The sequence below is a fragment of the Grus americana genome, chromosome 1 (genome assembly GCF_028858705.1).
Source record: "Grus americana isolate bGruAme1 chromosome 1, bGruAme1.mat, whole genome shotgun sequence".
NCBI lineage: Eukaryota > Metazoa > Chordata > Aves > Gruiformes > Gruidae > Grus > Grus americana.
The window spans coordinates 203055630-203199808 of NC_072852.1; positions in this window are offsets into that span (position 1 = coordinate 203055630).

The window sequence follows — 144179 nt, forward strand, 5'->3', positions numbered from 1 at the left end:
CTGCAGTAACACATCTCTGTACAACAGTAAGCACAATCCATCCTCCATTCACTACAGTGGCTCCCTATGGAGTGCTGAATAGATAGAGCAGAACTTGCACCTGTCTGTCTTAGCAGCTCTGTTGGCTTTTTCATACTCAGCTCTATCTGTCTTCCATATGCGATGAAACATTGCTTCCTATGTGCAAAATCACAAATCTTGGACAATATTATCTTGAACAATCTATAAATTCATTATAGATTCTTTTGCTGGCTAATAGGTTAGCAATATATTTATTTATTAAAAGTATGGGATATAAGTAGGGTGAAGGGAAATGGATACTCAGAACAATTGTATTTGATTTTGCTGGTGTTGATGTTAAATTTCAGTCTTTATCCTTTAAAAGCATGCTTTGGATATTACTCATTTGACACATTTTAGGAAAACTGTTTTGGAATGTACAGTGCAATTTTCTTCTCAGACAGAAGGCTAGTAAATGTTTTGCTATGAGAAATGGAGTTTGCCTGTGTGATGGATAGTGACTTTGTGTCTAAGCATAGTGATTGTCTCTTAATGTTATGTTTCTTGTGGTGCTACTTAGCTGAAATACAGCTGAGGTTTGAGATTCTGATCTGGCACTGAACAATACAGCTTCTCTGCTGTCTATGAATCTGCGCAATTTAATCAGATAAGGACAAGCCTTGCAAGTTGAAATCAAAACCCAATCAAATAAAAAAGTTTTTTCCTGTGTCAAATACAACTGTAACAATTAAATAGTATATACAGAACAGTATATAATGGCTCTTGCATACTCATACATGCTCTAGCTGACTTCAGTGTGCACTGCTCTGAGCATCCACTGTTCAATTTGTTTCTGAACAGATTCTGATGCTAATTTTATTACCTCCCTAAGAGTGTGTTTTCATTTAGAACAATGAAGCGGGCATTCATAAATGAGTCACTCATAATTAGACCGAGGTGTTTATGCTGTGTTTTTAATAAGAGACATAGCAAATAAGATGTTTACTAATAATTATAGGGAAAAAATATAAACAGTTTCTCTATCATACTGGAAATCACTGAGAAGTCGAGGAGAACAAGGTCTGTCTTAAATTACTGTTGGGTATATCTCAGAGGTTCTGTCATTCTTCAGGCTTTATCAGTTTCTTCTTTAAGTGCACAGGGCTGTCTGCAGCCTAGTGACGTGCTGCCTCGCGTTCAGCCTGGCAGGGGAAACCCTCAGCTCCTGACACTGCGCGATGGCGGTTCCCACTAACAGCAGAATTCCCACTGACTGGAATGGATGCCGTTTGTCTTTGGAAGTGGGTGGTTGTGGCTGGGCAACTCTTTTCCTAAAAGCAGTTCTTCAGGCTTCCCCAGTCCTGGAACTGTTTTGATATATTCTACTACTTTCTATTGCTGTTATGGTCATCTGAGCCCAGTCTGGCTTGCTGTCCTATTTATCGTGTTTTCCCTGCAAAGCACTTCTCTGTAACCATAGCCACTCAGCACTGCACGGGGACAGGGAACCTGAGTCCTTGAAATTAAAGATGCTTTACTGTACAGTCTCTAAAAGCAGCAAACATCACTAACTGCCTCCTTCCCTCCCCCGCCACAGCTCACGTATGGTGTGTGGGCCTTGACTTTCCAAAGCAACCCTCAGATCTGTAAACGCACTGAGCAGTAAAAAATCTAAGTTAAAATAACAGTATCTAAAGAGGTGAAGGTTGCAATTCTCTGTGCAGAGAAAAAACCCAGAGATATATCAGCTCCTCTCAGCTGGCACGTGTTTGCAGACACTAAGGGGAAGAAGCAAATTCTGGGGACTGCTGGTGACACCAGCACAACACACAGCCCAGTGCAACCCTTGGACACGGTCCCATTAAAACCATGAGCTGTTGGACACAGCAAAACAAAGCCTGCAGGCTTCCAGCAAAGTGTTAATTATCAAGGCATGGATCAAGCCTTTTCTCCTCAAAGTGTTCACTGAGAACTCCAGACTTCCCTGAAACTCATTCCTAAGTCAGAAGAGAAACCCCTGAAAGAGGGTGCATGTAACACTAGAGATATAACTATTTTCATCAAAAAAATGGAATCATAGAATGGTTGAGGCTGGAAGCAACTTCCAGAAGTCATCTGGTCCACACTCCCTGCTCAAGCAGGGCCATCTACAGCAGGTTGCTCAGGATCCTGTCCAGATGGCTTTTGAGTATCTCCAAGGCTGAAGTGTCCACAACTTCTCTGGGAAACCTATGTTACTAGTACTCAGTCACCCTCACAGTAAAAAATTGTTTCCTGATATTCGGAATTTTCTCCCTCATCTACTTTCCTTTCCTCAGAGATATATGCATTTTGTAAGAACAGAGGCATTTTTTCTTTGCAAATATAGATAGAGGCAAATATAGATCATCAAATAATAAATAGATGGCTACAGAAGCAGTCAGGTGGGAGAGCCTGTTACAGACTTTGCCACTAGCTGTTGAAGCAGGTACACTTGTAACTCAAAGAAGGCATGTCCCCTTCTGTGTATCTCTCCACAACTCTTGTAGTCAAAAATAGTGGTAAATGGCCTCCTTGAAATAGAGTCCATTAGGCTTCAATGCCTTGTCTAGTACCAAGACTATGCAGAGTTGATTTTTCCCTGTCTTTTCTAAGGGTTTCATGGTTATTGCAATCTCCTATTTTCCTCTGGGAAATGGCTAGAGAAGGGAGGGAGATCCAGCTGAATGACTATGGGCATAGCAACCACCTGCCAGCTTTAAACTGAACTTGTAAAGAACAATTTCTCTCTCACTGGCACTTTCTTCAGCTTCATAGGTCTTTTAAATACAACTTCATGACACTATCATCCCCTTTTTGGTATTTTTGTTTCCATTTAGTGAACCACCTGCCAACAAAATCCCACTTCCTTCCCCCACCAAGACAGAAAATGGCATGAAGTTGCTAGAGCAGATCTGTAGGCTGTTCTTCAGGCACAAGTTAAAATTCAAGAATTTCCATTTAACTATAAGAAAAACCCCTTTTTTACTGCGACGATGGTCAAACACTGGAGGCAGGTAGAGAATATCTTTGGAGACATTCAAAGTCTGACTGGACACAGTCTTGGGGAATCTGCTGTTGGTTACCCTGCTTGGAGGAGGGGGCTGGACTAGACGATCTCCAGAGGTGCCTGCCCAGCTCAGCTGTGCTGTATTCCTGCGACTCGCACACGCTGCCTGCACGTCGTATCTCTTTGCTTCTGCACAAGACTCTGTGCATTCAGCTCTGGTTGGAAAGTCTTCCAGCTACTGACTTTTCCCTAAAATACTACTCAGTGCCTAATGCAGTATGATCTTGATTTCTTCTGGGATCTATTATAATACCAGTGTTAGCGATGATTTAGTTTCTTAAATACATATTCACTTTAAATATGATCATTTGTATTTTTTTTGTCAAGGCAAGGTAGCACAAATCACAATGACTCCAAAAAAATCCTATTTACAGTAAATAACTGAGTTAGCTGTATAGAATACCAACCCATATTTATTCTTAAAGTAGTTTCACCCTTCTTTCTAAAGAGACATTTTTTATTTTTATTAACACCACAATCATTTTACCTTTAAGGCTGAAATATGGCGCATTTGTTGTCAAGTCAGGAGTGTTTTGTCATTGCTGGGGGATATTTGGTGCATTTTTTTGTTGTTTGCTTGTTTTCTGGTATTTTTTATGAGCAATATATTTCAAATTAGAAAAACCAAGGATAATACTTTTGTGATTGTTCAAAAAAATAAATTGCTATGTTTGCCTTACAGTCCCCAAATTCCTGTCTCAAGGGGCATATTAAATATAAATTTGGCAAGTACATATATCTCTGTGTCACAGAACTACCACTCATTTGTCTCTATTGTATAGAGGACACCTTAGGAAGAAAGCTGCCAGGGTAAAGAAATACATTTCTTTGCCTTTTTTTTTTTTTTCCAGGTTGAGTTATAAATGACTTTTAAAACCTTTTCCTGCTTAAGTTTCTCTCGAAGTGTTTTGTAGGCTGCCAAAATATTGATGAAAATGAACATCCAAAAAGACTAGACTTGCAGACTAAGAGAATGGCATAAAACCACGCCGGATACCGTCATTGAAAATTGCTGAAGCAGGAAATGTACCAGAATTGAAAAACTTGCTCCTGCTGCATTCTGCACATAATGCTTCCACCTGTCCTTCTCTTTGGTGGTATCACATGGGGAATAACCATTTCTATATCTCAACCTCCTGATGAGAGAATGGGAAGGAGACAGGCAGGCAAGAAGGGATTCATCTGTGTAAGTCGGTCTAAGCTGCCTTTACACATTGTGGAGAGAAACTGGCACTGCTCTAAATTTATTGGATTCAACTTTAAGTTAAAAAATTGAAATAGTTGAACACTGCATAGGTTATTTCCCAACGATTTCGAGAAGGCAAAAACCCTTTTGCCGTTCGCTGATAAAATTCTGGCTGTTGTTGCAGGCTAACACTTGTAGTCTTGTAAATTAAACAGCAGCAGCAAATGCTGGAGATTTACTGTTGCAACATGTATAACAATTCATGGGGAAGCAGGGAAGTGTCCTAGCTTGTTTCTGTTGAGGGTTATTTTTTTTAAAGCAAAATAGCCCACATACATTGACTAAAAAGTATAAAATAATCCTAATTAATTAATTTTCTTTCCTTTGCTTCAGCAGACCTGAGAGGTGAAAGAGATTCTAACAGAGTTGGATACATTAGGAACCAAAAGGAAGGTAGCATGGGCAATTTTTAATTATCTTAAATCACTTTCTATCTGCTTGTTTCAGCATGTATTGTCCTTCATACATCTGTATGTATTTTATTTTACACAGTTTATAAATGGTATATAAATATATAGATAGTATATAATTTATAAATTATAATTGGCTGTATATGTGTCTGCACTGACATTGGCTCATTAATGGTAGTCATTTGTAAATATTTAACAACAGAATTAAGTAGTCAGCTGAAAGCACTGGAAATCATAAAACAGATTGTTACATAGCACTATTAACTCTTCAGTAGTAAAACAAAAATTTCCTACCTCTACTAGCTGTAAATGAAAAGTTAGAATGAAAATAAATTCCACTGACCAGGCATGGGACACCAGGAAGTATACGAGGGCAGCAGAGTTAGCATTAAATTGCTCTTGCCTCCTGCTGTTCAGGACAGTGAGTACCAGGGTCACTGTCACGCAAAGTCTCTCAGACTTTATTTGCAGTCCAACAAAAGATCACGGTAATTCCAGTGAAGCAGCAAAGGCAAAAAGAGCAACAGAAAATTGTGCTTCTTTTAGACTATGGAAGCAGTACTTTTTCAGTCCTCCTGAGAACTTTGTTTCCTTGACTTGGTCAATCTTGTTCACTTCCATCTCTGAGTGTCCCCTCTGCTGCCGCACTCCCATTCCAGGAAGTACATGTCTAACCCCTGCCCTTCTTTAGGGCTGGAAATCTATTTAAATCCACAAGGTGAGCTGATTCCCAGAACCTTAAATGCAGTTTTCCTTCACAGTGACAGCTGTTCCTCCAGGTTGTGAAAAGGTCTGTAGTGTTCGGGTGTCGTAAAAACACTTCTGACACCCACAAATTCAGTATTCTTTTCTGTTTCTGTCACTGATATGTTACTTTACTGGATGGGCATTCCCCGTATTCCTCCCAAATCTCACCTGCCTTGTCTAGTTGGACTGCATGGTCTTTGGGGAGGAACTGTGTCCTGCTCAGGATGTACAACATCTATCATAACGTGTCTGTTATCTCAGATGGAACTGTTATGTGGGAATAAAACATACATATTTTGCCTAGATTGAAAAACATTTGAAAGTTATCAAATAGGATTATTCAATCCCTGTTTATTCCTCAGGATCACATCTGTATAAATTATCTTTGGTTAGCACAGCTGTTTCATAATAACTTCTAATTCTACAAATTGAACTACTTAAGAAATATTTTGCAAAAACATATTTCAGAGTCATGATTACCCTACATATACATTCATAGCATAAGAATTTGTGGTTGGATTGGCAAAGCATACTCAAATATATGTTTGTTTGTATGGCATACAGTAAGGAGAAAAATGAACAAAAAATATTTTAGAATGCCTATGCATTACTTTGTCCATTCATTTTACAGCTAACTTAGCTGTTGCTTTAGCAACAGGAAAACCAGTGCAGACAGCTCTCAGATCAGATAGAATGATTCAACTCAGTTCATGTATGATAGTAATGACAGGATCACTATTTCTTTTGCTATTTGTAGGCTTATACAAATAGAACATTCCTTTTGCTTTTGCTAATGATGTAGAAACGCATTACTGATTGTATATAGGTTATTGCTCCAATACCTCATTCCCCTTTCCTGTGCACTGAAAGTCATAGTTCACGCCTTTTGAGGCTGGTGATATCTAAGTGCATTATGTTCCTGCTGAGCCTTTACAATGTTCTATATGCTTCATGTGTCTTGTTTAGAATAATGATTTGACACTAAATCATCACTAGTCAGTTGGTCTGAAATGTAGCAGTCTGTCAGTTCTTCACCTCAGGCCAGTGATGTCATGTAACATGACTTTACTTCTTTATCACGTGCCATTGTGTCTCCTTGGGCTAATTATTCCAGTTCACACCATCTGCATCACTGCGTCACTGAAGGTGCATGACTGTTTCCAGTTGTTTTGTGTCATGATGATTATTTTCTTTAATCATAATGAAAACAATGATTCCTAGGGAAAAAAATAACTCAAAGAAAATAATTTAAGAATGCATTTATTATGTACATGTGATTCAGTATGCCATTACTCAGGCACTACTAGAAAGTCAGTTTAGGGTAAAGGTGCACTTCATATCTGCTTCAGTGAAGCAGGCTGTATATGGTGTTTTGATTAAGATGGATAAAAGTATATGGTAAATATTTAGGAAGTATATAGATACTGAAACTGGATTACAATCAGTCTAGCCCTCTGATTGGCAGTGGAGTAGGAGATGAATGAGGGTATGCTTTCCAACATAATTTCAACATGTTTTGTTATGATGAAATGGGGAAAGGGCAGGAGTGTTTGTGGAGAATATGAACTAGTGAAGGCTGTTTCTTAGAGCCACATCTGGAGATCATGATCCATTCTTGAAAAGGACATTTGACCAAATGCAGATTCATTTGATGAAAAGTAGACAAGTACATCTAAACTACTCGACCTAAGTGCCTTCTCCAGTAAAGGAGAAAGGAATTTATCTCATCCTAAACAGCATATCTAAAATAGGTCAAATGACTCAGTTGAGAAGAGATGAGTACAAGAATAACCATAGAGCTTCAGGCCAAAGGTTCACTGAGCTGGCATTTTTCTCTCTGGCTTTCTTGGCAGATGGGGCATCATCACCAGGAAGGGTGAGGCTCAACTCCTGCATTCTGGGTCTGCTGGCTCCTCTGACTTCAGCAAATGCAGGAAACTCAGCTGCATAATCTGTGTTTTTATGCTCTCTCCTAAAAAAGAATTGACAAATGCTATCCAAAAGTTAATGGGAATAGAAGAAGCATATACTGTATTTCCCTCCTCTCTAGTCTCCCAGTGGAATTCCTAAACCTGTAGTGATTCATCTCTCTAGTGACTCATAACAGATTTCTCCTTTAAATGCTTATCCAGTTGCCCTTTGAACCCCTGTAAACTTACTGCATCCACAATGCCCATGAAAAGGAATCAGCAGATCTGTTACTTGATGCGTGAAGAACCATCTCTTGTTTCTTTTGAACTTGGCTGCCCATTGTATTGTTTGGTGAAGGAGACCACAAACAATTGATCCTTTCTCTCCCTACCATCAGGACTTTGTAGCTGTCTATCATACGCCCTGTTCTCCAGGATGAAGATGGTATGTCTGGCTCTCTCAACCTTGCATGCACCAGCAGGCCATGAGATCTCCTTCCCCTCACCCCAGGCTCTGCCTGCCTGCGCGGTTGGACACCCTCTACGGGGTACAGCTATAACTTGGGATCAGGCTACTGTGGAAAGACCAAGGGGAGAAAGAGCCATGAGAGGACTCATCAGAGCCTTCTTCCTTCACTAGGAAGCTGAACATAAGCTCAAACCCTTGTCTCTAGGGCTATGTAGTAGGGGTGTCTGTGCCCAGCCTTGTACTGTGCTGGTCGTGACTTGCCTTGCTGACTTGATTTCCTGGCTTGACTTTGGACCTGCCATATCAGGCTTGCCTGATGATCAGTGGACTGTGGCTGACCCTGGTTACTGTCACCAAACCTGTTCAGCTCTTCTGGGACTTCACCTTGTTGGAGAAGACACTATCCTGTTCTGTGCCCCATGGTTCCTATTTGCCTCTCCTTGAGGAGCAGCCCCTTCCTGATGCTCCCCCGACACAGCCTGCTCAGTCATTCCTCTAACAAAAGCAACCTTTAGAGATCTTTGCTGCCACTCTGCAAACCTCTTCAGGTTCTCTCATTCCTTGCTTAAGACGAGAGAGCAGAGCCATGCAAAGGCTTTGACATGACGATGAACAATGGGTTTATACAATAACCCAACTGTTTTCTCTCTTGTTCTCAAACCCTTTTTTAATAATTCCTAACATTTGACTCACTTTTTTTTTTTTTTTAGATAGATGCTAGGCACTGAGGTAACATTTTCATGGACATGTCCGTCACAACCCAAAGATCTCACTCCCGAGTGACAATGGTCAACTTATAGCCCATTTCTTTTTTCTTACGTGTGTCAGTTTGCATTTACCTACATTGAAATTCATCTGCCATGAATTTCACCCAGGCATGCAAAAACTTTCTGCAGTTGTCTATATTTAGCCTTTGTCCTTTCTGTCTTCCTAAGAGCTGCAACTTCATATGAGCTGCAAACTTTGTCCAGTCATTGCTTACCCCTTTTCCCAGGCTGTTTAGGAACAGTATGGATCCCAGCATTTCTGTGAAACTCCCCACTGACCTCCCACTGCAAGAAGTGACTGTGCACCCCCGATTCTCCTTCCTACTCTTGGCAGTTCTTATCCATGCCTGTTCCTTCCCTCTTATCCCATGGCTGCTTAATTTCTTTAGAAGACTTTGATGACTATTTCCTTTTGGAAATCTGAGCAGGCTATAATGTCTGTGAAAAATCCCCCATTAACACATATATTGAACCTGGTAAAGTGGAGGAGTCTGCTTAACCCACGTAGGGTAAAAGGGATTCACTCTGTAAAAGTGCCATTTCTTATAAATCTCTAGAATGCCCAAAGTTCTTACTCCAGCATTGACACAGGAACTTAGCCTGTGGCAACCGCTCAATAGATGCCCCAAATTTGTAAATTCCTGTGCTCCCTTTTGATCTCACACACTTCTGTCAGCGATGCATTTCATCTGAACTGCACATTGTTCAGCTCAAAGGCAAAGATCGCTGGTGGTGCTTTGCTGGCAAAAGGGGTTTTAGTCAGGAATTTGACTAAACAATTACAGTGGTCATACCTAGTGCTAGAAATCTGTTGATCACTTAAGAGTTAATGAATATATGGAATATATGGCAAGAATCATCTCCTGCAATTTTATAAATAGCATTCCATTACCAGTAGTTGCAGAGTAACTAGAAAATATTTCAACTCATAACTTACTGAATAATTTTGCTGACTTTCTCTAGTTTTGAGAAAGTCTTTATAATATTGAAATGTGTACAAAATTACAGAGATGATGTTCATATTCTCCCATTCTTTTTATCACTGCTAGTACAAAAAAGTAGGAAACTGGCTTCTTTTCATGCTTGTTTGTTTGCTTTTATTTTTATTATCTAACTTTCCCCTTGCCAGCCCCCACTCAAAAATCTCAGCCAATGGGGATAATCATTGTATTAAGGACTACAGATGCAAACCCCTAAATATATAACAGCTGGTATAATGTGTGCACTGCTATGGAAGTTTATAGAAAAATGACTCGTAGCTGTAGAGAATAAAAGTTTAGCTTGATCTAGCACAGAAACAAACTGATAAATTAGCTGTAAAGCATGGAGCCATATCTCTAAAATATCTCTAACTCCTGGCTGAATGCATGTTTAGTGGAAATAATTGTATAGGACCATAAAATAGAAAACCTGACTTATGTAGCTATATAGTTCTGTACAAGGATGGCTTTTCATAATCGTTTTACAAACTGCTGTATTAGCTAAGATATGACCATCTGAATACATTTTACAGCATTGGACTTGTATACTACATGGGCCACGTTACTGTGAAGGTATGTTCACAAAAGACAATGTTTTTAGGTATATAGCTTAGCATCACCTCATTATCTTACCATTGGTATAAGCTGTGAAATATCCAGAGAAGTCCTGATTTATCAAAGATGGGATGTTACTCCTGAGTGATATTTCTGAGTTTTTAGGCCTTGTGACTCCCTGAAAAAAGTTAGAAAGTTTAAGCCTAAGCCTAAAAGAGGATGCTTACCATCTAAGTGTTGAAACAGGATTTAAAAACCACTTCTCTTACATGAAGGTAATTACTGAGAGCTATAGGTGGGGATTTACTCCCCATCTCTGGACACTTTCCATTGGAAATGGTGACTGAACTTTCAACCGAAAAATACTCAGCATGGGAGTGGAAGGGCTCAAAGCCCCGGATGACAAGATGAAACCCTCTTTCTTCTGAAGTCAGTTGACAAAGTTCCACTGACTTTGAACCACAAATCCACCAATAGATTTTAAAGTTTCAGGGCTATTTCAAGCTTAGACCCCACCTGCACCACAGCTGAAAGCTATCTGTAGGACAGCAGTATGTCCAGGCTGCCCAAATTCTGGGACATCCACTAATGGTGCCTATTCCATAAGCCCCTGCTGTAAGTCTAGATGGACTTTTCTAGCAATAGTACTATGCAGACACTAGCAATACTACTATGCACCACAATCACATGAATGTCTACACTGTTCTAAATGAGACAACTGACTATTTTAATCCCTTATTGTTGATATTAGTCTTACTAATTAGACTTTAAGATGATTAGATGGAAGAATGGGTAGGAGAGCAGAAGGTAAAATGAGGAGCTCTTTCCAGCCTACTGGCTTGAGAAGTACATTTTGATTCCTGGAATGAGACCTGAATGTTGCCTCATGATCTCATTCTCATGTTTGATCTCCCTATGCCATGATTTGTATTGGAAGAAAAGCTGGCCAAGAGTGCAAGTTGGGAACATGATGAGCAACCAAACTGACCAGGACTGCGGAGTATATCTGGTCTGTAATTTACAGATGTCCTTAGGAGTCAAACCATCTCTCATTCCTGTGACTCTCCTGTTAGGTACTGCTGATTCTAATGCTGAGATCTCCTTTTAACATTTGTATCATTCCTGGTGGCGCACAAAGGCATATTTTGGCTTCCTCAAAGACCATCCAGCAGGCACATTTCACAGTTCCTGTGCCCTTTCTGCAAATGCTAAGAGGTTTTCCACCTCCCAGATTTTGATGCCTGCTCCTTTTCATGAGATACCTAGATAGGTACATCAATTCAGGGTGCCATCAGTCAGAGAGAATTCTATGAAGAAAACAAAGCAAAAGCAAATCCTTCATTCCTGACAGCTTTGAGTTCTCTGTGCATGTTAGCTACAGGCATAGCTACATGGCCAACAGAGTTTTCTCTTAGCCAGTGGTGACCTTTGATATTTTTTTTAAGATTCTCTTAGAATACTCATAATAGAAGTTATGAATAGTAGAGGAGTACCCTGGGGAATAAGACTGTACAAAAAAAGGACAAAAAAAAAAAAAAAAGAGTCCTGGGATTGGAAACAATGACTTCTGCACACAAACAGTCTGTTCCTTAAAAGTTATTGTGGTGGGCTGACCCAGGCTGGAGGCCAGGTGCCCCCAAAGCCGCTCTGTCACTGCCCTCCTCAGCTGGGCAGGGGAGAGAAAATATAACGAAAGGCTCCTGGGTCAAGATAAGGACAGGGAGAGATCACTCACCTGTTACTGTCACAGGCAAAACAGACTCAACTTGGGTAAAATTAATTTATTACCAATCAAATCAGAGTAGAGTAATGAGAAAGAAAACCAAATCTTAAAATACCTTCCCCCCACCCCTCCCTTCTTCCCAGGCCCAACTTCACTCCCCATTTCTCTCCCTCCTCCCCCCTCAGCAGCACAGGGGGATGGGGAATGGGGGTTGTGGTCAGTTCATCACACGTCGTTTCTGCCACTCCTTCCTCCTCAGGGGGAGGACTCCTCACACTCTGCCCCTGCTCCAGCCTGGGGTCCCTCCCACGGGAGACAGTCCTCCACCAGCTTCTCCAACATGAGTCCTTCCCATGGGCTGCAGTTCTTCATGAACTGCTCCAGCGTGGGTCCCTTCCATGGGGTGCAGACCTTCAGGAACAGACTTCTCCAGTGTGGGTCCCCCATGGGGTCACAAGTCCTGCCAGCAAACCTGCTCCAGCATAGACTTCTCTCCACAGGGCCACAGGTCCTGCCAGGAGCCTGCTCCAGTGTGGGCTTCCCATGGAGTCACAGCCTCCTTTGGGTACATCCACCCGCTCCACCGTGGGGTCCTCCATGGGCTGCAGGTGGATATCTGCTTCACCATGGACCTCCATGGGCTGCAGGGGGACAGCCTGCCTCGCCATGGTCTTCTCCACGGGCTGCAGAGGAATCTCTGCTTCGGCACCTGGAGCACCTCCTCCCCCTCCATCTGCACTGACCTGGGTGTCTGCAGAGCTGTTCCTCTCACATCTTCTCATTCCTCTCTCTGCAATTCCTGCTGGGCTTTGTTTTCCCCTTCTTAACTATGTTATCCCATAGGCCCTACCATGGTCACTGATGGGCTTGAGCTTGGCCTCGGCCAGTGGTGGGTCTGTCTTGGACCCAGCTGTCATTGGCTCTGTCGGACATGGGGGAATCTTCTAGCAGCTTCTCACAGAAGCCACCCTTGTAGCCCCCCCCACTACCAAAACCTTGTCACGCAAACCCAATACAGTTAGATATGAGAAAGAAGAGGCCTTATGCCATGGATGAAGAAAGTATGAGTTTAGATAGTAGTCATAAATTTGCATTTCCTGCTTATTGTCCAATGTGTTTTCTATCCAGCTACAAAATGCTGTACTGGATATTTTAAGCTTTCAAGTGCCAGAATGCCAGTGAAGCTGTTGCAGAAAAAGGTGCCAACCATGGAAGACCAGCTCTGGAAAGACCATATGCCTTTTAGGGTTTTCAAATTCCATTCTTGTCTACTTCTGAACCTTAAGGACTAATGGGTATGTCTGCGGCATGTGTGCTGCTCTTACTTCAGGTGTAAACAAACACCTGGATGCACACAGCCTGTTTCAAATTCTGCTGTAGACCAAACAGATTACACAGGGGATAGTTCTCCCAAACCCTGGCTTGCAGTAGTGAGATCCTCAATATAAGTATAAGGTTTCCACCGTGCCTGACTTGCCACATGCCTTGAGACCAGCCCAAACTCTCTGAGGGGACAGGCTTGCTCAGTGAATTCCCCTCTTACTATCCAGTGTTTCACTGACAGATTACTTTCCATGCATTTAGAGAAATGGCAGAATCTGAGCTCAGCTCTTGGTAGGTCTATGCTGTTGCTGAGGTGGGAAAGAGGTTGAGGAATTGGAAATTCTTCTGCAGAGGCAGTTAGGTAGTGCAGAAGAGAGTGGGAAAGTTATTGCTTAAAATAAGTGCTATTGAACACATTATCTTCTCTTCAAGGGAGAGTAGTAGGAAAAGCAAGAGCAGGAACCTGTGTCTCTGGGGAGACAGCAACAGATGACACTTTCATATGTAGATCCATGTACAGAAAGGTATCCTGCAACCTGTTGCTTCTGCTCCAGAGACAGTCAGTTTCTTCTTCAGAGCCATGAGTGTATCCATCCTCCTGGCATTTGACTGCTTGAGCTCAAGGCCAACTAAAAAAAAGCACAGCAGGTGGCTTTGGATGTGAAATTGTTGTATGATGAAAGCTAGAAGCCTTAGTGTGGGCTGATCCTCCTTCCCACAGGAGCAGCTTTTAAGGTGATGATCTAGTTCATGGCCCCTGCCTGAGATGCAGTTTGTGTTGCCTTCAGCTATGCCTGTTCCTGGCCATGCACCTGCTGATGCAGACCCTGACCCACAGATTGACTTCCTAGCTTGAGCTCAGACCTGCCTTGTCACCATGGATTTGCCTGGTTACCGCTGAGCTGTGTCTGACCCTAGGTACTATCACCAGACCTGATCCTGAGCCTGACCTGCTGGCTTGACTTCAGAGCTTGCCCTCAGACCTGCAAGACCACTATGGACCCCAACTCCCACTCCCCAGCCCCTGTCTGGCCAGACATGGTATCGTGCTTGGCCCCCAGCTCCCTGTCCCTTTGGGAGCAGCTGGCCCTCACTTCTCCCTGACACGCTGTTCTTCGCACCCAATCTTCCTTTTGTTTCCCTGTCCCATAAATTGTCTCAGAAAGGTTTGGATTATGAATAGTGGAATGGCTTATTGACAGGTTGAAATAAAGCCTCATTGCTGTTCTCCCAGGCTCATCAGTCAGATCCTCGTGGTTCAAAGACTGATTGCTCTCTGGCTGGCGATGAGTTATTCAACATCCCTGAGGAGACGTGTCATGTACTATTACAGGCTCAGTCATGAACTCTCTGAAAAGGGGATTCTGAAATTTGAGTTTTCCAAGATAAGAGTGCCTAACAGTAATAAGCAGGGGGCATTTCTTTCAGGTGCATTTGCAAGTCTGCTGGGCTACCTGCAACTATTGTTTTCAAATCTTCTGCATATATTCATGCCTGCATGTGCAATCCTTCCAGAGAAGGAGGATACTACAGAATTCCTCACTGGTCCAGTTGCCAGTCCTTTTTGTAAGCTCTCAGTGGTGTGACCAGGCCAGCATATACAAGGGTGATGTTGTGAACACTCAAGGTGATGTTTTGAAGGAGCCTATCAAATGCAGAGGCTTACTGGTGCAGAGTATTAAGGCATAGTCCTGTTTGTTACACTGTCATAGAATCATAGAATCACAGAATGGTCTGGGTTGGAAGGGACATTAAAGACCATCTAGTTCCACCCCCCCTGCCATGGGCAGGAACACCTTCCACTAGACCAGGTTGCCCAAAGCCCCATCCAACCTGAATTTCAACATTTCCAGTGATGGGGCATCCACAACTTCTCTGGGCAACCTGTTCCAGTGCCTCACCACCCTCATTGTAAAAAAAAGTCTTCCTAATATCTAAACAAAATCTACCTTCATTCAGTTTAAAGACATTACCCCTTGTCCTGCCACTCCCTGCCCTTGTAAACAGATTTTTATTTTCCTTGTATTGTTCCCCACACCAACTGGAAGTTGCTTTATAGACTTTAAACAGCATTTTACTGAAAGTCTGGCAAATGAATACAAACAGGAAGAACTTTTAAAGTCTCTGATGAACAACTTCTCCCTGTATGGCAATGAGGAGAAGCAATATCTGATCACATGCCAGCAGAATCTGCCTTTGACTTTTCTACTGATGATAGAAATATCCAGATTATTTTAATTCAGAACTGGTCACTGAAGGAGATGAGTGGAGTAAAAATATGCTTGTTTTGTCATTCTACTATACAAGAGAGAAGATATAAATATGTTCCCTGCTCAAAAAAGAGTGCCTCAGTCACACATTATAGGAGAGTTTTTATCTCTCTCTATTTATATATTTTGGGAGGAGAGGGAAAGATATCAAGAAAGCCACTGAAATAGGCAAAATCTGTTATAGTATTCATTTTCCAAAAAACACTCCTGCCAGGAAAAGCAAATAAAGCTTTCAGCTGTGTCTTGTAATCTTTGTTATTATTGACATACTTAAAGTAAACATTTACAAGTTTCAGCCGTGGTTTTATTATTAGTTTTATTTTTCATAATTAATTCTTTCTTTTAATTACAGTTTGCACCATACAGCTGGTGAAATTTTTAAGCATTTCTCCTTATTTACTAGTGATTATGTTCTTTTCTGCTGTCACATTCCTTTACCTTCACATAGGTTCTCTGCCACCTCCACTCAGGATATAGGTTTCTTCCTATCTTTTCCTGCCTGATCAATGTTGCATGTTTTTGCTTGATATTACTCAAAATAAAGCTTCTGCTCAATTAAACGCATATACTGTCCATTTACCATATTTGGCAGGATACTTTCAGCATTACATTTACGGTAGTACGGTCAGCTTTTGTTTGTCAGCTATGGTGCAAAAGTTATTCTGGGGAAGTCCAACACAGAAGCAGTGATAAGAAATAATAAACCATGTCAAACTCATACAGAAAAGGGTCTAATCAAATGTGACTTAAAAGAGTTTATATGGAATCTATTTTCACCTGGAGCTTGATGGGCTGACAGTAATGATTACATGTACTTGAGTGAAGAAAGGTTCCAAAGGGTATGCCGTTATTGCCATTTCAAATATGGTCAGAAGGAAGAAGAGATCACTTATTTATGGATTTGCAAATAAAATGAATAGTTTCTTATTACTAGTTCAGTCTTTCCCCCAACATAACCCAATATCTTCAGTGTGAAATTGAAATTTCGTGTATTTGCAAAACAGAAGGCTTTTGGCACACAATGACTGCCAGGTTCTGGCCAGTGCTATCTACATTTTAACAATACCGCCTGCTAGAAATAAAGTTATACGTGAAACTGCATGCAAAAGCTCATCTTTAAATATGTTCCCCTTTTGGACTCTGGAGCAGGCCTCTTACCTCAGTTTGCATATACTTGGGAAGCTACAAATGCAGAGAAACTTATGGTTAAGGCAGAGAAATGCCTCTCCCTGTCACAGGAGATGTTTCTTTGGGTTCCAGCCCTCTCAATGTGAGAGACAGAGAAGTCTGTGAAACAATACGTTATTTTGCCAGCCGCCAGAAACAAGTTTCATAGCTGTAAATACAAAACTCCTACTAAATAAGATCTATACCTGGGGATTTATAAAACATAATCTTTTCTTCTCAGTGTTCACTAGTTCTTTTGAAAATGTTCAGATTTTATCATTTACTTCCAAGGTACCTTTTATTAATTCCAGTGGAACTTCTCACATTGGAGATGCACTGTATGTCTATAGCGTTATGGACTAGGTTCTGCCTTAGGTGATGTATTTATGTTAGGGCATGAGAGCTCCTTGACACAGAGTCAGCAAGAGTGTTTCAGGTCCCAGCACTAGTGTGCGTGCCAGGTATCTGCTCTCAGCCTCCAACGTCCAAATGGAGGGAAGGTCATCTCTGGAAAATTTAAGAGCTGTCTCCTTTGAGAGCAAATAAAGACTAGCACACTATCTGGGTCATGTGTATGCAAAAGATATGGGGCAGATGTGGAGAGAAGGGTTTCTGCAGTTGCCAAGAGGATAGATTTGGAGAAACTGGAAAGTCTGACATATGAAGCAGCCCAGAGGAGGACACTCTTGAGCCCATCCTTTGCAAGATATGATAAAGACCCTGCTCTACCTCTGTTGCGGGCTGCTGGATATATGTGGTGGAAGGGTCTGAATAACCTGGAGACTAAGGAGGAAAACATCAGCTTCAAGCAGCTAGGGAAGGAGTGATCACCTCTGTCAGCGCTGGCAATTGAAGGGTACAGCAGAAATAGCTAATTCAATGTCTTGTTCTCAGGAGGAGGTTTGCCTCCTTCTCCGCTCCCACCCTTCCTTCAGCTGCAGATGTATTCATAACGGACAGGCTCTCTCTGTCTCCAGAAAAGAGCTGGCAAGCTGGTAGAATGTCTCGTGGAACTACTCACTACCTGCCCCACACTGCAGTACACTGCGGGGGAATTTGTCCTGTAGAGGGTGGCTTACAATGTTCAGGACGTTACTTTGGCTTCTTCTTTTTTTCCTGGAAGGAGGAAGGATTTTATTTGGGCTGAGGGCCAAGGCAGCAGCACTTTCCATCCCTGGGCAGGACTTTTTTAAGACAACAGTGAGAAAGAAGCAACGGCAGACTGAAACTACTCTTGCCTGTACATGCTCCTGATGGCTCTCAATGGACTATCCAAAAGAGTAGTCATACAGGAGTAAATGAGGTTACGTGGTCATTGTCTTTCTTCCCAGCTGGCCCTTTTTCTATTTTTTTTGAGTATTTCCTTTAGCCAGCTGAGGAAAAACAAAGTTTTCTCTTTCTTTAAAAAAAAAAAAAAATATTTTTGAAGGACAGGTAATATTGTTAAGAGTTTGCTACTATATTTTTAGGAATTATAGTTGTTACTCGATTCTTTTTGCTATAAATCTCAGTGTCCTGTAGTAACTCACATCCCTGAAACTAGCGTGTCATTATAGTGCTCTGATTTATCCATGGAACTTTTCACTGGCCTAGCTTTCATTCCCCATTAATATCCATTTGTTTCATGACGTTATGTGTTTGCCTGTCTGTGCTTTTGAGAACCCATGGTAAAAACACGATGTCCTGGAATCACCTCTGCTGCTTCTTATCAGTGGGGCTGTAAAACAAAGACAGAAGGGATCTTTGGGGAAACAGCGTCGCTGCTGATGCTGGCATTAATTCTCTGTAGCTGTCTGTATCCATATCTTCCAGGCTTTTCCTCTCGTGGGTCAGACAGCTAAAAGTAGCATGACCGCCTAGGCTGGGAATGGACTCGTGAGGAGAGAGAGTGTGTCCAGCCACAGCCCAGGCCTTAAAAGGCCCAAGCACAATATTATCTCTTATCTCCTTCCACCTTGTTCCAGACTTTTCCGTGATGAGGAATGAAGGGTAAAGTGCAGGAAAAAGCTTCTTAAATCAAACCTTAGTGAACAAAACACAACTTCAAAGTCATGCTGGCACCCTCATTTGCTTCTGACTTTTTATTTCTTATTTCTGTCTGCCAGCTTCAGCCTGCAACACTTCATTTAATCACCAGATCCCTCTCTTAGCTTAAAGGAAAAAGAAGCTGAAGTAGTCCCTTTACTTTGTTAAGAATATCTTTTGGAGCATACTTCAGATTTAGGGCAGATGCCATTTCCACTTTATTTAAAACCAGCAGGAAGCTAAAGGCTGCACTTTCCTTCCCGACCTTTGGCTGAAAAGACTGTTCTCCAGAGGCCTTGGGAAAGGAAGGCAAAGTTGTTCAAGATATCTCGTTTTCAGCAGAGCTATAATATTAAGTAAGTATGATACCTCACAATAAGTTGATAAAACCTGGTAATTTATATCTTTTAATCCTTCACTTATATTTCTAGTTCATTTTTAATTCTGTATCTGCAGTATGTAAGAACGTAGGCTCTGTTTTCAGTTGACATTTCATAATTCACATGTGTGTGAACATCTGAAATCCCAAAAGAAAGGAAAGAGATTAGAAAAACATTAAATGAAATTCCAGTGGACCTGAGCTAATATTTATTCAGACTCCATGACCTTAACACTTTGTACAATGCCTTCCACTATTATCTCTGCTCTGCACTTCACTTTACAATCCGTAAGAGCCAGAGGATGAGCTTCACTTTGCTTGTGGCAAATACTGGCATTGTGACAAGGTATATATGGTATCTGGCTTATCAAAAGGCAGCAGGCAGGGCCAGAATTGACACCTACAAATATTTCCCACAGTGTCAAGAAAAGTGATGCTTGATAATGTTTTCAAAGATGATTTCAAATTAGCACTGGCAACCTTTCTCTGAGATAATAAACCATAGATTTTAAGTAGGTTTTCAACAAGTTACTTCTAAAAAGTTGAAAGATAGTAAGCTCAAAGCATACAGACAGAATAACGGTGGAGCTAACCGAATGCGTCTGCACCGGTGGTATAAGAGAACCTGTTGTAATCACTTACACTGGACATACGTTACTAAAGTGGGTAAAAAGAATTTGTGAATGAAAACACCCCACATGTCATCAAGAAAACACATTTAGCATTTAAAACTACTTCTGCAGGATATTGCTTATACATTACACAGTCTACAAGCCCCTTCTTTTTCCATCTGAAGTGGTTCCCATTTAAAAAATCAACATTTGCCCACAGATGAAGCAGGTTGCAGTGGCTCACTTGATATATTTTCCTTTTGGGTTGGAAAGGAAAAATGTTTCTGCATCTTGCAGCTTCCAGATTGGTAGCTCTGAAAATTGCTGATAGGGTCAAATCTGTGGATTTCATACTGAAAAAGCTCTACCGTACGTTCCTTGAACATCTGTCCCATTCTTTACTGAGGTTTAGTTTATTTCCTCAGCATTAAGCATAAAACCTGAACATTGCATATTAATATTGCTTACACCTATCATGTTTCCCTTATTCCCTTGTTTATTTGTCACAGCTTATCTTTGCTCCTTCACTCTTTTTCTCATACAAAATATATGTATCTCCTTCTTTTTGCACATACCTGGATTTAAAATTATTGTCTGTACAACTGGAAATACTAGACAGGTTTTTTACTGGACTAGTGCTATAGTGAGTAGCTAGATATCTTTCCTTGAACTATACTTAATGGGTCAGTACATTCCTGTTTCTAAAAGTTTCTGGAGTAGATAATCAGAATTTTCGAACTTCTGAAACTTTCAGAGCATACATATTTCTTTACGTAAGATTTCTGTTTGGACTGACGGGAGTTATGACTGCTTGTGGATCAGGCTTATTTAAGTGTTGATATTCATGCCCAGTTGCTGAAGTATGATTTACAGATTAGGCATCAGGGCAGTAAAGTTCACGCCTGAGATTCTTTATTTTCAATTTCTTCTGAAGGGAAGAGCAAAATGGGTGAGTAGGGCAGTAGAAATGGACATAAATGGATGTTCTTTCAAACAAAATGTAACATGGGAAGATCTGAATTCTCTCCCTGGATTACCCACAGACTTCCATGGTGCCCCTGAGCATCTTTTGAAATGTCTCTGTTTCCCATCACTCCTGGTGTTTAAGGATGTTTACCTAGAACACAAGGAACATTATGGCACTGAATTTTAATGTGCTTTGTCCTTCAACAGGAAGATCTATACAAGCATAGATAATCACTGAACTTTTATTCTTGTCATAAGAAAACAGAAGAGTGATCAGTAAAGCGTGCTGCTCTGATTCTTCACATTTGTTTTGTGCAGGGTTTGTTGGATAGAAAGATATTTTCAGAATATGTGTGGCTTGGCACTACCAACATTTTGGAGGGCATCTGGTCCTAAAAAAGAGAATTTTTAAAAATATTTTATATATAACATAAATTAATATAACTGCCTCTTATAATGCCACTAGTTTAAACTACTTAAGGGTGTGTGTGGGAGGGTGGAGGAGGAAGGTACTCTGAATACAAATTAAATTCCACTCTTCCTCTTTTTTTTTTACCATTATACTGTAGCATTGGCTGATTTCTCTCCATTTCTTTTGAAGGAGAGAGAACAGTGCAATTTAAATGGTACCTTTTTTATTCCTTATTTTCTCCACAATATTGAAGCAAAATATAGGGAGAAGGGTATTCCCCCCCCACCCCTTAATAACATTACTTCACTTGTGATTAACTGCTGATATTTATTTCAGTGATATTTTAGCAATGGTATTATTGAATGTCAAAAAGCAGTCAAATCTGAGTCACACATTATATGGTTAACTCTTCCATAGCTCTGTTATCCACAATGAATTCATGCCATTACATCTCTGTCATTTCAGCAGCAGCCTTTTTTTCTCAGTAAATACAAGGTCATTAAGTAGTCAGATATCTGCAATCTAGTAATCCTGATGAAATTAAAGATCCCACAGTTTCACTACAGTAATAATAAATAACTTATTCAATTTTACAATAGGATGGATGGATGCCTTTCAATGCAGGGCTTGAACAAGGCTGAAATCGAAATATCTTTTGTACACTGAAGAGTATATCTATTCCTTTGAAATATTAAATGTCAGTTTTGCTGTCAGAATAATTTTTTGTTAGATCTCTGAATGCAGACAGCCACAAAGACTAGCTGTTTGCTTCTATTTTGTCTCTGCTTACAAATTAAAGCAGCTTGTTAGGAGAAACTGCTCAGAAAGTATCCTAATGAGAAAGCAGTGGCTGAACTTCATTCCTGCCTTCATCACTGAGTTTTCCTGTAACGTTACACAAAGCAATGGGGTGGATCCCACTGCGATGCTGAAAAGAGGTGCTCTACTGACCTGAGCAGGAAAGCTGATACTCAGGAGTTCTCAGGCCTAACTAGGGGTCAATTCTAAATACCATGTCAACCTGGAGCAAGGAGGTAATTTTCTCCATCAGAACAATGTGAATTTTAGCCAAAGTCCAGGGCAAATGGATATGTGCTTTGAATTTGGACCCAAATTCATTATATAACAGTTTCATGGTGTTCTTTTCAGTGTGAATGAGTTGCATTATATTAGAATAACAGTTATAACTGGATCTGCTGCCATCTAATATCCATATAAGTGCTACTTAAAGACGATTTAGAAATAGGATTCCCTTTTTCTCTCTCTTTCTTCGGCTCCGTTAATTACTTAGCAACAGAGCTTATGGTGTTGCAGAAAATGAGGTTGGGATGATAACATCCTGTAGATATTTTAATAGTTTAGAAATGTTTCTTTTTAATCTTCTTCCTCTTAAAACCTTCCCCACCCCCACCCCCCCAGTAAAAGTACATATTTAAGCCCTATGCATGTCTTTAAGATTAAAAGTTCATTAGGATCACTGTCTTCTAGTACCCCTTCATCACCTTCTTCTTCCTAAATCTGTTCCACTGCACTCCTACATGTCTCCAGTCTTAATGTGGATCAAGGACAGCAGATTCATCCAAGGAATGTAAATACAAACTTAAAGCACTATATAAGCGGATACTGTCAAAAAAATCCTGAGCTTGGTGACTTATATTTTGATTTTCTGCATGCTATCATGGCTGAAGTCTTTGAGATACTAGTACGGAGATAATGTTTTACCTCTGGGCAAAGAGAACATATGACTAAAAGCCTCACCCATATGTGGTCCCGGGTGAAAACAACCACTGAGTTACAGCATCTTCTGACCTCTGGTCACTGCTAGCTGCAGAGGAACAGAGCTAAATGGAGCCAGTGAGTCTATTCTAATATAACAATGAGGTTGCTGCCTTGTGTTAGGAGAAACCTTCTTAGAAAAGACTACCGCTACTCCAAAATTCACTCCTTTTGCCTCTGGCTGCTGCTGCCAGGTGACACAGCCTGGATCCATCCTGGGTACATCCATGCTACTAAATAACACAGGGTAGAGTCAGCTGTGTAGCTATGAGACAGTTGAATGGCAGAACTTGTGTTCACAAAGCTGTTGCCTCTGCCTTTTCAAAAAAGAGTAACTGTGTCCAATTGTCCTTTGGGAATAGGGTCCGTCATGTATTAGACATTGGGTATTACCTGGCAGAGTGCTAATTTCCATGAACCAAACGGGTGTGAGAGAGCAGGCTTGTGCTATGGATCTTTTTCATTTCCTTGTATAAGCATATCCAGCATATCTATCATGCCTGGTGCAGAAAAGAATAACAAAGCCTTCTTCTACATAAAATGTGTCCCATCCTGAGCTTTAATTTAAATTGCACAGAAACCGTAAGTTCATTCATTTATGTTGGATATATTAATTTTAGACATATATGTATGTCGGTGCACACATGTGGATGCATAACTATATAATCTCACTAGCATCCTTGCAAAATCAATTTGGTTCTAATAGACAAGCTGTGCTCTTTTCTTATCAATCATCATTACCACTGATATGAAATGATAGGTTAGAAAAGTTGCATATCCTCTGCATAACAGGAACCAGGAGATGGCAATTGCAGAGGGAGGTGTAAAAAAGTTTTAAAATAAAAGATAAAATCCTAGAAGCCAAATGATTTCCACAGTTACACCTCTGAGCATCCAGTAAGATTTCACAGCTGTCAACAAGAACTGAAATTGGACTGTATGATCTCTTATTGGTTGTGATGGAAGGGAGAGAAAGAAGCTGCTCTTATTCTCAGGATTTGTGGATTTTACAGTGGTAGCCACTCTTAAACCTTACAAAAAAAGGAAAAAGATGGCATGTCTCCAGACATGAAAATCTACCATGACTTAGAGGTGATTTAAGTCATAATTCAGTGTACTGGGAGGATTCTTCTGTGCAAATTTACCTTGAGTCTGTAGTTGGAATCAGGCCATATACATACAGTCAAGTCAAACTCTAGCCCTTCCCACTTTACATTTCATAAGTTGTTAATGTAGATACACCCATTTAGTCACTATCTAGAAAAAAAAGATTACATTTCCTTCACTGTCTTTCTGCTGGTGCTTTAAGACAAGGATTTCAAACTGATATGGAAACATATGGACAATATATTAGACTTCATCACACTCGTGAATATGATGAAGATGTGTTTCAGCAGAACTGGAAAATAACTGCCTAAGTGGCTTTAATCTCATCTAACTTTAACCATATGATTTCATCTATACTTCTACATGCTTGTTATAGGCAATGGAGAAAGGCAGAAAAGAGAATACACTGTACTATGGAAAAGTATATATCATTAATCACCTTCTGGATGCATGTAATTCTCTTCACTGAATTTGGAGGGAGATTAGAAATTGGATTAATCCTTCCTAATGCAAATCCTGCTGTTGTATATACATTTCTACATCTCAGCTGGTCTTTCTATATAGTCAATGGAAATAAATGGGCATTTCTTCAGTGTGATTCATCACACGCTAAAGTGGAGACACAAGTAAGGTGAATTAATTCTTCTTTCCACATAACTATACTGGAAGGTTATGGTCTTCTACACAGTTGAGACAACTACATTATAGACATTCAAAGTCACGTGAAGTAGGAATTTCAGTGAACTGGAAAATAGACAACTTGTTTATCCTGAACACCTTACTTCTCCAGGAGATCAATTCCATATGATCTCTTCCAATTCCAGTCATAGTCCATATTCTATGCATAAGCAGGTTAATAATATATAGTAGCAACCTTGTTTCAACTCTTTTCACAGTGCTAGAGACCCTTCAGAAATGTTGATTACTAGCAGAACGGAGAGGTCTGAAAAAAATTTAGAGAATATTTGTGGAAAGAAAATTCTATATTTGAGTATCTGTAGTAGAGAAATTACACAATTAGGGAAGGATATTTGAGGATGCATCCCAGAAGGAATCTGGAGACTCACTTCCCGCTGTTGTGTGCAAGCACAGGACCATGCAACACAGACCTCTGACTTTCCTTATGGGATGCAATTTTAATGGGCCACGTGGTCTTTTATACAAGATAGGCAAAGTTAATACTATGGATTTGAGATTACTGTTTGGACATGTTTTTCAGAAAACACTTTTAAAATGAGAAATAAGCTCTAAATGCTATTGGGTTTTAGATGGTTAAAGTCGGAGAGGATGCACAGGAGGCTAGTTTTTGTGGGTTTTTTCCACCTTCTGAGCAGGATAAGCAACTCTTTCAATGATTAGAAGGGCTCTCCTTCCCTCATTGGCAAAACAGCCCCTAGGCATAACACTGATGTATTAGAGCCTAAGCAAAGAGAAGCATCAGCAACAATCATCAGGTCTAAAAGCTGAAGATAGTGTACATGAGCAATTTAATAACTGGATTTACCTCTAATAAATTTCAGTCATATTCTCTTTCCAAAGAGCAGGTTTCCAGAGCCAAGACTTTGTCCCCGTAATCTGCCTTTAGATATCCTCTCTAGAGAGAAATATATACGTCCCTCCAGCTTGTTCAAAATACTGATCAGTGGCTTTCTATTCGTGTACAGAACTGGGTTTGATTTGTTGAGACACTTATGAAGCTTCTGGCAGATGTATTAGAGAACATGAGATTCCTGCCTTACATGTCTTTTGGACCACTTATTCCATATGTTATATTCTTCCCACTCAACATAAAGAAGAAGTTTTCTCTCAAATTTGTTCTTCCTGACAACATAACTTTCTCAAGATTTGGGAAATAACATTGTCCACAGCCTGAAACCTAACAAAATTTAATGTCCCTGGACAATGGGACAGATTTTGTTGTTCTTCTGGGCTTCCGTGTCAAAGAAGCTATTCTGAATGTTTTTGTTTATGGAAAATGCATGACGAGGGACTTGTCTGACTTAGTTATATTTAACAAATATATCACTTATATGACTTTGGCAGAAGCAAATATTCCACCTAGATTAGATGATACTTCTTAGCATCTGGCTAACAGCTACCATGGCTGCCAGTAGATACAAAATTATTAACAGAATTGACTAGTTTCAGAGATATCCATGGCAGAATTAAAGGGTCCATAGGTTGGACAATGAAGAAATAGCTCAATACTTAACACAGTACATTAAGATTTTTTTAAGGCCTTTCCATTATTATAATAACTCAATATATTGTTTGGAAGATTGTTAAAGATTGGCAGAAATTTGCAATTTCAGTTTGAAGTAATTAAATAAGTTGCTTCATGGGAGACTGGACTAATGAACTGAAGCCATCTGAATAGTTTTGCCCTGTCACATTTTTCCCTCTACAGTAACTCCTGCTGCCTCTCTAGCACTGTGGAAGATTTTGGAGGACTGTGGCTTGTCTGGAAGATGCTGGTCACTATTTCCCACTAGTAATTGCCAAATGTTGGTTTGCCACATCCATTTGTTTCAAAACCATAGTCACCACCTTCAGGCAAAGATGGAGTGATATTGTGTGCACGTGGGTTGTCTGCTTCTTGGTGAATGCAGGCATCATACTGAGGCAAATGAAACAACAGTGGCGGAAACTGAACTATTGTGGGCCAAAACTTTATTCAGTCAGAGGAGCACATGTGTCCAGAGACGTGTTTTTAGGGGTGCACTCCAAGCCAAAAGGGGTAGGAACACCCCCCGAGGGACTGCGGCCAGGGGTCACTCACACTGTGTTAAGGACACAACAGCATAAAGCAGCAAAACCCATTACAAACAGAGCAACAAGAAAACTGCTACGTACAGGCAGCAGAAACCATCACATGTACTCAAAGACTTGTGCTGCCCATCACCTCCTCAGAGTGTAGCCCATGGCGAAAAACAGGAAAGTTGAGGTGGGGAGAAGGGAGGATAGATATGTTAGCAAGTACTTGCCTCTTTGTTTGTGCTCTTTTACTTAATACCCAAATCAGTTATGGGAGGTTTGTGCTGGTTGGCAATAAAAAAAGCAAAATTCCCTCACCCTAGGCTGTTTTGCCTTAAAAGGGTATTTCAGAATTTCTCGACAATGATTTGAGCAAATATGCTTTTGTTTTATAATGATAACTGAGATTAAAACATATTTATGCAATATTGAGAATTTCCCATGATTTAATGAAAATTAAGAAAGACATGTTGGAATCTATTAGGGAATGGATTATTCTTTAGATTCTCTAGAACTGCTGCTTTCACCTTCCCTGCCATAATGACTGAAATGAAAACTTTTTGCAAGCACCAGGGGAAAGAGTAAAGACACATGATATAATTTAAACATCAATAAGATTGGTACAAGGCTCAAGGGTTAGCTGCAAGTGTGAGTTTAATGAATTCAGGTTCAGGCAGATATAGGATTTATGGCTGTTAATAGAGACAGTCATGTGCGTCTTATGGATTGCCACAAGCCAGGAGTGCTTATGAAGTACTTAGGACATGCTGACTGAAGGTGGAGAAAACAGAGATAATAAAATAAATATGGGCTCAGGTCTCAAAGTCCTGACTAATGAAACCATTGGAGCTCTGCCATCCTACAGTGAAGTTAAAATCAAATGCAAGCTAAGTGCTGAAGGTGTTTACAGAAACATGCTGCTCCTGATTGCTGTTCTCATGGGTGCTGCTCCCATTATAGGATGCTTCACTCAAAGATTCTGCAGCAGTGTCTGCATAAAAAGCGACCACTTTAGTAGTCTCTATAAACTGAGAAAAAATTATTTTTACACCAAAATTATTGTCTTCCCTTACAGAAATGTTTGCTTTGTTTTGTTTTGCTCAAATTGATTGCATATTTTAGAATGTAAAGAACTTTGCCTAAGCCCAGAGCACTGATATAAGACAAGATCAAGAAGTCATCAGTGGAATCATATAAGTGAAAGAAAAGTCTTTTCTGCAATTTGGTAGATTTTCATGTATAAAACAAGCCCTTATTCCTTTGCAGAAAAGTGTTTAAGGACTGGAATTTCTATAGCTTTGTACTATATGAAGTCAGGTAAGTACAGTATGATAGATCTTAGCGTTAAACATCCCACCATGTTGTTCTTTAAGGTAGAATCATTTTTAGATGCAAAACTAATTAAAATATATTTTTGAGGAAAATTATTAAAAAGTTTTCATTTTCAAATTTCATGCAAAAATGTATTGCCCGGATTAAAAATTTCAGCTTTACTGTTCTTATAATTCTTTTTTGAGTTCTCTACAATTTGTTGAAGTCCAACTTGAAAAGTGTATTCCATGTGGTGGGCTGACCCAGGCTGGAGGCCAGGTGCCCCCAAAGCCGCTCTGTCACTGCCCTCCTCAGCTGGGCAGGGGAGAGAAAATATAACGAAAGGCTCCTGGGTTGATATAAGGACAGGGAGAGATCACTCACCTGTTACTGTCACGGGCAAAACAGACTCAACTTGGGTAAAATTAATTTAATTTATTACCAATCAAATCAGAGTAGAGTAATGAGAAAGAAAACCAAATCTTAAAACACCTTCCCCCCACCCCTCCCTTCTTCCCAGGCCCAACTTCACTCCCCATTTCCCTCCCTCCTCCCCCCCAGCAGCACAGGGGGATGGGGAATGGGGGTTGTGGTCAGTTCATCACACTGTGTCTCTGCTGCTCCTTCCTCCTCAGGAGGAGGACTCCTCACACTCTGCCCCTGCTCCAGCCTGGGGTCCCTCCCACGGGAGACAGTCCTCCACCAGCTTCTCCAACATGAGTCCTTCCCATGGGCTGCAGTTCTTCATGAACTGCTCCAGCGTGGGTCCCTTCCATGGGGTGCAGACCTTCAGGAACAGATTGCTCCAGCATGGGTCCCCCACGGGGCCACAAGTCCTGCCAGCAAACCTGCTCCAGTGTGGGCTCCTCTCTCCACAGGGCCACAGGTCCTGCCAGGAGCTTGCTCCAGTGCGGGCTTCCCATGGGGTCACAGCCTCCTTCAGGCATCCACCTGCTCTGGTATGGGGTCCTCCATGGGCTGCAGGTGGATATCTGCTTCACCATGGACCTCCATGGGCTGCAGGGGGACAGCCTGCCTCACCATGGTCTTCTTATTACCTTATTATTTACCACATATTTTGTTACCACGAGTCCTTTCCAGAGTCACTGAATTCCAGAGCACAACCCTCCTTTATCTGAGACTTACATTCTTTACTTCTAGATTTATGTCCTTTCATATCATTCACGATGCCATACTGCCAAATGATCCAGTCAGTCTAACGTAGTCCAGTGCCCATGGCTATCTGTGACTCCATTATATTTTGAAATTATTTGAAAGTTTTACAAGTAACAATTATGAACTTTTTGCTGGTTCATAATATCCTATTTATTTATCATGATTTTGCACTTATAACTAATTTCTGCATATATTATATAAATAATAAACCATATCATATAAAAATAAAAGAACAATTAAATCACAGAATCATAGACTAATGTAGGCTGGAATGGACCTCTAGAGGTCACTTGATCTTTCCCTCTTCCCAAAGCAGGGTCATATGAGACCAGGTTCCTCAGGGAAATGTTCAATTGAGTTTTGAATATCTATAAGAAAATTCACAGATTTTCTGTGTAAGTTGCTCCAGTATTTGACTACTTTAATTGTGAGAAATTTTCTCCTAATATCTTCTTGAAATTTTCCCTTTTGCAACTTTTGTCTACTGCCTCTTTTCCTCTTACTGTACACATATAAGAAGAATCCAGTTCTCGTTAGGTAGCTGAAGACAGGAGCAGCTATAGACAATATCAGACAATTAAAATATCAAAAGTACACACTATGTAAGGCTCTAAGTGGTTTAATATTTAAGCAAATGTAGTATCACATAATCTGATGCTTCCATTTTGAAACTGGAATTGTGTAGATGAGAAAATCAAATGACACAGAACTCAACCACAGCCAAACCTGGGATCTTATTAAAATATCATCTGTCCCTTACAAGTTTAATTTCCATAAAATCACTTTCTTTTGCATAGTTTTTATCTCCTGACTTTTAATTTCAGAGGCCAATCATTCCTCTATTAGGCCTACTTTGGTCATTTCATAACAGAGTTGCATAACATCCTCTGCATGAGAGACATTGAAATTATTCAGGATTTGAAGATTCTTGCACAGTGGGGTATCTGTGGAAATCGGATGCATTAGATGACCTACTGAAATTTAAGGTGCTACTTATGGCCTATAAAACCTTACATGGCTTGAGATCAATCCACTTGAGAGACTATGGCACTCTTGCTGCCACGGATGTGTGTGGCAGCAATGCTCAAGCTGTTTCCCACTCCTTGTAAAGGAAAAGCATGCACCCGGCTGAACACTGCCTGCAGCATTTCCTAGATGCTCAAATTTTCTTCACTCTGCAACACCTACATTTGTACTCTGGAGAAAGCTGAATGTGGTTAGGAGGTGCACAGAGGGAGTAGGTGTTTGCCTGCTTTGGCAACTGATTTAAATGCTGATGAGGTATAATTTAGTCACGCTTATTGTATAATTAAATATTAGACCACCTAGAGCCTTGTATAATGTCTTTATTATATTAAACTGAAATGAATAAATAAATACAATCAGCTCCATTACTAATTCACTGGTGATTTATTGAGGTTACAGTTTTGTAACACCACAGATGCAGAGAAATCGCAGTGGGCTCTGTGTAGCTCAGGTCTGGAAGACTGACTAGATTGGGCAATATGCTGGGCAAATGTGACCATATTGACTATGTCTATGCTGCTAAAGACAGCTGGGGACTGATAATTGCAATGGCCAAGTGTGTTGCCTAGCTTGAGCCCATAATAAGTAGGATATTTGTGCTGAAGCAAAAAAGCTGGATCATCCAAAACCAGAGCGTGAGCTAACAGTTCAATCATCTGAGTGACAAGGGTCTAATATTCCAGTTCAGTCACTGGCCCTCTTTTATTTAACAGTATAGGTATATTTCCATCTCTGGAGACATTAAAAACTTGACAAAAGAAGTCCCCCAAGGAACCTGATGCAAATGTATCTACTCCGAGGAAAATTGAATTAGGTGATCTACAGAAGTCCTTTATGATTTAAATTATTCTAAGATTCTGTAAGTGATTATTTCTAAGGATAACCTGGTCCTATCTAAACCAGTTAGTTGTATGCAGGTTTGCTCGAGTGTTGAGGTCAATTGGAACAGAACACCCTGTACCAACAGCATTAAACTCCTTTTAACATCCCGCCCGTTGAGATGATCCTTTACCCATGCTAGCCTCTTGCACAGTGCCTGAGAATCATTCTGTGATTCTGTGCAAGAGTCTGGCCTACATCAAAAAAAGCCTGCCAGGGACCACGCTAACAATATCACAGGGTGGATGATCGAGTTCCAATACCTGCAAATGTTTACTTGACTCGTACAGGAATAGCACTTGAGTCTGGAAGCAGTTTAGCTAGTTCAGACAAGCCTTACGGATCTGAGCAGGCTTCATGCCAGGTGTTGTATGTTAGGGTTTTTTTTTCCTTTTGTGGGCCCTCAGGAACTCAAGTGGACTCACAGCCCATGCTTATGTTTGAAAACTACAGCAAACCAAGCTCTATGATTAGCTACACTGTTGTATCAACTTGTTGGTATGGTTTCAGCCCAGGCCACCTAGCACTGTACAGACAAAGCCAAGACGCCGCTCTGGGTAGGACTGGCCAAGGTCTGCTCCTCATGGACAGTAAGCACAAGGCCGTCTTGGAGGACAGGAGAGAGTTTAATCATATAGACTGGTGCTATGGTGTGCCACTTGCCTTCAGAGTGGTCCCAGCCCACTTTGTTTACTAGCATAGGCAGAGTACTTTTTAACTGTTGTAAGTTTCCTTTTAACTGTTCATAATTCTGGGCAAAACCAGGAATACTTAGTATTTCCTAACAATGTTTAATACTTTTTTGACCAAAATATGTGAGATTATTACAAGGTTACAGTGTTATGTGCCTTAAAGTTTTCAAAAAAACTTCAGCTGGAGAATCTTGAATTATGTTATCTGTCCTCATAAATATGCTGTTTGTAACCCCAGAATAGCAGCAGCACATTTTGTTCCACTTGGCAGCTGGGTGAACGACAACGTGAACAGACAGCAGACACTAAAAGGGGACTCAGGACTGAAAATAGGCTTTTTAATTTTTCCTACTTATTTGCTGCCAGATGGTTTCCAATAGAATTCCTCAAGTATTTCCTACTATATTGCAGGGAGGTAAGAATTTGAAGTGTCCTTATACCAATCTTTGTGCAGTAGAGTGATGTGTTTAAATAGCAGGTATGAAATATGCAAATAAGTCTGAAAATGTATTTACATTTACAGCATTGTTGGTTATTCATCATAATTGTCATAATCATTCTGATCATTGTGATGTTTATTTCTTACTTTTTTTGTAAAGGAGCATATGAAAGTCAATGAACAGGTTTTGGTTTTTGTTGGTGTGTGGTTGGCTGGGAATGAATCTTCATCTACAAAATATTTTACAGATAAAATAGTGCAAGAAAGGATCACTTTAGCTTGCTTATATTTTCATTTAGTTGGACATGGTGAATCATTAGAAATAACAAATGTGTAAGATAGTGAATGCTGATTACAGCTGAGTTTAGATCTGCTTTATTTATGGATAACCAAAATGCAACTCAGCCAGTCAAGATCCAAACTTTACATTATTCACCTGCGAAATACACTTCAGTAATAGATTTCTACAGAGCTCACTGAACCTTCCTAATGTTGATATAAGTTGTGACAGTACCAAGAATTCTCATAACATTAAAACTGAATGGAGAGATATCTGTAGAAACATTACTCCTGAACTATAATAACTTGGCATCAATGATAATGACACTTCAAGATGGGAATTATAATGCTGGTGGAAAAAAATACAGAAAGAATTTAATTTTAACAGACTTTTTCAGCAGGATGGGATTTTCCTAAGCCCTTCTACATAATGATATTGCAAGTTAATTGAAAATATTTGTTCAGTTTATTATTTTTTTCAGTTCACTGCATTTATACTTAATAGCTAATATGCTCTGAACTACAATAAAGTCCTTTTTCAAAAGATTTGATAGGGTCTTGAAGCACTGTCATATCTGAGGGTAGCAAGTTTTAAAATATATACTATGTCTCTAAGTATTAATAAAAACCACCAATACTTCAAAGTATTCAAGTAAATCGTAGAATCATAGAATAGTTTGGGTTGGAAGGGACCTTTAAAAGTCATCTAGTCCAATGCTTTTGCAATAAGCAGGGACATCTTCAATTAGATCAGGTTTCTCAGAGCCATATCCAACCTTGAATGATACCAGTGATGGGGCATCTGCCACCTCTCTGGGCAACCTGTTCCAGTGTTTCACCACCCTCATCGTAAAACAGTTCTTTTTTATATCTATTTTGAATCTACACTCTTTTAATTTAAAACCATTACCCCTTATCCTATCACAACAGGGCCTACTAAAAAGTTTTTCTCCATCTTTCTTTTAAGGACCTTTTAAGTACTGAAAGGCTGCAATAAGGTCTCCTCAAAGCCTTCTCTTCTAGCTGAACAACCCCTACTCTCTCAGCCTATCTTCATAGGAGAGGTGCTCCAGCCCTCTGATCATTTTTGTGGCCCTCCTCTGGACTCGCTCCAACAGCTCCATGTCTTTCCAGAGCTGAACACAGTACTCCAGGTGGAGGTCTCACGAGAGTGGAGTAAAGGGGGAGGAGCACCTCTCTCAACCTGCTGGCCATGCCTCTTTCAATGCAGTTGAGGATACAGTTGACCTTCTTGGCTGTGAGGGAACATTGCTTGCTCATGTCCAGCTTTTCATCCACCAGTACCCCCAAGTCCTTCTTCTCAGGGCTGCTTTCAATCCCTTCATCCCCCCAGCCTGTATTGATAGTTGCCCTGATCCATGTGCAGGACTTTGCACTTGGCCTTGTTGAACCTCATGAGATTCACATGGGCCCACTTCTTGAGCTTGTCCAGCTCTCTCTGAATGTCATCCCAGCCCCTCGGGCATGTCAACGGCACCACTCAGCTTGGTGTCACCTGCAAATTTGCTGAGGGTGCATTCAATTCCGCTGTCTATGTCATTGATGAATGAGTGAAAAGTCATGGCAGTCAGGCGAAGTCCCTGGTGACTGGAAAAAAGAGAAACATTGCACCCATTTTTAAAGAGGGTAGAAAGGAGGACTCCGAGAATGACCTGTCAGCCTCACCTCTGTGCCTGGAAAGATCATGGAACAGATCCTCCTAGAAGCTACGCTGAGGCACATGGAGGACAAGGAGGTGATTCCAGACAGCCAGCATGGCTTCACTGAGGGCAAGTCTTGCCTGATGTACCTATAGAAGGCCTTCTTATTATTCTTTGTGTCCCTTGCCAAGTGCAGCTTCAATCTCGCCTTGACCTTCCTGACCCCTTCCCCACACAACCGGGCAGTGTCCCCGTATACTCTTCCCAGAATACTTGTCCCTGCCTCCACTGCCTGTGCTTTTCCTTCTTGCCCTTTAGTTTGACCAGCAGGTCTCAACTCATCTTCTTCTGATTTTTTTGCACCAGGGGATCAAGAGCTCTTGCACTTTATGAAAGCGTGCTTAAACATCTGCCAGCTCTGTTCTGCTGCTTGTCTGTGAGGGCAGTTTCCCAGAGGGTCCTAATGACTAACTTCTTGAACAGCTGGAATTTTACTTTCCTAAAATTCAGGGTCCTGACTTTACTCTTTGCCTGTCCCATATCCCTCAGGACTGTGAACTCCACCAGTGCTAAAGATAGGAAGTGAAAGAAATCTTTGGATACATGCTAATACAGATGAAATAGGAACATATGCTTACAAAAGCATCAGAAGGTTAAAAAAGATGGGGTGTGTTTCACAATTCTGAGATTTTGACAGGTGAAAGAAGAGACATAGTAGCTTACAATATGTGTGAATAACAGTGGAGGCATTCTGGCTCCAGCAAGGTGAACTGCAAAGATTTTAGTGACTCTAATTTTAAATCCTGGATTCATAAAAGCAATTTTTGACCAGTATCTTCAATAAATTTTAGGTATTTTAATTTTCAATTACTTGGAAGCCTGAGCAAAGATTTTTGATCATGTTTAGCTGTTGTGTTTAATACCTATGATAGATATTGATGGTATTCTGAGTTTCTAGAATCTTAGACAGTCAAATTTTAGTCCTTTAGATACCACTAAGTAAGACTACAGGGAAATTAGCTGTTTGCTTGTGAACACCTACAGCACCTACAGTTTAGCCACTCAGAACACAAATTTGCTTTTATTAAAAACACACAATTGATGAGCTGATGCTTTCTTGTACACAGAGGTGCATCAGTTCAACTAACGATGTAAGACAAACCCGAAATGAGACAGCACAATGTGAAAAGACATGCTTTTCAGGTTTCGCCATAGTGCAATAAAAACAGCTTTCAACTAAATCAAAGCAATAAATCTTGAAGCCAGAAGCAGAAATGAAACAGTGCCACACCAATTTAAAGAAATAAGTGTATAGATACGGATAGACAGACCTTAACATACAAAACTTTGTTTGCACTGCTATAGTAATTAAAAAATTCTTAAACATGAGGAGACCGACTTTTCAGCTATGCAGAATACCTCAATTTGTCTGAGAAAAATGATGCCTAATCTCATGTTGTTGAGATCAGCTGGCTTTTCAGCACTGAATTCAGTGAAAAGAGGAGCCTGACGTCTGCTATGTATAGTATTGCAGTCATGGAAATATCTGTGAAGAACTGGTAACAAAAGGAGAGGTCTTAGTGATTGAAATAACACTGTGACATTCAAACTACTGCTTTCTAGTGCCTTCATCCAGTACCAGTTTTTATAAGGGGAAATACCTAGATTTAAGAGATAAAATTATAAACTTGTTAAAGAATAAAATCAGAAATTCCCTCTAAGAAACTCTGTTGTCACAAGACTTCAATTCCTTATTTACATGATATCGATGATACAGTGCTGAAGCCACCTGGTTATAAAATGACCATTCGCATCCAAATAAGATAGCAGGCATAACGCATTTTTAAAAGAGACTAGCATTCATTTTCTCAAAGAATGTTGTCTGACTTTTACTTGAAATTAGGCCATGATTTCCTCATTCTGCAATCATCTAATATAAGCACCAGTTATGAGTCAGTCAGATACATAATGTAAGCAGGCAGAACTTCATCCAACTGAATTATTTGAACATAAGACTCTAAGAAGACAAAGCTCTACAAAACTCCACTCGAGCATATGGTAATGTACATTTAGAAGGATGTTAACCTGTCATCTCCTCACACCTTGCGACGCCAGTGTCGACTCTTGCTAAAATCTCGTATTTTTTTGCCAACATTTCTCCAAGTGTTTTAAGATTAACAAATCTGAATGAATCAGAAGACAGTTTTTTTACTCTTGCTTTGTATCGATACACAGTAAGGTCAGGTCAAATTGTTGCCCTACTGAAACGCACCTATATGGACTGCGTAAGCTTTCCACCTCTTCCTTCCTATTCACCTTTTCTAGCATTTTCAGTAGTGGCAATAGCCAGAATTTTCAAGACTGACATCTTGAGTTACATACGGATTTAAAAAACGTGCAAGTGTCAGACTGTTTGTATCATTTTTCTTCATCCCATCTGTAAAGCAAGAGATTTAAGAAATTTAATTTTTATAGAAGAGCAATGATGAATTTATTTAGCAGACCAGTATCACTGAGCTGCGTATCTTTTTGCATAATGAGATCTGATGTACAATGGTATTAAAAAAAATTCTAAAGTAAATGTAAAACTAAGAGAATTTATTTAACTATGAGATTGACTGCAATAAATAAGATGAAAGAATGGTTAAGAGAAATAATCAAAGATACTGATTAAAATAACCTCTACAAGAGAGTATTTAAAATGGATTTAGGATTTCATATGTTATCTCTTCTCCAGCAATTTGTCAACCAGGAGGTTGGTGCTCAAACACAGGGATTGATTCACAGCTCTTGATAAATCCAATGACTTCTGCCCACATACCTCCCATCAAACTTCATTGCAGTATTCTGTGAAAGTTGATTGATTAGCTTGGATGTGGTTATGCCAGGGAAACAGACAAGCTCTTACTTAATTCAAATACTTATAATACTTATTTTACTAACTAAATTTAACAAAATTTAACTGAAATTAGTAAAAAATATAAACTATCACTACTTAAACAACAACCACAAATAATGACATGACACACACACGTGCACACACACACAGAGTCACATCTTTACTTTTGGTTACTAATCTCCAAGTACTGTTATTTACTTCTTTATCTTGTTTTGGTCAATGTGATCACTATTTTCCAGGAAAACATTCATGTCTTCCTTCCACCAGTCATGCTTAGTTCCCCTCTCTTATGGCCAATAGATATAACAGTTACTATATACACATTTGGTTTTGATAAGATCGTGGTGCCAAGGGAGTGCAGTTAAGGTTACTCCACATTACCTGAAACAAACATGGGAAACATGTAGCACAGATTCATGACACTAAGCATATTTTTATATTAAAAAGCTTCTTCATGTATTCTGGAGTATGGGATATCTGAAGCATTTTATATATGGTGGTTTGACATTGAATTTTGTATCCGCTGTTTCTCTATAAATGCTTTTTTCTCTCCATATAATGCAAGGGATCAACTAAATAATATCCCAATAATTTAGCCATGTGCTGGGAACAAGAACATTGATCATAGAATCATAGAATCATTTAGGTTGGAAAAGACCTTTAAGATCATCAAGTCCAACCATAAACCTAACACTACCAAGTCCCATTAAACCACGTCTCTAAGTGCCACATTTACACGTCTTTTAAACACCTCCAGGGATGGTGACTCAACCACTTCACTGAGAAGCTGTTGGAATGATTGATAGCCCTTTCAGTGAAGAAATTTTTCCTAATATCCAACCTAAACCTCCCCTGGCAGAACTTGAGGCTGTTTCCTATCACTTGTTACTTGGGACAAGAGACCAACACCCACCTGGCTACAACCTCCTTTCAGGTAGTTGTAGAGAGCGATAAGGTCTCTCCTCAGCCTCCTTTTCTCCAGGCTAAACCACCCCAGTTCCCTCAGCCGCTCCTCATAAGACTTGAGCTCTTCACCAGCTCCGTTGCCCTTCTTTGGACACACTCCAGCACCTCAATGTCCTTTTTGTAGTGAGAGACCCAAAACTGAACACAGTACTTGAGGTGCAGCCTCACCAGTGCCAAGTACAGGGGGGTGATCACTTCCCTAGTCCTGCTGGCCACACTAGTTCTGATACAAGCCAGGATGCCATTGGCATTCAATTTTCAATTGGCCTTCAACTGGATGCTATTGGTGCTTCAAACAGAATTGCTGTTAACATTGTTGTCACCAAATTAGCTTTCAACTAGCTATGTTATAGATGCAGAAGAGTGACCTTTCAGAAGAATGTCATAACACTCATTCTTTCCTTTGCTGAATTAATGAAAATATTAAAGAGGAAGCAGTAACAGCCAGAAAGATGCAAAATGATTCATCTTAAAGCAGCTCATAGCCCACCAACTTGAGCCCTTTAGATTCAGATTCCTTCACGCAGGTGTCATAGACAAGTGTTGCTGTCCCTGAGCAAAAGCATTAAAGTGAAAAAAGTCGCCTACCATTCTGCTGACAAGACTGTATATTTCACCTTTCGTTTCAATGCTGTGATTTTTGCATCTCTTTATTTATATATTTATTATGTAAGGAATTATATAAATAATGTTAAAGAAATACTATTACTCTGTGTATGTACCAAACCATAGAAAATTAATATTCAAAGATCAAGAGAGAAATACAAGACATGCAAATAAAATTCAAAATAACACTGTAAATAAACAGTAGAAAATTACTATGGGAGGAGAAGAAGATATTGAAGCTGGTAGTAGTAGAAAAGATTCTCTGAATTCCTTGTTAATGTCCATTCTCACAATGCGTGATAGAAGAATAGATTTATAGTCTTTGGGGAAAGTATAATCACATTTTTTCTCATTTTATGATTGAACCTAATATTTTAAGTGTAATTTTTACACAGTGTCCCATAGATTTTGGAAAATATCTAGTAAAATTAAGTGGCTTCCTTGTGTAATGTAATGTAATTGCAACACTGAGTAAAGGTATGCAAGTCTACATTCTTTCAACTTAAATATGCTTCCCAAGACACATAAAATCAGTGGAGAGGCTATTTTGTTTTTCAAAAAACCTGCCCTAAGGTGACACTCGGATGTCTTTGTCTAGCCATGATTCCAAGTTTGTAAAACTCTTCTAAGGATGCAAATGTCAATACATAATCTTTTTTAAATATGACAGAAAAAGCAATGTGGGAATTCTTTGATCTTAAGTTCAATTCCTAACAGAGCCTGCAAAATACCAACAGAGTATGGTAACACCAGGCCAGCCATAGAGGACCTTATGGGATGGCATCATTCAGTCTCTGGTAGCTGTGCTACTCTGAGGACATGAGCACATAATCAGAGTCTGAAAAAGAGGGATCAGGAGGAAGGTTCTATGGCCCTGTAGTTGTGCTGCTGGTCTGCGAGGGGGCAGATGCAGCTTCTCAATCATTCTCTCAATACTGCTTTCTTTTTTTTTTTTTCCTTTCATTTTCTCACTAGGCATTTGTAATACTTCTGCTATATATTTCCATTGTTAATTGGTTGGTAACAGGAAGAACATGGTGAGGAGACACCTTAAGGTCCAGAGCAGGAAGCTGGACAGAATTCAGAAATCACTGCCATAAAGCTTCATTCAAAGCAGAGAAATTTTATGAATCGTTATGTTGAATTTAAGTTCTTACATTTTACCCTCATCCTATTTACTGAGCCAAAGCATTCTCTCTGGATCTTAATCTCTGTAATAATGTATCCTATCTCTATGAAAGACAAATAACACCTTTTCCTTGTAGCTTTTAAATTCTTTGGAGCAAATTCAGTAGATTACAAAGGGGTCCAGATCTGAAGAGACCTTGAATGTTAATAGTATAAATTGTATTGTTTAACTGCAGTATGTTGACATAATTTTAATATGCAAAACATATAACCTAAAGAAGAAAGAGCAAAGGAGTGCAAAAAGCAAGTGACAGAACTAAGCTATATATGCAAATGTATCTGCATGCTACTCATTCATAATCAGAATACATACTGGGTCAGTTGAAGTGTGCTTTTGGAAGGCAAATGCTTTGTTTATTAGTAATGAAATAGAAAGTAAGGTAATAAAGACTTAGGTAGTGTGAAAACCTTTTTCACACATCCGTGTGGAATGCTCTCAGAACTCCTGATGAGCTGTGCGCCAGTGGCTCTGGTCCAGATGATCAGACAGTGTAAACGGGCACTGACTTGCACTAGTTGTGAGTGTTAACCCTTCTCACAGCCACAGACCTGTGGAAATTGCATCTTCCCCTAATGTCTTACTGTGAGATATGAAATTATTTTCTTTTAGACTCGTAGATAAAATTTTATACTTTACCTTCAATAACATTTGAGAAATCCAGACTGGATAGAAAATACCAAGAACATAATATTTGCTGGGAAACAAAAGCACTAAACTCACATTGTTGTTCAGTGGGGAAAGGAACACAAGTGACTGCTAAGTTGGGGGAAAAAAAGGAAAGACAATTCTGCAGGATAGTTTCCTAGTTTCAACAGTTTCACTGAGTTGACTCAGTGAAAATAACCTCTGTGCAAGATCATGTCTTGTCAAACAGCAAGGTTCTGTGCCTTGCGTGTTCCCCTTCAAAACAGAAATAATTTACAACAGGGGGGGAAAAAGTTATTACTGCTATGAGCAACCTTGGCTAATACTAACCACTTCAAGACCCACAGGGAAGTGGGAAACATTAATTTTTCTTTTCATGCATCCCAAGTATTAATGTATAGCTTCAAGACAGTTAATCTTTCCCTTTTTTATTCCTGCCAGTCCTACAATCTTTTCAGGGAAAGATGTATTGCAACATCAGCCAAGAAAAATGAGTAATTCATTTTTTTTCCATGGAAGAGGAATGAGCAATCTATCCAGATAGGCTCAAGAAACAAAGATGAATAACGAAATGAATAGTTAATTCACTCAAAAGTGCAGTGTTGAGGTCACTGAAATTTCACTATTAGTTGAAATGACTTTTTAATAGAGATTGTTTTGAAAAGCTCACATTTTGATGTTGATCTTTTAAATCAGCATTTTTCAGCTTTTTATTTTAGCATTTAATATCAGGATTTCTCCATTTTGATTGAAATGTGAGAACCAATTATAAATAATAACTTTGCATTAAAATAAATGATTTTTTCTTTCCAAATTATTTAAGAAAAAAAAATAAAAGTTTAACAGTGACCAAAATTTTCTCTAAATGTATCTGAAGTAAAAGAAAACAATATAGATATGTAAATATTATGTTACCAAGAAATACTGTAATACAGTTAATCATAGAATCATACAATGGTTTGGGTTGGAAGAGACCTCAAAGATCATCTAGTTCCAACCCCCCTGCCATGGGCAGGGACACCCTCCACTAGACCACGTTGCCCAAAGCCCCATCCAACTTGGCATTCAACACTTCCAGGGAGGGGGCATCTGCAGCTTCCCTGCGCAACCTGTTCCAGTGTTTCATCACCCTCACAGTAAAGAATTTTTTTCCTCATATCTAATCTAAATCTACCCCTCTTTAAGTTTAAATCTGCCCTTTAAGTTTTACCCCTCATCCTATCACTACAGGCCCTTGCAAACAGTCCCTCTCCAGCTTTCCTGTAGGCCCCTGAAGGCTGGTCTAAGGTTTCCCCAGAGCCTCCTCTTGTCCAGGCTGAACAATCCCAACTGTCTCAGCCTGTCCTCACAGGAGAGGTGCTCCAGCCCTCTAATCAACCTTGTGGCCTCCTCTGGACTCTCTCCAACAGCTCCATGTCTCTCCTGTACTGGGGCCCCCAGAGCTGGACGCAGTACTCCAGGTGGGGTCTCACCAGCACGGAGTAGAGGGGCAGGATCACCTCCCTCAACCTGCTGGTCACACCTCTTTTGATGCAGCCCAGGACACGGTTGGCTTTCTGGGCTGCAGGCACACACTGCCGGCTCATGTTGAGCTTCTCATCCATCAACACCCCCAAGTCCTTCTCCTCAGGGCTGCTCTCAATCCATTCCTCGCCCAGCCTATAGTCGTGCTTGGGATTGCCCTGACCCATGTGCAGGACCTTGCACTTGTCCTTGTTGAACTTCATGTGGTTTGCACAGGCCCACCTCTCCAGCCTGTCAAGGTCCCTCTGGATGGCATCCCTTCCCTCCAGAGTGCTGACCACACCACACAGCTTGGTGTCATCGGCAAACTTGCTGAGGGTACACTCGATCCCACTGTCCATGTCACCAACAAAGATGTTGAACAGTGCCGGTCCCAGTACCGACTCCTGAGGAACACCACTCGTCACCGTTCTCCACTTGGACATTGAGCCGTTGACCACAACTCTTTGAGTGCGACCATCCAGCCAATTCCTTATCCACCGAGCGGTCCATCCATTGAATCCATGTCTCTCCAATTTAGAGACAAGGATGTCGTGCGGGACAGTGTCAAATGCCTTGCACAAGTCCAGGTAGATGACATCAGTTGCCCTTCCCTTATCCACGGACGCTGTAACCCCATCATAGAAGGCCACCAAATATGTCAGGCATGATTAGCCCTTAGTGAAGCCATGTTGGCTGTCACCAATCACCTCCTTGTTTTCCATGTGCCTGAGCATAGTCTCCAGGAGGGTCTGCTCCATAATCTTGCCAGGCACGGAGGTGAGACTGACCGGCCTGTAGTTCCCTGGGTCTTCCTTTTTTCCCTTCTTAAAAATGGGTGTTATGTTTCTCCTTTTCCAGTCGGTGGGAGCTTTGCCAGACTGCCAGGACTTCTCAAATATGATGGCGAGTGGCCTGGCCACTTCATCCGCCAGTTCCCTTAAGACCCGCGGATGCAGCTCATCAGGTCCCATGGACTTGTGCACCTTCAGGTTCCTTAGATATTCTCGAACCTGATCTTCTCCTACAGTGGGCGGTTCTGCATTCTCCCAGTCCCTGCCTTCTGTGACCTGGGCAGTGTGGCTCAAGCATTTGCCAGTGAAGACTGAGGCAAAGAAGTCATTGAGTAGCTCAGCCTTCTCGATATCCTGGGTAACCAGGTGACCCGTTTCATTCCAGAGGGGCCCACATTTTCCCTTGTCCTCCTTTTCTCACTGACATATCTATAGAAGCTTTTCTTGTTGTCCTTGACATCCCTGGCCAGACTAATTTCTATCAGGGCTTTGGCTTTCCTAACCTGCTCCCTGACCGCTCAGACAGTATCTCTGTATTCCTCCCAGGCTACCTGCCCTTGCTTCCACCCTCTGTGGGCTTCCTTTTTTTGTTTGACTTTGCCCAGGAGCTCCTTGTTCACCCATGCAAGGCTCCTGGCATTTTTGCCTGACTTCCTCTTTGTGGGGTTGCATTGCTCCTGAGCTTGGAGGAGGTGATTCTCGAATATTAGCCACCTGTCTTGGGCCCCTCTGCCTTCCAGGGCTTTGTCCCATGGTACTCTACCAAGCAGATCCCTGAAGAGGCCAAAGTCTGCTCTCCTGAAGTCCAGGGTAGTGAGCTTGCTGTGCACTCTCCTCGCTGCCCTGAGGATCCTGAATTCCACCATTTCGTGGTCACTGCAGCCAAGGCTGCCCTTGAGCTTGACATCCCCTACCAGGCCCTCCTTATTGGGAGGTCCAGCATGGCACCTCTCCTCGTGGGCTTCTCTGTCACTTGGAGGAGAAAGTTGTCATCAACATATTGGAGGAACTTCCTGGATTGCTTGCGCTCTGCTGTGTTCTCCCTCTAACAGATGTCAGTGTAGTTGAAGTCCCCCATAAGGACCAGGGCTCGTGAGCATGAGACTGCTCCTATCTGCCAATAGAGGGCTTCATCTGCTCAGTCCCCCAGTCAGGTGGCCTGTAGCAGACCCCTGCTATGATGTCCCCTGCCCCAGCCCTCCCTTTAATCCTGACCCATGCTCCACACATTCGCATAGAGGCATTTCAGTCGTGCCCCCAGTGAAGCTGACTTATTGACTAAGGTGGCTGGAATTCTTTTGATGTATCTTCCCAGTGTTACCTGTTGGTTCCTGTTGCATCTGGAGTCCCTGGCTCATCTCCTCTAGGCTTCGAGCATGCTGTAGTGTGTCCAGCATGTCTCTGAGCAGTAGGCTGAGGGTCCTCATGAGTGCCCTGTCCTTCCAACCTGGGCACATCATCCCACAACATGTCACTAACAAGCCTGATGTTATCCCCCTCCCCCTTCGAGCCTAGTTTAAAGCTCTGTCGATGAGCCCCGCTAGTTCCTGGGCAAAGATCCTCTTCCCCTTTGAGAGAGATGAATCCCATCAGGGTTCATCAGGCCTGGTGCTGTGTAGGCCGCCCCATTGTCAAAGAACCCAAAGTTGTGGCGTTGACACCAGCCACGGAGCCATGCATTTATGGACTGTGTCCGCCTGTTCCTCCCAACATTGCTGCCCTCAAATGGAAGGAGGGAGGAGAATATTACCTGTGTTCCCGAATCCTTCAGTGACTGCCCTAAGAGCCTGAAGTCCCTTTTGATCGCTTTTGTGGTACATGTCTCTGCTTCATCCCCATCCACATGGAGGAGCAGCAGTGGGTAATAGTCAGAGGGCTGTACCAGGCTGGGGAGTTTCCTAGCGATGTCCTTGACACGGGCCCGGGGGAGGCAGCAGACTTCTCTGAGAGGAGGGTCTGCCCTGCATATCGGGCCCTCTGTACCCTTCAGAAGGGAGTCCCCTACAACTATAACTCTCCTTTTCTTCTTTGTTGGGGTGGTCACAACCCGAGGCATGGGCCTTTTGGGCCTAGGTGCTAGCTCTGGAGTAGCTTGCTCCATATCCTCACTCAAGTGGCTTTCCACAGCCAGAGCCTCATACCTGTTGCACAGGGGTACATGGGAAGGCGAGGTGGGTGAGGAGGAGAAGGTTCGCCTGCCACGCCGAATGTGGACTTCTTTCCATTCACTCCCCTCTTTGAGGCTGCTGCCTTCTGCCCGGCAAGGGGAGGATACAGGGTCCCCTTCACTTTGGCTTTGGTCTTTTAGCTGTCCCTGTTTCTGTCTCAGGGAGGGCAGAGCTTGGCTCCACCAGTCTATCTCTCTCTCAGCCTCTCTGATGCATCTGATACATCATACAGTATGGAATACCCCTTTGGTCAGCTGGGGTCAGCTGTCCCGGCTGTGTCCCCTCCCAACTCCTTGTGCACCCCCAGCCTATTCGCTGGTGGGGTGGTGTGAGAAGCAGAAAAGGCCTTGGCTCTGTGTAAGCACTGCTCAGCAATAACAAAAACATCTCAGTGTTATCAACACTGTTTTCAGCACAAATCCAAAACACAGCCCCACACCAGCTACTATGAAGAAAATTAACTCTATCCCAACCAAACCCAGCATAAACGTAAATTATATTAGTTCAATTTTATTAATTTTCTCATATAGTTTTTATTAAAAAATATGTTTACGTATAGAAAAAGGGAACATATAAAAATTTTTAATTCAGCAGAAAAGAAAGATGTCAGTAAAAGGATATCTTTAGCAATAAAAATGGAAAAAAAAAAATTTGCTTATACACTAATTTCAGAATCACTGGTAATAAGCTAGAATTGCTGATGTACGCACAAAAATTTAGCCGCTATTTCTGAAACCTGATGGGAAGATTTCCGTAGTTAGAATGTTAAAATGATTAGGTTTAGATCCATTTAATAAGGGTCAAATGTACAAGAGAGGAAAAGGGAGTCAATGTATTGTTACCTTTGTTCCGAACCTGGGACAAGTTGGAAATGAATGATCTTGCTGGCCTTGAGTCTACTCTTCTAAGTAATAAAAAAGAAGATGAGGTACTCTCTGCTGTCAGTAAGTCAAAGCAGAACAGAGAGAATGAGATAAAAGGTCAAGCATGTCTAGAAAATATGATTTAAAAGAAAAAAAAATTCCTCATTAAAAACATAGGGACTTTAAACTGTAAAAAATTCATACCGGAGCTTTTTTTTCTGTCAATATTAACAGTAAAATAATTTCTGTAAATTATAAGTGACAGTATTGTAACCTTTAAAATACAGCATTCCTCTAACATTTAAAACATATCATTCCAAGTGAGTGAAGTCTAGGTTAGTTCTCCTTATTTTTTTTTTTTTTTAGAGGTACTGAAGAACTAATTCAAACCTAAAAATTAATGATGATTACTGCAAGTGATCATGATTTGATTACACTTGTATGGAAACCAATAACACACATTCTCTGGTGCATACCAGGAGCTAGTTTCACAGGCATACAGATAATTATGGGCTTAGTCAGCTGGTAAATAGAAACTAAAGAGAAAAATGTGAATAATTATTGGGAACTACTTAAGAACACTTACGAGTTCCTTAAAATACACAGTTGCCTAAAGCCTTGTGGATTATTTATGACGATTTTCATAGAATGAATATCTGTACACATATTCCAACCGAAACCATGAGTTGTTCACTCTAGTGATATCCTTGAACTTTAATGTAAATTTTTCCATCTTCAGCTTTGACACTCAGTGTTTCTACCAACATTTTCTGCTAGACTGAAAAGTCCACTATCATGTGTCTTTTCCCTACAGACTGTGATCTAATTACCCATTTGTGTTCTACTTGAACTAATCAGTTGATCTCCTCAGGTTTCTCATTCTAAGGCTTTGTTCAACCCTTTGATAAGCTTTGCTGCACTCCTCTGAATCCTCTGGTTTTCCATGAAACTCTTCAGTATGAGGAATTCCCTTGGCCACCAGTACTAACAGAATTAACACATGCAAGGATCACATTAACACTTTAGGTTGTGGCACCAGAGTGGAAGCTCATATTCAGATCATCCACTAGTATTTTTAAGTCTTTTCCAGCGTCACTGCTTTCCTATGAAAGTTTTCTGTCTGCAGCTATGAGAGACATTCCAACATTTGGCCATATCAGAACTTGAAAATTTATATATACATGTATATATTCATATCAAGTAAATCAGATTTTTGAAAAGTTGACCTTTTTCCACATCTGTCTGTCTGTCTTATAGCCAAACACTCCTCCTTGATGCTATTTGTGAATGGTAAAAAGGAATTTTTTTAATTGACAATGAATTTGCTTTTTCAACAAGAGCTGACATAAGCTTTAAATTATATTCCAAGTACTTTTTTCCTCATAGGATCTCCACAGAAGTTCACCTAATTGATCACAATTTGTTATTTATAATCTTTTATAGAAGTCTACTGTTTAACCAGTGTTTAATCCATCTGGTATGCACCGCACTAATTTTATGTCACTCAAGTTTCTTAACCCTGAGGTGTACGGCATCAAGTCCTGCATTGCAGAAATGTATTGCATTAGTACTTCTGCATCCGTCAAATAAATTCATATTCTCCTAAATGTAAAGTGAAGTTAGTTTGGCAAGACCTATTTCTCAAAACCATGTGAAGAGTAATGTTCATTACATTAACATCTTATTTTTTCAAGAGTAAATTTCATACCAGACAGCCATTTAATTTATGAAACAATGCAACAGTCATTATAGCGAAGAATTTTGGAGATGGGCTAGCCATGTTTCTAAAATGCTTGTTATTTTCAAATGCTACGACTAGACAGGAGTCAGGACCTCATCTGTATAAGTCTTGGGTCCTGGTACGTGCAAAATTAGATTAGATGATTGCAGTTACTCTTCATTTGCTTAAAAGAAAGAGTTTAAAACTAGTTGCTTAGATGAAACAATCTATGAAACAGTTTGAAATCTCTGAGTATACAACAAAAAGCCACCACACCAGGATGCACTGAGCATATATATTATCATTGCTGGATTGCTGGATCAAATCCGTACTTAGTGACCACAAGAAAAAGACTCAGCCAGGTAACTAGTCCCTTCAAATCCAAGCATGAGAAGCTTTTTTAAAAAAAAAAAGGAAAATTTACAGCAGATTTTCAATGGGCCTTATATGAGGATTACACCAGCTCTCATACATTAAGTGTGCTACAGGCAAATCAAATGACCCTTTTTAAGTAAGACAAGAAACAGTCTTTGACACTAGGTGAAAAATGCTGTTCCATAACTCCCCCTGTGGATTTTCCCTTGGCAGGATACACTGACCACAGGTATAAAACAAGGTGGTAGGTAAGTACAGTCTGGTGTTTACATGTCTCCTGGCGCAATCACTCCATGGGAGTGATTGGAAACCTGTTTATTTCCTTTCTGGTTGAGAAGAGCTCTGCCGCAGGCAGCTGGACAGCTCTGCGCTCTGCCTGTCCAGGCCAAGCGCTGGACTTACCGCGCAAGCTGCGAAGACTTCAAACGCCCGTTTGGTGCTGTGTGTACTGAGCAGTTGCATGCTGACAGCTGTACGCCGATGTCCTTTTTCGTGTTTTCGACTGAGACCATATGACCGCAATAATTCCGCAGTGTTTTGTAGTATTAAAGACATTCCTTTTTTTATCACATACTTTTACATATCAGCAGTGGTCAGAGTGATTTCCATGCGTTTGTCAGTCTGTGTTAATGCAGTGCTATGCTGGTCTTTGATCCCAATACGTAGATAATTACTCTACTACACTGATTAATATTAAACCTAACATTTTAATGGAAATTTTTAATTTTCCCAAGGACAAGTGTCTTCTGTATAACCTAAAACCATAAGGCTTTCAAGTCAAACCTTTAATTTGAACATATTTCAGCTTTTGATTCCATCAACCATTTAAACACACTCTTTAATCCATTTTTAAAATTAAATGATACTCTTTGCACACATTTCTGACGTAGAGATTTTTTTTTTGGAGTGATTACATCTTTAGGGCTAGGAAGATTCACTCCTTAGGGGCAGCTTAGTCTTTGAATCCTTTGTCTATCAGCAAGCAAGAGAGTGTCTCCTGGATTTTCTTTAATTCCTCTTTCTTACTGAAATTATACATTTTAACTAAAAAATCCTTTCAGAAGCAATTCAGATCTAATCTTTCCAGAGCTGACTAAATCTTGATGTGAGGTGAATATATACTGGTACCATAAATTAGTCACTTTCCTCTATATATTCTTCCTGATGAATTTGTCTTTGATCCTATCAAGACTTTCAAAGCTTGAACATGAGTTAAAGATCTTCTAAAGAAAGCAATTTCAAATTACATATTAAGGAAAATTATTAGACTTTTTCCTAATTATGGTTTGAGGCTCATTTAAAAGGCATCAGGGGAATGAAGCTTTTTAAAGTAAGCTGAGAAGAATTACAGCACTGAAGGCTATATCTCTGCCTGCTAGAGGTGCAGTTGTGATTTCAATGAACACTTGTGGTAAGTTACAAGATGTTGCATGTGTATTAAAAGGACAGAGACCCCAGGCAAAACACTTAGGAGCAAAGCCTGTGGGTGGAATTATGTATGTAGCATGAGAATATGCCCTGACATTAAATGCATGGTGAGTTAAAAAAAAATAAAAATCAAAGCCCTTGTCTAACCTGAGGTTCTTTAAGGAACAACCTCTTCAGAAATGAAGCATGTCTCTGGAAGGTCAGTTATGGGATGTCCACTGCCAAAAGCACTAGGAGGGCATCTGTAGGTATCTAAGAAAATCATTATGGAAATATATAGCTTTACCATGTGAATATTTTTATTGGCTTAAAACAAATTTCCTCACAAAAATAAAATAGAAATAAGTTTATAATTTAATTTGTGGTTGACACTTCATCACTCCATCCATTTTGTCTTTTTAGAGACTGGTGACTAATATTAGTCCAGTTATTAAATGGTAAAAATTTTGACATAGAGGCTGGATTGCATCTTCTGATCCTGAAACTACATGGAGGGTGTCTACGTAAAAGTATGTTGATTTTATTTCTTTTCTCAGATACAGTAGAATGCACAAGGTGTTTTAATAGGTCACTGTATAAATAGTACACTGTATTTTCAATATTATTTTCTTTTATCATCCTATTTTCTCTGGCATCAGAATTCCGTTTGTTGTTGAGGTTGGTTTTTTTTCATTACATAAAATTTTATTTCTACCTTCTTCTGAGTTACTGTTTTTCCTGACCTCAACTATCTTTTCCTTTTTCACATATATTTTGTACTTTACAATCTCAGAGTGTCTTCTAGAAAAAAGTTTCAAATTGTGACTCTTAAATAGAGAGTTTATAGTATAGCATAGCATAGCATAGTATAGTATAATGTGATGCGATGTGATATAATATGGTATACTATGATATGATATATGATATGATATAATATGTATAGTTCATCTTCATTAAATTTTTTAAATAATTGTGATGATATTTGGAACTGACCTGGGAAAAGAAGAAATGCAGAAATCTCCACCCACCTTGAAAGAAACAATGGATAGTTTAGGACCAATAGAACATCCATATGAAGTGTCAGCTAAAATTATCCAGCACAGTTCTTGGTAAGTGATTTTTCCTGTTTTAATCACATGTAACAAATTTGCAGGCATTGCCTTATCCTAAAGTCCTTGAAATTAAGTTTTATGGGAGAAAAGGAGAAGGAAAATGACTTACCTTAGCTGCTTTACGTAGTACTCAGCTGCATTTTCTTTAATTTTCTAATATGCAAGGCTTATTCCAATCTCTGCAGCTGTTAGTCTAATTGGATGATTTCCTGTTTGAAATGCAGAATAATTTAAAGTGACTAGCAGTTGTTCAGGGAACCTCCCTTTCTAGGACATAACTTAATCTGACATATTCAACTCTCATCAGAGATTCAACATCTTTTCAAACTGATTACCGCTTCCTCCATCACACTCCAAGTTCCTTGACTTCCATTTAAGTGCTCCAATTTAGAGCTTGATTATTCAAATGAAACTAAGAGGAAAAATCAAGCTTTTTTTTTTTTTTTTTTTTTTTAAATGTGCTTTCTCAAACAATATACTACATGGACCCCTCTGTAGCATTTACTGGATTCCTCATCTTCTGTGATACAACAGTAAGGTCTGTATTTTGGTTTTTACCTTTGCTGAGATTAAGGATGATGATGTGGGGGAAGTTCATGTAGCATATGGTTAATATCAGAATTTATCTGGTGGAACGAGGTTTTAATTTTTATCAAAGCAGATTCTTTTGAGTCATGAATCATATGAAGGTGTCAGTTTTGCAAGAAATACATAAATGTTTGTGTCTGATTTAATAGGCCCAAAACTTTGTGTTAGAAATCTGAAAATACTGAATATATGAGAAAGAATATTCCCTTTACTAAGAAAATTACTCAGACATGTGGCCCTCCAAGGAACCTAGTTACCTTTGCCTCCTGACAAAACGCTGTTTAACATCTCACTTTGGTTGGTTGGTTTGGTTGTTTATTTTGTTTGGTGGGTTTTTTCTTCTCTCACTGTATCATGCATGCCTACAGCATTTTCCTTTTAGTAGGGTAAGGCCACAATATTTTCTCTACATCCCCTTGAAAACATGAAAACTCTTTCTCAAGTAGTTGTCCAGGAAAATTATCTTTGTATCTCTCATTAATGTTAATGAAGAGTTACTTGGCTTAAAACCTATACCTGCAGAATAAGCTCTTGAATGGTAGGTAAAGGAAAAAATGTTTGCAGACAGACTATGCAATAGGCTCCAAAAGAGGGAATGAGGTTTCTTCTCGATGGAAAAAAATCTGGGAAGCCATTTACTGAACCATAGTGGGAGCAGTTCACTTGAGGTTTCATCTAGAAACTCTCCTCTTTAAAAATGTCTGGGCAGGTCACTTAATAAAATCGCTCCGAAGACAGATGAGACAAATAAGGTTTCTTAAGATGTACACTGAGTCTGTGGATATCACTTAAACTCAAACAAATGAAATGCATTAAAAAAAACAAACTCACTAAATGCTTCCTAATACAAATCTTTCATGTGTGTTCATGGTGAAACACCTCTCCAAGTATAATTTTCTAGCTGTTAACATTTTCTAGCTGGGAACTTAGCAGACTTCTGATGAGAAGTGGCAATCCTCTTGTTTCAAGCTGTCATTCCTGTTTTACCTTACATTGCTACCAGGCAAGTTTTTCCTCGGAGGTAGAAATGAAAAAGGAGTTCAAAAGTTGAAAATAAAAGCTTCCTGGAGTATAAAATATTGAGGGTGATTTTCTTCATTTTTTTCTGAGTGGAACAACATGTTTCAACTGTGGACCATCAGTGGGCAAGTGTATGTACAGTTATATACACATTTCTTTTTTATTTTTTTGCATTTAGTTCTTACTACAATTACTAAAGCTTACCAGGTCAGGCCTAAAAAAATTACAATAATTTGTCTAAAGGAAATTGATATGTGTTGTGGTTTTGACTGAGGTAATTTTCTTTCTAAGAAGAAAGAAAATTCTACTAACCACGGTATAGTGCTGTGATTTGGATTCAGTACGAGAATAATGTTGGTAACACACTGATGTTTTTAGTTGTTGCTAGGTAGTTGTAGCGTCTACACAAAGTCGAGGACTTCTCAGCTTCTCACGCCCTGCCAGGTGCACAAGGAGCTGGGAGAGCACAGCCAGGACAGCTGACCCAGGCTGGCCACAGGGATATTCCATACCATGTAACGTCATGCTCCAGATATAGCTGGGGAAGCGAGCCGGGAGGCTGATTTGCCTCTCAGAAACAGACTGAGCATCGGGGGTTTTTTGCATTTGATGAGCAATTGCATTTGTGCATAACTTGTTTTTTTATATATATATATATACACACATACATATATAAAATTATTATTATTGTTGCTTTTGTTGTTGTTGTTATTATCTTCCTTCGTTATCCCATTAACTGTCTTTATCTCAACCCATGTGGGGTTTTTTTGGTTGTTTACCAGTCTCCTCCCCATGCCCTTTGCAGGGAGGGGTGAGTGAGCAGCCGTGTGGTGCTTAGTTACTGGCTGGCGTTGAACAACGACAACGTGTTTGTGAACAAACAAAATCAGACTACTGTAAAAATGTCCTTTCACAAAATCCAATTTTGGATGTGCACAAACACAGCGTTCACGTGAGTAATGCACAGGATGATATGCAGAAGTCTTACAGCTTTACGGTCACCTGGAGTGGTCAAACTTTTTTTTTAAATTCATGCTCAAGATTGTTTTTCATTTTTATTAATTTCTTAGTGATTTTAATTGTGGCATCATGCATGATGTAGGAAAATGTTTGTACAATATTGAGGCATGTATTACAATGTACCCTATGCAGATATGAAGCAATGTACTAAACGCCTTAAGGCTGCCATGAAGAGGACTGAACCAGGAGGTCCTTTATGGCTGTGCCTATGTTAGCAAGCAGTGGCAGACCAGTTGGAGAGGATCATCTGTAAGGAAAACAATTGGTGGTGAGATTCTGGAGTATTTTTTATGGGTTTTTTAATGTACTTTAGGCTAACTCTACTTTGGTCCCATGGACTGAGTGACCATCGGCTGAAGGAGTGTATTAGCCATCCTCCTGGAGCTCCTCTTCCACGTTAGGTTCATCTAAGAGGATACAGTTCATGATGTCCAAGACCACTCTGTGATATCAACCAGAATGTAGAGAAGAGCAAGAAATTCACTTTGGAAGCACACTCCTGGTCCAGCCTAATTAGATGTAACCTGTTAGACCAGTGTTTGCACCTGACACCAATAATATATTGCTACTGAGATCTCTATGTAATATTCCAGGTCTGTTCTCATGAAATAAATCAGTGTTGATACTTTGCTAATTTCTCTTCTTACCACATCCAAAATTAAGTAAATGTCAGGTGAACAGGATTGACCACCTTCTTGCTGACTGGGGCCAATATTTTGGTTTTCTATTTCTGCAAAGGAGGGTAAATGGAATATTCTTAGGAAAACTTCTTACAAAAGAATTGAGTTTTTAAAATTTCCATCAGTTTCTTTTGAACCTCAGATTTCTCATAAAGCATATTACAGATGTTGTGCATGGAAAAATCAGTCATCAGAGATTTAGAGCTAGTTAATGAACACTGCTTTACAGAGTTTTTATTCAGTAAAATCAGATGGCATTGCCTTAATCTCTTTAAAGGACCTATTATCTTGCAGCTAACATCCAATAATTTGTCTTACGTAAGCAATTAGAGTGAGCAGGGATCTCAATATAGCAGTTTGACAGAAGTGTTAAATATAGGTATCATCTGCACACACTGGAAATGGTGATTGTTTCTTCTAAGAACACAGTCCAAAAGTGAACAAAAATGAAAGAGGAGAGTTCCCAGAATGCATTCTTGGCTCATAACAACTATGTTAATCAGAGCTTTGTTTTGCACTGCCTGCAATTGCCTTTCAAAAGTCAGTACAAAACTTAGCAAAGCCTAAGCATTCATGTGACAAGAATAACTCCCTTAAGAGTAGGAACTGAAGTTGACTTTCTCCAGAGAGGAGACACAAATGCAAATGTAAGCACTTGGGAAAGGCTTGTAGCATGGTAATTTTAGCAAAGGACTACAGGTATTTGTGTCCAGTTCTCACTGAGAAGTACTTGATTTGTTTCTGTGCATCATGAAGTCTGAAGCTGAAAAAAGACAATTTGTGAGTTACTGGATGAGTGCCACATATTTGTACCTGTAGAACACTATCTCAGACACTGTTTTGTTTATTTTTATGCTCACATCTCTGCAGCTCCTTGGTATTATCAGAAATCCCTGACCTTACAGATTGCTGACCTTTGCATTGTGTGAACACAAACATGATCAGAGCAGAGAGACATGAATCATTTCCCACAAAAGCCGTACAAAGGCTTAGAGCTGTGAGGGGCATTTAGGTGGAGCTACTCGTCTGTCTCTAAGTTACATTGATATTGAATGGATTTTATAATGTTAAAATATATAAAAATGCAGCTGCACTTCCAAATCAAGATGAGAACAACAGTGATCTTCAATTGGATCCTGTCAATAAACTTTTACATGCCTCAAACAAGGCATTTTTCTGTACTGTGGTGCATCTTAGAGCACCAAATGAAAATTTTAAATCCAAAGTAAATAAAGCAAAAGAATTTGCAAGATATCATAAACAACATATTTAGGGACCTTTGATTAAAAAAAAAAAAGTCATAGACAGCAAGCTAGACAAAAATTAGGCATACTGTCTGTGATGAGGTGATTATCTTTTAACAAAGGAGCCTGAAATCCCTGTTTTGATTGTGATGGAAGTATTCCAAGTTTCAATGATAAATTCCCTGTTTACTTTTTATGTGTAGTTTTTCTAGGTACAAACTTTCCCTCAATGAAAAGATAGGCACTCAATCTAAAGCAAGTATGGTAACATAAGCAATAAAAACTACTCTACAGTTTAAAGGGCAAGATTTCATAGTGAAAGGCAGTGGAAGCAGAAAAGCTGAACAAAGGAGGGCAATAAAAGAAGACAGGTGGGGTGGGTGGTATATACAGCAGTGTTTCACCAATTAACACAGTTATTAAAATTAAAAAAAAAAATGAAGCTACCCATTTTTCTGATGGAAAACCCCAAGAATCTTAATAATAGGTTTTCTAGGATTGATACGTGAGGAAAAAAGGTACCTTTACCAAAAAGTCTATGGTAGTTTGTAAGATATGAAATTTCTGCACCTCACACACAGAGTAATATCAAAAACTGTGTAGTGCTGTGGATGATCCTTTACTGTTAATATACATAGCACCTGGCTGTTCTCGGGTGAAAAACAAAAACATGCTGAAAAGCAGTCCCTGAAGATCGCCTCTGCAAGACAGACAATCTCATGTGCCTGAAACGTATTACAGACCAAACTGAAGGACGGGAAGACTTTTACAGCAATAAGAGCTCAAGAGCACATTTCTGGATCAGTTTACTGTTTCTCTGAACCACTTTCCCAATTTGTGCTATAAATTTTATGAATTAGTAGAAAATAAAAGATTTGGGGTTTTCCTCTTTTTGTTATAATTGATTCAGAATTGCTTTTCCTTTTCCACATTAAGATATTGGATTATGATAGCAATAGACCTCTTTTTAAACAAAATTCAAGATGTTAAAACCTCCTACTTAGAACAGAATTTTTACTCATTTCCTTGAAGTCTGAAATCTGGTTGCAAATAAATTATCTTTGACTATGGTTGATTTTTTTCCCTAACAGCTTCCTCTTGCTATGTCATTTACAGACCTTACACTAGTAGAGTGCCCCTTAGACTTTCTCTCAAGACACTAGTGATTGTTCCCATCACAATTTGCAACACCATGATCTTCTTTGGGAGAAGCTAATCTGATGGTCTCAGTTTGAGATATTGAGCTTAAACTGCATTATTTCCTAATAAATTGAGCTACTGTTAGAAATTACTGGAAGGTGACAGCTCCATTTTGTGACAATTTCTAAAATTTTAAAATGCATTTGTTTAACTTCAGAGAGAGGAAAAAACCCCGTTTTTCTGGAAAAATGAATGGTGTTGAAACGTTTGGTTTTGTTTCAAATTTTTATTCTGACCTCTCCTTGTCTCTCCAGAAATGATCAGAGAGTCTGCCTTGGAAAGCAGAAACATTTCTATGGCTATCATCACCAAATCCATGTGCCTAATAAAATTTTGTCTTTGAAACCTTTCCTTTTGACAGTGCAAATGAAAAAAATATGCATTAGCAAAAATGTTGCTCCAGGTCTTTAGTAGATTTATTATTCTTTTGCCAGAAAACAGGTTGCTTTCAAAAATTAACAAAAAATCTCTCTGCAAAAAAGTTGACTTGTCAACAGTCTTTTCATTGAGCAAAATCAAATGGAAAAAAATTTAATCAGTTGAAGGTGTTTATTATATATTCAGTTGATCCCCAGGTACCTGTTGGGGCTGAACAGAAAGGAAGCAGGGTAAAGTATATTGAAGGCAAAAATATACTAAATGATCTGCATGAGGAATGATGTCTCAGAACAGCCAGAAGGCAATCTTTCTAGGATAATTTGTAAGATTTCTTCCCTGACAAAAATACAGAAAATTAATTCTTTATGTTATTCTCAGGAGATTAGTGTTTACTTAGAATGGGGAGCATCCCTGCAAACTCTTCAGTAGTCAACGGATTTAGACTCCGGTTTGGTCATAGAATAAATCTGTCTTTAGGTGTCATGATATGAGATCAAAAGAAAATGCCATGATGCAAAGTAAGAAGCCAATATAAACTCATTCTGTATGGTCAGTTTTGCTCAAAAGATGTTGCTGTGCTAAGTTTGAAGTTTCAAGCTTTCTCCTGGAATAGGTTTCAATGTAATATCTGTTTTCCTACATGCTTGTATAAAAAGGGTTTAAACACTGTACTGTATGCTTCAGTGCTCATTTGAAGAAATGCCAGCAAGCCCCCCCTTCCTGTCCTTCTCTGTCCTCAGCTGGATCAAATTTCTGTTTTGAATTATCTGGTAGCAGTCAGATACAATATTAATGGTTATCGAAGCATAGAAAAAAAGTATAAAAACGAGTATTCTTGCTAAATACTAAGGCTTATTGCAAACAGAAATAAACAAATGCCTGTTAGTTTATGAGGTTGGGGGACTGTAGGTAATGAGTCTGTACTGCAGGTTTTTTATAGTGCAGCTTGCTTTGTCTGTATTCATGACTCCTGTGACTACTTTGCCTCTTGTTTGTTTGTTAATGAAAGCTAGTATTAGAATTTTTCCAGCCTACTGATATATTTTTGTTAGTGCTGCTGTCTGTCAACTAAAAAAGGGTGCTGTGTGTGCCTTCACCATACTGTAGTAAGAGACAGGTAATGAGAAATGGCCAGCAAATGAAGAAAAAGCAATTAAGCACTGCTGCCAAGCTTTCACGAAAAAAAAAAAAATCTCTTTTAAAAACTGAGTAAGGAGAAAAGTGGTACGAGTGCTACAGCTGGGGTTGTCAGAGAAAACCCACTTCAGAAAGTAAAACATACTGCAGAGTTAAGGCTTTTCTTTCTAACTCATCAGAAAGGAGTTCCAAAAAGAAAATGCCGATCTCACCAAATAAGTAGTCAAAAAAGAGAGAGAACCATCTGTTGTATCATTTTCCCCCCCTCTAAGGGGAAGGGAAGACCTTCATAATCTGAATCAGACACCTACAAACAGGAGACCTATAAAGGGTGTTTTTTTTCCCACTACGGCTTGGAGAATTTAAAACAGGATGGGGACGGGAAGGGAAACCTAAGGGCAGAGGAAGGGGATGAAAGAGTGGGAAAATAGAATTTTAGAAATTTTAAAGATCTTTAGTTCCTCTTTACAGACATTTGAAGATGCTATTTATAGAGTAGTGTCATGGTTTAACCCAGCAGGCAGCTAAAACAACCACACAGCTGCTTGCTCACTAATTCCCCTCCCCACAGTGGGACTGGGGAGAGAATCAAAAAGAAAAAAAAAGGTAAAACTTGTGGGTTGAGATAAAGACAGTTTAATAGGATAGAAAAAGAAGATGATGATGATGATGATGATGATGATGATGATGGAAGAATATACAAAACAAGTGATGCACAGCATAGTTGCTCACCACCCAAAGCCGATGCTCAGTTAGCTCCTGAGCTGTGCTGCCTCCCAGTCAACCCCCCAGTTATATGTGGAGCATGATGTCATATAGTATAGAATATCCCATTGGCCAGTTGGGGTCAGCTGCCCTGGCTGTGTCCCCTCCCGGCTTCTTGGACACTCCCTGCCTTCTCCCTGGCAGGGCAGTATGAGAAGCTGAAAAGTCCTTGACTGCCTGGCAGCAACTAAAACCAGCAGTGTGTTATCAACATTATTCTCATCCTAAATCCAAAACACAGCACTATACCAGCTGCTAGGAAGAAAATTAACTCTATCCCAGCCAAAACCAGGACAAGCAGTATTTGCAAAACAATTTCAAAAAATCAGATATTAGTAGATGCATCCATTAATGTAAATTTCACAGGAAAACCTATAATTTTGCTGAAGATAGATTTAACCATGGGTGTATTAGTTTACGATAAACTAATGTTATCAAAAGGTGGATTTCTGCTGAGAAAATACATCACTTGAAAGATAAGAATATATTTGAAGGTTGAGTTAAAATGCTGTAGTTGCTGTATTGAACATTCCTCAAAGATTAGGATAATATAAATTTTCTGGAAGTGGTAGCCATGAAAAAGGGTAACATTACAGAAATGTAAAACACAATCAAGAAATGAGACTGCTGTGTGACTGCAACCTCCATTTCACCTTGAAGATCCTGTAGATGGAGTTTCAGAGCATAAAGAGATTAAATATTTTTCTTGAAGAGCTTTCAGCTTAAGTCCCAGAACTACAACCAGGTCCTACAGGGCGACCTGGTTTGAAGTTAATGGAACTCTGCAATGATGCCAAGGTCACTCTTTGCCAAGCCTCTGGGAGAAACTCAGCCTGTGTCAGGTCTGACAACAGGAGTGATGACAGTAGACAAAGTAACCCTGAGGCAAAGTCTGAATCAAAATTAGGTCGTGTGTAAAGGAATCATTGGGGTTGCACTTGTTTGCATCAGCTGAGAATCTGGCCCTCAGGGAAGGAAGGTTAGTGGCAGATGGTGGAGGGTTCTGCAGATAGACTTCAGAAAGGGCAGCAAAGCCACACAGCAATGACCAAGATCTTTGGGGGCAGAATGACAGAAAGCACACTTCCATTATCCTCTTCATTCTCTGCTTTTACAAACCTTTTATTTATTTTATATATTTTTCCTGCTTTTCACTCTAAGATCTATTTAAACTGAAATACTTAGATGGATCAGAACTCTTTCATTTTGAAAATGTGATATCTTCCACACTGGGCTCAAGCAATGTATAAGGTCTTTCAAATGATACTGCTAAAACAGCAGCAGAAAACCTAAAGGTATTTAAGTAAGTCAAGTCCTCTTGGATCATAGGTGACTGAACAACAGGAGCTATGACCAAGAGACTATCTTCTAACGCAGATCTGCATTCCATGGTGCAAAAATTAACCTTGAATACACCATTAAAAAACCCCCCCAAAACCCAAAAAACACCCCAGTCTGATATTTCCAACAATATCCGGCACAAAGTTAATAGGGCACTGCAAGGGCATGGGGCCTAGCAGCGCCAGGGAATCTGGTAGGCAGAACACATCAGGGAGGACACTGAGGTACTTCCTAACAATAAGCTTTTACCAAAAAACTACAGTGAAGAAGTCAACTGAAACAAAAAACCCTCCCCTATCAGATTTTTGCCCTGAAGAATTTAAAAAAAAAAAAAAAAAAGATGAAAACAGTTTGAGTCCGATATGGTGTCCCTTGTATGTGGAAGGTTTTCAGATTCCATAGAGTTGGACAGCAGTATGAAATTCATCATAATCAACAATAGCTATTTAATGATGAGGCTGAGGCTGCTATCAGAGAAGCCTGTGAAAGTGGTTTTGGTGTTTTTAAGGCTATATTCAGATAGAACAATGGCTACTTTCACTTCTGAGGTATGCTATACAAGAGGTCTGAAGCACATGAAAAGAATTGTAATATACATTTGCAGGCACCAAAAGATGCCACTTTTTTCAAGAGCACACTATATACAATCATACCACAGGAAATCAAGGCTTGATTGAAGAATGTAGATCTGCCTCAGGTGAAACTATGGTACCAAAAATCTCAATGTATACTACATTGGTAGCCAGGACAGTATTACAATTAACAACAAAAAAATTGTCAGGTAAGATCTTCACTTTTAGACATTTTTTCTCCCTCATATTAAGTCTTTGTATTTCCCTTGTGAGATTTAAACTTTAAAGACTCTTGCTTAGAGTCTGCTTCCCACACTAATTACAGACACTAAGCATCTGTTGGAATGTCCTCTGGTTACCGCTGGAATTTAAACTACCACCAATCCCCACAGTATAGTAGTTAAATCTTAGTGGTTTAAGTCTATATTCCCATGTACTTACCATGCAGTGAAACAGTAAAGTCATCTGAAATATGCAGCTAAGTTCTAACACATTCTGATAAGGCAATCATTCACCAATTTTTTTTCAAACGAAATACCTCCATCTCCTTATTCAGATATGCAACTTCTAATTACTGTTTGTCTGAGAATAGTCCATATGATACAAAGTTCTTACCAGCTTTTGATTTACAAAGGTAACACTGAAAGAGAAATTACAGATCTCTCTTCAACATTGCAGCTTCATTCTTCACATCTGTTTGTTAGTCTCTGAAAATTGTTTTCCTTTGGAACTGCACAGTGATTAAAAAAGGTCCATTTGCTCAGAAAACTCACTGGTTTGTCTTTCTGATATCGCTGCAAATTTTATTCTGCTTGTAGATCTGGGAATTCTCAAAATATTCAATCTTGGCTTTTCTGCTTTATTCAGATGGGGAAACAATCAGAGCTCTATTAGTTTGCTCAATTTCAATTCTATTCCTTGGAGTTTATCTGCTTTACCTGAGCATGCAATCTTTCAGAATAAATGTTCCCAGCTACCAAACCTATTGTATTAGACCCTGCATTTTGGATTTGTTATTCAGTTCTCCAGCTTGCCTCACTCCAAGGTTAATTCATTATCTCCTCCCTAGGACTCATTCAGGTCCTGCCATTTCACTAGCCCTTCCTAGTAAACTGAGATGAAATGTTGTGGTCTACTGGATTTATTTCGTGTGGGACTTGGACTGTTACAGTGATTCCATTCTTTTTTGCTTTTTGTGAGACATGCATTTTGAATACACTAATTTGACCACAGTCATTCTAGGGAGGTGAAATACTATTTCCTACAGTGACTGCATAAACAACACCCCTCACTACATCCCGAAATTTCTATCTTAATGGAACATTTTCATCTCAGCTATACAGGCTCACATGCGAAATGGAGCTTAGGTGTTCTAAGTTGGATTTGAAACTTTTGATATCTGAATACAAAATCAAGATTCCCCAAGCAGTCATTGAGTTGATACCTAATCCTGAGACCATCATGCTTCTATGAACATTTAACTTTTTAACATCAGTATCTTTCACAACATTCTGGAAGTGTCTTATCCTAAAAACGGGTAAGACTGTCATAGCTCAGCCCTCTGTGAAAGCAACAACAACAACAAAAAAGGCATTTCCCTTCTTATATAGCTAGAGGAACTTGATCCTTCAGACATTCCAGTCCATAAGCACTGGACTGCAACTCGTGTAGGTATAGCTAACACTTTGTTTGTGCACTAATTAATATCCATTTTTATCTTGAATCTAGGCTAAAAGGTTCAGTTATCTTCTCCCTTATCTTCAGAAAATTTCTTAGCATCACAGCAGATGGTCTATACGAAGCTATAAGGTATTTGGTGATAAAGGAAGGGAAAGAATTAGGATGATGGGAAAAGACTTTTCAGGCCTCCTATTAATCTGATAAACTTTGTGTATTGTTAATAAAAGATTATTGTGAAAGAGGAATGGAAAGTCCCACAAAGATGAGCCATTATTGTTAGTATTTATCTTTAGTATAGAGGTTCTGACATTCTGCTGACTGAATGTGGTACTGATTAACCAGCTTTGAATCCAGCACAGTAACAGGAGCTAGCTGGTGAGCTGGAACTCACATCCCCCTTACTCCTAGTTAACACCACAGGTAGTGAGCTGTCTCTTCATTCATACGAGCTTCAGCTGACAAGTCATTTATGACTGACAGAGTGAAATAAAAACTTTCCCCTCAATTCTACCTATCATTCATCTAATTCTGCCTGTTCAACTCATTTGGGGGCTTCCCTCTTTGATTTGACAGCTCCATGAGCACCTACGATTCTGTTTCTAGGAAGACAAGATTTGCCTTTCTGAGAAGTTACATTCTTAGTTTCTGCCTTACTCTTTCTTTTTAGAATGTAGTGGAAGCCTGGTCTAGTGCTTTTGAGGGGCTGCTGCCCTGGAATATACTCTTAAAGCATTGCAGGGAAAAGGAGATTCAAAATTAATGTCTTCATTCCTGGGTGGATTGCAGCTCACATTTACTTCCCAGAAGAGTAGTGAACAACCAGTCTATATTGTATTCTGGGCAAGGATGTATATTCTACACTTCCTGTTGAAGACAGACCACAGTGTAATTTAAAATATGACAATGATAGGGCCAGAATTGGAACCACCAACTCTGGCAGGTCCAGAACTCGCATATGTGATGTTTTTCTCTATGGTACACAGAGCAAACATGCAGCAGACCTGCTCCCCATTGGAATTATGCTGGCCATTATCTGAAATTTCTGGATAACCTCCAGGGAGTCAATTCCCAAAGCTGTAAGGTGATAGACTATAGCTAAAAGCAGCACATTAGTATCCAAATTGAAGGATATGGTGATCCTGCAGAAAATGAACCCTGATACAGTGGCCAAGAAATTAGTGGTTCGGCCATGAAGGGGGAAATCTGATGTCTATTGCTTAATTTCCTGGAATTTATTTTTCAATCTTTTTTCCCCTCAAAGAAAGCTTTCTGAGAGTGAATCAAATGTCATGACTATTCAATCACCTAGAGTGAATGCCTACATGTAATCCCTGTGATGAACTATAAAATACTCCAGAATTAAGCCATTGAACTGAATAATTTTAGGTACCTAAAATAACAGCTTAGTTTTGTTAGAAAATTGATCCACTCTTACCTAAGCAGGTGCTTCAAACAAAGTCCCAAACTGAGCAGAATGCAAGCAGCCTGGATCTCACCTGGATACATAATCTTAATCCTCCTAACCTCTCTTGTTTCGTTAAAATGCCATCTGACCAAGGAAGAAGGTAAAGTCTTGTCTCTCTCCAGAATCATCATACCCTTGCCTGCAGGGCCTCATCTGTGTGGTGCTCTCAGAGCAAGTCTAAGAGCTCCGGCTCTGTTGAAAATGTGTCTGCGAACATGCCCATCTGCCCATCACTCTGTATCTAGGGCACTACTGAGGTTAAGGACATCTTAGATTCAGGAGGCTCCTTTTCTCAAAAGGTTGTTTTATCCAGGCCTCTCATCTGTTTTCAGGCCTTTTTGTCCCTGGACGGTTGAGTATCTCACAATAGGGTGAAAATAAATACATTCATTTGCTGCTGTTGGAAATCTTTCTACTTTGCATGAAATATCTAAATGTTGAGCAGAATCAAGAGGAAATAAGCACAAAAGTAACTGTAATTTAGTGTTTGGGACACATCTGAGGAAGAAGAAAGACTGAATTTTTGCCTTTGCTCCATATTTTTATTTTATATTACGTATTCGATTGTCAATGGACTGATATGTAGGCTTCTCCCCCTTTTCTAGATGAGTTCTCTAATCAATGTATTTTAGATTTCTGTTTGCATTTTCTCTCTTTCCACTTATTTCTCACACTAAATTGCTCCAAGTTAAACAATAATTTCACTGAAAGGGCCTAAGAACCTTTCCCACACCTCGTTCCCCAAGAATATAGAACATCTTAGTGATTAGGTCTGTCTTGTATGGTAAGAGATATGGGTTCAAACACTTCATAGTCTGCTGTAACTATAGGGAATTGTAACTTTCAATGGGAATTTTTTTAAGTTTGTGTATCAGAAATTTCCAAATTATTTTCTGGCAGAGGTAAGGCTCAAGGAAACAAACCAATCCAAGGGAATGCAGGCACAATGCTGGTGACACCATTCACCTGAAGGAGGGAGATCTCAATGTGTCTCCTGCTTTCACTTTCCCCTACGCTGTGGCTCTTCCTCTTACTTTCCAGCAGAGTAAAAGATTTCACCAGCTTCTACTCCACAAGGAAGAGGAAAAATAGTCCCCTGAAGGAACAAGCAGATGGAATCCACTATTTCTTATATGCCTTTTCTTTCCTAAAGTACAGCAACTGCTTTTCCTGCAGTCCAAACCCTAGGGATCATCCATGACAGCTTCAACATCATGATCTGCTCTTCAACTCTGGCTCAGGCTTTCTGGCCAGAGCCTGTTCTGCCACACTTTCTAAGCCCGTTAATCCTACATAGCCCACATGTGTTTATGTCATTTTCCATTCTCTCATGTATATCTCTTCAATGTATGACCCCATTAAATTTCATAGCAAATTTTTTATTAAGCCAGGACTTAACTCTTCATAAATGTTAGAGGGGTATATATAACACATTTTGCTTTCTTCTTTTTTATTGATTTTTTTTCATACACTTTTCATTTTCCACTCATATGCAGGATGATAGAAATCATAGTTTTGTGAACATTTGTTAACAAATAGCTGTTTCAGTCATCTCACAACATCATTAAACCTCACTGATAGCTCCGCTCTCATTAAATCACAGACTACATCACTAATCACCAATATTAAGAATATAAGAATCATTTTCCATAAATGTAAAATGTCTGGAAGAAAGATTTTCCTCTGTTCTATTAAATTTTATTATAACCAAAGATAATACATTTAACAGACAGAAGTATTCTATCAAACTTTTTATTACGTCATTAAACCTTAAATATCTTCCAGCTTTCATGAAAGGAGAAGAGATTAGACATTTAGGAGACTTCATAAACAAACCTTGAAATTTCATTCAACAATTAAGAAAGTAAAGAAAAAACTTTTTTCACATATTTTCCCCATGGGTTCTTTTTTGCACCCGCTTAAATCTGAAATAATATGAATCATAATAAGAGTATATAAATGGAAACAAACCTAACTCAGGCTCTACTATGTAGGCTAGGATTCTTTCACAGATATTATTGCCATTCATTATTCAAAGGTTACCACTGGAAAAAAAAAAAAGAGTTATGGCTGTAAAGAACAGGAAACAGGAACAGCAAAGCATAATTACACCTATGACTGTAGGATATAGTTAGAATATAGTTAGGCAAAGCACTATCAAAGTTAGCAGCAGAAAGGTACTGTGATGCTTTATTTCTCATTTTATAAGAGCCACTTTTGAGTGGCTATAAGATTAATAAGTGTAAGTTCAGTAGCTTTCAAAATGCAGGTCACTACTTTGTTGAGGAGATTAAGTACCTTTCAAAAATGCTTTAAGCAACTTTTAATTAATTATTCTTCTTTCTGATGCCTCCAGAAAGGGCTGTTAAGAGCAGGATGCAATTGGGGATCAACACCCAAGGCTTAAGTAAACAAATCTATTGCTGAAACCAGTCACCTCTGACAAATAAAACTCCTCCTCACGCTCTGCTGAGCTGGTGTGGTGCGAGGAGCACGTGCCTGCACCCTGGAGCCGAGCACGGAAGAGCTCCGCAGTGCTGGCAGGCAGCCCGCACATGGGGGGACCCCCGAATTCAACTTGCGGCTAGATGACACATAAGGCAGATGATCATCCTTGAGTGGTAACAGTCACATATGCTGAAAACGAGGTAGAAATTACTGCCAGAAGGCATTGCAGAGCTAAAAATGCTCTCAAGCTCTAGTTGAAAAAGGGATTAGATAAATGGATGGAAAATGGGTCCATTTCACAGAACCACAGAATAGTACGGGTTGGAAGGGACCTCTGGAGATCATCTAGTCCAACCCCCCTGCTAAAGCAGGATCACCTAGAACGGGTTGCACAGGATTATGTCCAGGAGGGTTTTGAATATCTCCAGAGAAGGAGACTCCACAGCCTCTCTGGGCAGCCTGTTCCAGTGCTCGGTCACCCTCAAGTGAAGAAGTTTTTCCTCATATTGAGATGGAACTTCCTGTGTTCCAGTTTGTGCCCATTGCCCCTTGTCCTGTTACTGGGCACCATTGAGAAGAGTCTGGCCCCATCCTCTTGATATCCACCCTTTAGATATTTATAAGTAATGATCAGATATTGATCAGACTAGTGCCTATTAAAGCCAGTGAACCAGATGCAGTCTCCAGCTCAGACGGCCCCAAATCACTGAATGCCAGAAGTCATAGAATCACAGAATCATAGAATGGTTTGGGTTGGAAGGGACCTCAAAGACCATCTAGTTCCAACCCCCTGCCATGGGCAGGGACACCCTCCACTAGACCACGTTGCCCACAGCCCCATCCAACCTGGTCTTAAACACTTCCAGGGATGGGGCATCCACAACCTCTCTGGGCAACCTGTTCCAGTGCCTCACCAGTCTAACAGTCAAGAATTTCTTTCTAACATCTAATCTAAATCGACCCTCCTTCAGCTTAAACCCATTACCCCTTGTCCTGTCACTACACTCCCTGATAAACAGTCCCTCACCATCTTTCCTGTAGGCCCCTTCAGATACTGGTAAGCCACAATTAGATCTCCCCGGAGCCTTCTTTTCTCCAGGCTGAACAATCCCAACTCTCTCAGCCTGTCCTCATAAGGAGAGGTTCTCCAGCCCTCTAATCAACCTTGTGGCCTCCTCTGGACTCTCTCCAACAGCTCCATGTCTCTCCTGTACTGGGGCCCCCAGAGCTGGATGCAGTACTCCAGGCGGGGTCTCACAAGAGCCGAGTAGAGGGGCAGGATCACCTCCCTCAACCTGCTGGTCACACCTCTTTTGATGCAGCCCAGGACACGGTTGGCTTTCTGGGCTGCAAGCACACACTGCCGGCTCATGTTGAGCTTCTCATCCATCAACACCCCCAAGTCCTTCTCCTCAGGGCTGCTCTCAATCCATTCCTCGCCCAGCATACAGGTGTGCTGGGGATTGCGCTGACCAACATGCAGGACCTTGCACTTGGCCTTGTTGAACTTCATGTGGTTCACACGGACCCACCTCTCAAGCCTGTCAAGGTCCTCTGGATGGCATCCCTTCCCTCCAGAGTGCTGACCACACCACACAGCTTGGTGTCGTCGGCCAACTTCCTGAGGGTGCACTCGATCCCACTGTCCATGTCGCCGACAAAGATGTTGAACAGTGCCGGTCCCAGTACTGACCCCTGAGGAACGCCACTCGTCACCAGTCTCCACTTGGACATTGAGCCGTTGACCACAACTCTTTGAGTGCGACCATCCAGCCAATTCCTTATCCACCGAGCGGTCCATCCATTGAATCCGTGTCTCTCCAATTTAGAGACAAGGATGTCGTGTGGGACAGTGTCAAATGCCTTGCACAAGTCCAGGTAGATGATGTCAGTTGCCCTTCCCTTCTCCACGGATGCTGTAACCCCATCATAGAAGGCCACCAAATTTGTCAGGCATGATTTGCCCTTAGTGAAGCCATGTTGGCTGTCACCAATCATCTCCTTATTTTCCATGTGCCTGAGCATAGTCTCCAGGAGGGTCTGCTCCATAATCTTGCCAGGCACGGAGGTGAGACTGACTGGCCTGTAGTTCCCTGGGTCTTCCTTTTTTCCCTTCTTAAAAATGGGTGTTATGTTTCTCCTTTTCCAGTCGGTGGGAACTTTGCCAGACTGCCAGGACTTCTCAAATATGATGGCGAGTGGCCTGGCCACTTCATCCGCCAGTTCCCTTAAGACCCGCGGATGCAGCTCATCAGGTCCCATGGACTTGTGCACCTTCAGGTTCCTTAGATATTCTCGAACCTGATCTTCTCCTATAGTGGGCGGTTCTGCATTCTCCCAGTCCCTGCCTTCTGTGACCTGGGCAGTGTGGCTCAAGCATTTGCCAGTGAAGACTGAGGCAAAGAAGTCATTGAGTAGCTCAGCCTTCTCGATATCCTGGGTAACCAGGTGACCCGTTTCATTCCGGAGGGGACCCACATTTTCCCTTGTCCTCCTTTTCTCACTGACATATCTATAGAAGCTTTTCTTGTTGTCCTTGACATCCCTGGCCAGACTAATTTCTATCAGGGCTTTGGCTTTCCTAACCTGCTCCCTGACTGCTCAGACAGTATCTCTGTATTCCTCCCAGGCTACCTGCCCTTGCTTCCACCCTCTGTGGGCTTCCTTTTTTTTGTTTGACTTTGCCCAGGAGCTCCTTTTTCATCCATGGGGGTCTCTTGGTGGTTTTGCTTGACTTGCTCTTTGTTGGGATGCATTGCTCCTGAGCTTGGAGGAGGTGATTCTCGAATATTAGCCACCTGTCTTGGGCCCCTCTGCCTTCCAGGGCTTTGTCCCATGGTACTCTACCAAGCAGATCCCTGAAGAGGCCAAAGTCTGCTCTCCTGAAGTCCAGTGTCGTGAGCTTGCTGCGCGCCCTCCTCACTGCCCTGAGGATCTTGAATTCCACCATTTCGTGGTCACTGCAGCCAAGGCTGCCCTTGAGCTTGACATCCCCTATCAGGCCCTCCTTATTGGTGAGAATGAGGTCCAGCATGGCACCTCTCCTCATGGGCTCCTCTATCACTTGGAGGAGAAAGTCCTACCAGGCAGAGAGCTGACTGGGTCTGGAGGGCCTTACCAGCCCTGTCTGGCCTCCCCCGTGGCCTCCCCCTACCCTGCCTATGTCCCAGGACCCCATTGCTGACCACAGGGCCATCAGACCCTGCCCCAGTGATGTCATAGCTCTGTTCTCACAGCCCTGGTCTGTCCAGCCATGGGCCCCCCTAAGCCAAGCGTGGCCTGGCCTTGACCTATCCCTGTCCCCAGGGAGATGAATGATTGTGCTCTGAAAGACATCTTGCTTTTTTAATAAAAAATGACTGAAACTCACACTTTGGTCTTATTTGTTGGTCACAATGCTTTAATTGTTCCCACAGCTTTAGTGTGACAAGACAAAAAGTGGGGTATGATGACTCTTGTGACTTCACAGTAACAAATACTTTGTTCAAGCATAAAAAAAATAAGGTAATGGACTTTTCATGAATGATGGATCAGTGGATTTACAGTCTGATTGACTGCCTCATCATTTCAACAAGAAACTATCAAGTCTTTTCTTTAAAGAGGTTGACACAGAACCAGTCATAATTTACCAACAGAAAGCACTCAAGTTAAACTTTCAAGTAATAAGTTGCCTGTAAATATCCTTAGAGTTCAATTTAGTAGACAAACTGGAAGTCCATGAAAAAAATAGATAAACAGAAAGTGTATTAGTCATCTTCTCTTCAGAGGGCACAAATCAGAAAGGGTACACCGGTTCTTACTTCTCTGAAGATGCTGCAGACAAACTCCTGAGAAATGGGTTCCATGGAAGAAACATGGCATCACGAGGATTTTGTGAGCAACACAGGACTCTAAGGCCATAGCCATAGACAGAAGTGTACTAGAAAAATATTGCAGTACAAGAAGTCATTGCAATAATTAAAGTGTTGATAGAAAACTGGCTCAGACAACCATGCTTTAACATAGCAGATTCTTCTGTAGCAAATTCCTGTAAGAAAGCTACCAGATTATCAAGTATCTTCTGAAAGTTCACTTCAGTAGAAAAAAAAGTGTTAGCTTGCCTAATACTGGTATATAGATTGCCAAGATGTGCAGAATATGATCTGAGCCAAAGAGAAAGGAGACAGGAAAAGATCTAAGCAAAGAACATAATGCATCATGGCAGTTATCTTCCAGTAACTTAAAAAAAAAAGTGGATGGGTGCAAATCTGAGAAATAGTAAACCCCTTCTTAGAATAGCATAAATTTGTCAAAATAATTTGGAAGTCTGGAAAATTACTTGACACTATAATGTCTGATGATTCCTAATAATAACTACAATTTCTCTGAGCATCAGAACCAATGAAACCTGCATTCTCATATTTCTCTTTCCTGTGATCTTGTACATTGAAAAGGCTTAGTAGCTGAAGGATATTTCCTCTACCCAACAGCCTATTGTTTCTTAGAACTTTGAGACCTCTACCCTCTCCAAATTTGAACCAAGATGGAAGACTTTCTAACTGAAGAACAAGCTTGGTTTGCGTTTGAAAGGGGAATCATGGAACACATATTTAAATTGCCTGTCCTGTGTATGTAAGATAACACTGGAGAGTGAATTTAGACAAAGTCCCTGTGTATTTTGCTTAGGCATCAGACTAATGTGGAAATTCTTGGGTGTTCATGCAGCTGACTAGAATTAATGAAAATGTTACATGGCCAACATAAAATCTTATCAGAAGTGTGATGACTTTCTTGCTCATGTGGCAGAATAAACTAATTACTGTGATTTTGGATATGGGTATCAAAGACATTACAGAATCTTCTTTATCTCATCCATAAGAAATCTTCAGTATATGTAATAAATCTTACATGGATACATAGAAAATAGAAGGAGAATGTATCCATGACTGGGTAGAACATTATTCATTTCTGTTTCACCAGTTTGATTTGATTGGATCATCAGAAGAAAAAAGTACAATAGTCTAGAAAGAGTCATACTTGAGGAAACATGAAGAAGAAAATGTTGTGGTAGAATGGTGGCAGTCCCACTCTTTCTGCATCTCCCTATAAGCGTGAGTATTAAGCAACAAAGACAAATGGAAGCCCTCTGCCTTTGGACTGAGATGGCAGGGGAGTATGCCATGTGTTAAATAAACCTTCTGTACAATAACAGAAAGATTTTACAGCATGAATATAACGATATTTGGTATCCTCAAGATGACCAGATAAATACAATTCAGATCTGTTATACACTTGAACTGATAAATGGGTGAGAATTACCGAATCAGTCTCTCAGAATTAGTATTAAGGGCCATAGATTTAGTATTAAGGAGCATAATAACGTAATGAGCTGGACAGGGCTCAGCGTCGTGTGGCTTCACACGGCTACGTGAAGGCCACAGGACAGGAAGAAAACAGCTTGCGAGCTTTGCAAGTTTTGCATTTAAGACTTTACCTTAAAGAGTAAAGAAGTCAAATCTTCCACAAAATCTTTGATCATGTATAGCGAATAAGATTTTATCAAGAAAGGTTTGCTATTTTAGGGTGTCTTATACAATGAAATCTTTAATGAATAAAAGGAAGTTGTTTTCTGTGTTTCAAAGGAGAAGGAAATTCAGGTTTTGGAAAGTTACTACTCTATTAACTAGAAACTCCTCTTACACTTTTAAGAAGGGAACTTTCCTTTCTCCATTTGATACCTAATTCTGCCAGGCTTATATACAGAGAATAAAAGTTTAATATGTGTATGGCCCAAGTGAATACAAATAAGATTGCAAGTGTGTTAAGGTGTTGTTTTGCTTAATGAAAGATGTTTAAAATTGCTTATTTGTGATCTTGCGTTGATTTACAGCATGTTAAGGAAATAAAGCCTTTCCTGAGAAAAAGTAAGACTGCTTGAAATAATACAAAAAAATCTTAAGTATCCATAAATTATCCTGCATTCAGAATCGAGGGAAGTAAGGGGAAGTTTTGTTGCTAGGAGACTGTGACTAGAAGGTAACAGGAGAGATTGCTTTATTTTAAAGATTAGAATCTGTAATCAAATACTTAGCAGGTAATAAAATAGCTGTATATATGAGCTGAGAGCAGACCGGGTGAAGTATGAGACAAGTGCTAGAAAGCTTATGAAAAGTGCAAATCTTCAAAAACAGTTCAGTTATCATGACATACTGGCATGATAAAAGAAGCTCATTATTTGTTTGCTTACAATTAGGACAGAAATTCAGTTGGGATATAAATTAAGGAATAAATATTGATGAATATGTCAAGAAGGGACCATGATTTAATTTATTTCTGGTATTTACATGGTGACAATTTGTAGGTTTCTACAAGTTTTTAAATGAATAGCTGTAAGACATGTTGCAGCTATGGAGAAAGAAAGCTTGTTGCAGAGAAGAGATTAAATTATTTTTAAAGTTAGCTCAAATATGCCAAGTACTTTCAGATAAAGAAGTTTGGAAAATTTGAAGCTTTTCATGCCTACAGTTTAAAATTAATGGCTTTATGACATCTATATAAGGTTTTTGTTTTGTAGAAATTTAAACCACAAGCAATAGATATAATTTAAAACATAAAGAAAAAATAATTGAGAAATAAATGTTTAATTTTGTCTTTTTAAAAAAAATTTCATCTCAGGAGTTTTTTTTGGGGGGTGTTGGTGGAAAAAAGGTGTTATTTTAGTTAAAATATCTCAGCTCTTCTATTTCAGTGTGACTCAATCAATGGAGACTGAGAGTTTTCATGGGATACGTGGACAAACCACAGAATTAAAAAAAAAGAAAAGGTATTGTTTCCTTAGTTTGGTAGCTGTGAAACATTTCTTGCCGGTGTCCATATGTATGCATGGCAGGAATTTTCAGATATCCAGACCCATTGAATATGTGTGAGAACCCTGGATACAGGTCATATGTAATTAATTACAATGAAAGTTGAAATATTTAGAATTATTAAAATATGATCAAAATAATTTAATATAATGTTGTGCTTTTTTTTTGTTGTTTTTTTTTTGTTTTGTTTTTTGTTTTTTATACATATTGTTCCTGAGCATTGGAACAAATATTTTACCTAATTGCAATTAGCTGGTATTTTTTCTCTCCTACTTCATTTTCAGTTTCCATCTGACATTTTAGGTCTTTTACTGGGTGATATTACAGAGATGTTTGTTATAAAGAAGATACTATCAGAAAACTTGGTCATATATGAAAACATCCCTCAAAGAACAAAATAAAAACTGTCACTGTGGCATATGACTTCCCTCATGTAGTCATCCTAAAGCATCAGAGCAGTTACTCATATTTTCTGGTGGGAGGACACCCTTCTGCAGTTTTTCTTTAGCGCCAAGCCAGCCTGTTCAACACATAAGCCAGTCAGCTACATTTAGGCCCCCTCATGTAAGAGTCACTTAGAGATTTTTAACTTTGCAGTGTCAAGCCCTTGTTCACAGCAAACCCGATGATTTTCCAGCACCACATGGTAGCCTGGTAGCTCATTTTCAGTTGAGTTGTTGCACAGGGTGAAATCTTAGCTTTTACCTGCTCTTTGATTTGTATGTTACTTACACACCTATCTACCTTTTGGAAAACACTTAGGGGTTCTCATTAGGTTGAATAACTGTGATCAGTTAAGCCTAGTGGTATAACCCTTTTCTATCTATTAACATTATTTTTCAAATGTTAGTGACTAAGCAATATCAGAATTTACAAACCCAAACTAACAAGATAAGATATGAAATCCTCTGCATTACTGACATCCAGAGAGATCTTCATGTCCAAATTCACTTCTCTGTCTATTGGAGAGCTAAACCATTATAAGATTCTGTGATGTCCTCAGCCTCCTGCTGCCTGAAAGTATTAATCAAGAGGAGACACATTCTTAACAAATTATGCAAAGACCAAAATCACTCACTTTTTGTCTTTCTTAGCATGAGTTTGCACAGGCTTGCTTTACATTAGCAACACCACCTTATAACAAAAGTGTAGTACCTGCTTTCTAGAGGAGGGTGAATTGATTAAAAATTATTATTTTTTGTTTTAAAATGGGGTTTTAGTTGATGAAATTGGACAAATAGGGATCAATGCTAAGGCTATGAATTTTCATATATTCAAGTGCGTCTTGACATTGAGATGCTCTGACAACTTGAAGATATATGTGCCATTAAAGAGAAACTACTTTACTATCAGCAAAAGAAAGAAACTCCAGTTTGGGTCAGGAAAATAATTTCTTAAAATTAATTTAGTGATTTATTTCTTAAAAATGTGAATATGTTCATACCAATGTAGTAGTTGAACTGTTCCAAATTGAAACCTGATTTGTATGTAAAATGAGAGAAGAACTTATCTTAGGAACATATGGTCTATACAGACTTAAAAAGCAAACAACTGTAAAAAGAAGAGATAATTATCCCCAATTTATATGCAGAAACTAAGGCACAAATACACAAGCAGAAGGACTCGTCTGAACAGTTGTAGCTGTCCATGGTGTACATATCTACATGTAAGCTAATGACTTTAGGGTCCCTTTTAAATCAGGATTGAAAAACAGGCACTTCCAAGCTGTAATTCTCCTCAAGATCAACTAAATGTCTAAAGAGCAGGTAAATCACACCCTAAAAATGTCTTTTTCTCTCCACTGACTATAAAGGCAGCTTAATCTGTCTATCTCTGTTGACAACAATGCTTCTGCACAGCTAGGTTTAGTCCAATGAATTGCATCTGGATGACTAAAGTCACATAGCAAAGCTGTGACAGACTTGGAGATTGAATCAAGGTCTCTGGAAATCCCTATAAGCTCTGCATTAAACCCATCTTTTTCTTTGCAAATGATTCTTCATCATATGAAAGGCAAATTTGGATGCAGTGTGTGAATTCCTGTGAATCATAGAATCATAGACTAGCTTGGGTTGGAAGGGACCTTTAAAAGTCATCTAGTCCACCTCCCCTGCAATAAGCAGGGACATCTTCAACTAGATCGGGTTGCTCAGAGCCCCATCCAACCTGTCCTTGAACGTTTCCAGGGATGGGACATCTACCACCTCTCTGGGCAACCTGTCCCAGTGTTTCACCACTCTCATCATAAAAAAATGTCTTCTTTATATCTAGTTTGAATCTACCCTCTCTTAGTTAGTGTTACTGTCATATATGCATGTTGAGTCTGCATAAGGACAAGTGCACTCACTGGAATATCAACCTACCTTGTATAATTTTCTTTTTGCTTTCTGAGTAGCCTGACATAGAGCCCACCAAACAATCTGATATCTTTATTAGTTAGCAGGAATTAAAAAAGTTCACTAGTTTTCTTCAGACATTTTCAGGGAGAAATAGTGCTAGAGCAATTACAGGTCTGTAGGAGTGAATTTGCGTCATTACCTGCAATGAACCTTTATGTCAAGAAAGTTTTGTCAGGTAGCCTGAAGTAATCTCATTACAAAGAATGAAGGTTTTCTGATGAATAACTTAAGGTGACTGTTATGTCATCAAAGTGTGATGTCTGTGATTGACTGACTGAAAAGTTGACTTTTCTGCATCTAAGGAACTGAACTGAGACCAAAAACTTCTGACCCAAACTACAGGTTTATGACAATAAGTATTTGTTTTGATGCTTATGTTCAGAATCTAATAAGCATACCACTGTTGTGTAGGATTCAGAAATACATAAAACTTTTTGATCTAACTTGTGTCTCAAAAGTGATTTGCTGTTGATGTATCTGAATATTTTATAATTACCTCACTATAACAAACAATTTCCTTGAGCAAGTTCCCTGCAGCAAAATGCTTCTTGGAGTTGCGTAGGTGTAAATTTAGAGCAAATCAGCAGACTTCAGCTAAGTAGTTCTTTCAGTTTTTGTGATTTATTGTAGGCCAATGCTTTTCAAATGATGTTTTGTTTTGTTACCTTCCAGATCTTTCCTGCTCTCTGAATCCCAAAGAATCTAACAAAGCCATATTGGTGATTCTTCCCTTAAAAGAAAGTGTTGGATTCCATAAGAAAAATTTCAGAATCATAGAATGGTTGAGGTTGGAAGGGACTTCTCGAGATCATCTGGTCCAGTCCCCTTTCTCGAAGTTGTTAAGATTATTGAAAAAATATTTGGTTTTTTCTAGGTGTTTTATGAACCTATTAAAAATCATCCATATGTCTTTCAGAGCCTCTGTTCCCCAGTGAAAATCATTGCTCTAAATACTTTTGTGTCTAAATTCTTTTCAGTATTTTTTGTAAAAAAAACAGCCATGCATTTGTTATTCCCCCCCCATATCCCACACCAGGTGGTGTGTATATAAGCCACCTCTGATACAAAAACTATGCAGCTACCTTAGTAGGCAACCTTAGTAAGGTTAGTATTCAAACTGATAAAACATGCTGACAACTTCTTAAGCCATGCATATAGTGCTACACTAAGTAAAGCTACATGACCAGAATCTGATTCAACTGACTCCAAATGTTGCCACACCAGGGTTGTGCCTCTCTGAGAAAGGCAGAGTATACACACCAAGAGAGGTTTTCTTACTTTCTGACTAGAGAGTTAATTTGATCAGAGAAGGATTGTTTTGCTTTGTTTCTTCATTTTCTTATATGAGGAGGTAAGTATAATTAAACTTGATTGGGAAAAAAAAAAAAAAAGTAAAAAGTAAAAAAGAGGACTCAACTCCAGCTGTGAATCGTATCATAAAGTAGCTTTTAAAAATACATCATTATTATTACTGTAACTGGCTGATACTGATAGTCAGTAGTTACAAGACCAATGTCTACACAGTTGCTTTTGTAAAATGTGCTATAAATGGTCTAGGACAAGGCTGTGTGTATTACTACACTGAGCTAATAAAACATGAGTTGGATTACCTGAGAGCAGCTTTGAGGTTGCTGAAAAAAAACAGAGGATTGCAACGGGCCCTCAAAACATGAGATTATAATGCCTTGAAAGCACAAGCACAGGATGTTACCAAAGGCCACGGAACTCTAACCACACGTCACAAATGATCACTCACCAATCATTAAAGGCACACAACCTGGAAACTAGGTAAAACTGGATTTAGGGATAATCAATGGAAAAAGAACAAGTTAAGGTGATTTTCACAAAAATACAAAAATGACCCAAAGAAAACTCAAGAGCTAAGATGCAGAAAACATCAATATCACACTCCTTCAAAGAGTGAGGTAAGAACTTGGGTCACAGATAACTTGCCCCCACTCTAGTTCTTGAGGAAAACTTTTTATCAAGCTAATGATCTAATAAGGAAGTGAAAGGGGGAGCATAATATCAGAGAAATGGGAAACAACAGGATGTATGTATCAGTTTTGGCTAAATTATTATTGAGAAAGAGACATGATAATCAGATAATTTGGACAGTACATTTTACTATCATTACAACTGAACTAATAATTATTTGATAAAATTGTTTGGATATAAATTAAAGTAACAGTAAATTCTTGCCTTCATGTTTAAGGTTTATTACTGTAGCCTACATAAACTGCATGAAGTGTTTGGTCTGGTACACTGTCCTTGAGGACTGATTGTTAAATCTGAATGCAGAAATTCATGGAGAATATAAGTGACCCAGGCTTTAATTTGCACATAACAGCTGGTGGAGAATGTGGGCATCTTCAGCTGTTAAAGTCTGGATGACAATCAAGAGTCTGGAAGAATCTCTCTTTGGCCCAGTACTAAACACATACTTTACTGGAAGCAAACATAAAACTGTAGTAAAATTTGCAGATGAGTGAAACTGGTTGAGAGAAAAGGAATAATCATGTGAAAAAATTGGTTCCTGAGAGCTCCTTGATGTGCTTTTCTCATTTAAAGCCAAATGTAAATCCATATGCCTAGGAAACAGGAAACCAGGAATATAGACCATACAGACAGGATGGTCCTGTGTTCTCTGGTTTCCTCATTTGTGGCTCAGGTAATAGCTGGCGTAGAAGGAGGAGGTTAGGTACAGAGTTACTAGGCCAATTACTGGACCAAGTAAACCGATTAAGTCAGTGCTTCAACAGCCATATTGAAGGAGTTCAGAAGAGAGATGGAAAAAAAAATTAAAATTTTTGAAATCTTTGAAGGACTAGACATCTCTTTCCATTTAGTTTATCAAAGAAGAGATTTAGTGATCATGAAATGATGACAGTAGTACTGGGGAAAGAATTCTGATAGCAGAGAGCTGTCTGGTACATCAAAGTCATACTGACATCCAAAGGCTGACAGAGAATGCTAGGTAAATTCAGTCCAGAAATTAATCGTATCTACGAAACAGTCAGTGTGATTAACTGCTAGAACTGCTACAAGGGGTTTAGAAAGAGTATCTGCCACTAAAGTTTAAAGTTGTTTGTCTGTTTAGAAGAAGAAATGTAGCTCATCCAGAGATCAGGAATTACTGGGTGAAAAGTTATAGTCTGTGCAATGTAGGAGATTAGAATAGATTATCATATAGCCCCCTTTTTCCTTAAACTCTGTGATTTATCAAATTTTTCATTATCTGGGATCGGTCTGTTAAAGACTTGATTTCTATGTGCCTTGATTCTAAGGTCTTTGGTTCCTACTGTAAATTTTCAGGAGAGTTTTGCACGATTGCAAATCCCATTGGGCATATACTTTTGAATCAAGTTTGGCATGCACTTTGACCTATAAACAGAGAAAATGAATGCAAGGTACTCCATGGCAAAAGAAATATAAGAAAACAAGAGGTTTTAGCAGTAGTCAGAATTAAAGACTCTGAATTTCACAGAGGACCCCAAACCCATGAAATCACATGTAAAACAGGCTTCTTTCAGCTACCAGTAATCGTTAACCATTAACTGTCCATGTCCATTTGCCTTTGTGTTTACTTGTTGGCCAGAAATTATGCTCAAGTTTCCTTATTCAGTGGTCTAACAATGCAAGCCACCAATCATTCATGTATACAGATGCAGTATCTGTACACATGAATTTTGCTACTGGACTGCTGAAGAATATTTGAATGCTTGAAGTTACATATGAAATGTTTGCTAGACTAAGGTTTAAAACTAAACTGCAGTCATAATAAATAGGCAGCAGGGAGGAAGGGTATGCAGAGGTACATGGGAAAGAGAAATGAGTTAAAGTCTATGTAAAGAGCAGTGATTCCCACATGAATGCATGAAGTTACTTATCTTACAAGTTTCTAGTACTTAAGTGAAAGCTGGTGCAATAAAAATGTACTGCTACTTGGCATGACATTATTTCATATCATATTGACATGTTTCTGTTAAAGTCTGTGAAAAGTAGGCATGACTTCATGTGAATTTCTCTGAGGAAGCTTAGACTCTTAGATTCAAAGATAATGAAGGGAGATGTAGCTCACTCACAGTGAACTCCCTTCATGCTCAGACTCAGTGTGTTTTGCCACATCTGGCCGTGGGCCTTAGAAGACAGCAGGTGCAAGACCCTTGAAGGAACACCCAAACCACTTGCATCAAATGTAAAGAAGTTCAGTAAAATAAAGTCTGAAAAAGGGACTCATTCTAGTCGAACATAAAGATTTAGCCAGCTTTCACTGAGCAGAATTTACAGGAACAAAAACCACAAATAATAAACCGGATGTTTGTTGCCCTTCATATGCATATTTATCAGTTTCAATTAAGTTGGCGGTTTGCCACATTTAAACTTAGCTCTGTCATTCAGACTCTCCTGTGCAAATGAATAGGTTGTGCTTGTACAGCTGAATCCATTTAGGCATTTTTAGTCAGATTTTTCCCTTCTTATGTCTTCTGGGGAGAGTTATTGTAAGAGATGCTGATGTACACTCCACACTTCACATATGGTGCTAAAAATCCATTAGCTGAAGAACAGTGAAGAAACGGTTTTGATCAGAGAGAACAGTTGAAGGTCAGGTTTAAATAGATGTATAACATTAGCCAGGCTTGATTAGCCATGGCTTTAGCATGTATCTCTGAATGACTATGTGAATATTGATGTTTAGTAAAGACAGAATACTGAATACACTACTTGAAATTAAAAACAAATACAAAATAGTAACACATCAGCTTTGGACAATGTTTTGAATATATTTATTAGAAAACTGTAGGATGAAAAGAATAGATACATTTTGTAACAAGAACAGAATCCTTCAATATAGAGCACAGGTTCTTGTTCCAATGTGGTTTTGCAGGTAAGACCCTGTTGTTGTGCTCCTAGATGTCAGCAGGCAGACTTCAAGTGACGTGTACAACACTGGATCAAAGTCCCAAAGGGAAATGACGAGAAGCTGACTCAGAACCTCTCTTCGTTACTCTTCACAGTGCTTCTTAAATCTGACTGAGATTTATGTTATGAAGTGAGGACTGGTAGGGGGTCGTGAAGGAATCCCGTGTGTCCCCTCACAGTGTCTTATATCATAATGGTGGTGGTGGGGGTTAACTACTTTGCTGCTTAGCATTTCTTATGCATAATCAGCATACTGGGGAAGAACTACAGGCAGAGTTAAACTGTGAATAGTGAGAAACTGACCATAAATCCTAAAGGGATTATTCAGCTCTCCTTGAGGAGTTAAAACCTTTTGTAATATCTTCAGTGAAGAAAAGTATTTTATCTCTTGTTCTTGTCTATTTTTCTGCACCATCCTGTTCATGGACTGGACCCTGATTTCTGCAATTTATTTCATTATTTTTATGATGGTCTTCACATTTCAAGTGTTGTGTTGATGGACTAGGTTTCTTTCCCTATTTTTCTGTACAAAGTTTTCTTAGCTCTCATTCATCTTCTGCTTCTGAATGGTGTCGACATAAAGGTCATATTGATATCACTTTTAAATATTCTCCTGAATATGTTGATCCCCATTCTTTTCTCATAGTTAATTCAGGACATTGGCTTTGTAAACTTGTGCAACCAAAGCTTTTGAATTAGTTAATAGTTCTTTCTAACCACTACTGAAAATCTTTATGACTATTTCATAATCATGACAGTGTTGAAAAATCATTTTTGGAACAATGCTAACCATGCTATTTTTCCAAATCTTTTCAAGGTTGTAAAAGCTGTTAGCAGAATTTGGTCATCATTGCTGGATGTCTACCACAGTATCATTTTCATTACAAGGCTCCACTCTTGATAGGAAAACTGACTTATTTCTTTTAATATTTCTCTTTCTGAAGTTATGCTCCTTTTGGGACATTAATAACCATATTTTTGTCTTCCTTTCATTGATGAAAACATCAAACTGTTTTGTGTTGATTTGCTCGCTGTTTGGTGGGTCTTTTGTTTACCATAAATACACAGAGCTGAGCCAGTTAATGTCATCAGCAAAATCAGCATTGTAATTTGTTCATAAATCCATAAGATAGCTTCTTTATGATCTAATAGTCAAGCTACATGAACAATAGTGAGATATAGAAAACCCGTACACTGCATTGGTCGCCACTACAAACCACCAAAGGATATTTTCCACCATCTCTAGCCACAGTGTTGCTCTATTTATTACAGCAGAATCTCTTTCCTTGTACTCTACAGCAAGCCATAATTTTCCAAAGATCATCTCATGTATTCAATAAAACTGTTCGAGCAATGCAGACATTTTATCCAGAAAGTGCCTGTTGATCTATATCCCTTTCAATCTACAATGTTGGAGAAGAATTTGCTCTGAATGCATGAACTCGATATTTTAAAAGCCTCCCTGCTCTGCTGTTAGCTGAAGATCTATTTATTTCTTTATGCTCTGTGATGCTGCACATTTTTGAAACACGCTGAGACTTGTTACAGTAGGTAAAGTCACCCGTCCTTCAAAATGCACTATAAAGTCTTTTTTCATTTTTCCCCCCTTCATTCCACATTCTGTTTAAAAGCATATGGGAAGTCTGGAGGGTTGTTTTTGTCACTTGCTTTAAGCTTTTCTCTGGTTAAATGTATCAAATCTCTGGTGTGAAAAATTCAAAGTGATCAACGTAGAAGAAGATACTGATCTCAGTAATGTTGCTACACCTGGCTTTTTTTTTTTTTTTTTTTTGATTTAAGGAAACTATTATTCAGCTTTTCAGAAAATGCATGAATTATATGTGTAAAATACCTATTACCTTCACTGATATGGCAGTATCCTGTAATTTAAATACAGGATAAGTTATTCTGAATCCTGCAGAATATATTGAGCTTCATTATATATCGGACACCAATTTTGGAGTGGAGAGAAAGGTTAGAGGGAAATAAACTGCACAGCAGCCCATGGCTGCTGACATTGCTCAGATTTCTCTCTGTGGTCCATCACGGAATCAAGGAAACACTGTGAAAATGGACCATGGGAATCATGGAAAAATCACGTGCAGAGTAGAGCCCTGAACTCTGCAGAGCCCTCTGAGTATTGTTTTCTTACTCTGCTCTTAAAGGCAGCATTGCTTCTTGCCAAGACTTTCATTAAAGCAGTCCGCTAAGACCAAAGGAAAGCCATACGCACCTTGGAGTTGGTCCATCAACGTGATGATATGCATATGGCAAGGTGTGTTACAAGATCTGGCAGGAGTCATAGGAAAGGGGAGACAACATGGAGGTTTTTATTTGTGCTGTATTAGGTATTTGAAACAAATAGTCAAGAGTTATAGTAATTGAAATAATCTGCTGAGATGGTCTTTCAAGCTCATAGATGTACATAATACTGTTTATTTAAATTCAATACAGATGTGGAGAAGAGTCATATTTTGACGGAAAGATAGTCCAAACATACCTTAGTTTCTCTGTTCTGTGACTGCATAGATATATACAGACATACACACACACCCCGCCTCCCAGTGTATTAGAACAGAATAATTTTAACCTTTTCTGAAAAGCACAGAAATGAAGGGTGGCATTAGTCTAGTTTAAATTAAAACTAAGGTGTCTAATCAGCTGAACCTCCTTTTGTAAATAGCAGAGAATCAGGTACCTCTGGTGGCTATATAACTCAGCTTCCTCACTTTTATCCTTCCAATTGTCTCCCTCATCCCACTGGGGAAGAGTGAGCGAGTCACTGTGTGGGGCTTAGCTGCCTAATCGGGTTAACCCACAAAAGTCCTTTTTAACCTGCGTGGGGAAACCCCATTGGATTTCAGATTTCAAGAACTAGCAAAGTGATATTTGAACAGCCAATAGCCCTATGACTATATTAACGGGTTGCAGGAACCAGGTACAAGCAGAACAGCGGTGGGAAGTTGGATTGCCTACAAAAATGCTAAATCTAGCACCTTATTGGCTGGTTTCCCTCTTTCTCCCACATACAACCTATTTTAAACTTGAGCTGATTTTGTTGTCAGAGAAACTTTGAGGATTTCATCTGATCAACTGCAGTCATCTGCAGCGTAGATGTTAACTTTCATCTCAAACCACTATTCCAAGCCATCCAATATAGTCAATGTATGAGAGCAGCCAAAGCTCAGTTAGAGTTGAAACTGGTCAGTACAAAAGGGCTTTTTTAAGTACGTTAATAACAAAAGGAGGACCAGAGAAAATATTGGCTCGTTACTCGATGAGAATGGTCACCTTACTAACAGGGACATAGATAAAGCAGAGATGTTTAATGCCTTCTTCACCTCTGTCTTCAACACTGATGATGGGCTCTGGGACCCCAGTTGCCCTGAGTTGGAGGACTGTGACTGCGGTAACGATAAACTCCCAGCCAACCTCAAAACTGTGTGGGACTTGCTGCTCCACCTGGATGCATATAAGTCCATTGGGCCAGATGGGATTCATCCCAGGGTGCTCAGAGAGCTGGCTGATGTCATTGCGAGACCTTTCTCAATTATTTTTCAACAGCCTTGGGAATCTGGAGAGGTCCCAGCTGACTGGAAGCTGGCAAACGTTGTTCCAATCTTCAAGAAGGGCAAGAAAGAAGACCCTGGTAATTGCAGGCCTGTCAGTCTCACTTCAGTGCCTGGTAAAATTATGGAGAAAATTATGCTGGGAATTATTGGAAAACACCTGAAGGACAACACAGTCATTGGTCACAGCCAACACGGGTTTGTCAGAGGAAGGGCATGTCTAACAAACTTAGTTTCCTTTTACAACAAGGTCACCCATCTAGTTGACCAAGGCAACACAGCTGATGTCATTTTTTTAGATTTCAGGAAAGCTTTCGATACTGTCTCTCACAGTATCCTTCTGGACAAAATGTCCAGCATACAGTTTGACAAAAACATAGTGCGATGGGTGAGCAACTGGCTGACAGGTCGGGCCCAAAGAGTTATGGTAAACGGGGTTACCTCAGGCTGGTAGCCAGTCACTAGTGGGGTTCATCCAGGGCTCAATTTTAGGGCCAGTTCTCCTTAATGTTTTCATAAATGACTTGGATGTAGGACTAGAAGGTGTTGTGAGCAAGTTTGCAGATGACACCAAATTGGGAGGAGCTGTTGATTCCATCAAGGGTGGAGAGGCCTTGCAGAGAGATCTGGACAGATTGGAGAACTGGGCAATCACCAGCCGCATGAGGTTTAACAAGGGCAAGTGCTGGATTCTGCACTTGGGAAGGGGCAACCATGGCTATACATACAGACTGGGCGATGAGACGCTGGAGACCAGCCATGCTGAAAGGGACTTGGGGGTCTTTGTCGACAGCGAGTTGAATATGAGTCAACAGTGTGCCCAGGCTGCCAGGAAGGCCAGCCATATCCCGGGGTGCATCAAGCACGGCATTGCTAGCCGGTCTAGGGAAGTGATTGTCCCACTCTACACTGCGCTGGTGCGGCCTCACCTCGAGTACTGCGTGCAGTTTTGGGTGCCACAGTACAAAAAGGACGCGCAACTATTGGAGAGTGTCCAAAGGAGGGCAACAAAGATGGCGAAGGGTCTAGAGGGGAAGACGTATGAGGAGAGGCTGAAGTCCCTTGGTTTGTTCAGCCTAGAGAAGAGGAGACTGAGGGGAGACCTCATCGTGGCCTACAGCTTCCTCACGAGGGGGAGGGAAGGGGCAGGTGCTGATCTCCTCCCTCTGGTGACCAGTGATAGAACCCGAGGGAACGGAATGAAGCTGCGACGGGGGAGGTTTAGGTTGGATATCAGGAAAAGGTTCTTCACTGAGAGGGTGGTCGGGCCCTGGAACAGGCTCCCCAGGGAAGTGGTCACAGCACCGAGCTTGACTGAGTTCAAGAAGCGTCTGGATAACGCTCTCAGTCATATGCTCTGATTCGGCTGGTCCTGTGTGGAGCCAGGAGTTGGACTCGTTGATCCTTATGGGTCCCTTCCGACTCAGGACATTCTATGATTCTATGATAGTGGCAACCACACTTAAGCTGACCAGGGGTACACCTACCTCAGGGAAGCATAAGAACATATATGGCACTTTTCCTGATCACTCTCCTGGTCTCCAGTTATTTTAACACAGTTGCAGTGCATACAATTTTGAGATTTTAGCAAATTACAAATTATTTCTTTTGCATTTATTTGTCCAATCTTCTTTTAACACCCATACACACTTTAAGCAGCCACATAGTCCTTTGGCATGGAGTTCCACAGATCTTCTGAAGAACCACTTCCCTTTGTTCATTTTCAGTGTGGTTGATTTCATGAAGCTAGTAATTTTTGTTTACTGTTGTCTTTTTTTTTTTCTTTTAGAAACACTGAACAGCTGGTCTCTTTTCACCTTTTTGCAGGACATTCATGATTTTGTAGCCTTTTAGCATTTCACATCCTTTCTCCCTGTTGTCTCTTTTCCAGTCTGAAGAGTACTAACCTGAGAAATTAATCTGATCCTCAAATATACATCTAAAGTAGATCAGACAAATCAGACTTCAAAAGTGCCAGTTCTTCTTTACTGATTACTGAGGGAGCCCAGGATGACTAAACCAAAAAACCAGACATTTGTGCTGTGTATTTTTAAATTATAGAAAAGATCAGTCTCATCCTCTGTTTCCATGAAATATCTCATTTTACATGAGAGATAAATATATTGAAATTAGTGCAGTGATTCCAGTGTGCAAGAAAGGAATAGAGCTGAGGTGGTCAGGAAAAAGTGACGATGAAATAATAAAAATGGCTTATGCATTGTGTGTAGAGATATGGAAATGAACAATCCAGGCTCAGCCACTATGTCAGCTATAGCCATGTCTTCTTCCATTATAGTTTCTCTGTTCTTCACTGCAGAGTTAATAATACGGTTTTCAGTTAAGAATTCAAAATAAATACCAGTGTTAGAATCTGACTTAATTTGGTTTGTAGTGTTCATAAGTACTAGATATTTATTTATAAGTAAAAAATAAATACTGCAATACTCAGTTAATGAATCCTATTATTTAATTTGCAAGGAGATAAAATTAAGCAAACTGAATTTTCTTCTATTTGTTTCTTTAAAAGAAGCATTTTCCTAGTAGCTTAAAGCAGTCCTTGTCTTCTCTAGTCGTCTGCATTGCTGCATGTGATGCACATAACTACCTGAAATCCCAGATGTCAGGCTGCGAAATGTGTTCTCTCGGTGCCCGTGTCTGGCCACTTGGCAGAGCCCTACATTGTCAGCAGTCGGTAATGCTAGCAACTCTCAAATTGCCTCTGGGTCAGTCATGTGCTCTTGGCTTTTATTAAATCTGTGAGGGGATGTGAGTTCTCCTGGTGCTATGTTCCATTTAGATTCATAGATGTTAAGGCCAGAAGGGACCATTGTGATCGTGTAGTCTGACCCCCTGCATAACACAAGCCACAGGATGCTCCTGATTTAATTCCTCGTTGAAGTAGAGCATATCTTTCAGGGGAAAAAACATTCAGTCCTGTTTAATATTTCCAGAAGAATATGCCATGACCTCAGACAGGTTATCTGAAGCACTATTTATCCCCCGTGTTAAAAGTGTACACCTTATTTCCGGCATGAATTGGCATGGTTTCAACATTCAGCCCTAGGCTTTTGTTGAGCTCTGCTAGATCGAAGATGACATCCATATTTTGTCCTCCCTGTTATCAGGTCATGCCTTAACTTTTTTTTCTGTTAAATTATGCAGATAGCTCTGCCACTGTTTAGCTCTAAGGCTGACTTGTATTAGCTGGACATGATTATTTATAGATATTATGGACAGTTGTCACCAAAATCCTCATGAAAATCAGTGGAAATGATGCTATAATGGTTGCTAATGGAACAGTTCTAGCTCTAGTATTTAAGCAAAGTGGCCGCTTATTATGTGCAAAATACAAAAATGTTTCATTACAATACAAAAACCCGACACCTTGAACCAGAACTTCAAGGAAGTTATTGAGGAGAAGGAGCCAGGCTCTACACAGCAGCACCTGGTGCCAGGACAAGGGACAAGCAGCGTAACTTCAAACAAGAAGTTTTCAAGTTCAGGCTGGATGTAAGAAGAAGATTTTTCCCATGAGGATAGTCAGGCAGTGGCACAGGCTGCCCAGAGAGGTGGTGCAGTCTCTGTACTTGAGGGTTTTCAAGCTCCAACTGGATCAACCCGTTCTGACCCAATAGCTGGCCCTGCTGTGAGCAGGAGGTTGGACCAGGGACCTCCTGAGGTCTCTTCCAGTCTGAACGACTTCACGATTCTACAAAGTCATAAGATGTTTCAAGATACACTGACATAAAAGTTATTTCAGCTTTTTATATGTTTTAATAGCATAAAAATAGTATAAATACCGTAATTAGACAGGGTTTACAATTACGTTTGCATTAAATGTTTGTTTTTGATAGCATTGATATTTTAGTTTATGAATAAATAACATAATATTTTCTTACTTAGATTTCTGATTATAAGCAAAAAAGCTTATTTTTAATAGATGTAATAAGTTAGCAAAGGTATGTATGCTGTTTGCTCATGCACAGTGTAATCTCTAAATTGTTATTGATATTACCAATATAATTAAGTATTGACAGAAAATGACAGAAAGAGATTGTTTCCTAAGAGAATTAGGGGATGAGCTGAAATAGAATAGAATAGAATAGAATAGAATAGAATAGAATAGAATAGAATAGAATAGAATAGAGTAGAATAGAAGTAGTTCCAGTTGGAACTACCATGATCATCTAGTCCAAGTGCCTGACCAATTCAGGGCTGACCAAAAGTTAAAGTGTATTGTTAAAAGCATTGTCCAAATGCTTCTTAAACACTGGCAGGCTTGGGGGATCAACCACCTCTCTAGGAAGCCGTTCCAGTGTTGGACCACCCTCTCTGTAAAGAAATGTTTCATAATATCAAGTCTGAACCTCCTTTGATGCAGCTTTGAACCACTCCCACATGTCTTGTCACAGGATACTGGGGTCAGCACTTAATATTATATACAACTATATAGAAATTAAACAATCCACAAAAAGAAAGATCCCAGAATGAAGTCTGATTATCTAAAATACAATCTGCTGAAAATTTGTGAAGCTTATACTAATTTGAATGTCAATATCATTGCATATTTGAAAATATTTGTATTTCTGTAGGTTGAGAGAATAAATTTTGAGGTATGAAAATGCCTGCTGAAGTGTGCATTTTAGCTTTCTACCACTTGTCCTGGTTACAATAAGCCAGGAATGGACTCACTGTGCTAAATATAGTAGTAAAATGAAATGTGTGCTTTTCTTGATATTTTGCTGTTTAGTTGGTCGAGTACATAGAAGTGTGAAAGAATCAGATCAGAGGCTTGCAGTTAGCTGGTCATCTACTAGATCAGGTAAAACCCTTTGAAAGTTCTTTGGAGGTCAAAATACTTTTCAGAACAGCCAATGACGGCTGCATGTTTAACTACATTAAATTATGTCCAGGCAAACAAATAATCCACATCTTTCTGCAGTGATGACCCTTCCTTTTTTTTTTTTTAACTCTCCTCTAAATTTGTCAATCTGTAAATTTAATCAGTAGTTACTCTCTGTTTTCCTCTTTAATGTTGATTTGAAAGAAATCATTACTTAGAGCAAGGATCCCTGTGTGTCCTGCTGGAAGCTCATGCTCCCAAAATTATTCTCTCTTTACAGTTAAAAGTAGAAACAAGTCATCAGTTTATTTCATGTATGTAATCTGAATCATGTTAATTTTATAATATTTTGTTTTATCAATCAGCATGTCATGCAAACTCAAGTAAAATTCCTTGCAGAGATTTATATATAAACATTTGTATTCTATCAGCACTGCTACCTTTATCAGTCAAACTTGTAATCTCATTAAAAGGGTATTATGTTAATTTAATAACATCTATTTCGTACAAACTGTTGACTGGCATTAATTGCCCTCCTTAATTCTTTATTACTTGTGTCTTATATCACTTGTTCCATTATTTTGCCCAGAATCAATATCAGGCTGATGTCTAAGGGTCATTCCATTTAAATATTGGCACAACATTACCTCTCTTCTCCTCTGCGTTTCCGCCTTACTGTAACAGCTACAGAAGACTAGCATAAATTATCCATGGATCTCTATAGCAAGCTTTGAAACAGTTTGGGCTTGCCTCTAAATGTCTAACTTCAGAAACTATTCCATATCTTTTTTAGTTGCTGATCGAATACAAGATATTTCATAATCACAGAATCATATTGGTTTTGTTGATGTATCTAAACACACGCATAAAATCATCATCTAATATCTTAATACTGCAATCCTTCATATGTACGTTTTGTTTCCTTTGTATTCTTGTATACCACTAAGATTCTAAACAAAATTATACTGAAACAAATGACAGTTGACTTCACTGGCTTTTTTGGCTGAGTATGAGTGTGAGCTAGTTTTATGCACCATCACCAGATGATGCTTGCAAAAACATTTTCTTCTACATGGATTTTGTGAAGTTATTCCAGTGATTGTGACACCATATATGTCTATTACATTATTTACTGTTCAATGTTTGCTACGTATTCCATACTGAAACTTCCTAACACAGGCCTTGATCCCAATGACAATAAATTCTCTTGGGATGGTTTTGCAGCCAGCCCTGGACTGTGTGTGCCTCCTGGTGTGCAGAGGCTGCCAGGGGCACAGAAGATGATGGAAGGAAGACGCAGGACATCTGGAGAAGCCACTGCCCTCCACATGTCCCCGAAATCTCCCAAAGGCCTCACTGAGCTTGTACCCAAGGAAGCACTGAGCAAGGAGCCAGAGTCAGAGTGGGGCAGAAGAATCTTGGGAATCTTCTGTCTTTGGTCTCTTTCCTCATGCCTATACATGGCTCTACCTAAAGAAGGCGGCTCTCTGAGCCAAACTGAAATAAAAATTTGTGAACAAAGTCAGCATTTCTTCTAACAAATGTATTTTAATAAAGCCATCATATGCTTGACTGAGACTCAAGAATGTGTTTATGATATACATCACTAGCTGGCTAGTGATGCCACCAGGTAGTGGTGGTTTAGCCCATGCTGAGCACTTCACTAGCGTATACATGTTACGTCCAGACTGTAGCTGACTCAGAGCTGTTTGCACTTGTTTATTTGACATCCCTTCAAGCATTCTTTAAATTTTATTTTACACACAAGGTTTTACAATTTTAAATGCATTTCATGGGACTAATATCTGACAACTATGCAAGGCTTTTACTTAAACATGGCTTTGAGGGAGAAAGAGTGAAAGGAAGTAAAGAGCAAAGGTAGGGTTTGTTCTCTGTTTTGGACTTTGGAACAGATTCTTCTGATCCTCTGTGAGCAACAACTGAACTAGGATTCTGTGAAGAAATAACCGCAGGAGCTGACCATACACCATTGTCCATATCAAAGCTGGCACATGTGTGTGTAAACAAGAGACCTGGAAAATACTGTGACTCATGTTTCCGTGTCTTCCACTACATTTTGCAGTAGGTTTGACTAGCCACAGATAGATGATTTAGCTCAGAAGAGGATAAAAAGTGATACCAGGATAGGACAGTGAGGTAGAAAGAAAAGACAACACCATTTATTGACTAAAAGTAATTTAATTCCTCTCAGAATTATGTGTAAGTACAATTCAATTTTTTATTCAAAGGAAAATAATGACTTTTACCTAGAGTGGAGTAAAGGACCGCTAAATAGTACAAACCATTCTATTTGCAAGGTGTGCCAACTGGGTTTAATTGTATGGAATATTTCAATTGTTTGAATTAAATTCTGAGAAGTTCTGGTGCTTGGAGTTGCAATCTCAAGGACATTATTGTGAAAAACTTTAAAATTACAGTGGTTGACTCTATCCATAAACTTAATTTATGCATTTGAACCTAATCTAGAAAAATGCATAAATATCAGTGTTGATCTGACAGATCTTAGAGTCCTGAAAATCAGCCTATTCATGGACACCCTACTCATTTATCACATCTTATCCAAGTATTTTTTAAATTTCCTAAAATATTTTATATTTGATAGCTTTGCAGAGGTGACATGGGATGCTGGAATGTATGATGTATGAAGGAAATTGAAGGAATCTGTGCTCATAAAATATAATAGGGTTGGGTTTTTTTCTTCTTAAGAAACATGTAGTCTATGATAAGTATATGTTTTTAACCTTTAGAAGAGAGTTTAAGTAATTTTTTCTGCCCTTGACTAATAAATCAAGTGAAAATGTACCATTTACCATAATGGTACATGATTCTGGTAGTGCTTCTGAACTGAATGATTTTGAAATTCGAGAGATTATTCCTTCCAAAGACATCCCAAAGTCATTTTTACTGATATGTCTCTATTTTTCTTTTTAGTTACACTGATAACAACATTGCTAGTATACAAACACAAACTGCTTGTGACTTCCAACAGGCTTGCAAGCAGAAACTTTTGCTGAATAGGGGAGCAAGGCTATTAAGACAATTTTGTCATTTCTGTGTGAATCATTCTTAAAAGTCTGTGAACTGGACAGATGAAATTTCATACACATTCTTCAAGAATGATATGAATTATTTTTAATCCTTGGATTTTTTTTTCAACAGCAATAATGACAAAAGACATTTTCATAAATAAACATTCACACTATTGATTTCAAATTCTTAAAGATGGCTGCTATTCAGACCACTTATTTTCAAATCTCCATGGTAAACATTCATTTTGTATAGCTTTAGGACATCTCACTGCAGATACGTACCGGGGACTGCGGCGTGGGGGTGAAGAGAGAAGAGGGAGGGAGAGAGACACTTTAGATTTAATTGAGAGAAACAGGTACTCTCACAGACAGCTGACCCATTCTTTGCCCAAATACTTACAATTCAAGATTTATTGAACCTCCAGTACTTGCAGAGTACATCCGGAAGTCAAATCTGCCCCTACAGCTGTAACCAGATGCCGTTGGCAACCTCTTCTTCACTCTCCGAAGCCGTGTGTCCTTGACAAGCTTGTTGACCTTGATCTGCTGATCAGCCTGACTTGGTAGAAGAGATCTTAAATTGTGAGAACACTCTACCTCTTAACCTTCTCCTTGCATAGGCTAAATAGACCAATATTCATGAGAAATTTTCCAGAATTCAAATAAGTGCAAGTTATTTGGTTTAATTCTGAACTTTTTCCAATTAAAAAAATAGGGGTTTTTTTGAAGCCTGGAAATTATGATATTCCAGCAATATCACTGACACTAATAATACTAATATCACCGTCGAAGTCTTCTTGCTATTCTCTTATTGTTACAGCTGCATTTTAAGCTGTGTGGATACTAAACAAAACAAATTCCATGAAGCTAGCATTGAATTTTATAACTTGTTAGATTCCTGTTTAATTTACATCAGGTGTTGGTGCAAATTGGAAATCAAGAGCTTCCTTAATTTCTCCTGCCCTTTTCTAGTAAAGCTGTCCACATTTCAAAAGTAGCCACTAATTTTAAATACCTTTATTTCTAATTACTTGCACTGATATACCTGGGGGATGGGGGTGGGGCAGGTAATGCTAACCAATTTTATAACATATTTCTGAGTCTAAGCTACTCACTCTAGAGTCCGTAAAGACAGGCACCTCCAGAGCCTGGAGGTTTCATCTTACAGTAAGACCTAGCACTTTCTGGAGACAGATACCTACATGTAAGACCTTGCATAACTGGCTCATATACAGAGGCACAATCTTTTTAATTAGGGTAGATGAAATTAAGAAATTCTGAATATCAATAAAACATGACAATGGGATCAGAATGTGTTCAATGGTTATGCAATTCATGCCCTACTTCGGTATCCCAAAATCAGCATATTAACATTTAGCCCATTTCACTTTCAATATGCTCTGGTGGCATTAGTCATAGAATTACTTTCACATTTTAGTTAAAAAGAAGTCTGTGTGTTTTACTTTTACCTTTACAAAAGCAATACCATATATTATTAAGACTTTTGCAAATATATATTATGATTACAATATGAAAATGGGGACTCAGCATCTGAGATCAATATTATCCAGGATGTAGGACTGCACTGTATCTATCTGTTCAGGCAACAAATCCTTTAATTGATATTTTTAATACCTTTGGGGGTGGGGGTAGAAAATCCCTTCTTTCAACTTCAGCTCAAAATTGCTGGGTCTGTGTCTCAAAGACCTTTTGCTGTCCTATAAATCAGTGAAATGAATGCTTCAATGACCACATGTAAATAAGCCTCACATTACTTATTTGCTGTGCAGCTGTCTAAAATAATCCCCTAAAGGAACAACTTGGCCCATATTGTTTGTTTCAGAGAGCTATTTGTTTATAATCTTAAAATGAAGGGGGTTCACAAAATAGAGGGACAATATGCAACACCAAGAACTAGCTCATTTTTCTAAATAGATATCTATAATGGCACAAAAAAAGGATTGAGGTTTGAACATTTCATCATAGGAAAACTTTAGAAGCAATGTTGCATGGTTTAGAAGCATTAACATAGTCATTTATACAAATCAGAGAAAATCAGCTATTCTAAAGTCACACAGCTAACTAAAACATTATAATTTTAATTTCTTTATCAAACAGATATTACAAGAAAGTGAATTGTTCCAGTATCAATGGTTTTGCTTAAACATATCACTCAAAATGCACATCCACACTCAAAATAACTCTGTCTTTATATATAAAAATATATAAATTATATATATATATATATATATAAAAAAAACTTCAGAAAGAAAAACACCTGCAGATGAGCAGGGCTCCTGAATATGGAAAACCCTAGAGCAGCCTTAAACATAGCATAATTAAGGCACAACAGACTGTGGGTCACATGAAAGAGAGTCAAATTGTGGCTAATCCTGGAAATCAAGTTGGATGCTATTTCTCATGACAAATGACGGTGAAAGAAGTGGCCACCAAGGTACCTTGAAGAGCAGTCTTCCTACCAATATTTAAGAAGCAATTATGAAACAGAATTTTCCAGTACATGAAGTACATGACTCCTGAAATAAAGAAAAAGTTGCCATCAGGAGAAATTGTTCCTTTGATTGTGTGTGCCTTTTATTTTCAAACTCTGTATGGTAATTTCAGGGACTATTTTTACTGCTGTAAATTTTTTACTTATATTCCACTCAATGATAGTCAATATTTGTTTAATATTTACTGAGCAAACACATGCTGAAAAAATGAGGTGATGTTCCAATGAAGATTGTGCAAACCCAATGCTTAGTTAATAACTTTGCTTAAAATTAGAATGTTGTAATTTTTTATTATTAACATTCCTAGAGACCTATTAGTACCTAACCTTAATTGGTAATTTTGTGTTCTATATTTATAGTTTTGATTATATAACATTGACTTATTCTTTACTTTAGATTAAAGGGCTAAAGTTGAAGCATTCAGCTCTTTCATAGACTGCCAGTAAAAGTGATTACAGAGGTACTAATTATCCTTGCTTATGTAAATATTTGTGACATTGAATTTCATTTAACAAGGACTTTAACAAGCTTTAGAGCTGAGATTCTTGTAAATTCATTGCCAAAATGTAAATGCTTCTAGTCTTGCAAAGAAAGATAATATTGATTTTTCTCAAAATTTCCCCATTTCACTTTTTAACATTTTACATGTCAGAAAAATGCAATTGTCAGTCTCTCATATTAACAACCATTCTTTCCCTGCTACTCAACAAAACACTATGTCAAACTTACACCAATACAGGACTTCTCTGTACAATGGCAAATCCCTCTTGGCCATATTTACACACTATTTTTTGGAAACCAGACTTTGTGAGGTATGTAGATGAATTGCAGTGAGTTTAGTAGAGTTTGCTTATCTTGGAGAGGATGTAAGGGACATTAAAAGACTCTTTTAATTTATATAAAGGTTGTAGAAACAAGACAGTGATCAGTTGTTCACTGTGTCTGAGTGACAGCACAACTGAAAAACAGCCTAACCTGTCACAAAGGAGATCTGGGTTAAATATTAGGGAAAATGCTCTCACTACAGGCATCATGACACGCTATAATAGATGGTGCAAAGATACAATGGAACCTCTCAAGTAGGTCATTTTAAGGAAAAGTTGAGAGGAAAGTATTTCCAGATGGCCTATTTAAAGTCTAGTAAAGGGATGGACTTAGTCAGAAGTGGACAGGCTTTCAAGCGGTCTTAGCCAGCCTGTATTTTTATTTCCCAAATTACAGGCTAATTGAGCTGACAGAAATTCAGAGGAAGCCAGGAAGCCATATCATGCAGAGGTGAAAAGATGCTGACCACTTTTTTGAAGGCATTTTCGTTCTGCGTAAGGCACCGGTTTCAGACCTTATCCTGACTTGGCAGCTCAGATAGGAGCCAGGAAGTGGAAAACATCACCTCTCACGCGTTTTTCTTTCACTGACTTTTGGAGCTTGCCCCGGGCCCTGGTGCATACTGTGCAAAATTTGCTTAGTTGGCACGTTGTGCACCCTGGATAGAAGGAAGTGACACTTGGAGTGAAAGATCTCATGAGGTCTCTTGTCTCCCTCCACTTCATTAATACAGTAATTATGCTGAACAGAAAAAGGAACAAGCACTCTGCAGATGTATACATTGTTCAGGTGTATTAACGCTGCGTCACGTAGCTTTCCCCTGAACATGGCCCTCCTAGGCCTAATTCAAGGTTTGAATCTTATTTTTAAATCCCTCAGTTTATGAGATTGGATGATAAGTCATTTCAAAATCGTGTCCTGGAGAACCCACATCTCCTGTTGCAGAGACACAGCGGTGTGGTCAAGCAAACAAAGTTTTATGAGCACTAGCTCTGACATTCAATAGTAAGAACTCCTGATTTTCCATTGTAAAATTATGTTCAGATCTGCTTTTTTATGTAATAGCTCATAATTCTTTATCATTTATGAAATAGGGGAAACAGGGAATAGCAATATAATATGGAATTATATTCACTGCTTTAAAACATTTCAAACAAAGATATTAATCATTAGAAGAATTTTAACAAAACAGCATTTACTGACACAATGGCATTTTGATAAAAAATTCCCATCAGGTTGCAACAGTAGGAGCAAAATGCTTTTTGAACTGTTTAAAGGAGCTAGCTGTACCTATATAGAGACATTTCAACCAGCATTGGTTCTGAAAGTATGATGTACATTTTTGTACAACTTCTAAAATTCTATTCTTTTTGTATCTGATTATATTCTGTTTTGATACAAAGGATCCATCTAAATGCTACCATAACAACTCTTGGAATATTTTCTACTGCTTTAATGTCTGGCTGAACTTTGTGTAGATGAAGTCTAATATATCTTGACTACAAATTATGGCACTTATGTCCATTACATGAGGGTATTTGTTCTATTACATTCTTTTAATTCTGTCTTACATTTGGGTTTTTTTTAATTTTTTTCTTTTTTTTTTTTCTTCTGACCATTGTTCACTGCTTAAAGGCACGAAACTCATCTCACCATGTTGCAGCTGTTTCATTCTGTTAATGTAATGTTCCAATTTACAAAAATGATTTACCAAATTACCATAGGTAACTTCCAGTTGAGAAAAACTATGATTCCTCTGCAGCTTGAGAATTCCCAGTACAGCTAAAATAAGATTCAAAGAATGATTTTTTTTCTCTTTTACACTACTTTTATGAGCAAAGGCAGAGTAGCAATTACTCAGCAGGATAGCATGTAATTTAACACAACTGGAAGTTCATAGCAGGGAAACTAAATATAATCTGGGTGTCCTGGTTTCAGCTGGGATAGAATTAATTTTCTTCCTAGTAGCTGGTATAGTGCTGTGTTTTGGATTTAGGATGAGAATAATGTTGATAACACACTGAAGTTGTAGTTGTTGCTAAGTAGTGCTTACACTAAGCCAAGGACTTTTCAGTTTCCCAGGCCCTGCCAGCGAGGAGGCATGAGCCTTCCGCAGGAGGTGCACAGACATTAATTATAAGATGTCTCTCACAAATGTTTGGATTCATTGAACCACTCCTATAGTTTTCTTGGCAGCCCCATCTTTTCCTACCGCTATTTGATGATTTTTTCAGCTGGCTTTAAAAGAGGTGATTCCCCACTGTTCTCTGCCCTGCTCGGGGGGAGCAATCAGTGAGGGACCATTTACCTCATCCCTTAGCTGTCTCACACTGGCACAGCCAAGACTGCAAGAGATCTACCTGAGTGAGTGCAACTGCAGAATTAACACCTTCCTTCCCAAATGGTCCCAAGCAGTGAGTGCTACAGTTCTTATTAATTTGCATTTCACTTCCACCTTGAATTCTCGACCACATACTGGAGCCACATTTGGACAGGTTGTGTACAAATGCAGAAGAAAAGGCATTATTAGCCCCAGAGGTTACCAAGCAGCCCATCACTTAGAGAAGTGAATGACTTTTAGAGAAGTTCTGTGGGACTTGGTTTGTTTCCCACTCCCCAAGTCTGGGAGAGCATCATAATCAGATCCCAAGTCCACATGGGATCGAGACCCAGGAAAGCACCATTGCACTTCCCTCTCTTACCTCCATTTTCCCAGAAGGAAAATATAGGTCCAAAGGCTGAGGGAGAGCTTCAGTGTGCTCTGTCTTGTTCAGACATTTCACCTGCCAGTGCACCAGGGTGGAGGAGAGTCCTGGGGGTGGGCCTGTCTCTTGGTCTAGACGCAACCATGCACAACCCCTTCATCCAAAGAGTTTCATACCTAAAACACAGCTGTAGCAGTACTTCAGGTTCAGCCTCATTTTCTGTACACAACTAAGCCTTGATACATCCTAAATCATGGGGAATGTATTACAATATGGGTAATTCGGTAAGTTTCTGGTGTGTTAAAGAAGAAAATATAAGCGCAGAACAAGGATGTGCGTTGTATGAGGTGTAGCTAGCCATAGGCACTGTCATTGTAATGGATAAAGCTGCAACATCAAATCCTTTCCTGTCACTTTTACATTTTCAGGCAGGGATTAACTTGAGCCTTGTGTCAGATAATAAAGATTTGTTTGATATGGAAAATATTAAGTGTGTTGCCAGGGTCACAGAAAGATAGTTTCACGCAACAACTTCCAGCTAGCATGCGTTCCCTTTCCCCTGTTTTCCAGTCTCAGTTCACATAACTAAGCAAGCAGAAAAAGATTGGAGCAAGGAGGCATTTGGGGCTTTGGAGATTTGCTCCTACTCATCCAAAGGAACAGTGGAGAGCTGGGCAGGTGATGATAGGGCGAAATGGTACATCTCAGGTGTTGGCTGGGTCCTCTCTCCCCTCCAGCACCCTTTAGTGCTTGCAGAGAGCTGCTGCTTCAAGCAGGAGATGCTCTCCTTATTTCAGATAAATTTTATTGTACTGACATGTAAATTCCTGTAGGATTACTTCACCTAAGCAATAACAAATATTTTTGATTTGCTGGGTATACAGACTAATTAGTCAGCTGTAAGAAACAGCTGGTTCACAATGTTCTGATATTAGTGCTTTCCATGATGTTGATTTCATTTCAAGGGCAGACTATGGAGAGCAGAGTTGTAGATGGAGGAATTTTTGTGTTCCTGCTGTTGTTGGCTCACTTGTTTGTTTTACTCCTTTTGCAAACCTTTATTTGATGCCTATTCATAAATTATACTGCTATATTATAGTATCTCATTATCCTTTATTAGCAGAACACCACTAAATAGAAGTTGGTATTATACATCATGCCCTGCATATGGAACAAAGAAGCATATGGAGACTATGCCTACTGCAGTTTTCAAGCATAAAAAAGCAGGAAATTATACAGGAAATTATACATATTTCAAAGACTCTCTGCCAAGTGCTTCTGTGCTGTATCCTGTAATTCAGAGTCATGCTCGTCTTTACTGTGTCATTTAAAATTCATATAGTAGAAATATAGTCAGGTCATAATCCATATAGTAAGGAAGAAAGCAAAATTTTTCCCTAAACTTGCCTAAAATAGAATAAGTCCCAGTAGCAGCTGGGTATCATATCCCCAGTATCACATCAGTGGGGATGGTTTCAAACGGTATGTTCCAACTAGTAGGGACAGATAGTTTGTTTAACATCAAAGCACTCTGAGCAAGTTAGCCTGACTGAAAAAATATAAAGGTGGGACTAATGCATCCCCTATACTACCATTAAACTGACCAGGAATTTTTCCTTTAAAATGAGTGTTCTCTTAGTAAAAACATATGCAAATCTCAAAATGAAAACATTTTAAAATGTTTCCATGCTAATGATGTTGATTAAAGCATGAAATGAATCATATCCTAAGGATTTTGGAAAGAACTGGTTTTTTCCCTTGCAAAAAGAAGCATTTTTGCAAAATATCAAAATTCAAATTTAAGCAAAATATTTCAGTTGTGTGGACACTTCAATTAAGTCAATTTTGTCTCAGAATAAAATTTTGTTGGTAATTTTAACATCTTAGAATTTTGTTTCAGTGCATATCACAGAACAGATATTGACACCATACAACTTCCTGTGAAAAAGAATTTTCTTGGTATGTTACCTCTTTTTACACAGAGAGAATAAGTTATTTGACTACCTCTCAATGAGAAAATACTTTTAAGCCAAGTATCACCATAATAAAAAAATACAACATAAACAATGGTTTCACTGTGTTCTGTTGCATCCAAATTCAGTAGCATAGACAGAAGGATAAAATAAATACAGAAAAAATCCCTCAGTAGATTAAAATTAGAGGCATCTTACTCCATACTAACAAGATCTGGTTAATGAATCATGTCAGATCGAGTTTTACTGTGAAATGGACTCTCCATGCATTTTCTGGCTGCTGGAGTCATGGTGAAAGCATGCAGCACATTCAGATTATCTCCTTCTTTTTTCTGGGAAGAAGATTCAGTGGTCCTTAGAATAAATGGTGGAAAAAAAAAAAAACCAAACAGTGACAGAAGAGAGACATATATGGAGCTTTCCTCTGATACCATGCTGAAGAGAGACCTCAGAAAAGTAAACAAAGCCTTCCTGTACTAAAGATTTCTGCAAGACGTCCATCTAAGTAACCCCTGTGTTACTAAAAAGTGTCTCACAAAACATATATATGGAGTACACAGACTGTGAAAGGGTCTCTGTGCTATTCTCAAGTTCTTGTGAGATTTCCTATTTTGAGACCCAGCCTTCCTCTTTTCCCAGGACAGTCATACAGATGTTTCTTCTCACAGAGCCTCCTACAGGCATCTCAGGGAGAAAGGGTCATCTGAACAATTAGGGTTCCTGTCAAACTGATTAGGTCTGGATTGCCAGTCACCTCTCCCAGAAGGCCAGCCCAATTGCCTCATTCACTTTCTTTCTGTCTCAAGAGCCACTCTTCATCCTTTTCAGCCTCCCACACACAGTTTTTATGTCCAGTTTAACTACCTGCCAAGTACATGAATTTAAAAGAAAAACACATTATAGGCCTACCAGGATAGGCGTATTACTGCCCTGTAATTTGTTTATATTTATGTCTGTACAGAGTGAAAGAAAACAAGCCCTCCTGACTTGCCTCACATGATCGCGCAGTGATCCACTCATGTATAAACACTATGAGCTGTAAAACAGTGGAGAGCCTGTGCCTCTTTATCAGACTACTAACTTTTAATTCTCAGGGGGGAAGGTCACCAAGGTCTGCAGAGGAGAAACCTCTGAGGCTGAGCAAGATGTAGCTCATGGGACCACACTGGGAGTCTACTATGGTTACTTGAACTTCAGTAGCAGATACCATTCAAACACTACCAGGTGATCGCGTCAGGATCATGCATGCACTAGCCCTGAAATAAGTGTTGCCTCCACTCACTGCAGGCTCTTGCTGCAGCCTCTTGGTGATGACAGGGGCCTCTACTCCAGTGCTTTCCCCCACAGAAGTTAAACAGCACTTTCCTCCATTTCAGGTTGGGCCTGTTTCCTTATGATAATGGAGTAAGTAATTTCTTCTCATAACAGTCATGGCTCATTTAGGATTCTGAAAACTATGGATCACAGAATTGCCACCGCTCATTGTTTCTTACCCTAATGAATTTTTTGCTGGGAAAAGGGCCAAGAGTGTCACAATAATGAAAGAATTATCAACTTTTTGGCAAGTTTCAGCTCTGCCTCCAGGAAAACACCTTGCCTTGGACGGTTGTGCCTGTTATGATAACAGAAAGCAGATAGAGGTATTTCCTTTTCTCTCAACAGCCAAAAGAATTTGGGGAGAAAAGAGAGAAACCCAACATCATTCTTACAAGATAAAAGAAAGGAGCCAAAAATGCCCAGCAATTTAGCCTGTTCCAGCCACTGCTCTCGTGAACGGTGTGTGATGTTGCTATCTGATGCCCTTCTCTCTCTTTTGCAACCTCTCCAGTGCCAGACCTCACAAAGGAGAGAGCCTGGAAATATCACCCTCCCAAGTCCAGAAAAAAGGGTCTTGCTGAAGCTGCCTCTTGTGCCACTTGAACTGTTAAAGGTTAGCAGTTAAAGTGCAGTGATGGGATGTTTGGGGATTAGGATTGTGATTTGAGACAGGGCCATGATTGTTAAGCAGCAAAATGCGCTGATACAAGGCCAAGGAACCCAGAAGTCATTGGCATTTGGAGGCAGAGGCAGAAGCTGGAAGCTGGGCACCTTGAGGCATCTACCTGCTGTGTCAAGGGACAGCATGTCCTTTTTCATTTGCAATAGACGGTGACAGCTATGCACTGCATACACACTATGTACAAAATGGAAAGGAAAAAGCAGTCACGGAAATTAAAAAATAAAGAGAACAAAATTATAACACAATTTTTTAATGAAGAAAATCTCTTGATTTTCATGGTGGCTTCTGTATGTACAATTTTATAGATTCAGGAGAAAAGCTGAAAGTCTCTGAATGTCCATGTGACTTTTTCTTAACTGGTTTCCACATCCATTTTGAGAATGAGAAGATTGAGATAGCATATTCAAGGCAAATCTAATAGTGCATCTGCAGTGTACGTGACAAGATGATCACTAAACAAATGAGGTACATTGAACTTTAGAGCTAACTGAGGAGGATGGATTGTGTGAGATTCATCAACCTTTGCCTTCTTACAAGTACAATGCTTACGATGCATGGCTTGCATCTGCACATGCTGTTTGGACCTTTGGCCTTCAGATGTCACTGCTTATGCATCAGCTAGAAACAAGGAGAAAAAATACTGTAGTATGGGAAAAATTACAAAATAGCATCTGCTTGTCAGAGGAGTCAGAGACAGTGGTTTCAAGGTCAACGCTTTCCTTAATTTTATTCCATTTAATTTTTTATTAATGAGTTCTGGGCAAGCAATTGCTGAGCTTTTGGGTTTGGATTTATTTTTGGGGTGAGGGCTGGGGATGGCTTCCAGTTCATTCTCTCCTGATTAATGGCATCAGATATATTTGGATTTAATTGTAATCTCTGTCCATTCCCACTGTATTCATTAAGACTGAAACAACCACAGGCAGTGCTTTGTCAAGACACCCCACATCTTCCAGCAGCCACTCAGTGTGAGAAAGGATGCCCTCTATAAAGTTTTCTTGTGGTGATTCTGCTATATGTAGACAGGTCAGCAAAGAGGAACAAATACATTTTATCACTCTGCTTCTTTATGCTGGAGCTTAATACATCAAGAAGTGGGGGCAATCAGGGATTGGGAGGATAAGCAGTTTAGAGGGCAGCTAGGGAGGGATGAAATATCATGGTGGAGAGCCCTTGGAGGAATGCAGTTGAGCCAGCATTTATACGATCTTTCTTTTGCTAAAGTAGCTTGAATTAATGCTCATTTAGCATTTTCAGAGGTCTAATACCAGTAACAAAGATGAGGATGAGTGTAATTTCTGGTATTGTCCATTACAACATAAGGTTGCCTGTAGTCATTGTGGCTGTGTCTCAGTTTAGAAACTGAAAACAGGTTAAGTCATTCAGATCATGAGGTGTTGGGAGAAGGGAAAGGGTTAAGTGACTGCAAAGGGAAGAAAGAAGATCCGGTAGTAGAATGTGAAATGGGAGTTACAAGAAGGAACTAAAAGGGGATTGGGACACTAAGCAGCTGTGAACTATTGCAAAGGCATATGGGACACTATAGCATGCAACTGAGAGGAGATGAGTTTAAGAATTTGAGAAAAGGACTGAGAGTGGGAAGTTTCAGAGAAGAACAATGACAGCCTGAAAAGTGGGATGTCAGAGGAAGTGACCTGACAGGGATCTGGGAGATCTGTAAGAAAGCTATGGACACTGGGGAATGTGGAGATCAGGAAAGGGCAGAGACATATCCATCAGGAGTAAGGACAGGAAGCTTAAGAAGGGTGCCTTAGTGGTTGCAGAACAGAAGCAGCTCAGGGAGAAGAACTAAAAGACCTAAGGGAGGAAGAAAGCTAATGGATGGCTAAATTAATAGGTCAGCCATGTCAAGGTTTATGAAGGCAACAGTGAATGTCTGCAGATCAAAATTTGTGTGGGAGAACTGTCACTGACAATAGCATGAAAACAAGGATAATGATCTGGTCTGTAGAAGAGACACTGAAAGAGAGAGAAAGACTGATAATTTTGCATACATTTTTGGAACCAGATATTTGAAGTTTACCCCATGAAAAGAAAATTGATGGGTGTTTAGCAGTGAATTTTAAAGCTGATGTAGTAGAAACAGATTCATAGAGTAGTTTGGGTTGGAAGGGACCTTTAAAGGTCATCTAGTCCAACCCTCCCTGCAATGAGCAGGGACATCTTCAACTAGAGCAGATTGCTCAGAGTCATGTCCAATCTGTCCTTGAATGTTTCTAGGGATGGGGCATCTACCACCACTCTGGGCAACCTGTTCCCGTGTCACACCACCCTCACTGTAAAAAAATTCTTCTTTATATCTAGTCTAAATCTACCCTCCTTTAGTTTAAAACCATTATCCCTTGTCCTATCACTACAGGCCCTACTAAAATATTTGTCCTCATCTTTCTTATAAGCCCCTTTAAGTACTGAAAAGCCACAATAAGGTCTCCCCAGAGCCTTCTCTTCTCCAGGCTGAACAACTCCAATTCTCTCAGCCTGTCCTCGTAGGAGAGGTGCTCCAGCCCTCTGATCATTTTTGCGGCCTTCCTCCAGACTCGCTCCAACAGCTCCATGTCTTTCCAGGGCTGAACACAGTACTCCAGGTGGGGTCTCACAAGAGTGGAGTAGAGGGGCAGAATCACTTCCCTCGACCTGCTGGCCATGCTTCTTTTGATGCAGCTGAGGATACGATTGGCCTTCTGGGCTGTGAATGCACATTGCTGGCTCATGTCCAGCTTTTCATCCACCAGTACCCCCAAGTCCTTCTCAGGGCTGCTCTCAATCCATTCATCCCCCAGCCTGTATTGATAGCAGCCTGTATTGATAGCCTGTATTGAAACTTGCTGAGGGTGCACTCCGTCTTGCTGTCTATGTCATTGATAAAGATATTAAACAGTACTGGTCCCATTACGGACCCTTGAGGGACACTACTCATCACTGATCTCCATTTGGACATTGAGCTGTGAACCACTATGCTCTAGATGCGCCCATCCAACTAATCCTCATCCACTGAACAGTCCACTCATCAAATCCATCTCTCTCCAATTTAGAGAGAAGGATGCTGTTGGGGGCCATGTCAAAGGCCTTACAGAAGTCCAGATAGACGACATCTGTAGCTCTTCACTTGTCCACTGATGCAGTCACTCCATCATAGATGGCCACTAAGTTGGTCAGGCAGGACTTGCCCTTGGTGAAGCCATGCTGGCTGTCTTGAATCACCTCCCTGTCCTCCATATGACTTAACACAGCTTCTAGGAGGATCTGCTCCATGATATTCCTAGGCACAGAGGTGAGGCTGACAGGTCAATAGTTCCTAGGCCCCTCCTTTCTACCTTTTTTCAAAATAGGTTCAGTGTTTCCCTTTTTCCAGTCACCAGAGACTTTACCTGACTGCCATGACTTTTCAAACATCATGGAGAATGGCTTGGCAACTACATCAGCCAATTCCTCAGGACTCTGGGATGTACCTCGTCAATTCACATAGAGTTATGTATGTTCAAGTTCCTCAACTGGTCTCAAACATGATCTTCTCTTATACTGGGAGGGACTTTACTCCCCCAGTCCATGTCTTGCAGTCCATGCACTTGAGAGGTGTGGGAAGAGAGATTATCAGTGAAGACTTAGGCAAAAATGTCGTTGAGTACCTCAGCCTTCTCCTCGTCCATTGTTACCAATTAGCCAGTCTTGTTCATTGCGGGGGGGGTTCACTTTCTTTGACATTTCTTTTCTGGCTGACATAACTGTAGAAGCCCTTCTTATTATTCTTTGCATCCCTTGCTAAGTCCAGCTGCAGCTGCACCTTGGCCTTCCTGACCCCATCCCTACACAACGGGGCAGCTTTCTTTATTCTTCCAAGGATACCTGTCCCTGCTTCCACTGCCTGTGTGTCGTGGTTTCATCCCGGCTGGCAGCTAAGCACAACACAGCCACTTACTCACCCCCGCATGGTGGGATGGGGGAGGGAATTGGAAGAGTGAAAGTGAGAAAACTCATGGGTGGAGATAAAGACAGTTTAATAAGTAAAGAAAAAGCCACACGTGCAAGCAAAGCAAGATAAGGAATTCATTCACCACTTCCCTTCAGCAGTCAGGTGTTCAGCCATCTCCAGGAAAGCAGGGCTCTGTCACACATAACAGTAACTTGGGAAGACAAACATCATCACTCCAAATGTCCCCTCCCTTCTTCCCTCTTCCCCCAGCTTTATATGCTGAGCATGACGTCATATGGTATGGAATATCCCTGTGGTCAGTTGGGGTCAGCTGTCCCTGCTGTGTCCCCTCCCAACTCCTTGTGCACCCCCAGGCATCCTACTGGTGGGGTGGTGTGAAAAGCAGAAAAGGCCTCGGCTCTGTGTAAGCACTGCTCAGCAATAACAAAAACATCTCAGTGTTATCAACACTGCTTTCAGCACAAATCCAAAACACAGCCCCATACTAGCTACTATGAAGAAAATTAACTCTATCTCAGCTGAAACCAGGACATTGTGCATTTCCTTCTTGCCCTTTAGTTTGACCAGCCAGTCTCCACTCGTCTATACTGGTCTCTGGTCTCTTGCTTTCCTTTCCTGATTTCTTATACCAGGAGATCAAGAGCTCTTGCACTCTATGGAAAGTATCCTTAAGGATCTGCCAGCTCTGTTCTGCTCCCTTGTCCCTGAGCACAGTTTCCCAGGGGGTCCTGTTGACTAACTCCTTGAACAGTTAGAATTTTGCTTTCCTAAAATTCAGGGTCCTGTCTTTACTCTTTGCCTGTCTCATATCTCTCAGGACTGCAGACTTTAGCAGTGCATGATCACTGCATCCCAGGCTGCTTTCAATCTTGACCTCACCGATTAGTTCACTTACACTGGTGACCAGCAGGTCCAGTATCCCATCCCCTCTGGTAGGGCTGTCTATTACCTGGCTTAAGAAGTTATCCTCAATGCACTCTAGGAGTCTCCCGGATTGCCTACAGCCGTTACCTGCATTACAGCTGTTACAGACTGATGGTTGATGTCATTGTAATCTGTCCTGAATATTCTTCAGTGTATTCTTACTTTTATTTCCATAAATCTGAATTTTACTATATTAAGCTGGGAGTTTCCTTTAGGAGACTATTTCTATTAGAAGGTTGTGATTGTAGCTTAAACAGAATTAGAAGAGGCTGCAAGAACTCAAGAAAAAGATACTTTCATAATGAACTCTAGAGAAATGATATTTTAACCAAACACTTAAGCTATTCCACAGCTGGGAATCAAATAAAAGTGACTTGTATTTAAGTTTTTTTTGCCCCACAGGGTAACTTTTATTGGTATTATAGTGAGATTACCCCTTCTTTAGTAATATACCTGTCTAGAATATCTGGCACTGGATATTTCTTTTTTTGGATCAGACATGGCCACTGGCAGTACTGAGTTTCCAAAATCTGATTTCTTTGTATTATAATTGAGCTTTCATTCAGAAACGTAGAAGAGTACCTATATCACATTTTCTTCATGTTCTTCTGTCTGTGATAAACCTTCATTACAGCTGTGGTACAAAATATACTTTCCTTTACACGATTGTAGTGGTGGCAGCCTCTGTACCATAAAACACATCCTGTCAATGAGAAATCTGCCAACTCAATATATTCATTTGGTTTTCATTTCCTTGGAGAGATAGGGAAGCTCTTTGTGCACTTGACAGTGTATGTGGCTAATCTTGTTTTCTATCTGAATTGGTAATTATTGTTGGAAGCATTTTTGGAGAATGAGGTATTTTTAGCGATCAGACAGGCTTGGCAATATCTTTAAGGAACATACTGTTTTTTCAGGGCTCAGAAGGTGGAAACATGCACTCACCACTTTTTATTCTATGTCTTTGTCCAATGTTGCAGCTCAGTTATTAAATATTCCCCTTGTTCACTAGCATGCCATGAAGGTCATTTTTATCTAAGGAATGCTACCACTGCTGTTTGTGGCACACATAAAACTGGGAGACCTGCTTCATTTGTTTACATTTTCTTTCTTGAAGTACTTCCAATATGGATGCTCCAAGCAATTTGATGTGATGTGGTGGTTCCCTGTCCTCTGTGGTGGTTCCCTGTCCTCCATAGCAAAGCTCTTCTCATCTGCTGAGAACAGTGAAAACCTGAAGGAGCGAACTCTCTCTTAGAGTGGTCTCATTCTATAGGAGATGGAGGATCTTTAACTTATTATAGTTGTCTTTTTATATTTCATTTGCTAGATCATATTACAGGCTGCCAGATCAACAGATTTTATCTATCATTTTAAGATTCCCTTTCTTATTCTGATTTGCTTCCTATGAGCTGATGTCCATTCAGAAATCTCAGTATTGTTTCATGAGGTAGATCTGTAGTGTTGCTTTGCATTTTGCACCAATAACAAAATATTTGTCCTGTTCATTTTCTGCCAGTTATCACAAATACAGATAAGTTATCGGTTGAACACACTTTGATTCTTGTCCCCTTTTGTTTGCCTCTGTGTAACCTCACAGCAATTAATTTTGTTTGTATTTGGGATTCCTTTTTTGTCAGCAGATGGCTTTAGGCAATTTTTTAAGAGATGTATGCTCAAATTATGTCCAAAATCTAGCAGCGATCGCTGTTAACATGTTGTCTTTTAGAACATTTGGAATATTTGTAGACATCTGTGGATATACTACCATTGCATTCATTTTTTATGGACTCAAAAGCCAATAATGTTACCACAAAACCATATGTTTGTAAGTCAGCAGTTTGCTGTATTCTCATGCAATGAGGCAGAATATCTTTACCGGGCTTAATTTCTGTGATATCTCTATAGCACTTCTGATAACTTTGGGGTAATAATCTAATTCCTGGGTTTCAGGTTAATTTTTATTTATGCGTGTGGTATTTCCAGGTTTTCTATTTACGGTTTCTTGGACTTGAGAATGTTTTGTTTGTTTATTGTTCTGTGTTTTCTTTAGGGCATTCTGCATCAAGTAGAACAGATTTGAACCCAAGCAAGAGTCTGAGGCATTAAGGTTATGACTATACTAATAAATTAAGCAGGATCAGGGCACAGATCTAAGCACTGGAGTACAGTTGTCCATACCATTCAACCATTAACACAATTCCTGACATAGTTGTAGCCTGTGACAAATGACAGTATCTTAGCCAAATGCCCAGAATCAGTTCAGGAGCTGGCACAGGCCCAGGATTGCTCCCCATAGGTAACATGGACCAGCTCACCCTCTGGAGCAGAGCTTGGGCCCTGACCCTCTTCAGATTGCCAGTACAGACACAAATGAAGTGTTGGAGAAGACTCAGCAGCAATATGACGTGCTGGTGGAATAGCAGATGGGGTTTCTATGGAAGCAGTCTTGACCAAATTTTATTTCTGTATCTCCAGCCCTCAGCCTGGTAAAGATCTGTTCAGTGTGACTTTAGAGGATAAAGCAGTAATCCAGTCAGTTTGTTGAAATGAATAGATCTATTTAAGAGTTGGACTACTAGGATTTAGTCATAGTTAACCTTTTATTTCAGTAATTTCTTTGTATGTCTCCAGTATCTTCTCCTCTACTCGTTTTATGCCAGTGCATCCCACCTGGATCTTAGCCTTAAGGATTGACTGTCTTGACAAGGCAATTTTAGGGAAGAAACAACATGAGAGACAGAATACCTGAAGAAGGTGGAACAGGAAACACTTCTAGTTTTGTAACTTTTAGGGAGGGATACATCTCAAATTAGTCAATGAAGAAGATATATAAATACTTTAATATTTGAGCCAGGGAACCTTTGCACAATACATAAAGAGATACTTTTTGTGACATTAGGGGTGGGCGATGTAACTGAATAAACAAACTCCTTAAATACAATTTACTTTTGAACTTTATTTATACTCACTGATTGCAGTTAGAGATTACTTTAAAAATAATTGCAATTACAAGAAACTGTGACATTTCAATTCAGTGCAGTCATGCAATGACCATCAAAGGAATTTAAAGTCAGAGAGATCAGGTGGGTTTGTTAGGTTTATTGGATTATTAGGGTCTGTTTCTCCAGTGTGTTTTCTTACGAGGAGCTTTCCAGATTGAATCAGTGAGGGAACATCTTGATTTATGTTTAATTATTCTATTGTGTTATTTTCTATCATAACAGAAAATTTTTGTACTATACATTGCGTTGGTCGGGATTTTCTGAGATTTGTGAATCTGGTTTATGAAAGTCTTTATTATTTTTATTGGAAATATTTTTGAGGGGACCTAATTATTTATAAATTTCATGAAATCACTTAAGAAGTTTTCTGAGAAAGAAATTATAGGTTAATAGAGAATAGGAGTCAGTCCTGACTGTGCACTGCTCATATTCATCCAGATAGTAGTCTCTACAGGAAAAAAAAGTGCATGGATGAAAGAAAGCAGAGAGTACCCCATTTCACTTAATGCACCTATCTTTGCTCTATATTAGTTCCCTTGATTAGCCTTTTTGCCTTAAGAAAAGTGATCAACACAGAGTTCTTTGGCGATTAAAATGCCCTGAATCATCTCTAATTAGTGCCTCATTTTGCACTATTCCTTATTAAGCCAAAACATCTTGGTGTGTTTACAAAGCTGCCAGATTTTATATTGGATTTTTATGGAACTCAGCATTTCCAGGCTTAGCCTAATTAACCTTTTTTTTTTTTCCCTAAGATGTTTTATGAATAGATCGAGTTTGTCAAATACACATTCTAACTCAAATATAATTTAAAGATGGGGAAAGAAACTCAAGAAGAGAACTGGAATGGATAGGATGGAATGAGGGAGGTTGGTTGTTGTTGGTTTTGGAGTTCTTTGTTTTTTTTTTCCCTGATGGTCTTGTTTTCTTTAACAAATTTAATTCAGGTTTATTTGCTGTCATCCTAATAACTTGTCTAACAAATAAGCAGGACAAAAGGTAGTGCCAGATATTCACATTTTATGTCAGCACTGTAATCTTTCTGGAACTTAGCAATAAATCCATCTGAAAGACTATAGAAAAATAAATATAAATGGAAGGGGCGGGCAGGGGCCCAAGGTCACATTAGCTGGACTCCACTTTCAGTTGTGTGCCTCCCCTTCAGGAAATCTACAAAGTGAGTATTTGTGGATTAACAAGGTTATTTAATTGGTCCCTATCTCTGCTTTCTTTATATTCTCAAGACCAGTATTTTTTTTCATTAAAATGAACTAGAAATCATATCCTGACTCAGAAATAATCCTCATTATGAAACCACTCTCAGTTGGGGCACAGTACTTGTACTATGTTAGGTGCTATTCATTTTCTTTTGTTGGTGGGCAGGGTGAAGGGCCTCTGTAGAATTTATTTTTTTTTTCTTTCCCCAGCCAGCAGAACAGTACAAAGATTCTCAGCATGGAACATGTCAGAGAGAAGTGGTAGGAAGCTGTGATTTCTGTCTCTCATACAAAAGGGAAGGCAAGATAGGAAGGAGATATTCTGGAGCCCGTTCTGCCTGAATGATGTCCTCAAAGAGAGAGAGTTTAGGGCATCAGCAACCAGGGGTAAACGAGGGGCTTCAGGATGAGCCACTCAGCAGCCTAAGTTGTCCAGTCTGTGGATGGGACGACAGTGAGACCGCTCCCTAGGCTGCCACTGAGGGACCTTGCGAGTTTCATGCATATTGTGCTGAGGTTAGTCCTGGGGCTCGCCTCCTCCTTGCACTGAGATGAGGAGCTCTCTGGAGATGAGCACTGCGTATGTGACACCATTACTGCGAGGAGAATGGCACATCTAATTTCAATTTTTCTGATAATTCAGGCACAAAAGGGAGTCTCGAGGGAGGAATCTTTTTTCTCATATAGCCACCATATGCCTGTTGCTATAAAAGCCTGTCTGCCTCAGTCCTTCACAGAGACAACCCGCGCAAACACAAAAGCCTGTTGCTAGATTGCCAGTCTGATGTCATTCAGCTTCATCCTTTTTCTCATCACAACACAATGCACTCTTTAGTGCTTAATGGTCATGTTTCATGAAGATTTACAGAGTTACTCCTGTTTCAAAATTTTCTTTGAAATAGTTATTTAAAGTTGAATCCCCTACAGTCTAGTTTTGAGGAGAAAACAAAGGGTTTTATAAAGCAACCTCTACAAAGAGACTTCCACTTTTGTCTCTTCTTCTGTCCTTTGTAAATTCTCTGCCTTTTCAATCTGTAAGAAAAATGGCTGGTACTTTCAGCAATTCTAGCTATCTCAAAAGTGATTGAGACTGACTATGATGTAAGTTTTTAGAAAGACTTTTTAACAGTAATTAAAATGATTTATAATTAAAAATATTTCCCTTCTTTTTGAAAGTTCTGAGTTTCACAAATCATTTAAAAGAAATTTTTTATCATCTGAGTAGTTTTGAAGTATAATGTGCATTAAATGTATTAATGAAAATAAGTCAACAATAGATTTAGGAATGTTAGTTCATTATAAATATATACATACATACCTAAACTGTTCTAACATCTCTGTGGCTACTGGCAATATCTTTAGCAAGATTGTCCACTCTTTGTTGAATTTTAATTCTTTGTGTTTAGTTTTCTAGTCTGCCTTTTTTGCCAGAGGCTGATTTTCTTCGTTCTTTTTTTTTTTTTTCCCCCGACTGAAAGTTTCAGCAAAAATAATTCAGCCATTCCTTGGAATCAAAACTAGGAGTGAGATTCCCATATAACTTTCCAATGTCCTTCTTTGTGACTGAGCACAAGCAGGCAAAGATCTTGGGTTTAACTTTGTTCGGTAACAAAACCAGATTTACTGTGGGAAGATTGAATGAGAATGACTCTTCCCTTTTGCTCTAGTTTCCACCAAAACAATTTCACTATCACTTTTTTCATTGAAAAAATAGGAAAAGCTTTCTTACTGGTTTTGCTGTTGTTGTTGTTGTTTGTTTGTTTCAAGGAATTAGCATTAACTACAACTACTATATCCAGTTCTTCTCTTTTCTTCTGGTTCCTAGTGGGGGAAAGGGGAAGCCGTAGGCATTTTTTTCATCTGATTATAGTTTCCCTTCCTTTCTATAATTATGTAAAGAGGAAAGTTTAGCCTCTGAAAAAGCATACCATAGGGACTACAAAATAGGTTAAATAAACACTAATTATGTGCTTAACTCTGTCAGAATTAGACCTTACGAAGGGAACAGGGTGTTGTTACGCAGTTAGGGGGATTTGTCCTGGGACAGCTGCATTTGAAGTAACACATTTGGGAGCTTTGTGGGGGACTACAGACTCCATTTGCTAATGCTTATGGGAGCATCTCAGTTTTGATATACATCAAGAAGAAAGGGATGGGAGAAGGTACTAACAGCACCTGAGTCCAGTTCTCCTATTGCTGTGCAGGCCCTGAGCGGGTTAGTCAGTGTGCCTCATCCTTGGTCTCACCTCGGTGCCAGATCCTGTGTCGGGATCCCTCAGTTGCCACAGGAGATCTTACGCCTTGATGCAGAGGTATTGTGCACCCTCGTGACAGACAAGGGATGAAAATGCATGCTTCCACAAGCTAGTCATATTGGAAAAAGCACAAAAGTTCATTATAGAACCAAAAAGCTGCGGTTAAATTTCCCAAAATCATTTTTCTTCCTGGAGTGCTGTCAGCCTGTGGTACTCCTCTGCCGATCTTCTGTAAACATGCTCAGGATGAACTTGCAATTAGTGTTTATGTAAAGTAGAATGAGAGAGATTAATTTCCCTAGAAAAAAAACAATAAACTGCTGCACAGGGCACTCTGCTGGGTAGTTCAACGCTTTCCCTGAATCAGCTGAACTTACTGAGGTAGCAGACTTCAGTTCAAGTTGAAAGCCTTGACCTGAATCAGGCGGAGCAGGGATTACCCCTGGCAGCAGTGCCTCCTAGAGACGTTCCCCACTGCTGCATCGTAGGGTTTCAGAGATACTGCGGCTATTACTCGGTAATTCTGTGAGTGATTCCCAGGTTTTCTGTGACTCCAAAATCAAAGCGTCTTGGAAAAATATGAATTGAATTTATGACTTTATTTATTTATGGCTCATGGGCTTGAGCAAGACCATAACCCTCAGCACCCTCTAGTAGGAATGACAAATGGAAAATATATAACTTATCTCTACAGGCATTGCTACTGTGCAGGAGGGTTGGTTTATTTATTCTGTGACAAATAAACGAACAGAAGGTGTCAGTAACTAAAAGGAGCGCCAAAAGTAGGTAATGATGGAAGACCTGGGGAACAGGAAAGAAAGGGAAGTGACAAAAGAGAGGCAGTAGATAACAGAATAATTTTATTACTATTATTTTACTGAAAAAACTTCCAAAGTAAATTTTAATTCACAGGTAGTTTGGGATCAAGCAGAATTCCTTGTTTGGATGCTTAGTATATTCACCCCCTAAACATTTAAAATTCAGCCAGCCTTACTGGTATTGGGGGGTGGATTTTATTTCTTTGTTTTCCTGAGGCTGAAATTGTTTCCAAGCCAAAAATAACACAGTATGAAGCTTGTTCGTACTGAGAGTTCTGCTGGAGAAATTCCACATGCTGAAGGATTTACTGATATTCCAGTTGTACTTTGGGGTGCTCGCAGGTTTGTTTAGGACTGGTTTAGTGCTGTCACTGTTCTTTCCCTTGCTCCATTAGTCTGACAAAGAAACAGTGATGTGTTTGAAATATTATTTTTTTTTTAATAAGCAAAGGCTGCAGTAGATCATTGAGCCCCATCCATGGACTTTGGGTGAATAATTATGCAGCCATTTGTTCCTTCCAAGTTCAACAACTCAGAAGGGGCAGGGGGGAACTTCATTATGATATTCTTGTTCCAGAAGAATCAGTCAGTTGCCACAGGCTCAGAGACCTCGAGGAAGAGCTGTTGACATCAGTGCTTCTGGCAGTCAGGGCTGCAGGATTTGGCATATGTTGCCGGTTTTTATTTTCTTGAATTTGCAGGCTGACATCAACCCCACACTGATAGGAAAGCTGGTGAATGGAATTTGTCTGTGCATCCGTTTCCTTTGTGAATTTTCAGTACCACTTCTGTTCACAAAGCCTATGGTTTTCCTTTCATTGCTAGCATGGCAAATATTTCACTGTACCAAGGTCAACATGCTTGAAGATGCTATTTTGAAATTCCTCTGCCTCCCAAACTAAGCTGTGCTGTAGAAAGAAAATTTCTTCCTGGAAAAATTTTTTTTCAAGGAATGTAGTGTTTGTCATAGATGTTGTACAGGTATATTAAATCTACAGTATATGAAAGGTCGAAAAAAAAGGTTGTAAATCCAAAAATTTCACTAACCGCCCCCCCCCCACACACACACACACAAACAAACAAAAAAAGCTTAAGGCCTGTTTCAAGAAGATATCCATGGGTGCTAACATTTAACAGACACAGCTGTGCAGCTGCATTTAGGTTTTAGGATTCAAAGGCTATTTTTTACCATTCGCTTGTTTCTAGAAGCTGGGGCTGTGCTTCCACTGAAGTCCCACAGCAGAGCACGTCTGGTTTTGAGTCTCTGACCCTGTTATTGACAGAGCAGGGGGAGATGTATGTGTCTGAGGAGCTGCATGAAATATGCTGGTGCGTGCAAATTTTTTACAGACATGTTCATGACCTGGAATTTCTGTTTATGCCTAAAGTGTCTTTGACCCTAGAAGACCTGTCTGAAGTTGTCAATGGATTAATGTAATTTGTATTACAGCTTTGGGGGCCTAAGTACATTCAAGTTCCACCAGAGCCAGGTACCTAAAAGTGGTGCATGAAATTTAAAGAATCACAAGAAATTAAGCTAAAAGGTGATTTGATAGGCCATCTGTCCCTCCTAAAACATCATATAAGTCCTAAGACTGATACAATAGGTACATTTTCTCTCTGATCTTCCTCATGATCAAGTATTTGCATTTCAAAAGAAAGTACTGTAGTCCCTACCCTGCATAAGCTCTATTCCTTGTCTGCTAGTAGCAGAGAAATTGAGTAGGAAATTCTGATGAAACAACTAGAAATTAAATTCAAAGTACTGTTTCTATAATTCCTATATTCTTTTATGACCAACAGTAAGGCTGAGCTGCAAGTACACCCTGACACAGGACAGCTACATGGTGATTATTACCTTCTTGCATTTTGTCTGACAACTTTGCTATGACCTTGCAACCTAAGGCACCCATCTGTCATTTATAATTCATGTATCACCATCGATTTGTAGAGGACTACGCAGCTTGTCCTATGTCTCTAGTTAGGAAGAAATGAAAAATGCAGTAAAATCCTTCTTGATTTTTTTGAGTTTTTTTCAGTAGAATTGTTACTGAAGACGATGGTACTAATAGTTATTTCTTGTAAGCTGTTAGGCAGACATTCCAGGAACACAATTTTCTTTTCTGCAGCTTATTTGAAATCAAAGCAGGCTTCTTGTGCTGCTCTAGCAAATAATTTCTTTCCCAGAGGATGGGATAGGATGGTTAATGTGGTAGAATATCTCAGTGTATGATTGGTTATCTATGGGAACCTGGTAATCTAAGGGAAAATTTCTGAATATACTTTAAAAATACCAACATATGAAGTAAAAGGAGCTGTCGGTATTTTTAGAAATCTATAATAAATTTTCTAATTAGAGAAAACTGCAAAGGCAGTGGGGACTACTTTTTCTTGTTATTGTTGTTTCTTTGCTATTTATTTCCCTTTCGTTTGAAAATATTTGTGTGAACTGTAGCTCTGAAACAAATATTATCCCAACTAAAATAACTATCTTTGGTATTTCACAGAGGACCAATCTTGTCTCTGCTTTAAATTTACTTCTGTTTTCTAGGGCCAAAACTAGTAGAAGAAACAAAGGTATCAAAAGGACATGGTCTAAATCTTTCTCAAGGCTCTTTCAGACCAGAAGCAATACAGAACAAAGAGGGGGGAAAAGACAACAGGAAGAAAACAAAAAGACTAGAGAAAACTGATTTGCTATTACCCGACAGATCAATGGCTCATCCAAGAAGGAAATCCAAATCACTTAGTTCCTAGTATATTGTTTCATCCAACAGATTAGGTTGGCATCATAAGCCAATTTGTACTTTCTGCTCCAAGAGAAGAAAGTAGAAGTTACTTTGCTAAGACAATACCTGCGCATGAAAATCATGTGCAATATCCCACCAAGTACCTGTTTCACATTAACCTATAGCGAATGTATGGCAGTCAGGTTTATGAAGATCCAGCAGAGGATGCTCAAATAGAGCCTTTTGATTTAATGTGAGGATGAAGGGGCTGCTCACTTTCAACAGTCTTGCCAACAGGTGTTTGTTTTTCAGTAGTAAAAGATTACTTGGAGATTGTTCCAGGACTGTAACGGCATCCTTGACAGCATTCATCAGAACATTCTTGAGTCTTCTTCCTACCAGATTTCATTCCTTAAAACATTTACTTATAAAGCTGGATCAAGGGGAAGATCAGATGTAAGCACCAGAGGCAAAGCTGATGAAATAATATTGTCCCAAATGAAAGAACAAAATCATGTCAGGTCAGTAAATTTCATAAACATTTTACCCTTTCTTGAGGTTTCATTTCTGAGACATAAGTTCTATACAAATTCCCAGAAGAGGATGCATCTGCTGAATATTTTTATGACATTCCCACATGTTCTAAAAGAACATTACAACTTCACTGGAAAGTTCCATTATGAAAACACAAAGGATAAAATTACTTATGCTAGGAAAGACCAGTACATCTCAGAGACTCTTCAACTTCATGCTGAAAAAAATCGATTACAGCACATGTCTGAGGTAAGTGCATAAATAAGCAACTGAAATCCAACTAAACGCACAGGCAAAACCTAAAGAGCAAGCCTTGATGTGAGCACCCTCTGACTCTCCAAACAGTCCAGTAGAAATCCCCCAAGTGTCCAGTGCCAATATATCTCTTGGCAGCCACATGATGAACGACTGCCTGAGGACACTATGTGTGGCAATGTCACAGAGGGCTTAAGATGTGTGCTGCTCAGTGGGCCACCGTTAAAGGAACAGGGAGTGCCAGCTGCAGAGCCCAGGCTGCTGGCATTGATGTTATTGCCAATGAAACACCGAAGCCACTCTACATCAGCAAAGCCATATAGAAATATTATAATTGTCTCTAGAGTTCTGTAAAATCAACTAGTGCAAGCCAAAAATTCAGAATGTTTAGCTGAAAATAAGGGAAAACTGAATAAAAGTTTTCATTTCCCTAACATGATAACAGGAAAACCCTGGGAGGTGGTGTTTTTAATTTTGTAAAACTTAGTTAATGTCCCCAACCCTATCCTTCACTTCCATAAGTCAGAATTAAAGATGGTTAAAATCTGGATTTCTCTTTGTTCATCTGAAGTGGAATGTTGTGTTTATGGCCTGGAAGACATGTCAGACAGAAGGCTGTGATGTGGCCCCAAATTTAATAGACTATAAATACATATGGTTTTGTTGCTTTTTAATTTAATATACATGTTTTCACTACTGAAATCAGTTTTGGAATTTTTAAATGTATTCCTGCAGATTCTTCAGAAGACCATCAAAAATTACTTACAAGAATATAGTTCAAAGTGAACATTACAACTGAGCAAGGAAAGCTGGTAAGTGATAGACACTCCATATTGCTATGGCTATGTATTTAAACCAGTGTTGTGGTTTAGCCCCAGCCAGCAAATAAGTACCACACAGCTGTGGTGTACTATACAAATAAGTATCCCAACCATACATCCCATACATCCCATCCCTAGTGGGATGGGGATGACAATCAGAAGAAAAGGGTGAAACTCGTGGGTTGGGATAAGGACAGTTTAATAGAAGAAAAAAGGAAGAAGAAAATAACAACAATACTAATAAAAGAATATATAAAGCGAGTGATAAACAATGCAATTTGCTCACCACCCAGAACCTGATGCCCAGCCCATCCCTGAGCAGCTATCCTTCCTCCACATCCAGCTCCCCCTGCTTATATACTGAGCATGACATCATATGGTATGGAATACAGAATCATAGAATCATAGAATGGTTAGGGTTGGAAGGGACCTCAAAGATCATCTAGTTCCAACCCCCCTGCCATGGGCAGGGACACCCTCCACTAGACCAGGTTGCCCACAGCCCCTTCCAACCTGGCCTTGAACACTTCCAGGGAGGGGGCATCCACAGCTTCTCTGGGCAACCTGTTCCAGTGCCTCACCACTCTAACAGTCAAGAATTTCTTTCTAACATCTAATCTAAATCGACCCTCCTTCAGCTTAAACCCATTACCCCTTGTCCTGTCACTACACTCCCTGATAAACAGTCCCTCACCAGCTTTCCTGTAGGCCCCTTCAGGTACTGGTAAGCCGCAATTAGATCTCCCCGGAGCCTTCTTTTCTCCAGGCTGAACAATCCCAACTCTCTCAGCCTGTCCTCATAGGAGAGGTGCTCCAGCCCTCTGATCAGCTTCGTGGCCCTCCTCTGGACTCTCTCCAACAGTTCCATGTCTCTCCTGTACTGGGGCCCCCAGAGCTGGATGCAGTACTCCAGGCTGGATCTCGCCAGAGCGGAGTAGAGGGGCAGGATCACCTCCCTCGACCTGCTGGTCACACTTCTTTTGATGCAGCCCAGGACACGGTTGGCTTTCTGGGCTGCAAGCGCACACTGCCGGCTCATGTTGAGCTTCTCATCAATCAATACCCCCAAGTCCTTCTCCTCAGGGCTGCTCTCAATCCATTCCTCGCCCAGCCTATAGTTGTGCTTGGGATTGTGTCGACCCACATGCAGGACCTTGCACTTGGCCTTGTTGAACTTCATGCAGTTCACACGGGCCCTCCTCTCAAGCCTGTCGAGGTCCCTCTGGATGGCATCCCTTCCCTCCAGCATGTCGACCACACCACACAGCTTGGTGTTGTCGGCAAACTTGCTGAGGGTGCACTCGATCCCACTGTCCATGTCGCCGACAAAGATGTTGAACAGTGCCGGTCCCAGTACCGACCCCTGAGGAACACCACTCGTCACCAGTCTCCACTTGGACATTGAGCCGTTGACCACAACTCTTTGAGTGCAACCATCCAGCCAGTTCCTTATCCACCAAGTGGTCCATCCATTGAATCCGTGTCTCTCCAATTTAGAGACAAGGATGTCGTGTGGGACAGTGTCAAATGCCTTGCACAAGTCCAGGTAGATGATGTCAGTTGCCCTTCCCTTATCCACAGATGCTGTAACCCCATCATAGAAGGCCACCAAATATGTCAGGCACGATTTGCCCCTAGTAAAGCCGTGTTGGCTGTCACCCATCATCTCCTTATTTTCCATGTGCCTGAGCATAGTCTCCAGGAGGGTCTGCTCCATGATCTTGCCAGGCACGGAGGTGAGACTGACCGGCCTGTAGTTCCCTGGGTCTTCCTTTTTTCCCTTCTTAAAAATGGGTGTTATGTTTCTCCTTTTCCAGTCGGTGGGAACTTCGCCATACTGCCAGGATTTCTCAAATATGATGGCGAGTGGCCTGGCCACTTCATCCGCCAGTTCCCTCAAGACCCGCGGATGCAACTCATCAGGTCCCATGGACTTGTGCACCTTTAGCTAGTTTAGGTCAGCTGTCCTGGCTGTGTCCCCTACCAGCTTCTTGTGAAAATTAACTCTATTCCAGCCAAAAAAACAGGACAAAGAGTTACAAAAGTAAAGATTTCTATATAAATTATATTAAAACTACCATGCTTTACCTAGTTTATAATTGAAATGTGTTTCAACACCTCTGGAAAACTCAATATAGGAATAGCCTACAGGATGAAGGATATCTGCATATAAAGTAATTGTAATATATTTATGTCTTTTATCTTGACTGATTCTAAATGGCTTTGCCAAATAAAAAATTAAAGACAACATTCAATATTAATTGCCACATAAGTTTATAATGTAAATTCAGATAAGCTAAATCCAATTGGCCATAATAGAGTTTGTCCAGGACATGTTAACTCTTGTATAGAAAAGTCCTTGTTGATAATTATAATTGATCTAGTTCTGAACTGTATACAGTACATGAAAAATACCATGTCCAGATCCATGCAACACTGGTCCCTAAAAACTAAATGGGAAGAAATCTCTGGTCAAACTCACACTGAGGAAGGAATGTCTCTTAATATCCTGTGCTTCCGAGACACATTTTTCTTGAGTGGCGTCTCTGTGCTCTGGGTGACTCCTCGTTCTGGGTTGCTGTTGGTTTGCATGCATTCCAGCGTGCCACATTTTCACAAGAGCTTTCTTATGAAACAAGACCTTCATAATAAAATTTTATAGACTCAGGAAGGTTGCTTGCATTAGGAGATGGGAATGTTACTCTGCTAAGGGCAACAGACATGTTGCATGTATGAGGGTAAAATGCACTTTGTACACAGAAGAATATAAATATACAGAAGTTGAACTGAATTTTAGTCAAAGATGAATTAGATTCATTGTTTGAACTGAAGAGGAGATCAGCTAACTCTGGATAAAAAGGTTTGCTTCATGATACCAATGATGTGCTCTACCTTCATGTCTCCCTTTTAGACAGACTTTCCCTTTTCTTCATAGCATAAATTGTACTTAGGGAACCACCTGTAAAGCTCCACAGTGGCACAACTTCCTACTCATTGGTTGCATTTCTGAACAAGCTCACCAGAAATTTGGAAACAATTGCTCAACATGCTCTTTTGCCTAAACTGTCTGCACAATACAGATTTGTTTCCAGTGTTTCTTTCCAAGTCATCCTTGGCTCCTCTGGTCCTTTCCCCATGAGTCTTCCCCTGCCTTACCTTCTCTCTGTCAGAGGTGAAGCTGTATGGACATGCCCATCAGTGTCATTTAACACTAGTTCCTCTGAACCATATTGTGGAGCATCAGAAAGTCAAGCTGAGGGTGACTCAGCATGCAGTCTTGTGTCACCTTATCAGACCTTAGTGTCGTCTACTATGTCATCTATTTCAATTACACTGAGCAAAGATGCTGAATGATTACATCTCAATAAGAGAAGCTAATTAAATATTTACTTTGAAGGTTTCTATGCGATACAATTCCGCTCCATGAAGATCTATCTGATTTCACATACCTATCAAGTGTATTCTAATCTCAGTGTACCATTGCGTTAAACATAAAAATTCCCATGCAGCAAGAAAAGATTGCATCTGTACATCCAAAGCCAACATCACCTTACTTCTTGTAAGCAGTAGTGGACTTCCCTGATGTTTCTGACTGCTTAGACACTTCTTTTATTACACCTTCAAAGACATCACTTACATGAATTTTCATTTGAAATGTTACCAACCAAAAAAAGTTCCAATTTATTAGTCAAAAGACATTCACTGTGTTGCTCTTTCATACTGTTTGAAATCAGCATTCAATTCACAGTGTAGTTTGTAATCATAATAGACTGCGACACAAAAACAGAGCAGGTGAAAATATTTGTGCTGGTTTTCAAGATTAGTAAGTTCTTCACACATTCACACAAGAATCTGGAAAGTTTACCTGCCCTTAGCTGAAAGTCTTCAATAAAAGCCTAAACCTGCTAGCTCTGCCTCTGAAAATAGCAGCAGCATTGAAATATCTATTTGATAGAAAACTTGGCAGATTGTGTGTCCAAGAAAGCTGGGATTAAATACACAGAGGGTAAGTTATATTCACTAAGTAAGACTCCTTTGAGGTCATGATTATGTTCCCCAGAACAAAAAAGAAGTATAACTTCCATCAGTGCTCTACATGTCAAAGAATATAAAAGGATAATTTTAGTTTTTGAAGAAAACAATCTTATAGCTGTCTTTTCAACAACACAATGGTATTTTTAAAAAAACCCCCACACAAATCCAAGAAAAATAGTTTCCACATTGGAACCACCATTGTGCCATGTTCTGCATAAATGAGGCTTTTGTGGGAAAAGGAAAGTTTATAGCTTCATAGCAGTTCTATGATTTGCCCTAGGGTGATTGTTCACTTGGCAAAACTACCTCTGTATAAATATGATCTCTGACTCAGTGTTGTATGAAGTCGGTGGCCATTCCACACTTCGGATTATATGTTGACCATTTTAACTGACCTGTGTTGAAGTATTCCAAATTCAAATTTGCAAGATCCTTACAAGATCCTCTGTAGATTTAGTCTGGAGGTTTCTGTTTGCAAGGTGGAAAGTACAACAGTAACTCAGAAAATCCAAGACAATAAACACTGTAAACAGTGACATGAATGACATGTAAGACAGAAAGTCAACATTTCTTTAAATTATAGCTAGTCTCATACATACTGATAATTCCTGAAACTTTCATAATATGAGGTGATTTATAAACATTCATTCAAAATTTACTATTCCTGGTTAGCATCTAAGTGTATTATTCAGATCAGATACTACAATGTACAATTCTAGTGTTGCCTCCGAAGCAGTTTATGATGCTGCAGTCAGAACAGTTCATTAATTTATGCTTCCTAACGTTTTGTTTTCATCATATTCAGATGACAATGTCACATTCCTTACCCAGTTATTGGCTGAGATCAGGAGAGCAGTGAAAATGAGCAGTCTGTGACTTATTAGATGTGGAGCTTGCAGAAGTCACTAAGACATTGGAATGCAGCAACCATGAAGTCATGGAGTTGAAGTCCTGGAGGGGAGTGAGTAAGGCTGGAGCAGAGCACTGACCCTGGACTTCAGGCAAGCAGATTTTAGCTGGGTCAGGGAACTCATAGGTGGGATCCCATGGGAAGCAGATCAGAGGAGTGAAGTTGCTTAGGAAAGCTGGTAGGTGTTTAAGGACAGCATACTCTGAGAGCAAGAATGATCCATCCCAACACTCAGGAAAATAAGTAGACATATCAGGAAACTGGTGTGGCTAAGCAGGGAGTTCATGGTGGAGCAGCATAGAGATGGGGGAAGCAAGGACATGCTATAAAGGAAGAATTTAGAAACATTGCCCAGACAAGCAGGGGTGCTGTCAGGAAAGCCAAAGTTCACCTGGGAACAGCAAGAGCAACAAGAAGAGCTACTTCTGCTGCATTAGTGGGAAAAGGCTGAACAAGTGGGGTTCATGGCTGAACAGGGTGATTGATTTAGTGACAGTGAACACACATTAGACTGAGGTACTCAATGCCTTCTCTGCCTCAGCCTTCATCAACAAGGTTTCTCAGGCCTCTGCTTCTTGAAGGGGCTCAGGAAAGAGGAGAAAAACTAGCTGTGGCTGAGGGTTGAGTAAGGGATTACTTAAGAGAAATCACAGAATCACAGAACGGCTACAGCTAGAAGTACCTCTGGAGATGGTCTAGAGCAACCTCCCTGCTCAAAGCAAGGTCACCTACAGCAGGTTGCCCAGAACTGTGTTCAGTCAGGTTTTCAATATTTCCAAGGATAGAGATTCCACAACCTGTTCACAAGGTGGGGATTTATCTATGTTTAAATGGAATTTCCTGTATTTCAATTTGTGCCCATTGCCTCTTGTCCTGTCACTGAACATCACTGTGAAGATCCCAGCTCCATCTTCTTTACTTCCTCCCATCAGGTATTTACACACTTTGCTAAGATCTTCCTGAGCCTTCTCTCATCCATGCTGAACAGTCCCAGCTCTTGCAGCCTCTCCTTGTATGACAAATAGATGCACCAAGCCCTTAATCACCTTCACGGCCTTCTGTTCGACTCTTTTCAGTATGTCCATGTCTCTCTTGCACTGGGGAGCCCAGAACTGGCTCCAGCACTCCAAATGTATCTCACCAGTGCTGAGCAGAAGGGAAGGGTCACCTCCCTCAGCCTGCTGGCAATGCTCTGCCTGTAGCAGCCCAGGAGGCTGTTGGTTAGCCTTCTTTGCTGCAATAGCACATTATTGGTTCATGGTCAACTTGTTGCCCACCAGTACCCCCAGGACCTTCTTTGCAGAGCTGTTTCTCAGCTGGCTGCTCCCAGTCTGTCCTGGTGCCTAGAGTTATTCCTCCCAAGGAATAACTTGGGATTTCCCTGTGCTGAACCTCATAAGGTCCTTGTCAGTCCTTTTTTCCAGGCTGTTGAGGTCCCTCTGAATGGCAGTAAACCCATCTGCTGTATCAGCCACTCCTCCCAGTTTTGTATCATCTGCAAACTTGCTGCAGGTGCACATTGTCCCATCATCCAGGTCATTATTGAAGATGTTAAAGTGTATTGATCCGAGCACTGACCCCCTGGGGCACACCAGTGGTGACTGACCATCAGCTGGACTGTGCCCTTGATAACAATCCTTTCACCCTGGCAGTTCAGCCAGTTTTCAGACCATCTTGTTTGCTGATCTAGTTCATAACTCATCAGTTTGTCCATGAATATGGTATGGACTCATGCTGTACTGGGTGCAGGTGGCAAGATGTTGACAGTAGAGGGGTGCAGGGGTGGCCTCTGTGAAGAGAGGTTGGGTCTGCTGCGTGCCGGCCTCAACAGACCCACCATGGAACACATCAGAGCCCGTCAGCTAAGACAGTGGTGCCTCTGGGAAAGAGTATTTAAGAAAGGGCAAAATGCCACACAGACAGAAGAATGAGGAAAAAAAGTGTGAGAAACAGCTGTATGAACAGCAAGGTCAGAGAAGAAGGAGAGGAGCAGGTGCTCCAGGTGCTGGAACAGAGATTGACCAGCAGCCCATGGAGGACGACATCAGAGTAACACTGCAGCCCACACAGAGACAAAGCTGGAGAAGGTGGATATTTCCTGAAGAAAGCTGCAGCCTGTGGCAACCCCACACTGGACCAGAGGAAAAGTGTGAGGAGGAAGAAGCAGCAGAGACAAAGTGTTATGGACTGACCACAAGCCTCCGCCTCACCCCCGTCCCCCTGTACATCTGGAAGAGGGGGAGGCACAGGCGTCAGGAGGGAAGTTGAGCCTGGAAATAAAGTGGTGGTGGGAAGGTGTGATTTTAATTTGTCTTTCTTTCTCACCATCCAAATCTATTTTAAATGGCAATAAATTAGTTTTCCCCAAGTCAAGTCTGTTTTGCCCATGACAGTCATCAGTAAGGGATCTCCCCATCCTTGTAGCCACCCATAAGCTTTTCTATCTTGTTTTCTCTCCCTGTCCTGTTTGAGGAAGGAGACTGAGATAGTGGCTGGGTGAGGGTCTGGCAGCTCCCCAAGGTCAACCCACCACACATACAAATCCAGAACAACCAATGGGCTGCATCAAGGGAGCTGAGAGATTTGCCAAAGTACTTGTAGGGCTATTCTATATCTCCACTGAAAGATCATGGAGATGTGGGGAGGTCTGTAGTGACTGGAGAAAGGCAAATGTCTCAATCATCTTCAAAAAGCCAATCATCTTATTTTGGTCCCTTGGAAAAACAAAGAATGAGTGTTCTTGGAGTACATCTCTGGGAGGATGAAGATGAATGTTATCAGAAAAGGACAGAACTGATTTATCAAGCGTAAATTGTGCTTGACCAAACTGTTTGCCTTCTATAGTAAAATGGACAAACTGCCTTTCACAATTAAATGAGTATATTTGTGGATAAAGGGAGAGCACTGAACATCATTTACCTTGACTTCAGCAATGCTTTCAACACTGTTTTCCACAGTATTCTTGTATCCGTATTAAGATGCTATGGTCTGAATGAATGGACAAGAAGATGAATAAAAACCTAGTTGAATGATCAGAGGGCAGTGGTTAAATACTTTACCTGGAGGTCAGTAACAAGGGGATAACCACAAGGGTCTGTCCTGAGACGTGTTTTGTTTAACACCCCTGTCAATGACCTAGAGGAGCTTATGGGCTGCTTGTTCATCACAGGTGCTGATGACTCCCAGCTGGAGAGTGGGGACAGCTCCTATGTTTGAGAGCAGGACTGCCATCCAGAGTGATCCAAAGTGGCTGGAGGAATGAGATAACCTTATAAAACTCAACAAGGACAAATGTAAAATCCTATATGTGGGACAGATGAATGATAGAGGCTGGGGACCAACTGCTTGGGGAGCAGCTCTGTGGGAAAGGCCCTGGGTCCTGGCAGGCAGTAAGCTGCACATGGGCTAGTAGTGTGTCCTGAAAGCAGAGATGTTCAGTGGCATCCTGGGCTGCATGAACAGGAACAGAGCCAGAGTGATTATTTCCCCTACTCAGCACTCACCAGACCACATCTGGATAGTGCATCCAGCTTTGAGCCCTCCAACACAAGGAAGACATCAATGAATTGGAGACTGTTCAGCAGAGGCCACCAAGGTGGTGGGAGCTGGAGCACTCGCTCTGTGAGGAGAGGCTAGGGGAGCTGGGCTTGCTCAGCTTGGAGAAGAGACGGCTTTGGAGGTACCCAAGAGCAGCCCCAGTGCCTACAAGAGATCATGCAGAGAACAGAGCTGGACTCATCACAGTGGTGCTTGGCAGGAGGGCAGGAGACAACTGACATAAATGGAAACTAGAAAGAGTCACACTGGATATAAGGAGAAGCTGTTTTCCCATTAGGACAGTCAGACAGTGGCACAGGTTACCCACAGAGCTTGTGAAGTCTCTGTCCTTGGAGGTTTTCAAGCCTCAACTGGATGACATCCTGAGCAGCCTTGTCTGACCTCAGAGCTGACCCTGCTCTGGGTGGGAGGTTGGACCAGAGACCTCCTGAGGTCCCTCCCAGCCTGACCTATCTTGTGATCCTGCAGTAAACAAAAGTTTTTTATAATCTGGCAGAATGGGTCAAATGCAGTTACCGGAGATATTGCTTCATGCCTTCATCAGTGGCTTTCAGACATTTGTTCCTCTTAGAATCATTAGAGCTTCTGGCTTTCTACATAGGAATGATAGCTTGAATGACCTTCTAAGATGTTCAACTGACTTATGATTTTAAATCTTTCTACAATAATATAGATATTTCCCAATTACTTTGCCATCTCCCTGAGCTATATACCATATAACTATGTGCTTAATATAATAAAAAATGAATTTATGATTTTCTAGGTGGGGCAATTTTTTTGTTTGTATTAAATACATCCTTATTGCTCAGCATCATCTCTTTATACATTTCTCATTACATAGCTAAAGGTGTCATCTAGTACCAGGTTTTAATTTTGAATATTTTGAAACCAGTTGAGAGTCTGCCCCTCATCCTAAATATATCTAGGTACCTACAAAGCTTGCTTCCATAGCCACAGTTTCTGATTCAGTCAAAACATTAAAAATTTAGGTAACTTTGTCTCCTTCCAACACTGCAGTATAATGTTTGATAAGTATAAGCTGTTTTCGATGCCTGATTGAAGCCATTGATGAAGGAATGAGTTTTGTGGTTTATTCCACTTTCATATGAAAGTGACTTAGCCTAAACCTAACATCTTTGAAACTTTTGTCAGCTAGAGAGTTTTTCCACGCTGCTCAGTAGTTAAACTCTTCTCAGTAATGAAGACAAAGGTTTTCTTGCTGTTGATGCCTGGAGATGGATTTCTGCAGACCAGTTAGAGGATTAGGATTCAGAATACATACTCAGGTTACCATTCAACAAGGTCATGCGCTAATAGTCTGTGAGTACCAACTACTTGTGACACGCTATATCAAATGCAGGATAACTTAACCTTCTTTTACTGACAGCTAAGATGCTCTGATTTGGTCATCTTGTCTTACAGTCATTCAGAGATCAAAACAGGCTCAAAGAGTCACTACAGAATGCATAAATAATTTTCTATGCTGTGATAACTTATTGTGTGGCAAATCTGCTTGCAGAGAGCTCACCACTTAACTTTGTTCTTTACTCTGCTGAACTTGTTCACTAGATCCTGAGTGTGGAAGCTTTGAAAACATAATTTAGAGTTCTACTTATTCCATTAGCGTGACATCCATTTGAATGAATTTGGTTTGACTTGGCTCCTGGCAGTCTAATGGATCACAGTTGTCATTTATACTAACGGTGGCAGTCTATCTCCTCCATTTCACATGCCTTGTGCTAGAATTTTCATTACTCGGTACAACAGAATTTGACTAGTCACTGGAAAAAAAGTACAATCAGTTCACCAAAAAAAAAAAAAAAATCACATATAAATCATATTGATGAAAAAAATCCCTGTATTTTAAACTGCAATAATTCAAGTAGCTTTGGAAAAATATGTATGGGACATTTCATAGGTAGGATATGAACAATGTCCTGGTAAAGCTTTACTTCTCATACACCAAACTCATTAACATGTTTTGTTCATTGTTGCCTTTCAAAGATGAAACAGATGAAAATAGTACAAGAGTACATTTATGTAACACCATGTCTTCTGAACATTTTCAGATTGTTCCCCCAATTTCTAAACTTTAATTCTGACATGCACATGCTGATTGTGGGCACAGTGATTCATCGGTGCAAGGATGAAGAATGAATCATCCCAAAATGATCATGGAGGAGGTGGATATGGTGGTGCAGGAGGGCACACCAGAGGCAGCATGCTGCACCATCTGAAAAACATGTTCAGGAATGATTGAAGTGCTCTCAGAGGCAGTCTTTCTCTGAGGATTAAAATAGAGCAGTGTGATTTCTCTACAGATCTACCCTGTAGAAAAATATATTCTACAAATAAAACCAAATTTTAAGTGCAGAAAAGGCATCTGGGATTGTACTTCCATTTCTACTTTCCAAATTAATGTTGGTCTTAAATAATACGATAAATGTTGGATTGTCATCTGTGCTGTTCAGTAGTCTTACCTTGCACCATACTGAATGTTGTCATCTAACTGCCCTCTATTGTAAGTAATAATGACCTCGTAGTATCATATCCAGATAAGCCTGAAGAAGAAATCATTTTCAGCTATACACACCTCTTCTCTTCCTTATATCTGCCAAGCCCTAGAAAGGAACAGAAACTTAAGGAGTCTGTTCTCATGACCCACACTGTTAGCATGGGTTCATTTAACCTGACTGACTGTGACTATTACTGTATACTTGTTTCTTATTTCCACTTTATCTCTATATAAAAGTGCCTTAAACCTGACAGATACAGTAAATTCCAATGCATTTATACAGTCATCTATAAACGTATTTCCCATTCCCATCACTTTTGAGGACTCAGGTCCACTTCTGTGATATACAGTTAAGATACAGATACAAAATGATCACACAGTAATAACATGGGTATTTTGGGTGAGAAACATTGAACAATTTTGGGGGTGTTTTGGGTTGGTATTTTTTTATTAAGCTCATTAAGCTAAACTTTTTATTCTTTGCTCTGCAGCTCTTCAAGATACTGGCATGAAATTCCTCAAAAATACCCCACTTGAGAGAAGTTGGGTAAATATTACTTGCTCCAACAATACAAAAGAAAACAGAATCTGGCTAATTCAAGATATAACAACAAATCTTTTCCTAGCATAATGGTTTGATGCTTCCTGAGAGAATTCTTTTTCTGTTTTACGGCAGTACTTCATGAAATGAGAAACTTCCAGTACAATGCCAGTATTGGGCAACCAGGAATTTAGATTCCTCATTGAAACAGCTGTGCCCATTATTGATCCTGCCAATTGTTCTGGGGTGAGATGTGAAACAGAAGTGTGTTAGTCAGGAAATGTTATTGCCTTACATGAAATAATAACTTCTCCTTATAATCAGCACCATGTGACCTATGCAGCAGAGGGTACATATTATTCAGGCAATTTTTAATGTGTGACCGTAGTCCACAAAATTAAGAATAACCAAAGGGAATCTGCATTAGCATTTTGTAAAACAGCTTGAGGCAGCAACTGAAGACTTTCTCTATATATACATTTTCTCACTGGAAGTGAGAGGAAAACCATCTAAGGAATGCAATTGATAAACCAATGGATAAACTTGGTTGGTTTGGTGGGATTGTTTTTATTTACTTTTTACAAGCCCTAAACTATAACAAACTCTAAAGCCCCAGCTGAGTCTGGTTTGGCCTCTATGACTGGATGTTTTTACCTTCTCTAGCCTTCTTTCAGAACTGCACTACAGCAATGAATACAGCAAATCAAAACATTTTCCAACATAATTTTATCAGAAAATACCAATTCACCTATATTGAAATATTGTTCAGATTTCTCCAGGAGGATCTGAAGGTGAGGAAGATATCCCAGCATATCTAAAAAGGCTAAGGCAAAGATAAGCGATGTCTAAGTCAAAGTCCCTACTCTAATTCTAAACTTACAATCAGGACTTAAATTTCCCAGTCCCAAGTATTAGACAAGTACAAGTCTCTCACTGTATAGTTCACTTTAATCACACACAGAAACAAGTAATAGATTTTAAGAGCACGTGTTGGGTTTGCATAGCAAGGTTTTGGTAGCAGGGGGAGGCTACAGAGGTGGCTTCTGCGAGAAGCTGCTAGAAGCTCCCCCTGTGTCTGATAGAGCCAATGCCAGCCGGCTCCAAGATGGACCCGCCGATGGCCAAGGCCGAGCCAATCAGCGCCTCTGTGATAACATATTTAAGAAGGGAAAAAAACAAGTTAGAGAGAGCTTTTGCAGCCGGAGAGAGGAGTGAGAAGATGTAAGAAACTCTGCAGACACCAAGGTCAGTGCAGATGGAGGGGCAGGAGGTGCTCCAGGTGCCGGAGCAAAGATCCCCCTGCAGCCCGTGGTGAAGACCATGTGAGGCAGGCTGTCCCCCTGCAGCCCATGGAGGAAGGATGAGGGGGTGTAGAGATTCCACCTGCAGCCCATGAAGGACCCCATGCCGGAGCAGGTGGAGGCACCTGAAGGAGGCTGTGACCCCATGGGAAGCCCATGCCAGAGCAGGTTTGCTGGCAGGACTTGTGACCCCGTGGGGGACACACCCTGGAGCAGTTTGCTCCTGAAGGTCTGCACCCCGTGGGAGAGACTCATGTTGGAAAAGTTCATGAAGGACCGTCTCCCATGAGAGGGACTCCATGCTGGAGCAGGTGAAGGATGAGAGGAGTCCTCCCCCTGAGGATGAAGAAGCTGCAGAAACAACGTGTGATAAACTGACCGTAACCCCCACTCCCCGTCCCCCTGTGCCGCTGAGGGGGGGGAAGGTTGAAGCCAGGAGTGAAGTTGAGCCCGGGAAGATGGGAGGGGTGGGGGGAGGTGTTTTAAGATTTGGTTTTATTTCTCATTCCTCTACTCTGTTTTGCCTAGTAATAAATTAGATGAATCTCCTCTCTCAGTTCAGTCTGTTTTGCTTGTGACGATAATTAGTGAGTGATCTCTCCCTGTCCTTATCTCGACCCACAAGCGTTTCGTTATACCTTTTCTCCCCTGTTTGGTGAACGAGGGGAGTGATAGAACGGCTCTGGTGGGCACCTGGCCTCCAGCCAGGGTCAACCCACTGCAATAGCTGAGTTTTCTGGGCAGCAGTGACATTGAACAATGAGAACATCTGGAAGAATTTGCACAGCCCAGCCTGAAAGCGCCTTCACTGGGTCTGACCTAGGCATGTTCATCCCCACTGCTCACCTGCCTCATCCTGTCCCACCTATGGACGTGACAGGGTATCCTACAGATACTTGACAGCAGATCAGTAAAAGAAAAAAGAATTAGCTTTTGAGGAATTTGAACAGTCTCTCATTTAGATATTCATGGTTTCAATCAGTTTTGTTTCTTGCCTCAGTGGGGAGGTCCAAGGCATAAAGGGTCAGTAAAATGGGAAGAGCAGCAAATTAATTCACCTTTAAATAAATAAATGTAAGAGAACAGAGATTAACCTAATAAAGGTACTTTAAAGGAAACTGTTTATTTTGATTGTACTTAACCTGACATTTGTTCTCTCTGTTGAAGGACAACCTCACTGTACTCATTACTACACTGTGCAGGGAGAGGGGATGGGGGAAACAAGGGAAATGTAATGCTCATCTGAGTCATGTATGAACTTTGCCTTTCAGAATTATTAAGACCATTTTATCTAATCTCTCAGATACTTAAAAGGGATTACAAAAGCATTGCTTACATATTCAGAACTGTAAAGAAGCTTACATTGGTAAAAAAACCCCCATATATTATTTAGTCAATGAATGCTATTTATAACAGTATAACTGTCATCACATTTATAGAGCTTTCCAGCCCTGAATATATGATATACTATCTCTCTGCCCAAGTACAATGGATGGAGGAATGGGGCCAAAACCAGTGAAAATAAAGTGCCACCATGAATGTTTGGTACCTTAAAGTCAGTGACAAATTGCCTGTTCACTCCACTTCACTGGGACAAGGATTTTAACTAGAAATACCCCCGCTGAGTAGAAAATTCATCATTTACCAATTGAAAATACACATTTATCATTTCCATTTGTGAGAGCAATAGTTTCTGATCCATTCATTTGGGCATTTCTACAACATATTAAAATGAATAACATCTAATATTTCAGAAAGGCAACAAAACAGAACCAAAGAACTTAGTCTGAATCTGATAATGTTGAGCACAATTTATTCATCCTATTCCTTGCTTAACTATGCCTTCACTTAATAACTATGGCGAGACAGTCTTCCCTTCTCTCCTTCCCCATCTGCATAGCTGCTCTATTTACCCTATAAAGGGCCAGACTGTTGAATACACATAGATTAGGTTAAATAGTGAGAAAATTGTTTCAGTGATTATCCAGCTTCTCAGATGCCACAATTATCCCAAATATTCAACAGCTGCTTCATGTTTCCCAGTTACAGCTACAGACTGGTCAGCAGAAGAAAAGATTGTATTTGATTTTAATTTTTTTTTTTTTAAAGGTGTGATACATTACACTCAATTAAAAAGCCAATCAGAAGTCTTAGGTGAAATACTGAAGTCAAGAATCAAAGAAAGGTCTTCTTCTCTCACCTAACATAAAAATCAAGTAATTGGGAAAAGAAAGAACACAAACATTAATATGGGACTCAGTGATTGGTTTTGTAGCAAACCTAATTTCCAGAGATGCCCTGACTTGCTCAGCTGTTGAGTGAAAAATCAATGATTGGAAACTGGGCCGATCCAGAGAAGCACAGCTGTCAACATTACGTCGCTCTCCTGCTGCTTTATTTCTCCCCTTTCTTGAATCCCTTCACTAGTTTCTATATGCCTTCTGCATTAGTTTCAAGTTACTTATTCTTTGCACATCTTATAACCATCTTCTATGTCTGTCTTCTTTTTATTTTGACCTCATTTTGAGTATCTCTGTGGGTTTTTTTCCTTCTGTATGTAAAAAAATTAGATGTATAAACCCCAGTCCGCTTAATCCTAGTTTGTTAGTCTTCTCTTTGCCTGCTTCTCCTGCTCCTGGTTTTGAGTGTACTTTTGTGTCAGTCTGCGTAATTTCCCTATGTGTCAAACTGTCAGGAAGAGGCAGGAGCATTTTACTCTGGTCAGAAAAACTGAAGACAGTCTTGTTTGCTCTGAACCAAAGTACATATTTGTTTATGAGTCCTGTTTTTTGAAAAAGGAATGGGTAGGTTGTTTCAAGGGAGGGAAATTCCCTAGAAATGGACACCTGAGAATTCAGCTTGGTGTATGTATTATGTACAGTTATTTCTGTGCTGAGATTTGGAAGCAAATTAGACAAAATGCATTTCCATGCTACCCCCCTGAGAACCAAAAGGAGGGTATAGACACACTGAAGCTCCATGATGCCTTCAGGCTTTCCCAGGTGGGGAGTGCTGCATTAGCTGATGATGCTGTACCTGGCACAGTTCATGGAGTCCCGGCTTGCCTACATTCCTGCAGCCTTTTCTGAGCTTCCAGTGGATTGCGATGGGTTCGGACGCTGTACAGTGATTTGTATTTTTATGCCAATTTATGTTCTGCCAGCCTCAGCCTCAGATATTGCACCCTGTGAAGGGGAACAGGTGGGGTGGCTTGGTTGTATTTACCATGGTACTCGCACAACAGGGAGCCCTCAGGCTGAATGCAGGGCTTTTAGGGATTAGCAGGTTGCTCTACTCTGTTGCATTGAATAAATGGGCTGGGGTAGATGTGAGGCTTCACACTGTCTTTTAAACTGGGTCTACAGTGGGGATTCAATATGGTAAACTTCCTAGCTTTTCTGTCAGCCTTCCAAAACACAAATTGTTGTATATACTATTGCGTTAGTGAAGTGGGTCTACAGACTATTATTTTTTTAAAAAAGTTTATAACTCTCTGATATTATATCTTTAAGAATATTAATATTTTGGTGTATAAATATGAGCTATGTGTCTAGGCTCCCACTACACTTATCAAACCGTAGTTAACACAGGCAATGGACTCTGGGAAGTGGTTCAGCTAACCCTTGAATGGACACCTACTTGCAGTCAACCAAATTGCTTTAGCCTCCACTGGCTCTGTTAATTAGATTTCCATCGGATGTAACGGGAATTTAGTCACCTAAAGCACATGTAGACATGTACATTTAGATATCTGAACCTGCAAGCTGATTTCATCCCATTAGGATCCCTATGGAATCAATAGAGAGAAATAAGCTGTTCTGTGATGTAAATAATTTCATCCTAAAATACACATCTAAAATATGTTGAGACAAATCCCACCCCGGGATTCTTCTGGTTTGCTGTCAAGTTTGCACTTTTTATAGCTTGTTACTTTTATATCTAATTTAGGAGTTTCATTTCAAACATTTTCTCGGAGATGGAATTCTTCATAGGCAAAGGATGTATGGGAAGTATGTATAGGGTAGCTAGATCTTTCCCATTGCTTTTAGCTGGAAGCAGTTTGTTCAGATATAATTTTGAAAGCTAGTTCAGTCATGAACTCACTTCAACACATCCTGAACCAGTAGAAAATATATTGCTGCTTCGTATTTTAATTAACACAAATAATTGTTCATTTAATTGCCAATCTCACAAGTAAAGAGCCTTTAATATGAAGACACAGGCAGTTCCAAGCTCATGTGCTCTTCCACAGTAAAATTCTCAAGGGCTATTTTCAATTAAATATTCTGTTAACCATTACGAGGCTTTCCAAATCGATTGATTTTGCTTTTCTGTTCCAAGGTTGGATGTTCATTCTGCTTCTCCCCACCATATTCTGTCCCTGTAGAAAGCATAACAGTGAAGTAAAAGACTCAATCAAATAAGGTTAATAGATTTCCAAATTAGAAGGAACATTATGATCTTTAATAGCCTGTGTCCCTAAATAACACAGGCCATAGAAACTCATCCAGTAATTCTTACATTCAAGCTACAATGTGGCTTTAAATTTTAGCACATCTATTGGAAAGTTACCCAGTCTTGATATACAGACTTCTAGAGAGGTAGAATCCAGCACATCCCTACTTGTTCAATTGGTAAATTAACCTGAAAGGTTAAACCATGTACCAGACAGCTTTCATCAAGTTTTGATACCAATTTTCATAGTAGATGGAGCTATCTTCACTTCCCATGCTGACAAACTGTGCCACTGATTACTTTGATTTTCTCCCACAAATTTGCTAGAAAGTTTGAGCTGCTGTGAAGCAAAACTCAAATCTCCGTGGTAAGATTGTACCTTAGCTATAATAATGTATTGGCAGATTGCTTTCATTTTTGCATTAAAACTTCATCCAGTTTTAATGATCTACTTTGATTTTGTGAAATTCTTTTTTCTAACCACCGTGATACTCAAGACTATGTAAAATGTCTTGCCAACATCTATTATACTTATTGAGGTTTTTTTATCAAATTTTTTGTGTATCATGTTTGTTTGGCAGAGTTAAATAAAAATTACACAAAACCTTTCTGATCGTCATTAGTTATTTCAACATCCTTTTATTTTTATATGAATGACTTCCATATTGGACAATCCATTGGACTTATTAGAGCTTTGAATGCACTATCTTTTAATGATTGGGCATCAGATTTCTAAAAACTAGAAGAATGACTGATTTTGAACAGAAATCAACTGAATATTCACTATGAAGAGCAAGAAAGCCATTTATAGCTTCACTATATTTGGGGAATAAATGGCAGTTTCAGACAATGAATACATTAGAAAAAATGTATTCTTCAACTAAAATTTGGAAAGAGGAAAAATAAATGCTTTTCCATACATGGCTTTAGGAGCATTAGGTATATATGTGACTGACTGATTTATTACAAGCATTGGACATTTTCACAAAAATCTATTACTTTAACCTATTTCCAGCTGAAAAGAATGGGAGTCACATTGTTACTAAGAACAGTTTTCCTGTATGCATGTATAACATTAATACCAGTGTAAGTAAAAAACAAGCCATTCTTTGTGCATGATTCCTTATAACATTTTTTTTTTGCTATGTTTTTCTTTGTGAAAATTGGCTAATTGCAAAACCCTACAGCTACATTTAATCACTGACCATATTAGCATCTCTGATGGTTTGGTTGGAGATTTGTAACTGCCTGCAGTTTCTCAAAAGGTAGTGGATTTCATAAATTGTCAATGCTGCAAAGTGAGTAAATTTGTATTCTAGGGATCAAAACAACATCTCAGTTCTTATGATAACACCAGTTTTCTTCAAGTTAATAATGAAGAAATCCCTTTACCTTAAGTGATAGCCAACTTTGTTGATTTTTTTCTTGTCTGAGTTTTTATTTATGACTGGTAGCTGCATTTAACAGTGAAGAAATCCTGTAGTTCACTATAGACTAAAATGACAAAATATTACCTGAGGTTTTGTCCTCATTTTTTTTAGAAAACATTGTTACTTGAGAAAAACATAGACCACTAAGGCAATAAAACACTGTTTCCTCCAGCTTTATAGTGACCATTGTTTATTTTCATATAAAGTAAAAAATTAAGTTCATTTTTACTTACCAAATCCCATAATACGAGAGCCACACAATTTTGCAATATAAAATTTAGCTTAAGAAAAAAATTTCCTTTAATCTTGCATTGTTTCAACCAAAGCCTTTCTCCTATAATTTTATTAAATGTTAATTAAAAATATTCAGAGCATATGCATCATTGAAGTCTGTTTTAAACAGGTTTGAATTCAGAATACAAAAAAGGCTTTTACTATTACTTCAAGTACTAAAAATAATCCCACATCCAGGGCTGTCCATAATGTTTAGAGCTTTCAATTTAAAAGCTATCCTACTTTTGGCATTTACCCTTACTTAATTATTTCTTACTTGGGGAGAATGATTCTTTCTCTGGCTGAGGCAGCAGCTGCATCATATTGACGTAATCCAAAGAGAGAAAAAAATGTATTTGTTATTCTTGCTTGGACAGATGACTTGAGGAGACTCTATATAGAAAATGTCATGTAAAGTAACAATATTGTCTCTTTGAGGCAAATCCTTCTGCCACTGTGTTTACTAAGTTCCTTTCGCACATCAAGTTTTCTTTTGATTTCCTTCATTATAGTTATTTGTGTTCCATTAATTATTCTTACTAAAAACCAAAACCAAAGCAAAACAAAACCCGCAGATCCTAAAGGTACAGTATTTCATACTTTCCAGTTTTTTCCACAACAGTAGGTTTTTTTTTTTTTTTCAAGGGAGATGTCATATTATGACTTAGAGGTCATTGATTTCCTGTTTAAATATGAATCTTTGACAATCAAATATACTGTTGAGACCAGGCAATTGATTGGTATTTAAATTTCTTTGTTTTTGTTTTTGTGTTTCCCCCCTCCAGCATTTCTTTGTGACACACTAGCTGTCTGCCTAACTCAAAAGAGCTTTATTACCCTTGAGCCACATCAAAGTTCATGAAATCTGATGTCCTGTTTGCAGTGGTGACAAAAACCTGTTGTAGTGGGAGAGAGGTACAAAGCTCTGTAAGAGATCTTGCCCACCATAGTGATCTCCACTCAGTTTCAACAGCTACAAAGAATTAAGCTTTGTATTGTCTTTCGCATAAAGTAACAGTAAGTAATGATGCAATCTCTGTACCTATCAAATACAATTTTGAATCCCAGCCTCACTGGCCTTGTCATCATCTTCTGAAAAGGGCAGGTTCTGGAAACCTGTATTTCCAGCCACTCCACTAAAAGCTAATGCAAACAGTTTAGCTTCCTAGCAGTATCTAATTTCCTTAACTACAACCTAAATTCTTGGTATTCCAGCCAATTCACTGACTCTTTTCCAAATTCTTGAGTTTCATGAAGGAAAAAAAAATCTTTTGTTTGTTTTATACCCTTGGCTATTTATAATCATTTCAGCCATCTTTATTTATAATAGCCCGCAGGAATTTATGCTGCTGCCAATTATGTTCACTAGAGATACATTTAGATAAAGAAACCTCATATGACTTGCTGTTAAATCATATCAGTTTACTTCCAGTTCTTTTTTTTTTTTTTTTGGTCACAGGTATGTAGGTCTTACTGCAGTATTTTTGTTAGATTTATTTTCTCTATGCAAGGCTTTCTTTATTTTAGTTTTTATTTTATTTTTCTAGCCGCTCTACAATAACTCCTCATGTAGTCACTTGCATTGCACATGTCTTGAAGGATAGTTTGCTCCATTTTTGAAGTAGATTAAGCCATCTCACACAGACTTAAAAAAGAACAAAGTGTACGCACAAGGAGCTACTGGTGACTAATTAGTGTCTCATAAATTTATTACATTTTAAATTTCCTATGTTAACTCTCACTGCAACAACAACAGTCTGCTCCCTTCATCTCCACTGTGTGGAAATCCGTGAATATTCAGAGGCAGATGGAAACAGATGGGCTAGATGGTGGCACTGTACAACCACAAGGATGGATAGAGTATGAGCAAAATAGAGAGGCTATAAAAGAGAAAAATATTTTCATTATTCTATTAGCATATTTGTTAGTGCTTTGTATAGTTTGAGCAGCAAGTTTTTATGCAGTGTTTGAATCCATCCCTCACCACACTTTTTTCCTCCTATATTTTTAAGATTTGTCTTAATTCTGAATATATCCCATTTTCCCTCCTTGCTTCTGTATTTTCTCACATTATAGCAGTTTAAAGGTCGACAGGTATAATTACATGATCCTGTTCTCTCTTTCTGCTACTTCTTCCTTGCCCAGACTTCCAAAGAACGGTATTTTAAGATTAGAAAATGCTCTTTTCTTTCCTATTTTCTCAGCAATATACACAGTTACTTAAATATTTTATAAGAAGCAGGAGTTCCTGCAGTGTTTAAGTAGAATGTTCTGCAATTGCATCTCTGTACACATACGTTTGCATCACCTGACATGTAAGAAAACCGTTTCCTTGGATTTTGACAACTTCCATTATGGACTTCTTCCTTTATGATGGCTGCATAGCTGAACAGCCTCTGCATATACCGCACTCCTGCCTACACCGAGCAACTGAGCCTATGTCATGTCTGGAATCATGAAAGGCTTCCCACACCCTTTGGATGTTCATCATGGTACTAGATTGCACCTAATATAGTCCTACTTAGTAGAAATATTAGCAAAATAATGTAGGGCCACATTCCATCATGCTGTTCACATTAATTAACTCCTTACTCTGCCAGTGGTCCCCAAGGTATTGCCAACTCAACATTAGAGTGATAGAATATGATTCTATATAAACAGGTATATATTCTGTTTTGAAACACTGATGAAAAATTAGCTGGATGTTCTTAATCTGTGTCCCTTTGACACACACAGAAATACGCACATCTTGCTCAAGAAGCTTCAACAGGGAAGGAGATACATCTTGATACTACTCATGTGGTGGACCTGACCAATTATGATCAGAAAGCTTTGATCCTCTTTTTCCTCCCACATGCCACCTAAATGTAGAAAGTTTGTAGCACAAGAAACAAGGTGCTGCTCCCTTTGTCCTCTGTCAGAAATCTTAGCTGCAGTCCTCCATCAGTTTCTTTACATGATGCCTCCAGAAAGAGCAGCAATATCTTTGCTGTCACTTTCAGAGCCAGTGTACGATGCAAAGTCTACTCATGGTATAAACATGGAAGAGGATTTAGGTAAATAGCATGCAAGTTTAAACAAATTATTTTATAAAGATTAAGACTTTTTCTCCTTATTTCATTAATATAAAATTAATGATATCACCTGTTCTCTAATAGAAGGAGTTGGTTAATTAATTAAGCTTAATTAGTATTTTCCCCATGTTTCTTACATCTCTGTGTGAAACACTAAAGATTATTCTGCAGGATATGGGACAAGTTTGTCTAATGGAGGTAAAATCTTACTGTTGCTACTGGTTGCGTAATCCGGGAAGATATTTGAAAGATCTTACTTTTGCTGCTTTATGACTGATAGTTCATGGAAGGAGGACTTTTTCTATGTTCTCCTGCATTTAACAAGCAACTTCTATCCAGAGCAGGCCAATTAAAAAAGTTTAAACTACATCTAAAATTCTCGCTTTTTCCTTAGCTTCCCAACCTTCATTGCTGAATCTCTTTTCAATGAAAATAATGAAAGTAGCATCATATATGTTAGTGGGTTTTCTGTTAAAAATAAATTGAGTAGTAGTATACTCAGTCATAGCCATAAAGGGGAACAATAACATTTGCTACTTTGGATCTTGAAGTAGCTGAGCAAGCAACAGCTACTATTCCTCTACTATTGGGTAGGATGGAGTGTAAAAGGAAGAAGAAATATGGACGTGGTCTTTTTCATTACACTTCCTACTGTCTCCTAATAAATTGTGATTCTAGTGTTCTTGTTTACATTTTTAGATTGGCAAAACAGACCTTTCAAAAAGAAGGAGTAAAACTGGTGATTTTGCTTCCAAGATTCATTCATTCTCTAGTATAGTTAGACTTATTCTGGTGCAGTGTCTGACATAAGGCCGTAGTTGTATTTGGTTTGCGTGGCAAAGTTTTGGTAGTGGGGGGAGCTCCAGGGGTGGCTTCTGTGAGAAGTGAGAAGGCTCTTGACCCATGAGCCTTTCATTGTATTTTCTTTCCCCTGCCCAGCTGAGGAGGGCAGTGATAGAGAGGTTTGGTGGGCACCTGGCATCCAGCCTGGGTCAACCCACCACAATCCTTTTTGACATCCTGTGTGGGGCAATGAGGAATTTGAGATAAGGATAGTGATTGGGAGAGGTGACGGGCAAAACACGGGCTGAACAAGGTTAGGGAATGGAAAGATTGTGGGGAATTTCACTTGTTGTAATTGTGGTGAAGGGATGAGGGGCGGATTGTATGCAAATTGTCCACTTTGATATGGTGTTGTGATGATGTTATTTTGATTTTAGTGTGGGGAATAATTTTTTGTTGATGTGAGTGAGGTTTGTGAAGATTGTATGATGAATGTGGATTTTTATGGTAATTCTTAAATATGTGATTCTCAGAGACAAGGGGTGGAAGGTATGAGGTTTGTGTGGCAAGATTTTGGTAGCGGGGTGGCTAAAGGGGTGGCTTCTGTGAGAAGATCTTAGAAGCCAATGCCAGCTGGCTCCAAGATGGACCCGCCGCTGGCCAAGGCCGAGCCCATCAGCCACGGTGGTAGTGCCTCTGGAGTAACAGAGTTAAGAGGGGGAAAAAGTTGCTGCGCAAGAGCAACTGCAGCCAGAGAGAGTGAAAATATGTGAGAGAAAAAGCTCTACAGATACCCAGATCAGTGCAGAAGGAGGGGCAGGAGGTGCTCCAGGCGCCAGAACAAAGATTCCCCTGCAGCCCGTGGAGAAGACCACAGTGAGGCAGGCTGTAACCTTGCAGCCCATGGAGGTTAACAGGGGAGCAGATAGCTACCTTCAGCCCCTGATGCAAGACCTGTGGCCCCATGGAGAGAGAAGCGCATGCTGCAGCAGGTTTGCTGGCAGGACTTGTGACCCCGTGGGAAGGACCCACGCTGGAGCAGTCTGTTCCTGGAGGTCTGCACCCCATGGAAGGGACCCACGCTGGAGCAGTTCATGAAGAACTGCAGCCCATGGGAAGGACCCACGTTGGAGAAGCTGGTGGAGGACTGTCTCCCGTGGGAGGGACCCCAGGCTGGAGCAGGGGCAGAGTGTGAGGAGTCCTCCCCCTGAGGAGGAAGGAGTGGCAGAGACACCGTGTGATGAACTGACCACAACCCCCATTCCCCGTCCCCCTGTGCCGCTGGAGGGGAGGAGGGAGAGAAATGGGGAGTGAAGTTGGGCCCGGGAAGAACAGAGGGGTGGGGGGAGGTGTTTTAAGATTTGGTTTTCTTTCTCATTGCTCTACTCTGATTTGCTTGGTAATAAATTAAATTAATTTTCCTGAGTCAAATCTGTTTTGCCCATGATGGTAATTGGTGACTGATCTCCCACCACAGTAGTGTAGTCCAACATGTCATTGTCTGCTCCTAAGTTTTACGAGTATTTTAAATTTTATTCCTGAGTTTACTTCTACTATGTGTCTTACTTGACATGTCTCCTGTGCATAGACTAACAAAAAATGTGGGAGACTGCATCAATTCGCAAGAGAAAATCTTGGATAGAATCCTCTAGGGAATATTGCCAAAGTCAAAAGAAGACTCTCAGAAATGAAGTAATTAATTCCTTCTCTTGCCATAGATCAGAAATTAAACAGAAATGGATAAAAGCATTAGCTAGAAATGTAGAATTGTCTCATTTTGCATTTTTTTTCAACATTTGGCAAATACAGATAATGAATTTTTGTGTAATTTAGTGCATGTTTCTACAATTAATTGAACATATGGGGCTTTTTTTGTTTGTGTTTTTATCAAATGCTAAAGAAAGGGCACAGTCGCGTAGGGAAAAAGGTGCTCCATATTCTTCTTCTAAACATAAAGCAAGCCACATCCTACGAAGTCTTACATGCATGTGCAGTCCCATTACCATGTGAGATGACTTCCCTATACATCTTCCCTATACATTCTTATAAATGGTGCAATGCATGTAGAAGGTGTTAATATCCCTTAAAGGTATAAAGACTTCTAGAATTTATGTTTTTCCTGATCCTATAATCAGTAAGTATCCTCCACTCTATTTTCACAGGTTTAGTGATTAAGCGGTTTTGATCCTGAAAACTTTAGTAATGTTGTTTGACAGGAGACAGTATGTAAACCTTCTGGCCTGAAATTTTTAAATGCAGTTTTTATGAACTATGGTATTTCAGACCGCTGGTTTAAGTTTACCCCATAAAACCCTCGATACAGTATGAATCTATAATCTGTATATCCACAGTCCTACAAGATTCAAAATAACTCAAGAGTCAAAACTGTATGGGCCTGGGGTCATGATGAAAAACTAAGAAAGTAAATCTGGCAAATATTTTCACATCTTGAGGTACAGAGTTTTTAAAAAATGAACAGCCTATGGTGATATCGGGTTTTTACATTAAATTAAGTGGGATTTCTCTTAGTATTTGTCTGCATACAGCAACAGTAATACTAACCCAAGAACTTAAGAAGAAATAGGTAAAATTTTCATTAATAGTGATTTTTTTGCTTGACATCAGATTTGGCTATTATTTTGGGCTTTGTGTCCTGCAGTTGGAGACGCAGTGCTATCAGTTTTTCTGCTAGGAAATTACAAATATAATTTTCTACCTAAATATTTTCTCCTTTCCACTAGCTTTTGACTCTCCTACACTCACACATTATTGAAATCAAGGAAACATATGAAGAAAGTTATTATCTAGCATAGTTTAAGGTATGGTAACTTACTACAAGTCACCTAATTTTTTAACACAGGAGTAAATCCATGTAAATAGGGGAAATTATTTTTCTGTGGCATTAGTCTATTGGGTTGACTGCTTAAATATTTTTAACTTTTCTTGAGAAAATATTTTTCTTTTCATACATAGCACTTTGCATGTGTGAATACACAGTTTACATCTTTAAAAGTCAGGAATTTATTAAAAGAAAAAAAAATATTTTCCTTAGCCCTTTCATATTCAAAAAAGTTTTATTCTTGTCTTCCATGAACTAAAGAGTGCCAGAATTTGAAAAGAAGCATCTGTATGCCTACCCTCACATCTTCTTTCAGTAGTGAACATTCAGAAACTTGAATACGTGGTTTTGCTCTCCATTTTTTTCCTCTCATCACTT